Source organism: Colias eurytheme, chromosome 5 (genome assembly GCF_061535395.1).
Source record: "Colias eurytheme isolate Ceu_HAF_F1 chromosome 5, ilColEury1 Martin Lab GWU primary, whole genome shotgun sequence".
Taxonomy (NCBI): Eukaryota; Metazoa; Arthropoda; class Insecta; order Lepidoptera; family Pieridae; genus Colias; species Colias eurytheme.
The window spans coordinates 1,106,977-1,251,155 of record NC_142984.1 but is presented as its reverse complement, the minus strand read 5'-3'; the positions used below and the strand labels follow the sequence as shown (position 1 = coordinate 1,251,155).

Sequence of the window (144,179 nt, the reverse complement as noted above, 5' to 3'; positions counted from 1 at the left end):
TACTTAATATTTAATTAAAATAATCACTCAATTAATTCGTTGACCAATTTAATAAATCCACCACGAAAAAACTTACCGACGAAACAGATAAACAGAATCACAAACGCCGACCACATTTTGAATCCCTATAGTCCTTAATTCCTAAACGAAAACCACCTTTCCCGCCAAAATTCGCACAACAACTATCGTTATACGCGTGTCTAATATGTTTATATACATATATTTTTATATATATATCTTAGAGATCACACGTCAGTCCATACTGCACTGGCGAATACTCTACAATACCGTGACACACGGACGCACAGTTCGATAAGCAAGTTTCAGAGATATAATTTTTTTTGGTGTTACTTTCTTTACGATGGTCATTTATGTTATTTATGTATTTATGATTGTAATAAATAATTATTTTATAGATATAATCAAAGACAATAAATTTATTTATGTGGCTTTGTTCCACTCATCACCAATTTGTTTTTAGTACTTATCTTTGGTAATCTTACAAAATATTCCTTAATGTAGATTTTTTTATCAAAAATTCCTAACTGCTATAAAAATAAATTATTTTACCTATTATATATATTTCATTTTCAAAATCGTAATGGCACTTATCTCAAGCCGAAAACGAATCTTCTCTCAAAACACACCATTATGAAGCATAGGAATTATTGTAATAGATTTTTTTGCATCTTATAGAGCTCAATACAGTCTATTTATTTTTTGCACTTTTAAAGAGAGAAAAAAATGCAAATATTTAACATAAAGAACCAATAAAAATAGGAAGTAATATAATATCGGGATACCTGCTGGATTGAGTCAGAGAAATTATCAACGGAAATGAAAAACATTTTATTTTGATTTTGATAGATATCTATTGATGAAATGACGAATATAGAGGTAAATATACAATTAAAGTTCTTGATTTCGCAAAAATTTTGAGATGTTTATCTCAATGTGATTATATTACTTTATAATTAAATAAATGATAAGATAATAATTAAAAGAAATAAATACGAAAAGTTAATGAAACTTAATCGATAAATACACATACAGTATGTATAGGTATTAATTAGAGGACTACTGTGGTCTGTGATTGTTTGATACTAAAAATAATAAATCCTTATAAATTCGAGGCTCATTTTATCGACGAAAAATAAGCTTTATAAGTTACTAGTTTCCGTCCGCAGCTTCGCCCGCGTGGTGTTTTGATAAAAAGTAGCCTATGTTCTTTCTCAGGGTCTAAAGATTGTCTGTGCCAAATTTCATCAAAATCGATTGAGAGGTTTAAGTGGGAAAGCGTAACAGACAGACAGAGTTACTTTCGCATTATTTTTATAATGTTAGTAGGAATATGGCAAAGAGAATGAAATTGAATCCTAAAAGAATAGTAATAATTTACAAATAGCCTCTACGAACAAAATGCACACTTTCAAAAGCAAAATCCTAAACAAAACAGATTTCCGTATTACAGTTTGATATGTCATTGTGATTGGTCACTTAGTTTCATATCTAATCGTGTTAAAAACTTCGTTAAATATCTAGAACTTTAAATATACTATTTAATTGTTTTGCTTATTAAGAATTCAAGAAAATCTCATAATGCTTTAGCTGTAGCGAAAGAAGAACAAAAGAAATACATTTTTTATTTTAATTCAAAGCATATAATTTTTCAGACACTCGATTAAATAGTGCGTGTGCGATATTGGGATGTGCATACTTTATATAGAGAAATGTGTCTTTTATTAACCGACTTCATATTATTAGTATTACAAATATTACTTAACTCATTTAAAAATATTACTCAGATAACAATAACATGCACTTTACAAAATCAAAGTAATCAATCAATCGCATGATAAATCAGGAATTGATTAAATATATAGAAAAAAGCTACTCATCCACATTATATTATTGACATATAGGTTCTGTAGTTATATATTTATTTATATTTGTTATCATTAAATTAAATGTATCAGTATCGTCATAAAAAGCATTACCGTCTATCAAGAAAAAATACGTCATAGTTACACAATGGACTTAACGGCTAGACACAATTTAATATATTAATTATGTAATAGTTTATACTTAAATTCAATAATGAGTCTAATCAGAAAATTTTTCTTCCTTATATGTAGTACAATGTACATATTTTTGTCATGTACCTATCGTAAAATTATTATCGGTCAGCGTGCTCTTATACGACCTTTTATAACTGTATTGAATATTCATAATTAATAACACATAAGATAAAAAACTCACAGGAATTCGGTTCACTTTTCCGACAATAATTTTCAATATAACACTATGTACACAACGCCTTCTACCAATTAAAATTCAATTATAAAGTTATTTCTTTTTTAATTTTCCGTCCGGCACACTTTGTGGTAATCATTGTTATTACCGGCCACTAAAATTTTATAATATTCCTATTAACTTGAGTAGCGTTAAGGTTTAAAAATTCCGTACTATATTTTTAATTTTAGAATTCTGTCTTTATTTTTTTTTTTTATTAGACCTACAACAAATTAAAAAAGCAAAGAAAAAAATTCATAGAAACATATTGGTTAAATTATTATCTATGACCATTTTTAGGGTTCCGTAGCCAAAATGGCAAAAACGGAACCCTTATAGTTTCGTCATGTCCGTCTGTCCGTCTGTCCGTCTGTCCGTCTGTCACAGCCGATTTACTCGGAAACTATAAGTACTACAGTGATGAAATTTGATGGGAATATGTGTTGTATGAACCGCTACAAAAATATGACACTAAATAGTAAAAAAAAGAATTGGGGGTGGGGCCCCCCATACATGTAACTGAGGGATGAAATTTTTTTTTTCGATGTACATACCCGTGTGGGGTATCAATGGAAAGGTCTTTTAAAATGATATAAAGTTTTCTAAAAAACATTTTTCTTAAAGTGAACGGTTTTTGAGATATCAGCTCTCAAAGTCGTAAAAAGTATGTCCCCCCCCCTCTATTTTTATAACTACGGGGTATAAAATTCTAAAAAAAATAGAGGTGATGCATGCTAATTAACTCTTTCAACGATTTTTGGTTTGATCAAAGTATCTCTTATAGTTTTTGAGATAGGTTGATTTAACTGTAATTTATTATATTTGCTGCTACGGAACCCTTTGTGCGCGAGCCCGACTCGCACTTGGCCGGTTTTATTTAAGCTGTTTTAAATGTGGAATGTATATTTAAATGAAATATATATTTAAATGAAATAAAAAAACACTACCAAAAAGTACGCCATTCTTGCCGTGTATGTGTCAAAACCTCATTGAGTGCGCCGCGCAGGTCATCTAATTTTCTAATAAAAATTCCTCAGAGGAAGCTGGCAACACCGACACGAGGTAATTTATTAAAATTACCAAATTGGTTAAAGTATATTTTAAAATGCTTTTTTTATGTAGGTATTTAATATTTAGGTATCACAAGCGTACTTTCTGATAAATTAAATAATAATTGATTTGTATAAAATGTACCTATGTTACTGTATCTGTTCACATTGTGATTTACGGTTTATGACCATACATTTTATTCAATTATGTATTTGAATACAATATAAATCGTGATATTTATTTTTTATTTTAATTATTATATACAAAACCCACGATAAATTTAATTTAACAAATTATTTTAATCATACCTAGATTCATTATTCTCAATATGTACAATGAATAATTTTGAGCTGGCTGGTTAGAAAAAAATATTAAAAAGTTAAGAACGGGTTATGGCGGGAAGGGAGAACGATAAAATTATTGTTTGAATTTTTTTATCAGTGAACAATATTTGTGTGTAATGTGTAGTGACAGAAAACTAGTCACGAAATAATATTTAGAAATTAATAATACTACATTAGTTTAAAAACGTATAATTATTTATAGTGTTTAATCAGTTTAATGTTCTTTTGTTTCATAAGGCATCATCAATTATTGAATGTAAGTACGAAGTAGTCATAACTATATTACTTTATCAATCAATCTAAAAATCATTTTGGGATAATATTTTAATTCTTTTAAGATTAAGTTTTTGTTATCTTTAAATTGCAGTAAACTAGTTATATATCTATATCTATACATATACTTATATAAAAGAAAGTCGTGTTAGTTACTTCACTTATAACTCAAGAAAAGATTTAGCTTTAGCTAGATTTAGCTGAAAATTGACAGAGAGGTAGTTTAGAACCAAGAGAAGGACATAGGATACTAAATATGTACCACGGGCGAAGCCGGGGCGGACCACTAGTTAGCTACCTATATATCTATTCTGAGTTATATACTGACTGGTCCCTTCACATAAATCGTTGCACCACGTATCATGTCATATTATTAAATCAATCATGATTATAATCACAGGTAATTATCCCATATTTTATCACAAGTTAAATATAAATTATTTGCAAAATGTTTTCCGTGATATCTATTAACACGTCAAAGGATATGGCATGCATCAATTAATACAAAATATATTTTTGATATATGTATGATGTTAATTAAATTGTTTGAAGAATCAGATAAAAACTTTAATCCCCTATTTTAAGCTACTAGGGATTGATTTAAAAAAATATATACATATTTGTTGGAGCCAGAATATACGAGGATTTTCAATACAAATTCCATCCTAATCGGTGAAAGCGTTAGAGGGACAGGTAAAAGAAGCTTATCTATGTCATTTCTTCATTATATATTTTTTCGTCTTGTAAGTTGTAACATTAAATGCAATATAAGGATATGTTTGAAGTTTTTCAAATTAGGTTTGGTTTAATGAGACACCTGATTTGAAAATGGAAAATAGTTCTGACCTGTTGAAAATTAAAAAATAAATAAATGCACGTGACCAAAACATGATAGCCGGCATATTTTATGCCTGCACTTAATATTGATAAATTTTGATTTATAACGTTTAGGTATAATTCTTTTATAGGTATTTAATGCTCGATCAATATATTAACGTAATTTTTGTATGGAAGCGGATTCGACCGGTGTGCTTACATTTATCACTTTTTATTATACCTATTATCAGATAAAATATCGATTGCAATAAAGTAATTATTTTAATTATCTCTATAATATACAGGGTGTCACACTATTGGTATACTAAGCGCGAAGGAACTTGTAGTTTTGCATATACTGATCACGTAAAAAATACATAAACAACAAAATTACGTTAAATTTTTTTTGATATTTTTTTCCTGAAAATCCATGTTTTCTTCTCTAGCTTCGCGCAGCCGTCATATACCGCTTCTCTAATGTGAGCATTTTGTCTATGAAAACATAATCTTAAACGATAGCTCACGTTCTAGTGGCAAAAATGGGCGGGTTGCTTGCTATGGGTGTACACATAGAGTTTTAAGATTTCATCTATTTGAAAAAAAAATGCGTCTGGAATTTTTTAAGTATTTTTTACGTACTCAGCTTATGCAAAACTATAACCTCCTTTGAGCTTAGTATACCAACAGTGGGACACCCTGTATATAAGCTGAATTAACATATATACTCTGGCTTCTTTTCTTTTTAAATTAGATATATAATTATTAATTACTATCTATATCAATGCCAAATATATCTATGATCGTCTGCGATAGATACGGTATAAAATTTTCAAGTTATGTTATTGACCGATTTTGCAATATAAATGGTATAGAGGTTATTTCTTTTAATTTTTATTTTGTTTATGCTGATTGTTGACTCTTATTATCGTGTGTGAAGCAAAGCACCTGTAACACCACCGCTACAAGTGTTTATATTGAGTGACCACTTAACATCAGGTGGCCCATCCTGCCCCCTTGCATGCTCTGTCATCTTCACATTAAAACTGTAAAAACTGATATGATTATAAAAGCATATTACTGGCTCTTCTGTATAAAAACTGCTTCAGCGAATTAGTATTGGAATAAAAAGTTTTTGTTTTTCATCATGAGTATTTTAATTAATGACTTGCAATAAAAGCAAATCGCCTATTTCAGATAAGTACACCATCTTTTTTAAATATATATAATACTAAAAATATTTAAGTATACAACCACACACTAGGTGCGTTTTCATAGCCCCTATCGTATTGATTTAACAGCATGCCTTTAAGATGAATCTATTATCTTTAAGTCAATCACGAAAGATTTGATCAAAAATTACCTAAGTTTTTTCAGTGTTTGTAGGAATTTATCTCTATAATTTTATGAACATTATTCGTTGGTCATAAAATTGTTTCATTTGTAGTGGTAGAAACCATTGGTTAGAATAAAAAAAATTCTAGTTAGATAGGCCACATAACGAGGAAGGCATATATTATTACGTAGTAGCGGAGCAGTAATAAAAAAAATAACAATAGAGAGAAAAATACTACTTCTGGGAGCAGACGAAGTCGTCTGTATTGGCTAGTTACGTATAAAGACGTTGATAAAAGCCCGATAAGTCAATTAATCCAACACCGGTCAAGTGTATATGATCTCATTATGACGATTACTTGCACGCAATCTACGGGGATTAGCAAATAATCGTATTATATTAGCCGTATCAATAATTTCACTTGTGTTCGGTTTACGTGGAAAATGGAAATGATTCATAAAATTTGATAGCTATAAAAATTATAACTTTGTTTTGATCAATTTAACAATGTCCGCGTCGGCGTCCGCGTCGGCGTCCGCGTCAGTGCCGGTTGAACAGAAGAGTTACGAGAGTATAAAACAAAGTCGCTTACTCTGTCCCTATGTCCCTATCTTTAAAACTACGCAACGGATTTTGATGTGGTTTTTTTTAATAGAACGAGTGATTCAAGAGGAAGGTTTGAGCATATAATTTATTTGATTAGACAAAGCGGGCGAAGCCGCGGGCGGTAAGCTAGTTTAAAATAAACAAGCGTGTTAACGTATTTATAATGAACATGATTGTGTTTGCGTTCATCATACAGAAAAATAATAATTAATTAAACTAAGTACCGATTAGATTTTGAACGTATATTATGTTTTGATATTTCGTTTCTAAGAATTGCCCTTTTAGCTGTTTAGTCTGGTGATAAGGGTATCTATTGACGTCATAATTAATAAATCTGGGCCTAGATTTTGTTAGAGTCATAATAGGGCAGGGTCTTATAACGCGCCGAAAACTTATCTTCGTTCTTATTGAACTAAATGGTCTTATAATATATACAGGGTGACTGGTAGTTCGACGTGATCCTTCAAAGGGGTTATACTAGAGGTCATTTGCAACAAATTAAGTCCAGTTAGCCAGGGGTCAAAAATGGATGGTATGACGGATTTTGATATGAAAATTTTCTGCCTTTTTACCAAAAGCAATTAATTATGAAAATACTACTACACTGTTAACATTCAATCGATATTTTTTTGAAAGCCAAAGAATGAGCGATCAGTTTAACAAAAAAAAAAACTTGCATCACCTCAAAAAGAACAGGGTCATAGCTCAATAACCATCCATTTTTGACCCCTGGTTAACAGGACTTAATTTGTTGTAAATGACCCCTAGTATAACCCCTTTGAAGGATCACCTCGAATTACCAGTCACCCTGTATAGTATTCAAACTCGTATATTATTAAGCATTGAAAACAAATGTATGTATTTTTTAGTTTTGTAATTTCCAGGGATTATTTATTACTGTCTCTATATGGTCATCCTTTTTAAAAATAAATAAATTCAGACAGCACGAAGAGATTGATATATCGGCAATAATATAATATCTTGTATAGTAACAGCTTAATTTTTCTTCCAAGACAATTTTCCGTCATTTTAAACATAAAAGTTGATAGATCGACAATTTCTATTTATAACTCGATTAATTCAGCGAATAAATCGGATGTAATATAAATAATTGTTTAGCCGGTTGCATTGACCGTGATATCCAATATATGACTTGTATTGAAGTAGGAAGAGAATAGCCATTGATTTCTACTACACTATAGCCAGAGATTAATTCTGCAGATACGGTACTGTACAAAATAATTTTCTAGTAAAGTCGCTGCCTTTGGAATCGTTAGCTGTTGTATTGTTTGTTGGCTCAGTAGTGTTTTTTTATGAGACTTGGTTGAAAAAATAAATTATAAGTTTGATCAAATAATCTTCTCAACTTTAAAAGAAGACATGACAAGAGCAATTAAACATTTCATCATTTTAAATTACGTAGTAGGGTAATAAATGATATAATTGATATAAATATGATAATAAATTTGATTATAGCAATACATTATAGAATCAGGATGTGATAATACCCACGTATAATAGAGTTATATATTTTTACAGCTAATTCTTTTTATTGTGTTATCTTTAAGGTTTTATAGTTTCTAACATACATACTAGCTCTGTCCGTGACTTTGTGGGCATGGGCGTTGATAAGAAGGATATTCCCGCGCAATTTGTAATATTTTTCATTCATATTCCGATTCTAATGATAGTCGTGATAAATATGGTCTGGATTTTATCAAGCTCATTTTATCAACCAAACGGACTGATCAACTTGTCTATACATATAATATAGTATTATAAAATTAGTATTAAATGTAACGGCAAACTTATTCAATTGTCTTAATTATTTGCGAATGAATTTGCAAACTGATGGAGCTTCGCTTCGCGGGGTTCCTATTTCTGTATAGTTTTAAAAACAAGAACCTAACCCACCCCCTTATCCAAACCAAAAATTTTCTGATTACGCATTCTCAAAATGACATATAACAAAATGCCTAGCGTTTGTAAAGTGACAGACGCCGTTTGTAAACAGAGGAAATTGTACAATTTGCTTGCGACATATCTACGTTATAAATATTCTTTGATAAAGGAGTGTTGAATAGGAACTGCTTATTTACAATGTCCCGTCTAGTTGTCACAAAAGGTCTAATAATAATAGATACAGTGAGAAAAGTAGGTCAAATGGTCTGTCCTAAGATAGTATTTGATTTATTTATTATGCGCTCATAGATTGCACACTTATCTAGGATTATTATAATACTAGCAATGCCCTGCGGTTTCACACGCATAGATAGCGATATCGTTACAGTGAAAAGTCTACTATAGGTCGGACTATAGGTTTAATTTTTAATCACATGAAAATCACCTTTACCCCGTCCCGCACTAAGGCCTTTTTTTTTGTTTTAGTGGGGAAATCTTTCATAGATACCCACGGCCTCCGGGGGAGGGGCCGTGGGTTATGTCGGATTCCTACCGACCAAAACCCCACTGTGTTCCGTCAAGACGCATATTGGTAGAATTCCTCCGTGACCCCCGCACTACGGCCTGCTCGAACAGTATACCTACTATTTTCTGTAGATTGACACTTTTAAAAATTCGTTATATCTTTTGAATGGAATATCCAATTCTTTTCATTTAAAAAGTATTTTGCTGGTATTGAAACAGTCTATAATAAAACATCATTTAATGGGATAAGGATTAATATATGTGTATGGATAACATGGTTTGATTACTGTTGGCACTTCTATTTACTTTGAAAACGTAAAAAAGTTGTTGTAGTAACATAACTACTGAAGATGGACATATGGTATCGCGGACTTTCTTGTAGATATTGATCCATTCTATAATACCGTAGAACATTTTTTTGTTCTATCTTCAATAGATTCCGCAGCGCACGCGATGACAGAAGTTTTATTGAGGATTTTTTTACACCTTGGGTTACATTATTGCATTTTTGGTAAGGATCTCTAATTTTTTTGAAAATGCAATATAGCCTATGTTGCTCAGTAAAGATGCAGCTTTCTAATGGTGAAAGAATTTTTGAAATCGGTCCAGTAGTTTTTGCGTGAAAACCATACATACATACATACATACTTACATACATACTTACAAACTTTTCCTCTTTATAATATTAGTATAGATAGATTACAGGTATTAGTTACTAGGTCCTATTTGATTTCTTTTATGTAAATTTGTTAAAGAATTCATCATAATCTTGTAGTACCTAAGAATAAGTTTAGCTTCTAAAGTAATATATCTCATAAATAGAAGTAGGTATTAATAAACCAATTATGTATTTTAATTTTTATATGGATAAATGTGACGTTTGTTACTAAAATTATTTCCATTTGAATGATGAATGCATGGATGAATATAATATTATGTATAACTACTTATGTATAACGCTTGCAATACGTGTGTTTGTTTACAAAGGATTGATAAACAATGTTTCTGCAACAGCATAGCATATCGAGACCTACAATCAAGTCAGATAAACAAAAACGTTAAATCAATATTTACTTTATCACACAATTTTCATCTAACATCTTATTCGATAAGTACCTATCAACGTCAATTTGTCAATTTGCCTGGAAGAGATGGCTACTAAAGCCTTCAGGCGGCCATTTGTGCATGTCTCTCTTTTGTACCTATATGTTTATCTTTTTCCTATTTGTAATGGTGTACACTAAAGCGTTTTCATTTATTCATTCAACGTCAAAATTTTCGATTATATCAGAATATACTAATTTTTATCTTAAAGTAAAATTTTCATCAAATATTATCTAGCATATTCCGAAGTTCATGCAAACAGTGAAATGTAAATATAATTTTTTCCATGATTACATCTCAAGTTCATAGACTTCAGCATTTAAAATATTATGATAAGTGCCTTATCTACGTATGAGTTATAGTAGTGTTAAATTGTCTCTAGGTAGCGAGTATTTTCTTTATGTTTTCATTGATAGCGTTGGTTTTTTTCTTCTACTATGTTTTTCATAAGATAAGAACTCATGGTGTAAATAAATCTCTTTTGTGAAGTGTCGAGTGAACATTGCTTCATTTACTTATATCAATTTTAAGCAGATATAGAATTGTAAATGAATTATAATGCTTCCATACTATGATGCCACTACAAATTGATGAACGAACATGATTAGTAGTTAAAATGAGGTTCATACACAACCTGGTTCCTCATTAGGTATTCCTAAAATTATCAATTTATGATATAGATCAAAATCTCATCATACCATGCTCATTTTCTGCACGCGAATACAATACTACAATTAAATACATATTACTTAATAGATAGCGTTATATTTACAAAGGAATTATGGATGCTAAAACCGACATTTTAACCTCACTTACGGTAGTGTGATAATGTCTTGATTTTTGTTTTAAAATGGCCAATTTTAACGGTGACAATGATGGAGGAAATGGGTCTTGGAGTTACGAAGAGGCATTCGAGTTGGCTGGTAAGGTTCAGTGTTCTGTATTATCTGTGTAATTATCTAATCATCTGATTCAATCTGGAAAGAATAAGAAATATTTATTTGTTTGTTAGAATCAGACACATACAATAACTAGTAAACAGTTCTGAAACGAATATTGGAACGAAATATACGTTTCAGAAGTATATGTTCTGGAACATATACTTCTGAAACGTATATTTCGTTCTATGGATGGAATATTGTTGTTAACCATTGAAGGATTCGCTTTGATAGCTTACAAATAAAAGCAGGGTTATTGTTTCTACTTATCGCACACATTGTGGCAATATATCCTTCAGAATATGATATATTATTATTTATTTAACTATCTCCTAACGAAATCTTCCTCGTACTTACATCCTGTATAATACCCACACCAAATTGAACCATATTAATTATAACTATATTTCCACCAATTTCAGGTCACGGCAGATACAATTACTTAGTACTTGTAACATGTTGTATAATATCAGTAGCTGTAGCGATGGACATGTTTGGTTTTGGGGTAGTAGTGGCTGCTGCCAGTTGTGATTTGAAACTTACAATTGGTCAGACGGGATTGCTTGTTGGATCGCCTTTTACTGGTAAAGAATATCTATTCTGTCTATATAATATTGATCTATTATTTTAAGCCAGCACCTCACGTACCTGCCGAAGGGGCAATATTGGAACAATCTAGGTTGCACGGCGGTCGGAGCAATTTCAACTGTTCTTTAAATTTCCCCTGCTTGCCTATACACATCGCAATTAAGGAGCCAATTAAGGGTGCAATTCTTATATTGGCCCTGCTGCAGGTAGGTGAGTAGCCGGTTTTAGATTTAACAAGTTAACGTCTAACTGCTTTATGCATTGCACATATTTTTGCTTTAATTCGACCAGGAGAATTATAAATTGATTACTTTATCTGACAGATACTTATGGCCAGTTTATAAAAAAGTAAAGGTATGTTGATTTGCAACTGAAGTTTTAAAGTAAGTATTCTATACTAACGTTAGTTACATTGGAGTGACCTATTTTACCGCAGCAGAATTTGAGATTTAATATTCAGTGTCTTATAGTCATTTTGTAAATTTCAAATTCAAAGTTGTCTGAAACCTTCTTTAAAGTTTCAAATAAATGTTTCCAGGTCTCCTCTTTGCGTACTTCTGGGGTTATTACGCAGACACTCGCGGTAGGCGACAAGCTTTACTCGTGTCTACTTCAGTTGGCTTTATCTTTGGGGCTCTCACCAGCTTCGCTATATCATGGGAAATGATGCTTGTAACCAAGATCATTTGCTCCAGCTTGTAAGACTTGTATTTTTTTATAATTTAAAACCTGAAAAATAATTATGAATGTTAAATTTGAAGTTCTTAGTAAGTGTTCTTGGGTTATCATGAAGTCTTAAAGCAGTCTTGTTTCCATTGTGAGAAAGTCATGGTGCTAGACGACCTATACTTCTACGACCTAACATTTTCCCACTGTTCCTTGAGATTCAATTATCTACAGGATCTAATCTTAATATATTTAAATCTCGTGTCACAATGTTTGTCCTCAATGGACTCCTAAACCACTTAACCGATTATTATAAAATTCGCACACCATCTGCAGTTCAATCCAACTTGAGAGATAGGATAGTTTAAACATATAGGTACCACGGGCGAAGCCGGGGCGGACCGCTAGTATTGATATAGAAATTACTTTTCCAGTTTGATGGCATCCCAAACAATTATTATAACATATCTTGGAGAGAGTACTAGAACCAAAAATCGGAATCAATTTATATTCATAATGGTGTCCATGAATTTAGGAGCAGAAGTTATATCTTTTGGTGAGTTTTTTTTTATTTGGTTATCTTTTCAGAAGTTATTCCCGGAAAAGATAAGCGTAATAATATTATTATGTTAATCTTTCAGCTTATTATGGATATTTCCAAAATTCTAATATATTTGGAAGTTTAGTACCTAATGTACAATAATTAATTAAATTAATTTAAGGTGATAATTCAAGCACTTATTCATCTATACTATCTATAGGTACTAATATTATAAAGCTGCAGAGTTTGTTTGAACGCGCTCAATCTCAGGATCTACTGGTCCGATTTGAAAAATTATTTCGGTGTTAGATAGCCTATTTATCGAGGAAAGCTATAAGCTATACCTATAACATCACGTTAATACCAACAGGAGCAGAGCACTGTGGGTATAACCGGAGGGCACGGCTAGTTGATGTCAATTTCTCATTTTTTAATTGCATAAAATTATCAGTTACCATAAACAAAACAAAACAACCATGCTTTCAAAATTGTTAAATAATTCCGAAACCAAACATCTACTAATGATTTTTGTCCAAACCATGTTAACTTTTCAATCCAAACCTATTCTTACAACTAAAAATTTGTTTCCAGGTCTGGCCTATTTCATTCTACCATTAACATTCGCCTATCAATTATTCTCCTTGCCTATAATTTTCAATTCCTGGAGGTTCTATACCTTTTTATTAGCAACTCCACTAGGATTAGGAGCATTATTTTTGTGTTTTCTCTATGAGAGTCCTAAATTCTTGGCTGAAAAAAGCGGGGATGAAGCAATGAATGTGCTAAAGAAAATATTTGTTTTTAATGGCGGCGATGAAGTAAATTTTCCGGTGAGTGACTTTTTGGAAATTTTAAGACGAAAAATAAATACAGTTTATGAAAATATGATAATGTGCGATTTAAAATTAATAATATTTTGATTTAAAAATGCAATGGTTATTTAATAGTTCAGAAAATGAAAGTTAAGTAATGTCTGAAATAGTTTTATGATTTGAATTTCACTTACAACTCTAATGATCTAATCCATATTTTGCATGCTTTTCAAGTTTCAAGTAAAAAACTACGAGTGCACTAAATAAGAAGTTATTTTCACCTTCTTGAACTGAAGTTAATTTCTAATTAGACTGTTATAATTAAGCATGCTATGTGCTTTTAAGATTTCACTAATATTTACTTCCAACATTATCTTCTTATCAGGTAAAATCCCTCCACCTGTCCTCTAACATACAAAACAAATCGTTCTGCAGTTCCTTCACTACTCAAGCGTCCCCTCTATTCACTCCGCCCTTATTGTGGAGGACCATGCAATTGTTCTTCTTACTGGCTTTGGTTTGTTCTATGTAAGTTTTTATTAAGATACCTCCAAATTTTTCTGCATTAAGTGTGAGATGTTTTTTTGAAGTGAAAACTTCTTTAGCGGCGTTGGGTATAAAATTTTAAACTTGCGTCAGGACACGTGGCCTGACCGAAAAAGCGTAAGACGGATGTATTTTTTTTAAGCCCTTATATTCCATGCGTAAGACGGATACCATTCCAAAATATCAAACATGCTGAACGTTAATAATCAAGTTTTCACTTCTGCCGGCACTCCCGGAGTGCAACCCGTCTTTTTTTTTAATTTAAGATTTATTTAGGGATTTTGAACGGGACTTATTCATAATTAACCCGACGCACGTTGAACACAGCGAGCGTAGTAATGAGGAGCCTTGTTTCTTTCAGAATAAAGGTTAATAATAATTAATATTTTGAAAAAATAATTTTTTTTGGTCAAATGCGTTTTTACTAAAGATAATCCTATTAAATCTGTTTACGGAATTTTGTGTGTAACAATTTTGTAGGCATTGAAGTTTGCTGTTGTGTTACAGTAGGAGTGATATAATTGCACATAATATTTTATGCCTGCATCGTATTAATTCAGAAAAAATATTTCATTCTTTGTATGTTTGTTTCGTTATGACTTGTAATGGACTCAAGCTCTAAGTAGCTTGAGGCCGATTTTGAAAATGTTTTCACCACTAAAAACTGTATTATTCCTGAATGCCCTATGCCCTATTTTTATTGCTAACCACGAACAAGGGGCTACTGGCTAGTTACCTATTTCATCAATTAATTGTCAAATTTATTATCGTTATAATTTTATGCCTATGCCTGCTAGACATAGGCATACAATTATTACGATAATAACATTATTTATGTTATACTTCTAGCAGATGTGTGTTGTACGTCAATATATTATTGAACATTATTGTATTGTTTTCAATATTTGTATAGGTTTAGTCAACATATTATTATAATAGAAATTATACCTGGCTCAAAAACAAATTATTCTGAAAACAAACAAATTTCATTGTGATAATAAATGACTTCAGCAACAGCAAAAAAAATATTAGCCGTTTTCAAAGCCTTAGACTCTTTATAAAACGGCGCTCTTTAATTAACTGCCTAAATCTATTGTTTTAAATAAAGATTTTTATATTTTCAGAAATAATGCATTTATCATGTGGTTTCCGACGATGGTGGACATATTTTTCAATTCAATGTTTTCAGGAAAAGACATTGAGTTTTCCTTCTGTGATAGCATACGAAATGTTTCAGCATCTGAAAATGTTCAGAATGTTGAGAAAGTAAGTGTTGAGTAATATTTTGGGTTTTCGAAAGGAAATTAATTTAACTTATATTATGCTTTAAAAGTAATTATGCGTATTGATACGATGTATCTGACAAAAATGTGTTTAAAATGTGGTAAAAATAATCATAATCATTACCTCTGTATATTTTTTTAAGATGAGAATGAGAAATGAATGAGAATCTCATTAGGAAAATTTTTGGTAGTATCTTCAAACATATTATTATTTATTGTAGGTCTGTCTCCGGATGATATTTTTCTTTTTTTAAATGGTTAATGTTACCTATAGCTATAATTTTTATTGTGAAAACTTGTAATAAATAATGTCTGATTTTTCAGTTATGTACTGGAGTAGTATCTGGAGAAACTTTATACTCCGGTGTGTTTGCGAGTTTATTTTTCGCGGTATTGAATCTCGTGGTAGCTATGTTTGCCAAGTGGCGTCGCCTGGTTTTGATCTCTTCGTTTGCTATATCTGCTATTAGTTGCTTAGTGGTATGTATTGTTTTATTTTTATTTTATTTTGTATTTGGTACAAAAAAAAAGATTTTTTTGTCTATTTAAATGATTCAAGCAAATTTTGAATTACTATGTAATTTTGGTAGTTTTTAAATAGTTAAAAAAAGATTTTACTTTTTATTATAATAGACTATAGCACGTTATCTTTTAATTAACGTAGAATTTTCTTTGTTTAATTGCGACCTGTCAAATTATTCAAGAATATTTTATACAAGAAAAAAATCACAAAAAATTAATTAAAAAATTGCAGGTAGTTTTACAAAACCAACCGATAGCTAGCGTGATATTCTTCACGTTAATACAAATAACGGCTATTGGTCTGGGCAGTGTGTCCTCTTACTTCGTTGATATCTATCCTACTACTTGCAGGTAGGAATATTATTTTTATATTTTTTTTGTATTTTTATGGTTATATTTTCTTAGAATTTAAATTGGAAATTTGTACAAGGGAAAACTATATATTCTTCAAATTAAATATATGAGAATTATTCTGAAAGAATCGAATTAAGTTATTTAGAAAAAAGATAATTGATAGTCTAAAATGTAGTCACTAAAAGAGGAAATTTATTTTAGTAAAAAAGTAATTAAATAGAGGATTAGTTTTCCTTGAAACGTTTTAATAATTATGTATTTATAGACTTAAATATTATTAAAACAGTATTTATATACTTAATTCTTCATAAAATTTGTAAATTATTTAATTTTAGTGGTCTAGCAACTAGTCTAGGTTTCATGTTCGCTCGCTTCGCTTCGCTAACGAGCGTGACTGTGATCGGAGCGACCATCGTTGGGAACTGCGAAACTATCTTTTATATTTATGCAGCTTTGGGCGTTTGTAAGTATAAAAACTCATTATAAAAAATAAAATAATTATTGAAATCACTTAAGGGGAAAAAATTCGTGAGCTCGGAAAATACTGGAACGATTTTGATGTTTTTACAAATAGAAAGCTAATTTATTCCTCAGTGACAGTTGTAGGTGAATTTTTAATGATTTTTGTACTTTTCTAATTAACGGAAGAATATTTTTTTTTGTTTTCAGCTGGCATTGTCGTGGCTTTATTACTGCCATCTGATCGTTCGAAATAGATATATAAAAAGATAGATCTAAGTAAATTATATATTGTGTTTTATTTACATACCCTTTAGGATAATAATATGATTGTACGTATCTTATATATAATAAAACCGGCCAAGTGCGAGTCGGGCTCGCGCACAAAGGGTTCCGTAGCAGCAAATATAATAAATTACAGTTAAATCAACCTATCTCAAAAACTATAAGAGATACTTTGATCAAACCAAAAATCGTTGAAAGAGTTAATTAGCATGCATCACCTCTATTTTTTTTAGAATTTTATACCCCGTAGTTATAAAAATAGAGGGGGGGGGACATACTTTTTACGACTTTGAGAGCTGATATCTCAAAAACCGTTCACTTTAAGAAAAATGTTTTTTAGAAAACTTTATATCATTTTAAAAGACCTTTCCATTGATACCCCACACGGGTATGTACATCGAAAAAAAAAATTTCATCCCTCAGTTACATGTATGGGGGGCCCCACCCCCAATTCTTTTTTTTACTATTTAGTGTCATATTTTTGTAGCGGTTCATACAACACATATTCCCATCAAATTTCATCACTGTAGTACTTATAGTTTCCGAGTAAATCGGCTGTGACAGACGGACAGACGGACAGACGGACATGACGAAACTATAAGGGTTCCGTTTTTGCCATTTTGGCTACGGAACCCTAAAAATGAATCGCAAAATGTGTTGGTAAGCGCATAACTCGAGAACGGCTGAACCGATTTCGATAATTCTTTTTTTATTATATTCCTTGAAGTACGAGGATGGTTTTTATGTAGAGAAAACGTAAATATGTACCACGGGCGAAGCCGGGGCGGACCGCTAGTTGTATATATTTTTGGGCACCGGAGGCAGATTGAGACAATTTCAAGAACACGTTTTGGTTAAGTATAAATATTTTTGGTCTAATGTGCTATTTTCAATATAATAATTATAAAAACAATGTGAAATGGGATAAAATTTAAGATATGAGATTGGGATTGAGATAAAGATATATATTTATTTCTTAACTTTAATGGGATGAGGTTGGGATGGGGTTTTATGACGCACCGGGCGGAGCTCCACTCCGCCCGGTGCGGAATCCGATGGCGAACTGAACTTATTGTGTGGTAAAATAATAATTAATATACATTATAATAGAATATGCAATATCGACGCATTGCATTACGGGAACATGTATATTGTCTGTACGATTAGGTAATCGTACACAATGTCTTATTGCGTCAACACATAGGTATATTATGTATTAAGTGCTGACACAAAATGTATGTATAATGTGCTGACTTAATTGGGGCTATGCTCTCTTACTAAGAGTTTTATAAGAATTAAATAATAAATTTGAAAGGGATCTATAACCTCCCATGCTATAGCGTGGAGAGCGTCATGCTTAGTTACGGTCAGTAGGAGTAAGGAGAGGAAAAGCTGTGCTCTAAATACTGGAGCAAATTTTTCTGCAAGGAAGCATTCCTGTAGATATATTTAAAAAGAAATCAAATTGCATTTAGTTTTTTTTTTTTAATCTACTTGCCACGTCCAGGATTCAAACACAAAAAGGTAAAAAAATAAACATGCGTCATTTTCATTCCATTCAAAAATTTCCAACTTGAATTTTATCGTAATATAGGTACAATTGTGGGTACAATAATAATAATTATATTTTTCAATGTGAACTTATTTATATTTTAGCACATTCATCATCAATCCTTGAAATAAATAAGTTAATTATAGATATCAAAATACTCTAAGGGCTGATTTTTCAATCGATGGTTAAAATTTATCCTTCCAATAAAGTATAACACGGATATTTTACAATGTCACCTGTATACCGTCAAATACGGAAAAATATAATATATTTTTGAAATGGTAGATTAATACGTTATTCGATTAATAAGTTTTAACCAAGGATTGAAAAATCAGCCCTAAGGGTATCAACGTACTTATCGACCTTTTTTATTTCCCTATCATATATTTAGTGGAATATAACTATTAGGGACGTAATTAATAACTTAAATTTCGTACTAAGTAAGAATAGCTTTAAATTTGTAGCTTTGTCAACAACAAATACACAAAACAAATTGTAAAATAAATTGGAATAAATAAAATAATATATTCTGTTAATTTCGCACTTGAAAAAAAAACACGAAAAAGACACATCTGTATAAATAAATTGAATGCATGTCAAAACATAAATGATGGTTAATTGGTTTTGAGTTGTGGTGACAGTATGTCGTATTTAGTGTTGAACGGAAATCGGAAAACTTCGTGGGATTTTGAAGAGGCGCTTGATTTGACTGGTGAGTTTTTAAATAATGGATTTGTTTTAATTTATTGCTGTTATTAGTTAGGTATATAATTTATATTTAAATAAATATTATATTTAAAAAATAGGGCCAAAAATAATAATTTTCCTCACATCGCGTGCGTATCGAAAATAATTGATGACAGTATAAACTTTGTGCAACTTTGCAAAATAATATTTTTATGTTAAAAAAATGTCGTGACAGCATAATATATATTTATGACACAATAATAAGTATATTAAATTGAAAAATATATTGGCATGGTTCTGCATACGCTATAAATCGCATATCCCCTATTTTAATACCTATACAACAGAAACTAATGTCTATTGCAATAAATTAAACTTCTCTACTTGAAGCACAGTATTACAATATTATTTCCTATAGATATTGTAATAGACTTGAAGTCATGCAGATTTCATCTGTCCATGGAAATAATTCAATTTTGAAGTTAAAAATATTCATCCAAAATTTATACCAAAATTTTGCAAATTAGAATCATTTTATTTACTAGCGTAGAGTTTATTTTTGGAAGATCAATCTGATAATGTACAGAGAATGACTGATTACAGTTCGAACAATACGTTCGTATTTAGCAAGTGTTTGTACATAACTTTATTTGTAGCGATGGATTTACGTCAATGAATTATACATGGTCACTGTGAAATGATTTGTGAAAGAGTGGACGACATATTATCTTCTTAGTTACTATTGTTTGTAGAAGATAAATGAAACTCGTACCTACGTTAGTGGAATTAAAAATAGTTATGGAAAATTCGATTTTTCGCACATTATCTATCAACTGTAGGTATTCAATTCAAGGTAGTAGGCACAGTTTAAAATTATGTCGTAAAGTATAATATGTTAGCAGAGGAAGTTAAAAACAAAAAATGCAATTCCTTCGTAAAACAGTTTCTCTCAAAAATGATAAGATATTAACTATCAATGAGTTGATTCAATTTTGGGTTATATTATGTTCAATGTACACAGCGCTTTTCATTTGCAGGTTTGAACCCTAGGTTGTACATGTAGGTACCTATAACCTTGAAATCTTTTTTCAAGAAAACAATAATTATAGGTAACTAGATTTCCGCCCGCGGCTTCGCCCGCATTTTCAAAGGAAAACCCGCATAGTTCCCGTTCCCATGGGATTTCCGGGATATAACCTATCCTATGTGTTAATCCAAATTACCCTCTATATGTGTGCTAACTTTCATTGTAATCGGTTCAGTAGTTTTTACGTGAAAGAGTAACAAACATCCATACATCCATACATCCATACAAACTTTCGCCTTTATAATAGTATTAAGATTAAGATGGTAATATTTATAGGTAATGGCCGGTACAACTATCTAGCGCTCTTCGCGTGTTCCATAATATGTATAGCCGTGTCCCTGGATATATTTGGCTTCTCCGTGGTGGTGGATGCTGCAGCCTGTGACCTGGAGCTGACGATACAGCAGGTCGGACTGCTGGTCAGTTCTCCGTTGGTGGGTAAGACGAATATTAAATAATGTAAGTCCACAGACATATATTATGTCTGTGTGTATGTCCAATAAAAATGTCATTTTAGTTGTTGAACTTATATCTCTAAAATGGCTAAATTTATTTTTAACAATTTAGGAAAGGAAGTTACCTACTTGGTTTATCCGCTTAGATTATGATATCAAATATCTGTTAAAAATACGAAAAACTACAAAATATCCCGTCTAGCAGATAATTTGGTTCATGAAGTGTGTATAGAACTTAGGTTTGGTAGCAATTTACGTTAAATTCGAATACAAATCAACAGCTGTTTTGTGTGAAAATTGTAGTCAATTTAAATTTAAATTATAATAAATCGTTTTTTAAGGTATTCTCTTCGCATATCCATGGGGTTATTTAGCAGACACTCGCGGAAGAAGGCTAGCCATTCTGATATCTACTTCAGTGGGATTTGTTTTTAGTTTCTTGAGCAGTTTTGCGATAAACTGGCAAATGATGTTGGCTGCTAAAGTTATTGGAAGCAGTTTGTAAGTTACCGTTGTTTATTTGTAGGTATTTATTTAATTAAAACAATCTATTCCACACTACCATTTTGAGATCTCACAATTTGCTTATTAAAATATTGACCTTTATTTTGCTGAATTCTATATTTTGTCTGAAACTAAATTACTTATATTTACTTTAACGCTTTTTACTCGTAATCTAATTTTTTATCTATAGAAAATTACGAAAAAAATTTTTTTTGTCTCTTTTGACAAAATCTGTTGTTTTGACGAAGTTAAATATTGTAAATTACCACATACTGAATGCAGTTTAATTTATTTTATCCCAGTTTCCTTCCAAATATTAATATTATTACGGATAATAAAAGATACTATTAGAAAGAATTAATTTTTCAGTTCTCTAGCATCACTAACACTAATAATGACCTATCTTGGCGAAAGTGTAACAACTAAACACAGAAATGAATATCTATTCCTCATGAATAGTGTTAATTTAGCAGCTGAAATGTTTTCCTTTGGTGAGTATAATTATTACAGTCTAAAGCCTTAATTTGTTTAGTTTCTTCGCATGTTGTATGGATTTAGGAAACTACTATTGGTTGATGAACATTAACTAGGAACCGAGTAAATCTCGGAAATATAGAAAAAGTTTATTTACTTTAAAATGAAGACAATTAAAAGTTTCTTCAGTAAAGAATTAAATTTTCAGAATTTATTGACTGTTAAGTACAAGAATGTGATTAATTAAATATTCTACTTATACCCATATTATTTTGCAGATCTTCTCCTACTATCTGTATCAATTTCATTTTCTCAGAAATACATTATTCTGACCTAATTTCTTTTAAAGAAAAAGGACTAACTACTACATTATTTTATAATCCTCTTTATACATTTTTATAATTCTTCTCGTCCATTTTTAGGTTTAGCCCTTCTCCTGCTACCTATATCAATTTCAATACCTCTCCCCTGGTTATCCATAACATTTGTATCTTGGAGACTCTATACCCTCGTAATGTCTTTACCTCTGGGCATGGGTGCCTTGCTAATGTTGTGCCTTGAAGAAAGTCCCAAGTTTTTGTTTAGTAATGGGCAGGAAGATAAAGCTTTGAGTGTGTTGAAGAAGATTTATAGAACGAATTGTGGGAGGAGTGAATATCCAGTGAGTATCGAAAAATATTCGTTTGAAGTTCTTTAGGATATATGTATATTGAAAACGATAGGTCAATGCTTTGAGGTGGTCTTCGCCTTACAATCTTTTCTAAGCGTTAACTTATTCAAACTTCTCTGATAATATCTAGCGCTAAATGAATACTAACTTTTAGTCGATTCAAATTTTGGACTAATAAATTAAAAGTATAACAACCAGTTTTACAGATTCTTGGTATGTTCTGTTTCGCTTACTATAACGATAATCAAATTATTTCTTCCTGATAAAGTATCATGTATCATTTGATTGGTTTTGGTGACTAAATTCTCTGAATCGTAAAAAACTGTTTTATTTCAGGTAAAAGCCCTAAAAAAGGGTAATGACATAAAGAAATGTATCTCATTCTGTGGCTCGTTAGCTCGACAAACTGTACCAGTTTTCACACCACCATTATTGTGGAGGACATTACAGTTATTCTATTTGGTTATTTTGGTTATTGCTATGTAAGTATTTAATAAAAACATGTTACTTCAGTTTCTTAGATATCCGAAACGTAACGTAACGTTTAAAAGTATTTTGTCTCTTGTGTGATTGATGTGTGTAATATTCTGTGTTTTCATCGTGAAATTTTAGAAAGTAGGAATAAAAAGCATTTTTTAGAATCCTTTAAACTGTCTGTAGTTTCTAAATAATTATTTTGGAAATCAACAAATACGTCAACTAAACAGTGCACTATTATTTTTCTTATGTGTTTTATTCGATTTATTTTGTCTGAAATTTCAAAATGAATTTCTTTTGAATTTAACAATAATTAAGATTTTACTCAGGCGTGCAATACAAACTATTTTTTTCTATGCGTTGATTTATTTTATCCAATTAAATATTATATTTTAGTAATAACATATGCTTGATGTGGTTCCCAATGATGTTGGATCTAGTTTTCAACTCAGTCACAGTTTCTGGAACCTTCTGTGAAAGTCTCGTCAAAAACGTTACGATATCGAGGCCCTTACAGAATGTAAGTATTTTTTTTATTTAGACACTTAATCTATTGTTAATTTTATTTGTACAACTTTTATTAATCAAACACATACTTTATAACTTTTGATTTCAAGGTTTCTAATTACTTTTAGTAGATTAGTAGATAATTATTCTAATTTTTGATCAGTTATATTTGAAGTGATATTTTTTATAGTCTTAACATATTAGGCACATTTTAAACCTTTTCAAAACGATTCAATAAATAAATTTTAACTCTATTTGACGTAATTAGCACATAATAATAATTGTAATCAGAAATTCTGACTTTGTTTTAGCTTCATTATTTTCGTTTTCTTATTTCTCATTTCAGAGCAATTATATAACCAAATAATTGAATTCTAAACACAATATTCTTTTCTAGATATGCCAAGAGCCAGTCGCAATGAAGACCCTTACAGCGGGTCTGCTTACCAGTCTGTTCTTCGGTCTGCTTAACTTGTCTGTCACGAAACTAGCGGTCTGGCGCCGCTCTGTGTTGATGTCTGCTTATTTGATGTCTGCTATTAGTTGTGTTATGGTGAATATGTGTTTCTAGTGTCAATGTATCAAGAAAAAGCTTTTTGTGTTGAATAGTCCATTTATAGAAAGCTATATTTTTCGTAGCGGGTAAAATTATGGAGTATAATAGCTAGTCTGTCATTAACAGACAGTCTGCTAACCAGCCTGTTCTTCGGTCTGCTAAACTTGTCTTATACCTACGCTGTCGGCTTATATGCAAAAATAGGATAAAAATTACGTAATACTCTTCACTCATATGATAAAGTAGAATAGTTTTTTGGTTGGCGAGATACAAGCTGCCTTTTACTGACAAATAAGAAAATCAACTACAAAATTTTCATAATTTGCAAAACCTACAACATAGCACTTTACAATATAAACTGTCTGACCACAAAAAACTTTAGACAGGGTTTAACTTTAAGCGCGAGTTCTCTTCAATCTGGTTTGTCATATTTCACATAGACAACTATTAAAGTGACAGATCCCTGGTTTAAAGTTAGACTGTGTTTAAATTGTTTTGTGGTAAGACCAAAAGTGTTTTTTTTTTCAGGTATCAATATTAAGACAACCCATAGCAAGCGTAATATTCTTCGCGTCCATACAAACAGTTGGTCTTGGTATTGGTTGTATGGCATCTTATTTTAATGACATGTATCCTACTTCTTGCAGGTAAGAATTATATTCTTCTTTTTTTATATTTTTACCTACTTCTTGCAGGAAAGAAATATTTCGTTTTTGATCTTTTTGAAACTAGTTACTAGTTTTTAATTTAATAAAAAAAAAATAATTAGAATTACGAACCGTTTCGATACGTATCATCATCATTATTGAAAGATTGTAAATTGTAATTAAAATTTAACAGGTCGATTATTAATGATATTAGGTATTTTTTGCTTACGCATGACGCATACGAATTTGGCTACTATTTAATAAATTCTTAGTCAATAATTGTTTAAAATTGTTTATTAAGGTCACATTAAATCCGCTTAGTGAGCAATAACCGCATAAGCTCATATTTCATAACAATTTGTTTTAAAAACTTAGACCATAAGTTTTATTGCCTTGTTCTACTGACTTTTATCATCTTGCTTTTTTAATTGTGTGATGTCACTCGATGTTAGCCAGAAGGGCTTCTACATCTGAACACAGACGTATGGGTGAACTGAAGGTTCACCCGGGTTCTACTTGTTTACGGGACGAAACCTCTTAAGTTTACTGTAATTTGAGTATTTGTATCTTTTTTTATGGCATTACTGAATTAAATTTTCTAATATTGTCATACAAGTTAAAACGGTGTAATTTGTAACATTGTGATATGCGTGTATATATATTTACACAATATACCTATTTTTTTTCGATCTATGGTATCATAGACCAAAGGAGGGATCACAAAAATTTGAGCAAGACGATGACTATAATATTAAGAAATAGATAAACCTAAGTATCATATTTCACATAAGTAATTATTTTTTATCAATAAAGTAAATAGTTCTAGCAGATACAAGTTTTGTAGTTGTACTTTCATTTCTTGAAGTCATTTGAATCATCTTAGTTTGTAATAAAATTTCAGAAGTCTAGCAACAAGCCTAGGTTTCATGATGGCGCGGTTTCTAGCGCTAGTTGGAGTTATTGTGATAGGTGACGTTGTGGTCGATCACTGTAATCTTATATTTTATACAGCCGCTGCCGCGTTTTTGTGTGAGTATTTATTCATTATTTATGTATTTATATACAATTATATATTTAATTTACATACTATATTAGCAATAGGTATCAATAATGTTCGAGCATACTAGTAGACATTTATCAAACAAATATCAGATATACATACAATACTACAACCTACTTATGTATAAGGTGCATTGGGGTAATTCCGGCCACGGGGTAAATACGTATATGTTAAATTAATACGTAACTATCGATAGATTAAGCAAAATATATGTATGCTAATAATATCAATATCTATATCTTCATGCCCTTCCTTCACGATACTTATGATGAAGCGATGCTCTAAAGTGGTATTCACAATTTTCAAAATTACCCCTCATCCGAAATTCCCCCAATGCACTAAACCTACCTACCTCAGCACTTAATTTTTCCTAACCTGTAGTATTTCTTTGCTCTGTTGAACTAGATTTTTTTTATATGAAGTTGAAAAAGCCAAATTATTCTTTAAGTTACTGTTGTCCATTTCACGCAGGCATGTTTTTTAAATTATTTTTTTTATTGTTTTAGTACGTCAAATATATTTTTAATGCCTCTCTGTAACTTTGTATCGTTTCCAAAAAAATATTAATTTACATATTACAATATTAACATAGTCGCAATAATTATGACATTGTCCCAAGTCATGAAATATTTATTTAATTCACAATATAACGTATAATTATAATTGTGTTATTTCAGCTGGCATCGCTGTCGCAGTGTTTCTGCCACCAGATAAACGACTTAATACATAATGTAGTTAGTTAGTTTAAATTCTCTAGTCAATATTATTTATAAGTGTTTTTAGACGTAAATGATATTTTGCGTATAATTTCAAAGGAATACGTGAATTAAAAGATGTGTGTATTATTTCAAATGAAATTGTTTTTAGACTAATGTTAATGTATAAGATATTATTTGATCTGATATAATTATAATAAACGATTATCATTAATTATACTTGTCTTTTATTTGCCTGTTGATTATAAATTGTACATGGCGCATAGGATGTTTCTTCTAATTGCTTTTATTCAAAGCGTAAAGTTTTAAATATTTTTTATGCACTTATATAATTACTTTGAAACTATCACACCGTTTTGCGTAATTTGCGATCTAAATTCTAATTATGTCCTAAAAATAAAGTTCATTTTTTGTTGGTATAATTAAAGTTTTTTTCGATTCCATTTGATATAAGAGAAAGGCATAAAAACAATTAATTATGTGTAAGATACTGCCTAGTCGACCAAATTGAAATACTTAAAAATGTTCTAAACAAATTCAACAATTTATTTCAAGAATAGAAAAAAAAAATGGATTTGTATCTACTCGCGTCACAGAATACATAATATGTAGTAGCTAAACGCTACTCGCGTCCTTCGTCTTACCCCACAGTAAGCCCGATACTAACTTTACTATTCTTAAACTTTTTAAGTAGTAATAAATTTCATTAAATACAATCAAAATAAACTTATCACGAGGGGCACGACCGATAGCTTCACTTGCTCTCAGAGGCACAGCATGATATCACTATGCACGCAATCTTTAAATATTTAGAACTATTTATAAGTAAGTCATGGATTAAGTAAGTAAATATATTAAGTAAATTATATTTTTTATGATACCCACAGCCCGTGAAACTATACTAAATAAGAATGAATCGCAAAATGTGTAAAAAGTTATTACTTACTAGCAATGCCCTGCGGTTTCACCCGCCCGCATAGATAGCGATATCGTTACAGTGAAAAGTCTACTATAGGTCGGACTATAGGTTTAATTTTTCACCTTTCCCAAAATCACCTTTACCCCGTCACGCACTACGGCCTTTTTTTTTTTTTTTTAGTGGGGAAATCTTTCATAGATACCCACGGCCTCCAGGGGAGGGGCCGTGGATTATGTCGGATTCCTACCGACCAAAACCCCAATGTGTTCCGTCAAGACGCATATTGGTAGAATTCCTCCGTGACCCCCGCACTACGGCCTGCTCGAACAGTATACCTACTATTTTCTGTAGATTGACACTTTTAAAAATTCGTTATATCTTTTGAATGGAATATCCAATTCTTTTCATTTAAAAAGTATTTTGCTGGTATTGAAACAGTCTATAATAAAACATCATTTAATGGGATAAGGATTAATATATGTGTATGGATAACATGGTTTGATTACTGTCGGCACTTCTATTTACTTTGAAAACGTAAAAAAGTTGTTGTAGTAACATAACTACTGAAGATGGACATATGGTATCGCGGACTTTCTTGTAGATATTGATCCATTCTATAATACCGTAGAACATTTTTTTGTTCTATCTTCAATAGATTCCGCAGCGCACGCGATGACAGAAGTTTTATTGAGGATTTTTTTACACCTTGGGTTACATTATTGCATTTTTGATAAGGATCTCTAGTTTTTTTGAAAATGCAATATAGCCTATGTTGCTCAGTAAAGATGCAGCTTTCTAATGGTGAAAGAATTTTTGAAATCGGTCCAGTAGTTTTTGCGTGAAAACCATACATACATACATACATACATACATACATACATACTTACAAACTTTTCCTCTTTATAATATTATTATAGTATAGTATAGATAATTTACAGGGACTCGTGTTGATGGAATATTACTTATTTCGATGACTTTTAATTATTTTTAGAGCTTTAAAGCGTCTGTTAATAAATAAGGCCGACGGGAAGTGTCTGGGAGGACTGACATCTTATTTTCAACTGTATATTCTAAAACATGTGAAAATGCGTGAAGTACTGTTTTTATGAACCTTGATCACCCTGATATCTGGAAATTGGCCTGACCTAGCCAATTTGACCTAGCTAGTGGGTAGGCGTACGATGGTAGTTCATACTTAACACTAACTACCTACCTTGGAAAGTGGCAGTGATAATTTTTTAATTAAGTACCGTACCTATTTGATTATTATTTTAAAGTGTCTCCGACCGCAATTTCTCTTAAAATGATGGACCGAATTGGAAAAAAAATGCTTGGATCTCATTCTTAAAAAAAAACCTTAATAATAGCGATGAAAATTTAAAAATAAATGTTAACTTTCATAATATGAGTAAGTAGCTGATAAAGAAATTGTGCAAATACTTGCTAAAAATCTTGATAAATATTTGTTCTATGAATGCTGAAAAAAAATGTCTCCACTTAAACTGTATTATATATCTTAAAAATAAAGACTGAACATTGTCTTCATTGTAATAATCGTAAAGTGTGTAAATTTAGATTTACGCCAGTTAAAACATATTATGCTGTGTCATGTTGATTTCATCAACATTTTATTTGCATTGTATGCAGTATGAGTATTCGTTTATTTTAAAATTGATTCACTTCTTGGTGGAAGGGATCCATCACAATGTGATGAGCATGAGAGACACCTTAGTGTCTTCATAAAAATAGTAGTAGCTTACCTTATACAACATAAATTGACTATTTCAAATAGAAAGATTTATTTTGAACTGTAATTTATTGTAGTAAAGTTTACGTTGAATGTTTTTTGTCGATTCGAAGACCGTTTTCTTGAAGTTGTCCCCACACTGCAGATTGGATTTAAAAAATAATTGGCAATTGCGAACAAACCGAAAAAAATGGATTTATTGATATATAATTGTCACGGCTAAAGGTAGGTGAGAACATAAACTTAAGATTAGCCGGCTAAACTTAGGTTTATTTTCGACGAGGTGTTAATGTTAGTTTGTTCTATCTTTAGCCGGCTAAACTTAAGTGTAACCGCAGGCCCGTGGCTAAAAATGTCGGGGTGGGTAGATTTGGTTAGCGCCGGGCCGGTGGAGGGCTTGAGGGGCCCGCACAGTGCCAGAAAACACTCGCACTGTTCCTTACATGTATTATAGTAACCAAATCTACCCACCCCGACTCAGGGCAGAAAGCTGGTGGCTAGGTTAGGTTAGGTTAGAACTCTTAAGACCCGCACGAGCCGAGCGAGCGCAGCGAGCGTGCTGCGGCAGCAGCCGGCGAAGTGCCAGAAAACACTCGCCCTGTTCCTTACATGTATTATAGTAACCAAATCTACCCACCCCGACATTTTTAGCCACGGGCCTGCGGTTACACTTAAGTTTAGCCGGCTAAAGATAGAACAAACTAACATTAACACCTCGTCGAAAATAAACCTAAGTTTAGCCGGCTAATCTTAAGTTTATGTTCTCACCTACCTTTAGCCGTAACATAATAATAATAATAATAAGGGCGTAGGGATGTGACGACCCCATCGCCCACGGTTGGAATATCTATTGTCTACGTGACAATAGATATTCCACCCGTGCAATCAGTCAACCCGCAGGACACCTTGTGGCGGGGTGTCGGGGAGTAGCGACCCCGCGGGAACCGAGTGCTCCCGGGGGAGGCCCCTGTCTTCATCTCCGGCTCGCCTTCACCGGCCGGTCGGAGTGAAGCCTGACGAGGACAGGACCCCCACCTCTGGCTTGCCTTAACCGGCCGGCCAGAGTGGAGTCGCGAGAGCTTTTAGCTCGAAGGGTGGATGCGAAGCGTAAGTGGCGAGTGGGCACGTGATGCTGGACCCTCAGGGAGCGCGTGATCGTAGTTTAAAGTCCAGGGACGCCTCTCCACCCTTAGCTGCTCACAATATGTTGCCCCCTTGTCGCACTATTGCAGCGACTTATTTCGGGGGCCCATACAGTGAGAGGGCGAGTCACCACCTGCCAACATATTTTTACTTTCTTTTAGTAGAAAGGCAGGTGCCATAGTTTCCCATAGTCCTCAGTACCAGTCCATTTAGCATCCCAATCCATAGCCCAATCATTAAATTTCCATACCCTGCAATAGTCCTACATCGGCCGCGGACTGCCCAGGGCTGTATCTCTATAGTGCAGTCATGGGCAGGCTGCGGCTGGTGTCCCACAACACATTAAAATTCTCGAAAGGGCCTCTGCGTGTTGGATCCGTGTCCCCACGTAAGCCTTCCAAAGATCCGGGTACTGTCCTTCTGGTGGTACCCGAGTATTATGGAAATGAGAAACATAATAATAATAATAAATTCTTTATTTAAGAGTAACAGAGACTCATTTTACATACAATACACAAAAATCACTAATACACATATAAAATTAAGCTCACAATCATAAAATATAAAATTAACATGTCACAAATAATAATAATCAATACATAAAATCACAGAAAAATTAAATAAAAATAAAAATTAAGATTAAATTACGCAATAAATAATTAATCTAAAAATACAAATTATAAAATTGACATGTCACAAAAATATAATAATAATCAATGAAACATACATAAAATCACAGAAAAATTAAACAAAAAATTAAATAAAAATTAAAATACGCAATAAATAATTATTCTAAAAATACAAATTATTAGGTATACAATTTAAAAAACTTCACGTCTCACCAACACATTAATAAAATGTTCGTGTATTGGTGAGTCTATTTTTTGCGATAATGTATTTAGTATTTTGTTGGGACTTGCACGTAACCGTTGGAGTATTGAAGCTGTCTTTTTTCGCAAAATGGCATGAAAATCATTAGTGTGAGCCTGCGCAAACATTTCAGACGCTGAACAATGCCTCGGCAAGCCCATCAGCATCCTAAACCCATTATTATATTGCACCCGTAATGCATTCATACTCTTTTTTGAGTACTTGAACCACAGGCTTCCCGTGTAAAAGTTTTGGCAATAGGCTTTGAATAGAGTTATTTTTGCCTCTTTGCTACATCGGGCGAACCTGTGGGCCAGCATATTACATTTCGCCGCCAGGGATCTCCTCTCACGCTCAATGTCAACTTGATCATTCAAGTCCTCCGAAACACAGTGTCCGAGATACTTAAACTGTTTTACCCTCTTTAATGCTATTTGGTTTAAGCTGACTACGGGTTCGTAACCAATGTGCTTTCGGGGGACTCCAAAGATCATATAAACGCTTTTTGCGACATTATATGATAAGCCATGCTTGGCAGCATACTCCTGGCAGGAATTCAGTAGTTCTCTAATGGAACCTGCAGTGGGTCCTAACAGGACCATATCATCTGCGTAGCTGATGTTATTAACGCATACACCATCTATCCAACAGCCTCCCTTTTTCCTGAGCTCTAATATGAGTTCATTTACATATAGGTTGAAAAGCTTCGGCGAGGTTAAACCTCCCTGCCTCACGCCATACTCCAACCTATATGAATCGGATAACTCTGTCCCCCACCTGACATTGTTCACTTGATTTGCATACCAAAATTGCAGTACACTTATCAACTCCCTTTGTACTCCCGCCTTCTCCATCTTTTCCCACAGTATATCATAAGTAGACATCGGATTATATGCATTTGCATGTTTGCATATGCAAATGCATAAAACTCTCTATTTACGGCGTTAGTGCATATTTTAGCCTTTTTCCCCAATCGTGCATATTTCGTTAAGTAGCGGGAGTTTTGATTGGTTGACTAACCTTTATTAGCCAATCAGAACGCTCAGCAAGTAAACAAACCCTATTTTGGCATGGTAAAATGTCAAAAAATTACAAAATGGGCTCCATTTTAAGTTAATTTTGAGCCATCAAAATAGGGCTAGATTACCCTTTTGGGGCTTAAAATTTAAAACACGGGTTAAATTCCAAAAAACGGCTAGATTTAGCCCGTAATGGTCTAAGGTGGCAACACTAGGCTCGCGGGTGACAAACTATATTTAATTTTAAAAATTTTCGCTGTTTTTGTACAATCTTTGATTAAAATATATAGAAATAATAAAGGTTTTTCGATTTTGTATTGTGCATATTTTAGGCAAATCAGTCGTTTTTAGTGCATATTTCGGCCTTTTTTAGTGCATATTTGCATGCATATTTTGGCATTTTGTTAGTGCATATAATCCGATGTCTAATCATAAGATACAAGGTCAAAAGCCTTAGAAAGATCGAGAAAGCAGGCGTACACTGGGGTTCTTCTGCTAGTATAGTATTGAATAGTTTGTTTTAGGCAGAGTATCGCACTTTCTGTTGATAGACCTGGTTGAAAGCCGAATTGGGCATCATCCAGGTTCAGCGCTTCGCCAAGACATTTATCAAACAAACTATCCAAAACCTTAGCTGCTATGGTGGCCAGTGATATTGGTCTGTAATTTGACCTATCCGAAATATTGCCAGTTTTGTTTTTGACAATAGGGACCACAATAGTTCTCATCATCTCAGCGGGAATATAAGAATGACTTACACAAAGAGAGTAAAACTTAGCAAGCACTCGGGGCAAGTGCACACCTGCATATCTCAAATGCTCCACACTGAGGCTATCATAGCCCGGTGATTTACCTCTCGTCATCTTATTTATGACACTCGCCACCTGTTTAGCTGAAAAAGTAATAAGATCATTGTTTAGATCTTTATCAAGGCTAAACATCTGCTTGGAAGGTCCCAAAGGTGATGATACCTTAAAGTGATCCCTAAACATATTTGCAATTTCTTTCGGAGTATTGCAGCCCGCGACACTCACTGGTAAGCTCGGTCGAACATTGAGATTATTGGTCGCTTTCCAAAATCTGGAAAAGTTTTTTGTTGACCTGTAAGAAGCAATCATGTCCATTTTTATTTCATCTTGATGATTCTGACACCATCTCAGCCTACTTTTAAATATTTTACGACTTACACACATATCTTCCCAGATCTTGCCAGTTTTTGGTTTATTATATGACAGCCATATGTGGTATTTCGACCGAGCCTCACAGTGAGCCTCACGTACATGTTTATTCCATCCAACAACTTGACCTTTTTTCTTCTCAATTACTGTATGAGACAATGAGGCAGCATGGGACAGAATTCCTATAATCTCATTGTACACTTTATCAAGGCAAACTTTATGATATGTGTCTCTGCATATTTTTCCACAACTTTTATGAAATTCAGCAAAATCAATCTCTCTGAGTTTGCTGTTACATATTTCATGATACTCACTAATCTGGCGCTCATTCCTGTGACCCCATTTTATTTTATCAATGACATATCTTGATTGAGGCATTTTTGTCATAATACAATTGAGGTCACATTCTATAATAAGAGGAAAGTGGTCAGACCAGTAGACATCATGACCTAAACTTACATCAATTACAGTCCGCCAAGCAGATTTAGTCACTATGCAGTGATCTAACCATCGAAGACTGCCATTGATGTCACTTCTGTAGGTGTATGTATTAGAATTAATACCCAATTTATTTGTGTCCGCACATATCCACAATTCATCAGAGCAAAAAGTGTCTAACTCATTCCAGAAAGGCTGCATAGGATGTGCGTTAAAGTCACCTAACATGAAAATATTTTCTATGTTATAGCTATCAACTATGGTCTTAATTTCACATAAACAACTCGTAAATTCAAACATATTTTCAGAATTATCAGTTGGCATATATACACTAAATATTATAATATGTGTATTATTACTTAAAACAGCTTTAAACGCACATATTCTATTACTATTGCAATCAATAATTTCTACACTTTTAAACAAGCCTTTTCTCCACAGGATTGCAACCCCACCGTATGGTCTGCCCTTAAGTAGGCCCTTAGTTAAGTCTACAGCTGATTTACCTGTGTATTCAAAGTCTTTGCTTATCGACCCAAGCAAAGGCAGATCATACGGCAGTAGCCAAGTTTCTTGAAGAGCAAGAATATCTGCATATCTACACATGTCGCTCACATTATCCAACGATCGCTTTAGTGATTTACAATTAAAACTTATCATTTTACATGTTTTAGCCATTATTAATTTTTAACTATTATTAACAACTACTTTACAGTGACAGCTTCACGTGATTTTCCCGATTTGGTAGATTTTTTAAGTGTAATAAAACGCCTAAAACAGATACCTTCGGGCCATGTTTCTGTATTCAAAAATATGTGTAATTTATTTCTAGCGACAAATAATTTAAATGAGTTATAGCTTTTTTCCTTTTTACATTGAATTTTTTCTAAAGTTACTAATTCACTAGTTTTGTTTTTAATATATTCCACTATGTCACTTTCACTTGTTTCTTTACACACGTTAGATATATACAACGGTACTTTGTTCGGCGCAGCTCTAAATATGTATAGATTCATTCATATTTATATTAAATTGAAGCAAACTTTTAATGATAATAATAAAGCAGTAATAAAGTATCTATTTACCGCTTTGTGAAAATTAAACAAGTATAAATGAAAAAGGAACAATATGGACTATGGAGACACAATCAGGATTCCTTTATTCAGTACGAAAGTTTATACATACATATCAATTAAACTAAAAGTGGAGGAGGGAATTCTGTCTGGAGGAGGAGGGAATTCTGCTTGGGTCTTCTGTTCTTGACCCTATATTATTGCTGTCACTTTCCAAGCGCTCGCGCCTGGAAAGTGACAGCAATAATATTTTAAATAAGTATTTAATTATTTAAAAGTGTCTCCGACCGTAATTTTTCTTAAAGTGATGGACAGAATTTGGAAAACATACTTGGGTCTCATTCATGATTAACATTGTTTGTTACATGGCAATTGATATGAGGATGATTACGTTTTTTGTTGCAATGTCTCATGAATTGAATTTTGTTAGAAACACAGAATTGAGAAGCAAGGATGAACAATATTATACATTATACAGGTGGAATTAGGTAATAGCACGCGGAGGGAAAGTAGGTACCCTTAAAACAGTAGATAGAAAATTTTACTCAAAGCAAACATTCCATATTTTTTGAAAAGAAAGAGAACTCCATATAAGAATTTCGAAAATCTCCTTGCTACGCCCGGGAATCGACCCGATCAAAATTACAAACTGTTAAAATTTTGTACAATTTGCATTTTTGATGATATTTTTTAAATATTATTTCGTCAAAAGAAAATTCTTAAAGTTTGTTTATTGAATTTTTCTCGTACCTATTGAAATTTGAAAAGGACTATCGGCATATATTTATAAAAAAGACCCACACACAGTGTTGTTTATTCCTGCTACATACATTCGCATATTTAATACGATTATTTGCGTGTAGAATCCTAAACAAATTTGCCATCTAGTAATTATTACGTCACGATTTAAAGAAGATAACAACAATAATATAAAGGTAAGAGACGCAGATGTAAGTGCAAATGGAGTTGGTGATGGGAAGTGTGTGTGTGCTTTTTGATTTTTGGTGTGAACAACGATGACGAAGATATTGAAAGTACCCTTCGAAGAGGCCCTGGGCATGGCTGGTATGTAAATATTATCTAATAGCTAATAACTGCGAAATTACTTAGATCAGGAAATCCTATTAAAATAAATTGGCTACATAAACAAATTAAAAAACTGATTATTTGGTCATAAATAGGAATATCCTACTACTATTATAAAGGCGAAAGTTTGTATGGATGTATGGATGTTTGTTACTCTTTCACGTAAAAACTACTGAATGGATTTGAATGAAACTTTACCACAATATAGCTTATACATCAGAATAACACATAGGATAGGTTTTATCCCGGAAATCCCACGGGAACGGGAACTATGCGGGTTTTCCTTTGAAAACGCGGGCGAAGCCGCGGGCGGAAATCTAGTACCTAGGTAATATTATGATGACCAAAACCTTCAAGAAAGAAGTAGTCAACAGTTTGATTAAAGAAGAGTTTAAGAGAAAACGATATGAATGATGTGCTAACACTAAAATAAAATCAATTTACAAAAATTCAAATTAAAAAAAAAAAAATAGCTTTCAAAGTTATAAGGAAATGACAGTAAAAAATTGTTTATTGCTTTATTTCTTTATCATAATATTATTCACCTGTAACAATGTATCTTGAATATTATTTTATAACAGAGATAGGTATTATATTAATTTATTATCCAACTTTGTTTTTATAAAGTTTCATTTGTTTTATTTAGAGTTCCATCAACTGCTACTTCTGATTTATTACTATTTGAAATGTCAATACTTTCATCATTTTTTTTGGTAACTATTTGATTTGTAATGAAGTATTCAACATTTTATGTAATTATTAATGAATTGGTATATCTGTACATATTCTATTTTTCTGCTTTACATTTCACAGTCCACTTTCTGTCACTATCATTAATATCAGCAAATATTTGTTTCACTGCTTGCGCCTACAATTTAATCTGGCTAAGCTAAGGCAGATGTATATCTTCATATTTTTCACAGATCTCTATTTACCTCATATTTATATTATTATAAGATACAAGTTGTATACGTAGTATATTATTATTAGTCTGTGATACAAGTATATCTTTCCAGGCTTCGGTAAATTCAACTGCCTGATGTTCATCCTGAACCTCACGGTGGTGACCAGCATGGCATTTGAAGTGTTTTCCGTGTCGTACCTGGTACCGGCCAGTGCTTGCGAGCTGCAGACCACGGTCTACCAGCAGGGGCTGATCGCTGGGATGCCTTTACTTGGTAAGAGACTTTATGGGACTAGAAAAGCTAGTTTTAAAGGAAGTGTGTGTAGGAGAAGACAAAGTTGAAATGTGGGTACTTGCACAAACGATGAATTTACGGCTCCAAAAACTATTCATAAATTGAATAATATTGAGAATTGAACTTACAGTGGTCAGTTTAACTTTTCATCAGTCATGTCGTTTTTGGCAAATTTTCAACATGGATCAAATAATTCAGAAGTTGAGATTTAAGGTTTTTTTGTTTATCAATTGGAACTCATGATTTTTTTCTAAATTTAACGAAGTTATCAATTTGGGATTGGCAATTGAAATTATTTGGTTAAAGATTTTAACTGTGTTAATATCTATTTTAAATTGTTTGTTTCAATGTACGTAATATTAAAATTAATACAGAAGTCTATTTGCTCAGATAATCAACAATACTATTGATAGTGTTAGAAAGTTATTTTCTATTTACATTGATACGGTAACTTCTAGGTCTAGGTTATCTGATTGCCTTCCGATAGCAAACGGTAATGAGATTAAATCTAGATTGGAAAGTTTATTATTACATTCTCTTTGCATTTGTTTTGAACGAGGAAAGACGCGTCACAATCCTTATTTATCTAGGTATAACGGTACTTCAATTAAAAGCAAAATAAATGTGAATTTTCCATATTTAAGTTTAGCTATAAAGTATGATAACAAGAAATATCAGGATCGTATTAACTATACATAGACGGGATGCTTCTCTTTTATAAGTTAAGGAATACTTCCTAACGTAAATTACGCTGAAAATATGTATAGCAATAAATACTTAGAAGGTTTCCTATTTAATTATAGTCCAAAATGTAATTTCCTCTTTACTTTAAACATCATGAGTTATTTCTAATCAGATTGATTTTACAGGTATTATAGCTTCATCTCAAATTTGGGGTTACCTAGCTGATACGCGAGGTCGAAGAAAGATTTTGTTATGGTCCCTATCTATGGGCTTCTGTGCTGGTTTCCTGGCTACCTTCTCACCAAATTGGATCGTGTTGAGCTTATTGAAGTTTCTCTCTTCTACTGCGTGAGTTTAATACTTAGTACTACTAAATTAACTCTTTCGGTCTACGGAACTATGGAGCATCATAATACATTTCTTACTGTTTAATTTAAGTTATTTATGATGACGATGATTGTATTTAGATGCTATTTGATTTAACTTTTAATTATAATTAGGTCAATTTGAGCATATTATTTAAATATCTTTTGAATCTTCTTCTTATTTAAATCTGTCCAGCACTAGTATTTCACTAGGAATTTATCAAAATGTCCAGTTGAATGAAAAGATTTTGAAACGATTGATTTAACCTGCTCTTTTCAGTTTAGCTGCTAGTTATCCAGTTGCAATAACTTTTCTAAGTGAATCAACTCCACAAAATAAGAGATCTATATTCGTCTCCTGTTTGAGCACACAAATATTTTTCGCTTCCGCGCTTATGGCAAGTAAGTTCTATTTTTTTAGTATTATATTTTTTTTATTTTGATTTTCAACTTCTGTAGGAGCACCCATAAGTTTAACATACGATGTTTTAGCTTGGTTCACTTCAATTTTGTTTTTAATATGGATGTCTATTATATTGCTATTTATTTTTATTTCTTTTTAGTTTAACTCCTCAACTATACATATTTTTTAACATTATTTTAAACATTTCCATATAAAATCCAAATTTCCTTTACAGTTATATCCATACCAGTTTTACACGTAAACATCTCCTATTACATCCCATTTCTGGACATACATTTCCTGTCATGGCGACTTCTGAACATAATATTTGCTTTGCCATCTTTAATTGGTGCGTTTGGTATCTGGTTGTCTTATGAGAGTCCAAGGTTCTTGGTCAGGATTGGTGAAGATGAAAAAGCTATAGATGTGTTGAAAAACATCTATTTATTTAATACGGGGAAGAGTCGAGATGGATATATGGTGAGTTGGTTGTTTTTCTCTCTTTATTCATGTACATACTTACATAAAAACAAATTATAATGGTTTTCGTTTTCATTTGAGACTTGAGTAAGGGGTCACGTCACCACTCGAGTTCGATAACAGCTAGTCCGTTTTATTTCTAATTTAAGAAGAAATTTCAGGCATATGAAAGTCTGTTGGTGTAGCTAGTTTATAAAATTTGTGATTAAATAACTAAACTATGTACCTATTTACAAGAGTATGATATATTTAAAATGATCCGATTGGTTCACTATGAGGTGTTTTTTCAAACATTAAACTTTTTCCTTATCGAGGTAAATGTTTTCATTATGTTTTTATTGAAGTGAAACTTCTTTATCGGGGTTGGAAAAAAATTGAGTGTAACATTTTTTCGTTACGCGTGACATTTTTCCGTTACGCGCCATCTTTTTCTTACCCCTACTACGTGTGATTCGACGTATTTCTGTAAAGTTGCATATAGTAAATTATTTTTTGTAAAATAAGGTCTTAAAGAAGTTTCACTTCTTACGTGTGTACACATTTTTTTTGTCACACATGTCTATTTATCCTTTTGATAAACTTAACATAGCGGGTAATTCCTAATTGTGGTAATAAATTATTCTTATACGTATTTAGATGTGGGAACAATCAAATGACATAACAGAGAGCAAAAATTTGTAGTTAGTGAAAATAAAACATTCTCAATATAAAAGATAAAATATAGATAATATGTTTCCATTTGCAAATGATATTATCTAAAATATATATAATTTTTCCAGAATTATGATAGATGTCTGTTTTTGCGAACAAAGCATTTTAATATACAACTGTTATTTTTTTATAAACTGTTTGTAGTTCTTAAACGTTATCAGTAACGTATTATTTCTGCTTGTTTAGAGTTAAATACAATCTCTAAACTATCAAGAGTTTTTTGTTATCACTGTCTATCTAGTTATATCATATTATGCGTTTAACAAGAAATTTTAGAACACAAACATGATAATGTACAATGTACATTATTTATTTTGCAAACATCTATGCTGTGTGTCTGGGTATTAATTATGTATATAAGTATTTATTTAAAATTATATATGTATGTTTATCAGCCATCTGGTTTCCATAGTAGGTACAAGCGAAAGCTTTTTACGGGATCAGATCGTACCGTGTGTGAAAACTTTCCTGTCTTGAAATATAAGTTACTGCATACTGTTACAAAGACAAGTTCTTTGTCGCTTTTATACACAGCATCTATCCAGAAGCTGCAGCAGTAATTAATTTCCAGGTGGAATCAATAATACTAGGTGAGAGTACAGGCGATTCGGCCGGAGCGAGCATGTGGTCGTCGTTCGCGTCGCAAACCGTCACGTTGTTCAAGCCGCCCTTGTTGAAAAGCACTTTGTTGTTATCTGTGCTACTTGTTATATGTTATTTTAGGTAAGTGATTGAAATTTATTAAATGTATAGTCGTTTAATAGTTTTTATAAGTTGTCTTCGTTTCAGCAAATAACTTTTTAAATAGAACAACAGTCAAATTCCGCTTCGTGATAGAATTTTTCGATTATAATTTTTTAAAGAAATGATTTAATGTAAAAAATACATAATTAAAAAAAAAATGATTTTGTGTATGTTTTCAGTATGCAGCCATTTTTAATTTGGCTCCCCTTTATATCGGACGGTTTCATGCGATCTGTAGAGGCTGGGGATACGGATTGCAGCTTATGTGACATGCTGAGATTCGCCCGGAATCAGACTATAGTTGAGGTTAGAATTTTATGAACAATTCAAGTAATTAAATGAATTATTGGTTTTGAGTTCATTACGGAAAATTTTTTGAAAGGCTAGGCTTTAAAAGAAAATCACGTTTGTCGATGCTACAAAAAAGTGCAAAAAAGACAAGTATTTCTCGAAACATTTATTTTCTGTTAAAACATTCAAAATCAGACTCATATTTACAATTATTCTCCTTTCTACCAGTGCCTTCGCCCGTTTTGTTTAGAACCTTATAAATGATACTTAAAACTACCTCTTGAATCTCTTTATTTATAAAAAAACCATCAACAATCAGTAGCCTAATTTTAAAGTTTAGCATACCGTTGCATAGACGGCGGAAAGTGACTTTGTTTTAGACTATGTACTTACATATTACATCCCTTTTGCTATTTATTTATTTCAAGTTCAAACTACATATTCGTTCTTTTAAAAAAATCCTTTCATTACGTCCCCATTTTAACTCTCCCTTTAATAATTTATTTCAGAACAGCGACTGCAGCCTGAACGTCTTTGCCATGACATCCGTCTTCTCAATATACTTCTTATTGTCAGTAATGAACGTCATCTTCAGTTCTAGCATTAATCTTTTCGGAAAGAAACGGATGTTGATTACATTCCAGGTGACCATTTTCTTTAAAATATGGCTCATCAAGATCTCTTTGGATTTTTAAAAGTTGTGAATGTCTTTGTCTGTTTTAAGACGATCGTGAGCAAAACTTACTTTTACTAGGTATTAGATAGACAGTAAAAAATACCTATTTGTACATTTCATTAAAAAATAATAATATTTTATACAGATATATAAGCAGATATATAATAGTTCATTAGTACAAAATTACTGTGAAATATAAGACATCAGACAGTTAAGAGAGTTCTTGTGTTTGATTTTACGCGAGCATACATTTCGAATTTAAAGACTAACGGATTTTAAACTTTAATTGCTTTAATTTAAAGTCTTTAATTCCTAGATTATAAAGATACTAGGTTTCCGCCCGCGGCTTCGCCCGCGCAATCAAAGAAAAACCCGCATAATTCCCGTTCCCGTGGGATTTCCGGGTTGCGTCATTTTCCCGGGATAAAAAGTAGCCTATGTCCTTTCTTGGGTATCAAAATATCTCCATACCAAATTTCATGCAAATTGGTTCAGTAGTTTAGGCGTGATTGAGTAACAGACAGACAGACAGAGTTACTTTCGCATTTATAATAATATTAGTATGGATTTAATTTGAATTGCAGCTAGTATCCAGTATATCAGCCCTAGTGATAAACCTGTCACACAATTACATCCTCAATGCTGTACTCTTCGCGATGTACACCATGAGCACTATTAACTTCACCTTCCTGTCTATTTACGTCGTGGAAATATATCCCACTTATGTGAAGTGAGTATTTTGTTTTTATAGATAATAATAATAATAAACTCTTTATTAGCAGGTAGGCAATATTAAAAATTAACAATTTATGTACTTACAATCTACTTAATCTAACAACCTACATACTAAAAGGATAGCCGCTCAGCATTTTACAATGAAAAGCTTTCATTGCAGAGCTGATTTTCAGCGACACCTAGTGATTTTCAGCGACACCTAGAGATATACTAGCGGTCCACCCCGGCTTCGCCCGTGGTACATATTTACTATCCTATGTCCTTCTCCTGGCTCTAAACTACCTTCCTGCCAATTTTCAGCTAAATCGGTTCAGCTGTTCTTGAGTTATAAGTGGAGTAACTAACACGACTTTCTTTTACTATAGACTAGTGGTCCGCCCCGGCTTCGCCCGTGGTATATATTTAGTATCCTATGTCCTTCTCCTGGCTCTAAACTACCTTCCTGCCAATTTTCAGCTAGATCGGTTCAGCCGTTCTTGAGTTATAAGTGGAGTAACTAACACGACTTTCTTTTATATATATCTATAGATATATGGTATTACCACAAAATAATTTAAACACAGTCTAACTTTAAACCAGGGATCTGTCACTTTAATAGTTGTCTATATGAAATACGACAAAAGCAGATTAAAGAGGACCCGCGCTTAAAGTTAAACCCTGTCTAAAGCTTATTGTGGTAAGACAGGCAGAGATTTTTTTTGAAGTGAAACTTTCTTTAAGAGTAAAATTTCAAGGTCGCTTGGCAATATCGTCACATCATGGAGCAAGGCGACGATTTCGGTATCTTTAAATCTTGCCAAAGAAGTTTCACTTCTGATACGTACGCTATTTTTTATTTAATATTTTTATTTTTACAGAGCAATGGCCGTATGCCTAACTTTGATGTTAGGTAGAGGTAGTTCAGCGCTTGGCATCAATATACTGAAATCACTTTTGGCTTACAATTGTGAACTAGCTTTCTATTTCTTCGGAGGATTGTCATTGTGTAAGTTTGTTTATTATTACCTTTTTTATATTTAGGTATTATTATAATGAATATGTACATATTAAATTCAACAAAGGTAGACATTTCGTTGAATAAAATTATTTATCAATGATTCGTTAAGGTCCTTCGAGCCGGATCTGAACAATTTAATTTATTTTATATATACGTATAATAGTATATATCTATGATTATATTTTTGGTAATTAATTTGATATTGTAAATATATTTTTTCAGTTGGCTCCCTTTTAGCCTTTCTTCTACCGTCAGACAAGAAAAGAGAACAAATTATAGAAGATGATGTTTGAAGATTTCATTAAAAATTCTGACCTGAATGACGAAGTTAAATCCATAGTTTATAGTTTCTACAGATGTACAGAGAATACAATTACGTATCTGTCGATTTAAGATGCGGAGATCAATTTAATTGTGAGCTTTATATATATTTTATGGATCCCTTAGATAGACTTTAGCTTCAGGAGAATACTGTCTACTGTCATTTTATTACTTATTTGGTTTTGATTTCATAGATTATTTACTTTTAATTAGTATTATTTTTAAAGATTACTATAATTCTGCTCTATTGCTCCTTTTCATTTTTCTACCCATAATAACTTGCCTGGTACATTAACAAAAACGTTAACGTTTGATAATATAATTTAACGAAGTGTCTAGTCGTCCGCTAAACGGATGAATAAAATAAATTAGTCGTCCGATTACCGGATGAATAAAATAATTTAATCGTCCGATTACCGGATGAATAAAATAATTTAATCGTCCGATTATTCGGATTAATAGATAACCTTTTAACACTAAAGCTAGTTGGGTTGGACTAAAGCAAAGGGGGCGCAGGACTTAGAAAATTTTTGATGGAGTTGGTGTCATTATAACACCTATTTATTATTATTTTATCGTAAAGATTACGCTAATATAAGCATGTTTTATAGGAACAACTTTTCTCTAAAATCAAAAATGGCCGAGATATTCGCCCTTAATTCGTTAGGTTAGGTTTAGGTTAGGTTAGCCTTTAGGTTAGGTTAGGTAAGGTTTCTTAAAAAAAAACTACACAGAAATAGGAGCCCCGCTTCGCGGGGCTCCGTCGACGCGCAAAAAAAAATCAAGTTTAGGTTAGGTTAGCCGTTAGGTTAGGTTAGGTTAGGTTTCTTAAAAAAAAAAACTACACAGAAATAGGAGCCCCGCGAAGCGGGGCTCCGTCGACGCGCAAAAAAAAATCAAGTTTAGGTTAGGTTAGCCGTTAGGTTAGGTTAGGTTTCTTAAAAAAAAAACTAAACAGAAATAGGAGCCCCGCGAAGCGGGGCTCCGTCGACGCGCAAAAAAAAATCAAGTTTAGGTTAGGTTAGGTTAGGTTAGGTTTCTTAAAAAAAAAACTACACAGAAATAGGAGCCCCGCGAAGCGGGGCTCCGTCGACGCGCAAAAAGAAAATCAAGTTTAGGTTAGGTTAGGTTAGGTTAGGTTTCTTAAAAAAAAACTACACAGAAATAGGAGCCCCGCGAAGCGGGGCTCCGTCGACGCGCAAAAAAAAATCAAGTTTAGGTTAGGTTAGGTTTCTTAAAAAAAAAAACTACACAGAAATAGGAGCCCCGCGAAGCGGGGCTCCGTCGACGCGCAAAAAAAAAATCAAATACCAACGTGTGCTCTCCTCCCCCCTCCTCCCCCCACAAAAAACCTATAATACGTGCGGCAGTTCTCTAAAGAAACCCCGATAACCTAACTATACAGGGTGTCCCACTATTGGTATACTAAGCGCGAAGGGACTTGTAGTTTTGCAAACACTGATCACGTAAAAAATACTTAAACAACAAAATTACGCCAAAAAATTTTTGCTTAATTTTTCCTTAAAATCCATGTTTTCGTCTCTACCTTCGCGCAGCCGGCATATACCGCTTCGCTAATGTGAGAATTTTGTCTATGAAAACATAATCTTCAACGATAGCTCACGTGCGGGTGGCAATGTTGAGCTGGTTGCTTGTTAGGGGTGTACACATAGAGTTTTAAGAATTCATCTATTTGTCAAAAAAATTCGTCTGGAATTTTATAAGTATTTTTTACGCACTCAGCGTATGCAAAACTATAACCTCCTTGGGGCTTAGTATACCGTTGCTGGGACACCCTGTATAGATAAATAGATGTTATCGGACGATTAAATTATTTTATTCATCCGGTAATCGGACGACTAATTTATTTTATTCATCCGTTTAGCGGACGACTAGCTTTGTCCATAATTTAAATGTTTTTTTTAATAGTTGAAAAAATAAATGCTTGATGCGATGTATTTGAGAAATGTAGATATTTTATATTTTTTGTGTCTATTTGAAAGATAGTAGTTTAATCTGAACTAAAAGGCTTTAAGAAGAATAGTCTCGATTGTTTCTAGTGTTGAACGAAAAACTTAAATTCCGCGATAAGGTAAAACTTAGGTATAGGCTATAGCAGATGTTAATCTAGGATCTGATTTTGTGATTTAGCTTGAGAGTGTAACGTGTATATTTTTATATTAATTGTTGAATAAACTTTTTTATGATTATTTCGTTTTACTTACTTTTCCTTTTGGAAGGACTGTACAAATATAACCCACGAATTTATGGTTTTTGTGGGGGGGAGGGGGGAGTGGTGGGAACCCCTCCCCCAAAGGGGGGTCAGGAGTCACTTAGTTTCTGAGATATTGGAGGTTAAAGTTTTGAGGTTAGGTTGGGTTTAATTAGTCAAATCCCACGATTTTAGGATAGAATGGGAAAGGAAATCGCGAATTAAAACTTGAAATTGCCCTCCCCGCTCTGTGGGATCAGGGATGGCCCTCGCTTCGCTCAGGAAAAAAAAAACTAACTTAACCTAACCAACAGTAAGGATTTCTGTATTGAATTGGGATTTTTGAAATAAAAATAATAATGTAATAATAATATATTTATTTGTATACACAGTTTACAGCAGTCAGTAATTCCTCGAAGGGATCCTTATGTTTAGCAATAATTTTTTTCCTCCAATTGTACTCTGTGAGCCAGTCGGTGAAATTTCCTTTGTATTGGTCCTTGGCGAACATTCGTTTTAAATTTCTCCACTGGCTCTCAATCCTCTGGGTGTTTGTCCCATCTGGTACCACAAATCTGTGTTCTGGGTCACTGTGATTACACTTTTTGTGAATGTATCCATATTGTGGAAGGCAATCATAAGCTCTCCAGAAGTCTGTATGGATTTCTGTGCCCTCCTCAACATGTTTCTGTATAAGTGGCACCAGTATTTCAGAAGATCTCTCATTATTAGGACACACTTCCAGTCTCAGATACTGACTGCCGTTTTCAATCATACCGAACCCAATGTCCTTCAACGCGGCGGCCTCGGTTATACTTGCGTTTTCCAAATTTGCTTTCGTCTACCTGGACAATTTTCCCAGGTCCACCTATTTTTCTTCCACTTTCTTGGTGCTCCAATTCTTACACCACAATGGTCTCCCGACAATATGAGAACCAATCGGCTATTGTTTTTGTTGATAACACTGTATCTCTTTCTCGTCTTGCAGTTTCACGCTGCACAGCGTTATAGTCCGCTCCCACACTAAATAAGTACATAAACTGGAATACTATATTTATGGGGAGATGTACATTCTCAAACCACGTTCCCTTGGAGCGACTCACTGACTTATGTCTGCAAGTGCTCTTGCGGCAACGGAAGGAACCAAGTTGTCCCCCAAATGTATGAAGAGTCATAGGCAGTCGATGGCGGCTACAGAGTTTCTCCCGTAGAATCATACCCCGCTCCTCAGTAAAGTGCAGACACTGCTCAAGAGTGTTCAATTCTACAAAGAGCCTGTGATGGTTCCACTGAGATCTAAAACAAAATAAAAGGTGATAAATTTCTTTTCATGCCATTTAATCTTAAACAATGATTAATTTAGTGGCACACAAACCTTTTTAAGAAACAAATTTTATATATTACAAAGTTGCCAGTATAATATTTAACTAAGACATCATCAAAATGAATAATAGTTTTCCGTTATCACAACATTTATTATAAATTTACTCACCCTGTACCAAGGATGCAAAAAGTTGCCCGAAACTTGAAAGAGTACCAGAAAACTGGCTTCCAAACATCTTTAAAATATCTATCACTTCTTACATCCAAAACTTAAAAAATACTTACCTACCCTTGAATTTAGGATTTTCTGAGTTTATTGGTCATTTTACTTTTTACAACTACCCTCAAAATCTTGAATAAATCATACAAGCCATTCTATCTGTCATTTCAGCCACCGATCGAGCATGACTCCCACGCGTTTCATTGTAAATTATAATTTTATTCAATTATTACAATGAATTTTACAAGTTTAGTTTATTATATATTAGTGTATGTGGTGATATATTGTCCACTCAGTGTTTTGTGCAATGGTGAAGCTTTGGGAGGTCATTACGGTATCAATGATTTAGGCAAGTAGATTTTTAATTTATTTTAATAAACAATTTTTGAACAAGGAATGACTTTTGACAAAGTGGTTTCCACAATCCATTGTTCTTTATGTTTAATAAATCTGCTAGGTAACTTTTTTGCCTTCGTCACATTCGATCAATAATAAAATTGAATTGTGCAATAAAGCATCATAATTATTTATTTTAGTAATACTAAAATTTACATCAGCTATTTCAGTTTTCATTAATAAATAATATGCAAATGCTGCATAATCAATTTCATAAAGGTTATCATAAAATTTTCACTCAGAAAAAATGCTTACAATTATAACCTTATTTTTTACCTTGTCAGATACGTGATAACGTGAAACATTGTAACAATATTCACAAAAAAAGTTACTAAAAAACTATTTTGTGTAATATTCCAAGTACTTGCCCCTGATTGTTTTTATTAGCAATTAACAGTAACTGCATATTGTCTATAATCAAATAAACATAAAATCTCAAGTTACAACCTTATTATGCACATTTTAAACTAAAAACGTATAATTCCAGAGCACATTCACGAAACAACACCGCCTTGCTCCATCTGTCCCCGGGGCGGTGTGTGCGTCCCGAAAGTGCAGTGTCCCGCGCACACCAGACCACATTCTTATAACCCAAGATGTCATATTAATAAAGAACATATAGGTGTTTGTTGTTTCACAGGGAACAGATTGGCTGGTAAGAAGATTATAATTAAATAAACACCAGTGTGAAATGCTCGATTGCATGCTCAATACTAAGAACGTAACGATTTTCTTTCTTGATAATTCTCTTTTAAATTTCTTATTTATTTATTTAGTATTAATTAAAAACAAGCTATAGCAGTAATCCTTAATCGATTATTATCCACATAGGTAATTAATTATAAGTTCAATCATCATCGTATTCTTTGCAAATATACATGACAGAACACGGATTAAATAATTTTTAATACACTTTTAATCCACTGTCACAGAATACTTAATAGTAGCTAAGTAGAAGCGTAACGTGCCTTGGCGGGGCCCGGTATAAAAATTTGTTCGGGGCCCCATATGAAGGGTAAAGCTTTCTCACAAAAGCGCACGTTGGGGGCCCCCTTGGCGCGGGGGCCCCGTATAATTGATACGGCAGATACGGCGCGGCGGTAGCTACGCCCCTGTAGCTAACGCTACCATTGCTAACAGTAAACAAAAAGGAAATTAAAATATTTTATAGTTAAATCTGTATATTATATTGTTTTCAGCGGAAGCCGACCGCAAATTCCGCGCAGCAGTCAACATACCAGAATTGAAAGAAGTCCACAATATATCTAGACAACGACTGCTAGATTGGATGGAAAGAGCCGCCATCTTGTCAGACAAGGATGGCACGATAGTCCAGGATCACGAACCGAGCTATGGTCATCATCTAGTAAGTATTATTATCATACTAGATCAGGTCTGCGGCTTCACCCGCGTTTTCAAAGATAAACCCACATAGTTCCATAATTTCATGAAAATCGGTTCAGCAGTTTTTGCGTGAAAGAGTAGCAACCATATACATACTCACAAACTTTCGCATTTATAATATAAGAATGATTTCAATAGTTTTTGCTTGCAAGAAGAATCTTGGGAATTTTACATAATTTTCGATTTTATGAACATTATGTATCATTTATCACAGTAATTACCTACGCTATATTTGAAATGCTATTTGTATATCTAATTTGTCAATATATAAAAAAAATTCGTTTCTGTTATGATTTTAGTATCTCTTAAAAATTAAAATATGTGTATTTACTTACAGTCTATGACGTTCAACAAAAAAGCTAACATCCTGGGACAAAGCGGACTAGTGAATCTATTCGCCGCGCAGGAGTTGAGAGATCGGCAGGCGCTTTCCGATCACGAGCTTGCTCTGGGTCTTACTGATCATTTGGATGGTGAGACTTTATGAACATTATAATCTTTTTAAATAAATTGAAGTCAGACAATATTTAGATACCGAAAAAAGACGATAATAAGCTCACAAAAATAATATAGATATATTAAGGCATTGCAAAATATAAGCAATTATGAATATTCATTGTTGTCTGTTTGTTCAGATTAATTTATAAACGACTGAATAGATTTTGATGCAACCGCATTGCTTTAAGCTATTTCTTCTACAATATTACCAAAGGAATCAAAGAACCTCCTATTTATTTTTGGAAGTCGATTAAAAATATTTTTCTCAGGTACACTATGTCCAATCCAACCTAGTTGCCCCACAATACCCTCCAAGTACAGAAGCATAGATGGCAACTGCAACAACCCGCAGCAAGCGAGTTGGGGGGCAAGCCACACTGGGTATGAGAGGCTACTGCCGCCGGATTATCGAGATGGTAACGTTTTTGGTATCTTTATGAATATTATGGTAAGCAAAATAGGTAAAGCGTTCGCTTAAAATATAGTTTTACAGAAGTAAGACGCTTATTTTTTAGGACTTGTGGTACTATTGTAACTGGTTATTCATTAAAAATTTATATTACTTCAATAATTGACTCAGAGATTTCAGTGCTGAACCGCTTTGTACTTCATGCTTGTCATGTGATGAAGTCATCACCAATGTTAATTTTAAAGCCCTTTCCACGCCATTGTTTTTACGTTGTTTCATATATTTTGATGACGAAACTTAATATATTTTGGCATGCAGTAAAAAGTCTTCGTTATGTTAAATTAGATACTGTTTAACATACTATTTAAACAAAATACGGTGCGGTTAAAAGCTCGGGTTCGAATCCCGCCTCCTGATCGAATTTTCAAACCATTTCAAATATATACGATTATATTCGATGCAATATTGATAAATAAATAAATAAATAAAATAAATAATTCCTATAATTAACAAGACATGATTATTACAATATAGTGTATTTCACAATATTAATTAATTTAATAATTCGATACAATATTGACAAATATTGTATTAATGTAAATTAAATCATCTATTTCCAGGCACATGGTCCTTCCGTCTATCAGTAACAGGGAACCACCTTCCCAGTGCTCGAGAAGTGAGCAGTGTTCTCATCCCGGACGCTCATCAACCGAGCAGATCACATAATCTTATGTTCATGCAGTTTGGGCACTTGCTGGCTTATGATGTTACCTCTGGAGTTGTTTTTAGTACTGGTGAGTGGTTAATTTCCTTGTTTTATATTTTCTTTAAAATTATTGCCATAGCTTCTTTGAAATCAAGTGTTGGAGCATTGAGGAACCATTTCTTTCATTGGATTGTTATAATTATGAATGTACCATTCAGATTATATTAACTAAGCTGCGCTTCGTGGTTTTACCCGCGTGGCTCCGCTCCTGTTGGTCTTAGCGTGATGATGGGCTTAGGCTATATGCCTATAGCATTCCTCGATAAATGGGCTATCTAACACCGAAATATTTTTTTTAAATCAGACCAGTAGTAGTTCCTGAGATTAGCGCGTTATGTATTAGTATAGAATTAATCGTTACGATTTTCATCAACTATCTCTCTTTCTTCATCACATTATTGTCAACGCAACTTTTACCATAATTTTCAATAGAATGCATTCTAATATACCAACTGAAGTTATGGCAAGAACCTATATAGGAGAATGTATTAGCCACATAATATTGTAATTAAAACATCTATAATTTGTAACTACCTACATTCTTGCAAATAAATATAATTTGAATTTGAATTAATTTTATATTTTCCAGCCAACGGCAGCGGAATATCCTGCTGTTCTCAAGACGGAACTGCCCTCCCCATAGAGCTACAGCACTGGGCCTGCGCCGCCATCTTGGTGGCCGACACTGATCCCTTTTACAAGCAGTTCCACACTAAATGCCTTAACTTTGTGAGGACACAGCTTGCGCCGTGGAGTGATTGCTCTGTCGGATATGCTAAGCAGGTAAATTGTATCGACTACTTACTACTACTATTACTCTTTGTTTGATAAGAATCGTTCTGTGAATTCATAATATGCTTAGGTAACTACATATTTACAATTTTCGAAATTGTTTGAGACATTACAATCTCCTATTTTCAATTTTATTATTGGCTTATTGCGCTGTATGTGTTGGTAAAATTGTCAGATTTCTGTAATTGGCCTTGTTTATTAAGATTTATTAAACTTGATTGTGACTCGAATATCTATTTATTAAATCATTCCTTATCTACATTTTAGATGAATGGAGTAACCCACTACCCAGATCTTTCCCCAATATACGGTAGTTCTCTAGAGAAGTTAAACTCACTACGAGCTCCTGGTGGCTTGCTGAAGACCTTCCATGACTTTGGTAGGGAACTACCGCCACTTACGCAGAAACCAGAGTGTTTGGTCAAGAGTCAGGGTGCTGTTTGTTTTGATTCGGGTAATTATATTTTATATAATATTTGGTGAAGGATGTAAGAATTTTTGCACTGCGATATATTGTGATAAACGTTCATGAAATAGGTATTACATAAAACGCATGAATTTTACATTTACAAATTTAAACTTTGATCGAACAAGGACAAATGTATCATATACTTTATTTTGTATTATTTTATGGTCAATTTGTTGAGAACGAAGTAGACTTCTAACTCATCCATCCTTGACTCTCATTTGTAACTTAATTTTGCAGTGTTTTTTTGTATGATCTGCAGTTTATTATTTGCACTTTTTGCAGGTGATAATCACGGAAATCAGATAATATCCCTCACTGTTCTGAACACTCTTTTCATCAGAGAGCACAATAGAGTGGCTCGAGAACTTTCCCTGATAAACCCGAAGTGGGACGATGATAAAGTTTTCTTTGAGACCAGAAGAATCGTACAAGCAGAGTTCCAAAATATCATTTATAAGGAATGGTTGCCACTGCTTTTAGGTAAGTTTGAGTCAGAGAATTGACTTAAGTAAGAAGATTAAACTCAAACATCCAAACTCAAAAATTTAATTATTCAATTAGACTTCATCTACAATCACATTTGAATCGTCATTACAAATTTTTAACATTTACCACCGGTTCGGAAAGCAGTATCTACGGAGAAGAACCGGCAAGAAACACCATCCTCCGTTATATTATACAAGCCTAGCTTATCGTGGACTGAAACTTAAAAATGTTAGGAATAACGCAACACATAATGAAAGTAGAACGAAACAAGTTCGAAGACATAAACAAAGTTAGAAATAATCGTATCTCTTTCTTCTTCCTTCTTTAACTTATTAAGTTAGAAAATAAATAAGAAAAGCCATTAAAAATAATAAATGTATAATTACTTTTATACGAATTTGACAAAGTTTCTTGATTTAACAAACATACAATACAATCCTCATTCTTCTTACAGTTTGTTAAACTTAGGGCCATACTAATAAAAAGTTAAACAATGGATAAATTTCTACCATTTTCTACCATAGCTGTCTCCTGCTCTTGCTCACATGAAACGTCAATCATAAAAACAAGACAGGTTATTGCAATAACTAATCCATTGCAAAGCGAATGGGTAACATTTTATTAGTAAGACCCTTAATGTATATTTCAGGTCCAAAAGTAATGAAGTTGTTCAAAATAACTTCTCCTAAGGGTTATTCTACTGGCTACGATTCTCTCGTGAATCCTTCTTTAACAGTCGAGTTTGCTGCTGCAGCCATGAGGTTTGGACATTCCATTGTTGATGGCAAAATGATGTGAGTATATTTTAGACAAAGAAAAATATTGTAAATGTTGTGGAAATTGGTGTGAATGATGATGAACGTAAAGAAACATTGAGTATGTATAACAATAGAAATAATAGAATAATATAAATAGGTAGAAAATGGTATGATTATTATTCAGTAATTTAAAAAATTGGTTGTCTGTAAAGTCGGTTTACTGACGATAGTTGAACGTGACAACGTCCGATTGTGCTTCTTTGTCGCTCGTTCCGCGCTCTCGCTTGCACTTCAAGCCTTACATGGAACGCCTCAGAGCGAGGTAACGCCGCATGAGTCATGTTTTTTCGTGCGTGCAGCCGGCTCTATCGAATTATAAGACGTTGTCACGTCAAAAGTTGATAAAATATGTTTTATTTATTTTCCTTCAACCAATATGTCTCGCGGGAAAAAGAGTCTTTTTATTCCTCTATTTATAAATCAAAATTGAGTCAATCACCGATTCAGATGTGAAAATGTAACAATAAGAGAATAACATAATTAGTTACAGTGTTGATTATTTTTTAACATTTATGAAAAATTAAGCAAACATATTTCAGGGTTCTTAGCCCGAAATCTGGAGAAACATCCGAGGTGCTGTCAATTCCAGAAGTAATGTTCCAGCCATCTAGAATGAGACTTAGGCCATTTCTCGATAGAATGCTGATGGGAATGTCCTGGCAACCGATGCAAAATGTTGATCCGTTTATGACTGAATCAGTGAGTAAAACATACTTAAATAACATCACGAAGTCATTCCTGAAAATAAAACAAAATATGTTAATCACACTACAATCATAGAGCATCATTCAGAATGTGCTAAATTAATAAAACAAATAAATAACATAAATATTTTCAAAATATAATGAATTTATTGTTTCATATACCTTTTTCCGAACCAATACTTCCCCAACTTTTTTGTCCAACATGCTGCCAAATATACCAATGGATAAACGTTTTTTTGAAGTGAAAACTTCTTAAGCGGCGTTGAGCACTTTTTCTGTAATGGGTATAAAACCTTAAACTCGCGTCAGGCCACGTGACCTGATCGAAAAAGCGTAAGACGGATACCATTCCAAAATATCAAACATGCTCAACGTTAATAATCAAGTATTCACTTCTGCCGGCACTCCCGGAGTGCAACCTTTTTTTAAATTTAATATTCTCTAACAAATTTCAAAGATTTTCTTCATATATGTTATTTTCTTCCTGAACTCCAGCTAACACAATACATGTTTCACGGTGGGAACCCATCCGGGCTTGATCTAGCCGCTCTTAATATACAACGAGGGAGGGACTATGGTCTACGAAATTATAATGACTATAGGAAACTGGTCGGTTTGATGCCTTTGGATTTCACTGATTTTTCACCTAATGTAAGTGTTTAATATTTGAAGTAATCTTTACAAATACGCTCAGTTAACAAAATTACATACAAATGATACGAAATGAAATATTAAATAAAATAAATATTAAATACGATACCATTTTCACGACGGTAGAAAATGACTAAGCGATCTTTTACTCTTTCTTCTCCATCTCTTAACGATCTTTTAGCACAACAGTTATTTTAATAATTTAATTAAATTAGTCCATCGTAATACATGTATGTAATTAGTTCAGATAATATAATGGCCCCAGATAATGGCAATTTACTTGCAATTTCATAAATCCGACATTACTTTGTTTCCAATCTGTTCAATTGTTTTCATGTAACAGTCATATTGATAGTCATATTTATCAGTGATATTGCAAATTACAATTTTCACAGACAGCAAAACGTCTAACATCAGTATACAAATCTCCACAAGACATAGACCTCTGGGTGGGAGGACTTCTAGAGAAACCCCTAGAGGGCGCCATCGTTGGCCCAACGTTTGCGCAAATATTGGCCGATCAGTTCGCACGAATTAAGAATGGCGATCGATACTTTTATGATTATGGTCCAGATGTTAATCCTGGAGCTTTTACTATCAGTAAGTTATATTTCAAACTCAAACTTTTATTAATTCAATTAGACTTCTTCTAGAAGCACTTAACATTTCAAGCACTTAACTTTGAATCGTCATAACAGTTTAAACATTTATCTACCACATTTTGTGTAGTGGTCTTTGTAATTAAAAAGTTTCAAATTTGTATGCATGACTTCAATAATATTTCGTTAATTATATTAATAATCCATACTAATATTATAAATGCGAAAGTAACTCTGTCTGTCTGTCTGTTACTCAATCACGCCTTTACTACTGAACCAATTTGCATGAAATTTGGTATAGAGATATTTTGATACTCGAGAAAGGACATATTTATTTATTTATTTATTTATTTATAATCTTTATTGCATACAACACAAATACAAATTTCACACACACAGACAGGACATTAGATGCAAAGGGCGGCTTTATTGCTTCAAGCAATTTCTTCCAAGCAACCCGAGCAGCCAATGTATTGGAAAAAAAAAGAAAATTAAGGTACAGGAGGACATAGGATAGGTTTTATCCCGGAAATCCTACGGGAACGGGATTTTCTTTGAAAACGCGGGCGAAGCCGCGGGCGGAAAGCTAGTATTCTATATATAGTTAATTTTATTCAAAAACGTAACCTAACGTCTTCATATAATTTGTGATAAGAAAGTATCACACATCACAGACACACACAGACATGACTGACAACTAAAATTTTAGTATTGTTACAAAATATTAATTCTTACTCTTAAAAATTACTATTGTTATAATAATTTTCAGGTCAGCTAGCTGAAATCAAGAAGGTGACAATGTCCCGGATTATTTGCGATAACAGCGATCACATTGAGCTCCAATATCAGTCTCCTAATGCCTTCTTAAGATCGGATATGCCTGGGTAAAGAGTTTATAATTACATTTTTATTGCTATAGCAGAATAGAAGACTAGTTTGCCACGGCACGGCATAAAAAGCACTGGTTCGAATCCCGCCTCGTGATCATTTTCTATTAAAAAAAACCTCCAGTAGTTAGCCCCTAGTAGATCTATACTTTTATTTCTGAATCGAATTTCATCAATGTATTTTAAGAAGCGAATTAATTAGTTCTGGAAAAGGTTTCTGGAAACAGGATTACTAGGATACTTATCAATAGCTTGTCTTGAAAACAAATAATTTTTAAATATTTTTATTGACATGAATATTATATTTCAGGAATGAACCAGTACCATGTGATAGTCCACTCATCCCAGAATTAGATTTAAGAATAATGAAAGAAATTTAATTTTCACCGTTTTCATTTAAACCCTAGTTTTTATTTTAAAATAAGTTAAATTTATCACAAGGGTTGTTTAAAGTTAGCAAATGTATTTGTTGTGAGTCTTAATTCTGAATTCAACATCAGTCTTTCCTGTTTCTTGTGATTTATTTTCAACTGCATTTTCACACATCTTACAATAATTTGATTTTATTGCAAAAGCGATCGTATAGTTTCCTGATTTTGCATGTGCCTCTTGCAATAAATTCATTTTTTGTAATGATATTTTATATGCGGACCATTAGTATCTGTAAATTTTACCTCTAAAAGATAGCCCTTTTTAAATTTAATTTGAATTACATTTAAAAAGGGATATTTAAATTATGTTTTTAACTTATTCAATGAAATAATACCTGTGAATCTGCAGTGCTTTGTCAATATCTTAGTTTTTGATTCACTTCCAATCTTTAATTAAAACTGATGTTAAATTTAGTGTTGGAACGGTTATGAAAAGTACCTGGTTAAATGATTTTTTCTATAAAAAATCTAGAAATCGGGAGTATAGTACATTGTTGTGAGAAGATTAAAACCCATTTAAAAACAGCTAGTCCTTAGTATAAGTTTCATCATTGCGTCTCTTTCCCTCTTTGTTCTATCTTATTTCATCGAACGAAATAAAAAACAAATTCTAGTGTCTATGACTCTTTATTTTTTTCTAACCATAAACCTGAGCTCTTTTTTTTTCAAAGGGATGAAGAGAGCGGTGTTGGTTATTTTAATGAACTGTCAAATTATTGGTGATCAAGTGATTGTATTTTTTTATCTGTGAACGTTTTCATAAAATAAATTAATCGTTTTAGCTTAGTTTTGTATAGAAATTGATGGTATTGTAAGTGTTTGATTTTGTATGTAATTTTCAAAGGAGCTCCTGTAATTATTTTAGGATAGTTTCGTATGATTTTGTGATGTATTTTTATAAATTGGTGATTGGTAGTTGTACATAATGTAAGTTTTTTAAATTTTAAGCATTTGTAATTAATAAAATGTTAAAATAAATTTTATGGCAAAATGAATTTCAATAAAGTTTACGGAATAAAACGTTTTTGTTTTTTATTATCATCGATAATCCCACCTCTGTTTTCCTATTTACATCATATTTTAAAATAGGTAAATTTTAATAAAGTGCTTTAATATTACTTCAATACTAGCGGTTCGCCCCGGCTTCGCACGTGGTACATATGAAAAATAGATGTTGGCCGATTCTCAGACTTACCCGATATGCACAGAAAATTTCATGAGAATCGGTCCACCCGTTTCGGAGGAGTATGCAGACTAACATTGTGACACGAGAATTTTATATATAAGAAGATAATCTGACAACGATTATAATTTATAAAAATTAAATTACCTAGGTACCATACAAATGAATTCCCCGTTAGCCATTCTAACGGCTCTATCCATATCAGCCCCTTTTTAATTTAGGAAATCTAGAGAAAAAAACTTGATTGATTAACTTACGTAACTTACCATGAACATGGTAACTTCTTGAATTAAAATATGTTAGGAAAGCATCAAGAAAGGATTTTTGACCCTGTATCAGAGTAAAAAGGGTGAATGAAATTTCAATTTTGTAAGCTGTATCTATTTCACGCGCGGCAGTAATTTTTATAGTTTTTGATCTCAACAATAAGTGCAAAATCGAAAAGTTTCCAGGCAATTAGTCGCCATTTTCTAATGGGCAAACATTGTGTCAGTATAACACGCGGCTGGATCATTCACCTCGGATAAATATAGATGATCTATTGTGGAGGAATAGCTATCTAGGAATGCTAGGATCTAGTTGGCCTGTTTTAAAATAAGCTTTGTGAATTGTTATGAGATTGCTAGAAGCTTAATAATTGTAGTAAGTATGGAGTTAAAAAAAAATTATCATTCTAAAAATTTAAGATATCATTTTTAATTTTATGTTAGGTTTTCTAGAATATCACATTTTATTTATATTACCATTTTATTTTCATCACACATGACAGAAATAAAAAAAAATGTTGTGTGGTTTTATGAAACCACGGTAAAAGTGAAACTGTTCGAACGGTTCCGAACACTGCTTTGTGTAGCGCATGTCGCGTGTATCGCGGCTGCCGAGTAGGCATACCTACTCGGCAGCCGCGATACACGCGACATGCGCTACACAGACCAAAAAGTTTGAGACGATGTAATAAAAGTTTCACTTTAAAAAAATGTTGTTTGTATTATCTCCAAAAAATACTAAGGTTCATAATAACCTTAGTATTTTTACAGCACCAGCAGTACCAGTAGATTTTAGTGATATAGGCTGTTTTTTTTACTGCATTTATTTGGGAGGAGCAAGCGACTCGGGCAAGCTATTTTAAAAAGAAAAGAAAGATATTTTCAAAGAGTTATCTATCATTCCCATACGAGCTATGAAATATGGATGTAAGTTATAATTATTATTGTGAGCAAAAAGCCAACATCACGCGGTGTTCCCAGGCGGTCACCCATCCAAGTACTGACCGCGCCCGACGTTGCTTAACTTCGGTGATCGGACGAGAACCGGTGTATTCAACGTGATATGGACGTTGGCGACAAGATAACCAAATTATTGCTATAGTACGCAGATATTATATTATTGCAATTTAGTAACGTATCTTTTTAACCACCTCAAAAAAAATGAGGTTCTTTATTATTAGTTAAAAAGAATAAACTAATTAAAAAATGTATAACATATATCTTTTAATAATTACAGCAACACAATATTACAATTTTTATCTAGTTTCCAGCGACATTCAATAATTTTGCAAATATACATAGTAAATAAAATATTTAAGTTCTATTAGTTTCCATCAACTTCAAACAAAATCATGCTCTGCATTTTAGTCCTTTCGTCATGTACCTATATTATTTTGTATCGAACATATTTTTCTTTCCTTTTATTATCAATTTCATTTGTTAGGTTATGTTCCCTGATTATACACAAAAACATATGCATATTATAAACTCTACATACGGCATTTTCATTGTCCCAATATTTAGTAGGTCAGTTGTTATACATATTATTTTTCATAATAAAGGTTAATCACATAAATCTGCACATGACTTGCAAATGGACGCAACGGTACATTTTGATCCTTTATTCAAAATCGATATAAGTGGGTTAGTCGTTTAGCATAATAAATAACAATTTGATATTACAGGAAATTTAACGCGATTAAAATATGAGTGATTTCTTTAACCGACTTCAAAAAAAGGAGGAGGTTATCAATTCGGCCGGTTTTTTTTTGTTTGATGTGGAATGGTGTCGAATTGGTCCCATAAAAATTTTATTCGGATAGGCCTGCTAGTTTTTATTTTATGAGCATTTTGTCTGATCTTGATGACTTAATTTATTGGGTTTCTTAAGAAGCCTAGTTAAGTTGTGCGGGAAAAAATAAAAAGTGAAAGAAAACATGTACAATACAAGAAAATACACAAGATAAGGATTAGAAATAGGTCAATAGGTATAATCATACTATCATAATTATTATGTAAAATTGATATGATTTTATAAGAGCCCGTAGTTGCTCTTTTAAAATTTAGTTTCTTGTCGGTTCATCTCCGTAGAGACTGATTTCGGAATCAGTGGTAATTGGGACAATTCAAAAGTCTATTTGAATGAATAAATATTTGAGTTTTAGGTATATGCTCGCAATGGGTATAGGTTTAGGAGCATTATCTTTCCTGTGAAGATCAAAGATATTTGATGCCATTTACCTGAAATAACTTCACTTGAAACAAAAAGGTGAATCCAATGTCACAAGTCATTTAAAAAAGGAGAAAGCACATTAATAGCTTGTATCATATATCCTGTAACAAGTTACATCTCCACATGCCACGATGATATTAAATCTTTTCGCGAAGCCGTGTCCTTGACGTTGTTCCGATCGTAAATAAAAAGGCTTCGTCAAATTTGGGCGTGTGTTAGAGCGTCTTCACACAGTTTAGCGCCAGGTTTGATAAAATTCAGGAGTCTGGAAATAAGTTTTGTTGAAAGGAAGTTTTCGATATAATTTTAGGATTTGCTGTAATGTTCTGTTTCGTATTAGTCACCGATATTGACATTGATCATTGATGACTCTCGCGAAGGATAGAATATTTTACGCTTATTGCAAAGAGCTGATTTCGAGAATTCTGTTTTATGTAAAGAGCAGGCTAAATAGCGATTATTTTCAATATTATTATCACTACTTATAGTAAGTAAGTAAGAATATGATGTAAACACAATAATTTATGCTTTTTCAAATGCCTGGCTGGATAATTTCCTTAGCAAAATATTTTCTTTTAAAGTCCCTTCAAGTTTGTCCACCTTATAATATTCCTTAACTAATAACCAATATCGTATGAAGAGGCATAGCAAAACAAGCAAGTCGTTCCCGGCACATAACCGTACGTAACGCGTACGGTCCGGGCGCGACGCAAACATGCGAATCGTATTTACTTTTGTTTCTACGAAATATTCCAAACTTGTGGGTACAGTCGTGTGCAGATTTATAATGGAAAATTCTAGGGCATTTTATTATTAGTCGAAACTCAAGGGTGGGTACAAATATCGCCCTTCCATTCACCATTCACCCAACTGTGATTTTATGTGATCAAATAAAATATACATTTATGATAAACATACATAAAAATAGTATAATATATAGTTTAGTTGTAGTTGTAAAAAGTTTCAATTTCAGTTAGAAATGTAGAGGTAGGCCAGCCTATAATTTATTCAATGCACAAACTATTCGGAAAAATTATACACTTTGAAATGATATGATGTACTTAATTCTTCAAAAACATTTGGCACTTGAAAATCCCACATCCAGGATATTATATTTTATATTATCAAAGATATTATATTATATTATCCAGGTTTATTTTAATGAGTACATGGTTTTTTGTCCCAAATATTTATCCCAAATAAGAGAAGTTAGGTATCGGCCCGTTGCCCGCACTATTGAAATATTCCTACTCTCAATACACGTGTACAACAGCTTCTAAATATTCTCTTAAAATTGCTAAAATATCCTTAAAAAAATAACAAAATTTATATTATTAACTTCTGCATGCAACAGTCCAAGTTCAAAGTCGAGCCTCGCCTCCGGATAATGATTAACGACGTACTCGATTCGATTCCTGGATACCGAGTAATCACTCCATACTCTTACCAAACGTTTTAAATTTGATTTTTGACACTTTACAGTGGGGTCAACGACCTCGAATTTTAATTAACAGTAATGCAAAAAATTTACATTACATTATGTAAAATTTGCCGGGATTTATGATGTGTCCAAATAGTCCAATTCTTGCCCAATTAATGACAGCTCGTCATTATTATATAAGAAAATCTCGGAAGAGTCAATAGTTTAAAAGGCATGATTTTTTAAGGAATAATTATTAATAGATATTTAAGGGATAAAAGACAATGACTTTATTAAACCAGTAAGTGAAAGGTTATAAATTATACAGTTATAAACGATCATAGATGAATTAAAATATATCTATGTTTTTATAGAAATAGAGCAATCTTATAGGATGCTCTATTTCTTTACTTTATAACAATAATGATATACAAATATCATGCCTATATAATATATTTATCACATACTAGCTTTCCGCCTGCGGCTTCGCCCGCGTTTTCAAAGAAAAACCCGCATAGTTCCCGTTCCCGTGGGATTTCCGGGATAAAACCTAGCCTATGTTACTCGTGGATAATGTAGCTTTCGAATGGTGAAAGAATTTTTAAAATCGGTCCAGTAGTTTATAAGCCTATTCATTACAATCAAACAAACAAACAAACAAACAAAGTTTTCCTCTTTATAATATTAGTGTAGATAATGTTATGTATAATACAATAAGTTTATAAAAAGATTAAATGTAAATATGCATCAATATATATTTTAAAAAGAGATTAGAACAACACACACACACACACACACGTGAGTTTGTTAAATACATATTTTATTTTCGTATTTCGTTTTTTGTTATATTTCTTACTTTAGAAATTAAAAAAATACTTCTGTAACATTGGAAGAGACTAGTTTCCCACAACACAGGGGATCCTAGTGTGGGGACTAGTGTATCACTATTAAGTGCCCGTTATTATAATATGCAATTTTTACTGTATGCAAAACTGATTGTACACTGTGTTATGAAACAAATAAACGATTTTTATTATTTATTTAAAAAAAAAAAAATTATACCGTCGATTCTTTCGCTCCATTCTGCACATATAATAAACATGTTAAATTAATTAAATAAAGTAAACACTATATTTATACGAAGATTTTGTTCCCAAAAGTATACTTCCTTTCTTAAAATATCCAATTGTATTCTTTGGCATATCTAGTAGGTATATTCTAGTATTAAACCTACTCTAACGTTTATATTCGTCCATCCGTGAATCGTGAAATTTTTTGCGAGGAGGAAGTTAAATGTTTAATTAGCAATGTTTTATTTTCAATTGTGTTAATTAAAGTAAAAAGATCTCAGGAAACGGAATATGCTCTGAAACACTAAATCATACAAAACTTACTAAAATCTTTTTCATGCGCAGGTATATATATCCGTTCTACTGTAATGAAATTTATTTTATTGTTATTTTTGTAAATATTAGCGTTATTTCTTCAATTTCAGGGCCAAATTTTTTGGGATATTTTCACACACGGCACGATCTGATCCCATGCTAAGCTTTCGCTTGTCTTATGGAAACCAGATGGCTGATAAACATACATATATAATTTCAAATAAATACTTAGATAGTTAACACCCAGTCACAGAGCAAACATCTATGTTCATCACACAAATATTTGCCCTAGGTGGGAATCAAACCCACGGCCTTTGGCTTGGAAGGCTTCTTTCTTAAATATGTTTACCAAAATATAACGAAACCTAAATCTTTCTTTCTATATTAAAAATTTATATTTACATTTTAACAACGAACCTTTTTATTTGCATATTATTTCAAGTTAATTGTTAAATTGTGCTTGTTTGAGAAGACGCAAACTTTTTTCTTTTCATCCATACCCACGTGATCCAGTCAATCGACAATATATGAGAAACCTATAATAAAACCTATATATAAATAAAAAAAATGTGAGCCGTCATGGGACGCCTGGCAGATGTGAAACATCGTTCGGTTTACAAGTGAGCCTATAGATGTTTCACATCAATAAAAAAGCTCAGTACTTGATTGCGGACTGCAATATTTATAGTTGGTAATAAAACATCGGAGAACTTAATTTGATTTTTAATACTTAGTGAAAGTGCTAAGTGACAGGAGCCCGACTATTGGACGCCATTATTAATATAATTGCAACTAGAAATCTAGTCTTGAACAGGTAAAGTACATGTAATTTGATTAATTAATTGTTTTTTAAATGTGGGATAGAGTTATATTTAAATTTTATTTAAATAGAATGCGATCAGCCAACTGTCAATGAAAATACGAGTCCCAAATGATCATGGAGTCAATAAAATTATATAAATTCTTTATTTTTGCTTAACAACTTAGTACTATTATTACAACTACATTGTAGAGTCAATCGTAGAGACAAATTTATGACATACAAATTATTTACCCTGATTAACGCGTGAATTTAAAACCATGAAATCGTAGTTTTGATTTCAAGTAAAAAAATAATACAGTATTGAAGGCAAATTTTTTCTGAATAAAAATAATCAATCAATAAAAAAATACGCACAGGACTTTCCTTCTAACAAAATTCTTTGAATATTTACGTAACATCTTGTTATTCGTATATTACTTGCGACTAAAGTCTGTACCATACAGCCTAGTTATATTTCTTAGCATTCCTCTTTCATAATGTGACAGATTACATCTTTTTAAATTACCCGTTGTAAATGTTTCACATTGCAAAAGGCAACGTCCTGAAGGTATCTAGGAACGGCGGGAATATCTAAAAATAGGCACAGACAATTTATACATCGTCTTGTCTCTGGAGATAATATTTTTTTTATCTATAATAGCATAGCTATGTTCAATTCATTATTGTTATCGTATTGTAACTGCTTATTAGATTCTAGTTTTGTTTTTTAATTATTTTTTTGCTTTTTTATTAAAGATTGGAATGAGTAAATTGATTAACTTATATTATTATTATAAGAACATGAAAAGGGAAATGTTTTTCCTGAAAAAAATTTAAAATAAAATTAATTTTATTAATATTTACCTTGATTAGCACGTAAATTTCAAACCATGAAACACTATTTTTCGGCACGGCACATTTATTTTTTCAGGTTTTAAATGGAATTTAAGTTTCTATTACAAAAGGCAAGGTTTTTTTTTTCAAATGCTACAGCCCTAGCGTGTTCAGACCAGTTCCTTCGTTATTAATGCGAATTCTGTTGGCGCCACCAGGAATCCCGCCGTAGAGAAAAGACGGAATATAGTAGAAAATTCTAAAATTACCACTGCTATATTTAGCTGTACATAAATTGCTAGATATTACCCATTTAACTTGTTAGCTAATCGCTTTAAATCATTATTGGAATTAACGGGAAATTTCTTTTGGTTGGTGTTTTATCGATTTCTTGTATTAATTAGATATATTACGAATGCTTAAAAAAAGACGATGAAGAATATAATTAACTAACTAAAAGAATATAACTAACTACTATTTACTATAAACTGTAATAACATTAATCAAAATACGCCGAGCTCTTTATTTATTTTTTTAATTTTTTCTAAAATCCCTAAGACTTTTCACTATTAAAGATGCTTAAGCGCATTTTTGGGAGGTATCAATCTCTCACTTTTCAGCAGGGTTAAACAATAAATAAATCGCCATTTGTTTCCGGTAAAACTTTTTTTCTTTGCAAACTGGAATATCTCGATTTCTATAACAAAGTCCTATAAAATGTGACTTCAATTATTGAAGTGAAACTTCTTTATCGGGGTTGGAAAAAAATTTAGTTAATTTTTTCGTTACGCGTGACATTTTTCTGTTACGCGCCATCTTTTTCTTATCCCTACCACGCGTGATTCGACGTATTTCTGTAAAGTTGCATATAGTAAATTATTTTTTGAAGTGAAACTTCTTTATGGGGGTTGGAAAAAAAAATTTAGTGTAACATTTTTTCGTTACGCGTGACATTTTTCCTTTTACGCGCCATCTTTTTCTTATCCCTACCACGCGTGATTCGACGTATTTCTGTAAAGTTGCTTATAGTAGGTATATTATTTTTTGAAAAATAAGGTTATAAAGAAGTTTCACTTCTTACGTGTGTACACTAGTAAACGCACACATTTTTTTAAAAAATAAGGTCATAAAGAAGTTTCGCTTCTTACGTGTGTACACTAGTACACACACACATTTTTTTTTCTATCGTATCTATAAGCTGTATCGGGAAAAAAAATCGATATGTAATCATGCCAAAGGAGCAGTGCCAATATAACTTTTCTTAAAGAGGATTCATATGCATTATGTACGAGACACTTGGTAGTTGGTAGGTACATTTTAAAAGGAAAATATGTCTATTTTTGTTATTTAAACTTAAAAACTAATAATTATGGATGATTTTTAAATGGTATACTTACCTATATTTTTATCAAGTGAAGTTAGGGATTGTTATGAATATTCCCACAATGTAAACAAAACATTCATAAAATATATAGATATCAATTTAATTTATAAATATTAATGCTCTTATGTCAAGGTAGGTATACAATCGAATACCTAATTGCTTTTTGTTTTTTGTCCTAAGAGTTTTTATTTTCTTGGTTCTGAAACAGAGCTAAGCCGAGGGGAAATAAATTGCATGAATACAACTTGAAATATAGGAAAGTCTAGAATCTTACTGAGTCACAGTAAATTTAAGGCAATACATACGATCCCTCTATTCATAGACCAAATTAAGTCTGAATTAAAAAAAATCGAGTATACATACGAACTTATATTCGAGAAGTCTTTCTATATGTATATTCATAATACGATGTAGAGGTGCGCAATACAATAATTTCAAAGAATTGATAATTGATAATATAAATCGCACAAACAATACATAACAATTCCGATCATTAAAATTTTTGCAATTTTTCTGAGATGATATACTTCATATTTTCCTCTAAATTATGGCTTGTCATGTAATAGATACTACTGAATAATAGAAATAGCTGGTTTTTGATTAGCTTTTATTAAGAAAAGAAAATAATAAAGAAAATATAGTATAGTTCTTAATTATATGAAACGAGGTTTACAAGTGAAAACATCGTGCCGTGTAAACGTGACCAAGGGAAATTGGGATTCATTTTTATATTATAATATATCTAGAGACTAATTATAAACTAGCCTATCCTAAGCAATGATATTATATATAGAAACAAGAGGTAGATACGTCATCAACGCACCAAAACTGATTCCGTGAATTGGTCCTATTTGGGACCAATGCAATCAGTCAGATTGTCACCGGTCCCAGTGAGCGTATATGCCGATAGGTACATTAAAGTTGTCGAAAATGCCTTCCTGTGTGTTCAGAAAGTGCACGTATTCGTGCAAAAAAATAAAAAAAGATAAAGGAATATCATATCACAGCAAAATATATTAAATTATTACAGTTTAAGCGTAAAAATAACAATTTACAATTCTTTATGAATGACACTTGCTTGACACGTGTATTGAAATAATGAAAGGGATAAAACATTGCTTCAATCACTAGTGTGACAAAGCTAGCGTACACTGTGTTCAAAGATTATCATGTAGATACGATTATTGAAAATAGAACGGTTATTTTATTAATTTCGATTTGGGTAAATACTTGATTATTTTTATATTTAAATCCACAGTTTACATCCAGTGCATATAATTAACAAATATAGCTATTTATTATATACAATGAAATCGTGATGCCAAAAATGTTTGTTTGCAATAATAAAATGATAAATAAAAATAAAATGATGTTGAATATACGTAAACATTAAAGAAAAGATTATCGCTACTGACGAAAAATGCTATTTGCTTTTCTGTAAATAGCTATTGAACATAAATTTTATTTGTGTTTTAGATAAAAAAGGCTTATACTTCATCCTTTCTTTTATTTCATCCTATTTTTTCATCTAGGCACCACTATTATTATAAATATCCTACAAGTTGGAGTTTTTTTTTTTTTTTTTTTATTAATTTACCATTTAGTAACACTATATAACCTTTACAAATTTTCGCCAAACTGTAAAACAGTTTGTTGGCGTTGCGCTCCTACTTATTATAGATTAACCTAGGTTATACATTGCCAAATTAGTTAGTTGATAAACAAACACTTAAATACCGCTATAAATGACATACATAGTATAAAACAAAGTTTACATAGTATAAAACAAAGTCACATTTCTCTGTACCTATAGGTTATACATTGCCAAATTAGTTAGTTGATAAACAAACACTTAAATACCGCTATAAATGACATACATAGTATAAAACAAAGTTTACATAGTATGTATAAAACAAAGTCACATTTCTCTGTACCTCTAGGTTATACATTGCCAAATTAGTTAGTTGATAAACAAACACTTAAATACCGCTATAAATGACATACATAGCATAAAACAAAGTTTACATAGTATAAAACAAAGTCACATTTCTCTGTACCTATGTATGCTTAAATCTACAAAACTAAGCAACTGATTTTGATGCAGTTTTTTTTTTTTTTCTGTTAGAGTGATTCGACAAGATGAAGGCTTCAGTATAATATAAATAATCTATATTATGTTAAGCTAATACTAGATATTTGACAAAATGTATTTTTTTAATTTACTCTTTACAGATCCTATTTTTAGTTTATTATCGTCTAGTAAAATCGGGTACATGTTACAAATTTTTGGTATATAATATTTTCTAGTTCGCTGGTCGTAACAATTTTTTGTTATTGGTACATAAAATTTTCTTACTTTTGACGCTCTTGTATTAAATCTAAACTGTTTAACAATCTTAAATTCGTTACTATAGTACGTGTCTATTGCATTTAAATATATAGCCTTATAATTTACAGGTAAGATGTTACAATGGGGAAATAATTTGTCATAATTATTTTTAAATTTCTTCCGAACTTTCTTATGAACTAAATACTTAAGTAATCTTACTTGTAGGTTCTTTATTTGATCTAAGTATGTTTTAAAAGTTAGGCCATAACAACTCAGTCCATAACTTATTATTGAGTCAGCAAGTGCATAGTAAACAACGTACAGAGTATGTTTATTTAAAATCCGACTTAGGTAGTAAAACTGTCCCAAGACTGATCTCAAACGATTACACACATAATTTACATGTAATTTCCAATTAAAGTGTTTATCAATTGTCAACCCCAAATATTTAATATTGTCAACGACATCCAACTTACTACATACACAGTTAGTTTTATTATTATGAAAACATTCATATGTGTGGCCTATTAAATTAATTTGAAAAGCTGAATTTTTAGCATTTTTATTGTGTGGTGAATAAATATATAGACATTTTGTTTTTTGTATATTGAGAATTATACCATTGTCATGTGCCCACTTACACACGTTCTCGAAATCCCTCTGTACTCTGTCCACCATGACTGCTGTGTCGTTGCCGGCGAGCAGCAGGCACATGTCATCTGCATACATACAAACCCTACAGTTCTTGACCACATTCGACACGCTGTTCACGTGCATAATATAACCAACCGGGCCGAAAACGGAGCCGGTCGGGACTCCTAACTCCACAGGTATCTCAGCTCCAGTCGTTCCATTGATGACGGTACGTAAAGTTCTATTCGCCAAATATTCTCGGAACCATTGGTTAATTGGTCCCCTTACCCCACATTCGTCCATAGCCTGTAAAAGCTGCTCGTGGCCCAGCGTGTCGAATGCTTTTTTATAATCTATAAACAGTGCCAGGACCCGCTGCCCACCGCCAAGCCCTGTGTTTACATAATCTGAAAAGTCAGTTAAAGCCGACGCAGTACTACGACCCTTCCGGAAACCATGCTGTGTTTGAGACAATACATTATTACTTTCCAAAAAAGAACTTATTTGTTGAATAATTATTTTTTCTACAATTTTATTAATTACGCACAAGATGGCTATAGGTCTGTAATTAGAATAATCCAAATGACTACCATGTTTATATATTGGCCTAATTAGAGATTTCTTTAATTCTGTTGGGTATTTTCCATTTGATATACACATATTTATAAAATTTGCCAAAACGGGACTGACTTTTTCTTTAACATATTTTAAATCTTGAACCCTAATTTTGTCTATGCCTGGGGCTTTATCACAGCTTAATTTGTCAATAACCTTCTCAACCTTCTCTTTGCTCACTTTTAAAAATCTAAAAGAAACATTACTCGTTTTAACATATTCATTACGATCTAAAAATTTTTGATTACATTTATGTTTTATACTTACAATTTCTTGTGTAAATGTTTTTGAAAAATTATTACATATACTCTCAATGTTCTCATTCTCGCCCAAATATTTCATTATTGTCGCATCTACATTATTTTTGCTACGTCCCAGCCATTCATTAATTTTACACCATATTTTTCTAAAATCCCCTTCACATTTCTGTAGTTCCCCCTGCTTATATTTATTTTTGGCAGCATTTATAATTTTATTTGTTTTATTTCTATACCTAGTATATTCTAACCTCTTATTCATATTTTTAGGATATTTTTTCCAAGTTCTGAATAGTTCATCTCTTCGCTCAATCATTCCCTTAATTTTTTTAGTTACCCATGGTTGTGTTTCCCTATGAGAATTTTGTACAATTGCTACTTTAGAAGAATTATAAATGCTGCCAAACAACGAACACAATGTTTCATACAACATCAATGGGCAATTTAATGTCAACAATTCCGACCAATCAACATTATCTAATTTACTTTTAACTAATTTATTACACAAAGTATACTTTAATGTCGGTACATACGGTTCACAAACGTTTGGCACGAGATCTAAGCGCGTTCCTATCAGGTGATGATCTGACAGCTTACAGGTGAGCATGTGTGCAGAGACGCTCGCCGCGTTGCGCGTACGCACCCACACATGGTCAATGCACGACGACTGCACGACGCCGTCAACGATCGCCTCGCGCGTAATCTCACTCGCCGGTATTGCACATCTTAAGCCGTATTCACACATCATATTCTTATATTGTGAAATTGTGTTATTCAGTCTGTTGTTTAACAAGTCCAAGTTTACGTCACCTATGAATAATATATCATCCGATGGTAATATCTGCTTAAGTAGAAGATCACACTCACTCAAAAATTGCAATCTATTGGAGTTCGGCGGTCGGTACGTTGCAATTATGTGAACTATGTTTTTGTCTGTTTTTAATTTTCCAACTAGTATTTCCGAGGCTGAAGTTTCTTTTATGTCTGCGTAAAAATTCAATGAGTTCTTAGAGTATATCAATAAGCCCCCTCCCCTTTTATTTTCTCTTGTATTTGCATGTAAGTTGTATTGCGGTATTTTATAAAACGATAATTCTTCTTTTTTTACATTTACTTCCGATAGTATTATTATATCTATTTTTTCATCGCAAAGTTGTAGTAAGACCATAAATTCACTAAAGTGTTTTCTTAATGATCTTATATTTAGGTGTACTATATCTAATTGTTTTTGTTTGCCTTTAAAATATTTGCTCCAATCATTCGTATCATTGTATCGCGTATATTGTATTCCATCATCCAAATTGTCAAGTGAAGTATCCATAAAAGATTATAAAATATATTTTAATACTGTATGTATGAGCCTTAACACAGTAACGGTAAATAATAGAATAATACAGTATTACGTTGCTAATTACTCGACTTGTGTTTCTTCGGTTTGAATCAGGGACTTAATATCTTCTTCACATCTTATATTAAAAATTTGTTTTTCAGACTCATTTTTTTTTACTAATATGCTACAATTTTGAAACCATATATATGAATATTTTGATCTTAGCTGCTGCTTGGCGGTCCAAAAAAGTTTGCGTTTTAATGGGGTCATTTCTTCGTTAATAAAAATCCTTTGTTGATTTTCATTACCATAAATGTTGTGGTTAGTAAGAAGAATTTTTCGTTTCTTTATCCACCGGTCCCTAGCCGCCTTAGACCGCAGCGTAAGAAGGATCGGGCGCGGTCGACGCGGCTTATCGTCGAGTTTTGTCACTACCTTCTTTTCTGGCGCGCCTACCCTCTTTACCTCTTGTATGTCTTCAACTGGAAGGTTTAATTTTTTGGCGATAGACTCGACCACCACTTTCAGATCTTCATTTTCGTGACACTCCACAAATGCTAGTTCTACATTTCTCTCCAATTCTTTTTGTTCAATCTTCTCCAATCTCTCCTCTAATGCCATGTTACATTTTTCTAAATAAACATTGCGTCTTTCTAAGGCTGTTATTCGCCTATCTGCTTTATGTTTGAATTCTAAAAGTTCCCCGTAGCACTCAGAATAAAATTCGACTAGTCCTGTCAGCTCCTGTAGTTTGTTTTCTATTTTAAACACTGTTTCTAGCTTTTTGTTGACTTCCGTCAAGAGATTCTCTATTGTAAGATTACCAGAATCAATGGCGATTTTCGGTGATTTGGGTGTTGAATCTATTTTCACACAATCCTCACATAAATCGTTATGCGGCAATTTCTTTGCACATTTTTTGTGAAATAATCCACCACAGGTCCCTTTACATTTAACTACATCGTCCTTTGTCGCTGACAAGAACAGTTTACATTTCTTACACTGCACCATCGTCGATAATAATTATTAATTACTACACATCCGCACACGGAGCGCGCGCGAGCGGAACAAGTGATGACCTTGTACGGGTTTCGGGAACTGCCTTGAAACGAATAGCGTAAGATCGGTCCTTATGGAGTTCTATAAGGAGGATTATGCAGTATGCTCAGCAGTGGGTGTTTATCGGGTGAAATGATGATGACCGAAAACGAACACCACAGCTAGTAATAAATACTTAATACAGTTATATCTCCAAAAAAAAATTTTTTTTTTCATTGTAATACGACATCATAATAATCATAAAATAGTAAATGAAATTGTCACATTTATTTACTAGTGCAGGAAACCTAACATCTATATTCTATAACATTGAACCTTCTGTGTCGTTAGTCTATGCCAATTACCATGGCAACTATTTGTTTATTTATATTTAATTGGCGAATTCTTATGACTTTTGCTTACACCTGCGCGGAAGTGACAAACTATCTTTGTCTTTTTTGTTTATATCATTTTATTAGAGCCATCTCTCTTATACAGTCTGTCAATGTAATAAATTAAGTAAAATGAAAATTGTATTTGTGTGTGCCTGACACTGCATATGAAGCATTTTTTTTGGATATATTGTGAGTATATAACGTATCTATACATAAAATATCATTGATCCTAAGTATTAAACAACAATATATTATATAACAATATGACATCTTATTTATTTATACTTTACCACAGAATAATAACAAGTAGCTAGCCAACTTTACATCAGTTAACTTGCAAGAGATCGCTGATAAGGAAGAGACGTCTGCTCTACTATTAATTTTTTCTCTATGTATTTAAATATTAAATAGAGTTGTACCAAAAATAATTCATTAATAAATACACGGTTACTAAAGAAATTAACTAGTCATTTTTACAACCGAAAAAGTCTCTATACATTAATAATTATTTCGTAAACACCATTTTTTATAATTAAATCTACAAACTCCTTTTAAAACGCGCTAATTACATCTACACTAGAAAAAAATCGCCAAAGAGGTTACAGGTCCTATAGGGTCAATATTTCCCCCTCAAGCACCTTTCTCCATTCTTATGCCTATCTGATAACTACAATGCCACGGTCGGTCAGTGCATTTCTGTACGCAGCTCGCGGCAGTAGCCTCGCGAGGGCTGAAAAAAAAGTAAATGTTGTCTATGATTCGTTATCTGTACTAGTGACATAATGGTGTGCAAAATAGCGCCAAAAGTTGACAGTCGTAAGTTTTTATGAAAAATGTTGATTTTTTTTTGGGAAAATTAATTGCTGTCAATTAATGTTAAATGGAATTTTAAGGGTTTAATGTGAAATACATAATACGATCAATGAAATGAAATGCAATGAAAGAAAATGTATAAAAATTATACATGCATTAAGTTTAAGATCGCCGAATCAAGGAGTTTACGATTTCGTTTAATAATATTGAAGTAGGTATTGTTTATAGGAATTAGTAAGAGCAAGGAGATTTATTTCACATCTCTGAAGAATTATTTATTATTTATTTTATATTTCATTATAATAAATTGAAAATTACGTATCATTTTTCTCAAATTTTCTTCATATACCTACACGACTCTATATTTAATGTTTCTTGAACTAAGAATTTTTTTTAATTCCAGCTCTTTTCTTTCAGTTAGATATCTCAAACAATAATATAATGTGTTCTTTTAAAATGTAATCACGTACAATATTTTAATTTTTAATAATTTTAGTATGATTCGTTTTAATTCATTTCATACGTAATTTTTCTTATTTATATTTCCAAATTTCCTATTCCATAATATTATACGGAAAGTTCGTTTAAAAATACAACTGAAAATTACACAGAAAGAAGAAAGTTGACAGTTCTATAACAATCTATTGCATGAAATGTATATTTAATTTTTAAATTTACAAACATCGCGGAATAGCGCATCCAACACGCAAAAAGACACAGTTGGCAAATAATGAACAAGATGTTTATCCACCTCTATTAATAACGATTTTTTACATCTTTAATTAACATTTCAGAACATAAAACAATTTTATCACCAATCCAACACTTTGCCGATAAAACTATGAAGTTTGTAAACCTAAACGTAATGTGTAATCGTTTGGAATTTTATATTTCGTCAATTTGATTTGTACTAATATTAGCTAATTTTTATAGGAATAATTTTTAATGTTAAATGTCTAAAACTGTTTTGCAATAAAGTGTTAGTAACGAGAATATTTTACATATTATATGAAACTAAAACAGTATATGTACATAACCACACGTTACTAAATAGTTCATAAATAGTAACCATATTTGAAAACGTGAAACAATATTGTTTGTTTTCAGTAGATGAAGTGATTGGTTTTTAAATTAAAGGTAATTTTTAGATACCTTATCGTATCACAATCGGAATTATCTAAGTATTTCTGATTCTTACAGTAGGTACGATACCTACTTTGTATGTCCTGTTTAAAATTGTAAATCGGAATGTTTGTTTTGTTGTTTCTACAGGAGCTTCTAAAGCTTCAAAACCACTAAAACCGCTACATTATTCTTGAGTGAGATAGGCTTTTATTTTTGTTTGTATCCTGGGCGGAACCAGGATGACAACAAATAATTTTGTGGTAGTACCTACACGAGTAGGTACCTATTATGAATTAATGGATAACACTGCTCACATAGTGCGAATAAGAAAAACATCACAAAAAAGTTGGAAACAACTTGCATCCATACTAATATTAAAAATGCGAAAGTAACTCTGTCTGTCTGTCTGTTACTCAATCACGCCTAAACTATTGAACCAATTTTCATGAAATTTGGTATGGAGATATTTTGATACCCGAGAAAAGACATAGGCTACTTTTTATCCCGGGAAAATGACGCAATCCCGGAAATCCCACGGGAACGGGAACTATGCGGGTTTTTCTTTGACTGCGCGGGCGAAGCCGCGGGCGGAAACCTAGTTTACAATATTTTTGTCTTTTTTCAATAGTAATAATGCCGATTTTCATCATATTTCACCACTACAATTAGTGTACAAGTGTTACCTAGTAATTGTTACCTAAGCTGAGAATTTAGCATGGTAAGACTTAGGCGCCATCTCTTTGCATGTCTATATCAATAAATATATTTTTGTTACAGCTTCCCACAGAGTGAATGGAGAAGCACAAGATGCTGCCGAGATAGCCGATTATGAAACTGCGTTAGATGCAGCCGGTATGTATGAAATGTGTAATTTTATGTATCTAATAAGTTTTAATGTGCTATCATTATTATAGATTACCTTGGTATAGACTTGTACAGGGTATAAACTATGTAAAAAAGTTACTTGTCTAGGCATTAGAAAGTGAAACAGATCTTAAATACTAGATTTGTGTCTTCATGGGTTCATAGGATTAGATTTATTTTTATCCAACTATGGTTTACCTACGTTTAGATTTATCTGAGGAAGGTTGTGCCGTTTAAAGTACACGGTAATATGTAAGTACATAGATTTTTGGCACGTCCTATGCCGTAGGCGACATAAAAATTTCCTTTTGTAAATATTAATTATGGATTAAGTGTATCAAATGCACGGTAGATTTTGTAAAGGTTTGTTTATTGATTTCATGGGATTAAAATGATTATTTTAAACAAATATTACCATTCTGCACTCCTCTCGTTAAAAAGAGCATTTTAGATAATTTATATGTTTATTTATGGCCGGTTTCACAGCTTTGGAAAAGTTCGATTTAGCTTGTCTTTCAGTTCGTATTTTACTCTTATAGCACTATTTTCAATGATGAGCCGAAACATATACGTTTGCCTATCTCTACAAAAATAAATAAGAATGGCAATTACATGTTATGCTAAGCTTGTACATTGCTCAAGTTGAAATAATAACATGGCGTGACCACAAATTAAAGACGCGGGAAATGCAAAAATGACTACGTTATTAAGAGCAATAGTTAGTGTATTTCGTAATACCTTCTCCTGTAAACCAGATTTCTGATGCAATATGTCCGAACAGTCATTTATCATTTAAAGAAAATTCGAAGCAAAAAATGACGGGACAGGCTGTATTTCTGGTTTTAAATACTGTTAAAATTGTCATGCGTCAGTTATGGTTGGTAAAGGAGGAACTGGTATTCTTCAAATTTGACAAAGAAGAAAAAGTAGTAGGTACAGAGTAAAAAATAAACATTGGGATAGTAAGAAATTGTAACTTGAGCTTTTACCTACATGTTTGCGTTTGCGTTTTGCGTTTATTTCAGGAGCAAAAAATGTTTATATGACACACTATTATGTAAAGTGACGAAACTAAATATTTTCCTTAAAATTAAATTACAATCCTACAAATATGTCTTCGACAAATATTTTATCATTTCTATTATTACCCATTATTTACTGGACCAACAATTTATGATCCCACTAAACGCTGTTACTTATTTTTCTTTAATAAATAAGATAACGCTTAGTTTTATAGGCATGTTCTATGTGCAATTTTCTCTATACTTTACGAAGTTATAGGTTAGTATTTTCTTGTGTTTTATTTTAAACTATCTCTGTTTCTTTCAACTGTATCGAAACTAACCTACTATTTTTCCTAGGTTAATAATAGATATCAATTAATTAGAAAACCAATATAGAGACTTATATAAAAAGAATTGGATCACACTTCATTAATTATAGGTCTTTATATGAAATTTTTCAGTTTGGGCATTTAAAACATACCATAACATAAAGCAACATTTTTGTTGTAAGAATTGAATTGAATTGAATTTTTAAAACAGTTTTCTTTAATTTTTTATTAATTCTTATATTTCAATCCTTATCTCTAATTTTCACCATATCATAAACTTACACAATCAGTATTATATTATGGATTTTCTTGAAAACAGGAAAAACTAGCGTCTTAATTTTACACAATACCAAAAACATTGCTTCCAACGTCAATAATAGGGGCGGCAAGGCGTGCCCACTTTAGAAATTAAATTAATTACACATTAAATTAAAAAATCATACTAATATATCTTTACTGGCGTAAATATGTACTTGCAAGATGTCAGAATTTATGAGAACATAACATATTTGTCAACTTTTTTCGTATGGATAGAAGAAAACGTAAATATTGTTACTATAATACATTTTCAAAGGCGTGGGTGGTAAATATCAGACGTAACAACACATAACTGCAACTTTATCATATAGGTATTAATTTTTTTACTTATAGGGTATTCAATTTTATCGAAATACTTAGTGAATATATTATCATATTATGTGGACACAAAAAAAAATATTAATCTGTATCTTGCTTAACATTTAGCACCAAAAAATAAGACTTAAAAAAATATTTGTGACATCTTCAATCTAAACCAGTAATGTGAGGCGCCATACCGAGCAAACCGGAGTGATTTAAGTTGTATGACCTAAACGAGTTTCTGATGTAAGAAAATTGCAAATGACCCTCAACGTTTTTCAAAAAGTAACGGTTTTTATAAAAAGTTTACAGCTTATTTCTACTACGACTCTACAATAATGAAGTTTCGATTTTTGTCTGTTTCTCTGTGCTGTTAAACTGTTTACCATCACTGTTAAATATACTTATACCTAATGTATAATGTAAAATAATTTTGTTTATAAAATAATATGGTTACGAGTTGGAGGCAACTTAAGGCTTTCTTCTCCTAGAGAAGAAAACAATGGAATTATTTTACGTACACATTATTAAAATCCGTTCGTTTCTTATAACCTTAATTAAGAAGAATTTAATAAACTCTACATTCCCTGCAATATCCAATCCATTGCCCTCTAACCCATGAGTAATGACGTCACACAAAATAATGTTACACAAATACCCAATTCAAATTTTTGACACTCCCATAAACAGATAATATACTATACACAAGTTAAGAATCCATATAGGCTTGATAAATAATGTTTATGTTATTTTTTTCTTGGAAGCACGTACCTATGACGTCATTGGGCCTGCTACGTAGCAACATAGATAAATTAATACTAGATTATCATTATAACTAGATCTGTGCTAGATATCTTATCAATTGTCCGTTTATTTTTATATAATAGGAAAGTGGAGTTATCTATTTTTAACATATAGGCATTGATCGTGAGATCTATTTTTAGATTTTCACACGTAAAATATTTCTCTCTTATTGCGAAAAAAAAACAAAAGTACTGGTATAGTATTTTATTGTATGTCCCAAAACTTAGAAGGATTTCTATTGTTTTCAAGCGTTCAACTTTCCTTATTAAAGTTTATTAAAACTATCCTCTTCTCTTCTTCAGCCTTTCGATGTCCACTACTGGACGTAGGCTTGTAGCGACACCTCGCTCTGAATCGCGCAAGCGAAATGTTTTCGCTACAGAGCATATACGTTTAATTAGAAACTCGTAACACGATGAAGTAGTCATCAAATTCATTTAACATTTACGTATTAACGTATTAAAGATTAAGTATTATTTCGTATGTAATAGAACACCCGTTTATCTAGTTTTATAAGACAATGCTTAATTTTAATCAAACATTAGCTTAAATTAATAAAATTAAACAACTTTAAGTGAAACCTGATTTCCGAGTATTTTCAGTCTGGACAACAAATTAGAAACAGCATGCTTCGCGTGATCCAAAGTCAAAACCTGTTGAAATGCCGCCAATATTCTTTCTTCTACAAATATTTTCACCGTTTTTTAAACATTCTATCAAAAAGTTTCTGAAAATTAATTTGCTTTACAGTATAAATGGTTAAAAGTATGATTTGTGACCAATCAACAAGAAAAATAATTTTAAGTTTACATTTTGACAAAAACTAGAGTTACAGGAAAATTGCAAATCATTTAGAGTGTTCGATAAAAATATATTCAATGCTATAGTTTATTTAAAAGAGCATGGTACTTCCGAAAAAGTGCCTAGAAAAGCTCTATCATGAAAAACCACTGCACGCGAGGATAGGCAAATGATTCTTTTGGCAAAGATGGATCCATTTAAAAGTTCAAATTCTATTATAAAATTAGTTTTTTCCGAAGATGAACTTCGCAATGTGTCGATGAGATCGGTTCGCAGGCGGTAATTTGAGGCAAAATTTTTTGGAGAGACGCCAGGAAAGTACAGCTTCTTACAAGGAAGGGAACAACATGTTTCATTTACTTAGAAATAATGCTAGTGGACAGTACGCCAGTGAAAAAGTTTTATTTTGGGATGAAACTAAAATTAATTTAATCAATTTTGATGGCAAAGGATACACGCGTCGTTAAGTTAACCAGGCCTTAGATAATAAATAAACAGTTAAGCATGGCGGAGGAAACATTATAGTATGGGCATGTATGGGGTTGTTTTTAGACTGTTATAATCTTTATAGACAACAACGGCTTTACAACGTCGTGCCTTAGATTGTATGAGATTTTAACATGTTTGCAAAAACATATTTTCTAATAGATATGGAACCTTTAAATGGATCCATCTTTGAGAAAATAATTATTTGCTTATGCTCGCGAGCAGTGGTTTTTCATGGTCGAGCTTTTTTAGGCACTTAATCAGAAGTACCATGCTCTTTTAAATAAACTGTAGCATTGAATATCTTTTTATCAAACACTCTAAATGATTTTATTCTTTCCTGTAACTCCAGTTTTTGTCAAAATGTAAACTTAAAATTATTTTTCTTGTTGATGGGTCACAATTGTTACTTTTACCCATTTATACTGCAAAGCAAATTAATTTTCAGAAACTTTTATACGGAATGTTTAAAAAACGGTGCAAATATTTGTAGAAGAAAAAAATATTGTCGGCATTTCAACAGGCTTTGACTTTGGAACACTCGAAGCATGCTGTTTCTAATTTGTTGTCCAGACTGAAAATGCTTGGAAATCAGGTTTAACTTAAAGTTGTTTAATTTTATTAATTTAAGCTAACGTTTGATTAAAAATAAGCAATTTATTATAAAACTAGATTAACGGGTGTTCTATTACATATGAAATAATGCTTAATCACTAATACGTTAATACACAAAAGTAAATAAATTTGATGACTACTTCATCCGGTTACGTGTTTCTAATTAAACGTCCACCACTGTATATAACTTTCCAACATCATCCATCGGGGCCTTCACGGCCAGTCCAGTAGACTGGTCGAGGATCCTCCCTTTTTCGATGGAGGAATTCCACCTTCCTTCCTCCACAGGCTTCTCCTAATGCACGCCACTGAGCCCGGTCGGTTAAGAATGTGACTTGCCATAGGAGGTAAATGCCCATAGTCGCCACGCTGGGCTTGCGGGTTGGCGACCGTTGAGCATAGTATTTCGAACCAGCAATGCTGCTGCCCATTGCCGGCCTTCAAAATTTTACTATGCTGCTTCGGATGGTTATACCGTCATCAGTCGGTCGTCAGATCCTCTTCTCAATATAGTAGTAATAATATAATTACTATCATACTTAACATTGTTTTTATACAGTTTACATTTACATTAATTTAAATATTATCATTATTGAATATTTTACCATTTATAATTAGTCATTTTATTTTTATTAATATAAGATGTGTCATGTGTGTACTTGCTCACAATGGTGCAAGTACGCACAATCGAATCTGTCTGCAATCATTTTAAGAGCGCTATTGGTACTGCCCCACACCCGGCGCACCAAGGACTAATACTGAAAGGTTTTTAGGATAGAAATGATGTCAACTGTTGGTACACACCTTTTCAATTTCTTCTAATGATTAAGTAATTAAGTTATCCCTTTTATTCTGTCAGAATGAACAAAAAGATTAAACGGAAATTGAAGGGACTTTTACAGAAATGTAGACCAATCTCCGTAAGGTGATTAGAAACGGAAGTCTTGAACTACTGGGAATGAGAATAAAAAAATCTTAACTAACGACCGTTTGTTAACTTTTCAAAGCACTCTGGAGTTCTTCATACTTCACATTTTCGCAAAATGGCTTTAAAAATGATTAAAAAAAGAAATATAAAACAAAGAAAGAGATTACATCAATAACCACTTAAAAGTATGTATTGAGCCTAATGTTATGTACTGACTTTCCTACACAAGGCTTTTTAATATGCTTTCTCATGAAAAAATGTTCGTGTTTTAGTTATGAAAATTCAGCTATATTATGACGTAGAGACTATAACTATTCCTTAATCAAATAGATATAAAGCTTTTTTTTATTCTAAGTAGATTGCTTCAAATTAACTCGTACCGTATTACGGACATATTTAATTATTTTATTAAAATGGGGGACATTCAAATTTTTTTGTTTATTCACATGGAGGTATGTAACTGCATACTAAATTGTACAGTAAACAGTCTGTAATTTTGTTCTATATAATATTGCAAATCTTACATAATATTATTTAAAACTGCACTGTATATCTATACTTAACATTATAAAGCTGAAGAGTTTGTTTGTTTGAACGCGCTAATCTCGGGAACTAATTTTTCAAAGCGGCCAGTAGTCCGTTTGAAAAAATTATTTCGGTGTTAGATAACCAATTCATCGAGGAAGGCTATAGGCTATATATACATTTATCATCATGCTAAGACCAACAGGAGCAGAGCCACGCGGGTGAAACCGCGGTGCGCAGCTAGTAATAACAATACACATGGACGTCCAAGCCGAAGTATTGTAGTTTTCGTTATGGGATACATCATAGCCAGGAATGTGCAATAGGGTTGTCAACGATGCAGAACTGGTCCTCGGAGCTGGTTTTTGTTTGTCTTACGGTCTCTTGTAGGGTTCACATTGCCCTATTTTGCATAAGGTTGTATAGTAAAATGCTTTTAGTGGAGACAGATTCATATTACACTGATCGTTTTCTTTAAGACAAGACGGTGATCAGATTTTTGTTACTTGTCCGATGAGATTATATAAAATATTTTTTAATTTCGATCTAGAAAAGGTTTTAGCATTTACAAGCAAACATTTACATGTAAACATTCCAAAAATGCTCTGAAATGTTAAATAAAAAAAGAAAATCTATTTCAGAAAACAGAATTTTTATATCAAATCGAAAATTCGGCCCTTTTTACGTTTTTAACCAAACTTATTTACGTAATTAGCAAAATGTGGCAACCCTAACATTGACCCTTATTTACCTTGACATTGGTATTGCAACGACTTTAATGGTCCGCTTCGAGTGTTTATAGTGTGTTATAAAAACCGCATAATGGCCTATCAATATTTATCTTAAGATGTCTTATTTAAGATCCTTTTATGTTCTACTGAAAGTTGACTGAAATAAAAATAGTCCTCCTTATTAATTAAGGAAGCTATGTTTGTAAGTAAAAATTAACTAACTATGTACACTAACTGATTTGGGAGTAAATTGGTAGGTTGATAAATTAATTTAGATTAGATTTTTTTAAATTAATCTTAAAACAAAAACACGACATAAAGAGACTATCGATCAAGTTTTTGCACCCAGACACAAAAAGCGATGTTTATTGTTTACCCCACAATTTTTATAGCTATAGGGATCGAACCCACGTACGTCCTCAGGGTCAATTCGCCAATAACCTCTGTACTTACCGAATCGTCGAAAGTCCACAAACTTAGCCAAACATAATTTTTACAGCTTTTGTGTACACCTACTTCGTATTGGTTCGCTGTAAAACTATCGTAAATAAACTACAAGGTTTTACTGTTGTGTCTGTTTGTTCATGTTGAAGGTCAGGGATGAGGGTTGGTATGGGATTCGAGGCAAATAATACTTATGTTTTTTGTGTGTTTGTTTAACATAATTACTCGAATATATTAAGCATTTTTTTAAACGGTTTAAAGTATTTCATAATATTATGTTTTAAAATAATTATCAAAAACTTAAAATTATGTAGAGTTAGGTTTAATATTCCTATTCGATAATATACGTGTATTATTTGCTGATTTGAAGAAATATATTATAAAATTGTACATTATTTCCAATCAAGTTATTATAATTTGTTTTAATTGTTTTAAAAGTGGTCAATGTCTATGTTTAGCAGAACACCCTCTTTTTAGATTAAACGCCCAGTGTAACCAAATATATCCGACAATCTTTTCTAAGGCCTACTACTATAATAAAATATTAAAATTAGAGGAAAATTAGAGACACCTCTGCAGAAATAGAGCATAAAGCTAGATGATTAAGGGCCGATTTTTCAGTCCATAGTTAAAACTTATCCGCCCAATAAAGTATTACACGATAATATTAAAATGTCACCCGTAAACTATCAAATACGGCCAAAGAATACATTCTTGAAATGGTAGTTTAGTACGTTATTCGACGAATAAGTATTAAACAAGGATTGAATAATCAGCCCTAAAACTAAGAAAAAAGTGGAAATGATGTTTCAATGAATATATGAATTATTATTATGATATAGCAGAATACCTAGCATATTTGAGCGAATGATACATCTAAAACAAACCCAGTAATTGATTTTGTTGTGAATGCTCAAGCATGGTTTTGATAGCTCGAATCCTCTCACACCTGACAGACAATGCTTAGTTATTTAAATACCGTGTTATTGTTCTACAGATATTGTTCAATATGCTATAACTACGTGGTTAGGTAATGACTTGCGATGCCGAAATGAGTAAACTATAAAATAATCCATTTCATTATTTAGTTATTTGGAAAATTATAAATGAGAAACATACATTGTTGTTTATGATTGTTTGTTGTTACTTGTAGATTGTGTAGCTCTTTTTAGACGCAAAAATATCTGTAGAAGACCATTCATGATCAAAATAGGTTTTTTTCTTGTTAAGGTGGAATATGTAATATTATTTTAAAACTAATTTTATAAGTTAAAAAAATAATTTTATTTTATTCCTTCGTCCCGTTTGTTTCTTTGTTTGATTGTTAATTCAATAAAGTATTATGTTAAAAGACGCGGGTTTGAATCCCACCTCGTGATCGAATTTATTATATTCTTTAAAATTTCTCAAATAGACTTCTATATAATTTTATTAAAAAAATAATTTGCTCTATATTGTAGAGAATTTTTTTCATACTAAAAGATAATCAAATGCCTTTTAATTTAAATTAATGAATGAATGATATGTATATAAATAATATTTTATTCACATTCTATACTAATATTATCCCCAGGCTACGGCCGCTTTAGTCGGAGCGTGTTGGGCGCGTGCGCCTGCGCATTCTTCACGACAGGCGTGCAAAACTGCGTGATGTCATATGTATTGCCAGCTGCTAGGTGCGAGCTGCAACTCACTACGTACCAGGCTGGGCTGATTAATATGGCTTTTATGAGTGGTAAGAGATGATATTTGTGAAATTTTATTAGGATAAATAGATATATTTTCTCCTGGAATATAGCAAAAGTCTAGTGTTTGATTTTACGCGAGTTTTATACATTTAGAAATTAAAGACTTTTTACTCAGTCGTCGTTTTTTTTATTCAGTCTCCCCGTGACCACGCTCGCTGTAAAGTGTTCGAAACGTCGGGAAAATAATATAATGAATAAATCGCGTTTAAAATCCGTTACAAAGTCTTTAATTTCTAAATAGCAAAAGTCTCTTCTAACATGAATATATTTACTAACTTACTATCTTTCAGTAAACCTGAATGACAATACATCTGATTATTATTTAAAAATAAAACAACGTGGTGGTAAGCAAATGAAATTCGATTGCGCGAAGAAATTTAAATATAACTTTTTGTTAGAAGCGTAAAAATGGTTGAATAAAAAACAAAAAATAAATATCTCGCTAAATATTGAGTTTTAAAAAATGTAAGGCTTTTGTATTTTTATGTCTCTGTTTTCGCTTAATTTTCAGAAACTGAACTGATTTGAAAAAAAAATAGCTTGGTAGGTAATTGGTTTGGTAAAATAGAGACTACAAACATAGACTTTTAAAATCATAGAGTCACACACATTCAATTTAATAATCATAGAGTCATCAAAAATTCTGCTCTGTTTCGATCTTTTCAAAATAAAAATGTGTGCGTGTACTTAGTGTACACACGTAAGAAGTGTAACTGCTTTATGACCTTATTTTTCAAAAAAATAATTTACTATATGCAACTTTACAGAAATACGTCGAATCACGCGTGGTAGGGATAAGAAAAAGATGGCGCGTAACGGAAAAATGTCACGCGTAACGAAAAAAATGTTGTGTGGTTTTATGAAACCACGGTAAAAGTGAAACTTAGGCACAAAATTATCGTATTTGTACGATAATTATCGTACGGTTCGACCGTCACGCGACATGCACTACACAGACCAAAAAGTTTGAGACGGTGTAATAAAAGTTTCACTTTAAAAATGTTATACTCAATTTTTTTCCAACCCCGATAAAGAAGTTTCACTTCAAAAAGCTAAATCAAATGATGTGACGGTCTTGCGGCGGTTTGTCAATGCATTAATTGATTGGCCATTAATTCCTTCCGGCTAATGGAGTAATTGCGTAATTGTCGAAACGTCTGCAAACTGCGGAATTGAAAACGATTAGTTTACATGTTTACAAGTTTGAGGATATTCATCTGATTGGGTGGTGCGTCATTTTTGTTTGAAGATTTTACACGCAAAATTCGTCACACAACACAACAACCATTTTGAAGACCACCAAACCATTTCGAAGACCACCAAACCATTTTCAAGACCACCAAACCATTTTGAAGACCCCCAAACCATTTAGAAAATCACCAAACCATTTTCGACAAAATGCAATAATTTTCTAATTCTATTAATTTAGCTTTAGCATAGATACAATTCGTAGTAATTATTTCGTTATCTGTGGTACAATATTAAATTTAAGATGTGTTTCGCTAATAATTAGGTACCTACTAGTATGTTTCTCGCGGCTTCGCTCGTGAATATAATAAAAATTGATTTAATTTTCATTCTCTTTCCGTTTTAAAATCTAATAAGTAAGCTTAAAATCTTAACACGTGGAGTTTTCTTAAAATGAAGAATCTAATAATTTTTTCGCAGTAACACACCTAAATAAACACAAAATTAACTATGTGTGATTTACAAAGAAACAGTTAAACTTATTAAATGTATCCTAATCGATTATACACACACGGAATTACTTAAAAGGATAATATTTAACAATATAATGTGCTAATGCGATAAATTCTTTGAAAAAACACATAAGTACAATTCGCAAAACCATATTTGGTACTATATTTTGAGCGTGATTTAACTTTAGACCGGCCGCGGCATCACGTGGTATGTACCTACTGATGAAAGGTAAATCTTTAAGTTTTAGTCCGCGGTTTCGCGTTGTAATTAAAAATTAGTTAAAAATCAGTTAAAAATTTGTTTATATTATGGTCATGAATGCCAAACTGCAGTTCAATTGATGTTTAAATGTGCCAGATATAACTAGAGTCCCGGTCAACTTTATTATTTTTAAAATATTTCTGTGTTAGGGAACGATGTTTTCAGATAAAATCAGCTAAGTGTTCAGATAAAATCAGCATGTTGCATGTATCTATAACCGAAATTGGTGTTTTACGACTCTTTGAAAATAGACTGCGGGGCTTCTGATCTAGCCTATTTGACATTTTTAGACGTAAAATTTCATAAGTAATAGAAATAACTTTATTATATGACTTTTTTCTTTTTAACAAACTGATAAATATCCTTAAATGTACAGTTCCTAACGTTTGTAAAAGCTAGGAAAGACAAATAATTATTTATTATTGATTTCCAGGTGGAGTAGCAAGTGCATTCTTTTGGGGTATAGTAGGAGATGTATTTGGTAGAAAGAACATGCTCAGCATGACACTACTTATAGATTCTACTCTACTACTAGCGCAGAGTACAGTATCAGATTATAGACTACTGCTGGCAGCGAGGTCTATTAACGGGTTTTTAGTGGGTAAGTTTTGATACTACGATAATTTAGAAGATTTTTTGTAGAGCCAATAAAAATTTAGTGTTTTTATATTTTAATTCTATTTCTGTTATATTCTATACTTAAATATTACAAAATAATAATTAATTTAACACTGAGAGATTTTATAAATAGATAAGTACTCAAAATATGTATAAGATTTAAATGACAATAATTGTCCTAAATTAATTTTGTCTGTCGTCGTTTCTATTAAATTTAAAATTACTAAAAAAAAAATATTGAATTTTAATTTTAATACAATCAAATCTCGGAATTTTCATCGTAATAAATGTAATCTTTGAATGAATAATTATATATTTCTAGGAGCACCATCAACCCTTGTATTCCCGTATCTGTCAGATTTAGTGGGGGTGAAGAAACGACAATTTTATCTCGACTTGACTGGCATGAGCTTTGTGGCTGCGTGGCTTTTGTTACCAGGTAAATGTTTATTACATTATATAGGAAAGAAAACTAATAGATATTATTATAATAATTTAAAGAATGTTATTGTCTAAGTATATGTTCTAATCACTACATTGTATAATGCTTAGGCGCTCTATCCCTATGTCTCTATGTATGCTTAAATCTTTAAAACTACGCAACGGATGGACCTTAGATGCATTTTTTGAAGTGAAAACTTCTTTAGCGGCGTTGGGTATAAAATTTTAAACTCGCGTCAGGACACGTGACCTGATCGAAAAAGCGTAAGACGGATGTTTTTTTTTAAAAACTGGTTGGCCTCACACGAAAGCGTTGTTAGATGGAAGCGCGAAGGTGTATTGGGATATAAGAGATGAATTTCACGTTATTAAAAATATAGCGTTCAAAAATCACAGAGTAATTATACCAACGAGTCTTAGAAAAGAAATGATTAATAGAATTCACGAGGGCCATCTAGGTATCGATAAGTGTAAAAACCGAGCTCGCGACGTGATGTGGTGGCCGGGCATGTCGGCGGACATCGAGCGGGCCGTGCGGCGCTGCGGCGTGTGCGCACAGCACCGCGCCGAGCAGCCGCGCGAGCCGCTGCTGACGCACCCGCAACCGGACACTCCGTGGGAAGTGCTAGCCGCTGACATTTTTCAGATTAAAAATAAATATTTCATTTTGGTCGTAGACTACTATTCGAAATACGTGGAGGTCGCTTCATTGAGAGATATTACCTCCGGTTCGGTAATTAAACAGTTAAAGGATATGTTTTCTCGTCACGGTATCCCGAAGCGGTTAATTTCGGACAACGGTCTGCAGTTTACATCTGGGGAGTTTAAGAATTTCAGTGAGGCTTGGGGATTTCGACATGTAACGAGTTCGCCTTATTATCCACGATCTAATGGTTTAGCCGAACGTAACGTACAAACTGTTAAAAAATTACTAATTAAAGCCGAACAGGACGGCACAGATCCGTATCTAGCTTTATTAAATTTTAGAAATACGCCTATATCAGGAGAGATTTATTCATCGGCTCAGCTTTTGATGGGTAGGCGTTTAAATACTAGGCTACCTGTTTGTTCGAATCTTTTAAGACCGAAACTTCCTTCCAGAGAGAAAGTAGCAATAAAACGTGCAGAAAAAACTAAAAAATCGAGCTCGTTCTACAATCAGCATACGCGAAAATTAAAGCCGTTAAATAACAATGATTTTGTACGTATTCGTGATGGGCAGGGAATGAGTCACAGCCGCTGGGTGCCGGCGCGCGTGGAGGGTCCGGCCGCGGAGCCGCGATCGTACTGGGTGCGCACGCCGGACGGCGCACGGTATAGGAGGAATAGGCAGCAAATTATTAAGACTGGCGTCGATCAGAACGAGCCTGTTTTAAATAAAAGTAAGAAACCTGATTATAGGCGTCCTATCGGCGATTATGATGATTTTGATGAAAGTTATGTCCAAAATAACAAGATTAATTCTTCTCCTACTGAGGTGTCGCAAAATACAAAATTTCATTGTACTCGTTCTGGAAGAGTAGTGCGTCCTCCAGACAGATTTCTTTATTAACGTAAAGTAATTAATGTTTTAGTTTAATATGTAACAATAAAAAAAAATAAAAAAAAATAAAAAAAAAAAAAAAAAAATAGTATCGGATGATGTAGTATAGGAATATGTGTATATCGAATGTTCTACTATTGTTTGGCTTTTGTGTTAAAGTATTTATAGGTTAAGTGCGAGTAATGTGTTCAATTTATGATTGAATGGTTATCATTAAATTTTGTTTAATGTTACTAGCTGAGATGATTTATAATTAATGTCTATAGAATATATCATCATACATGATGTTATGTTTTGCACTAATGGATAGATATAGATTATTGCAAACTAATTGATTGTTTAGCTAAACTTACTGTAATGAATGTACTCTATTGCTTAAGTGTATATATAAGGTTCATTGTAAAATTAGTATCGTTCGTCAGCAAATTATTTTATTATCCTTGTGTTATATCTTATTGAAAGGGGAAGATGTTGTATGTAATATTAATTATTATAATGTGGGTACTTGGATATACTTTATAAAAATGTAATGTCACTTGTTGATTAGAATAAAGAGTTAAACACAACAGCCCTTATATTCCATGCGTAAGACGGATACCATTCCAAAATATCAAACATGTTGAACGTTAATAATCAAGTTTTCACTTCTGCCGGCACTCCTGGAGTGCAACCTTCAACCTTCAAAGTCTTTTTTTTAGTAGTGTTTATATGTACATAATTTATTAGGTTTAAAACACAGCGGAAAGCTAATTTTAAAATAAATATTAACACCTCAACTTAACACCGCATTCCAATCAGTAAGAGAACTTTCATTCACAAGTCATATTAAAATAGCAATTGAATTTAACTCGCTGTTACCAAGTGTTCTGTATGACCACACCCCGGACACTCCATACAAAATGATCGTTTTGACAGTCACACTGTAGAGACTGCAAATGTGTGTGTTAACGCTTTATGGTTGGCACATTTGTGACTAGCGTAAAAAAAAATTCGCGTTTTTCTGATGAAATACATCCGTAAACAGCACAATATCTAACCATTTTCTACGAAAAACGATAATCACAAATCCAAAATAATAAAATTACTTTAAGTCAATTTGATTAATGTTGTCAATCTTCGTTGCGTATCGTCCTTGCAGAAAAATATGGCCCATTTCATGTCTGATCGCGCGGGGGTGAGGTAAGTTTAATTTTGGCGGGAGGCGGAGAGTGTCCGTTCTGTAGCGTTTAGCTACTATTATGTATTCTGTGGTATGACCTTAACGGTAAAACAATATAAGGTTGTTGCAGCTTGAAAGCTAAGCGATAACGCGCTATATTTAGCTATATTGAAATTAATTATAAGTTATTATACATACGTCACTACGAAGAGGGGATTATCAATTTCAATGTACCAAAAAATAAATAACAAACAATGAAACGTGAACAGTTTTTATTCTGGTAAAATCTAAAGAAGAATCCTTAATTTTATTTGATTTTCTGGCAGTGTATGTTCCCTTTAAAAATAAGCGGAATAAATGTAATAAAAAATGCTTAAAAATGGAAAACCTTGTTTGGGAACGTCGATGAATTAAACAGTAATTTTAAAATACAATAAAATAAGTAAGCTATTAATTATTAGCTTGTAGTGGAAGACAATCCTAATTTTAAAATAATAACCTCAAGAGAAATGAGGAGCTGTCAATCCAAATAAAAGTCAGTACAAACATTAATACATCTAGATAACCTAAAAGTTATCCTGGTATTAGTGTTAAGGCTAACTCTCACTGGAGTTTTGTTAAGTCATTCGTATTAATGATATAGTTTCTAAGGTTCTATAGATTAGGTTATGATTACGTGCTTTTAGTTGACGAGGAGAAAAACAGAATATAATATTATAACAATTTTTTGATACTTTATTTTTGTTATTAAAGTTTAGATAACGTTAAAAAAACTTTAAATATCAATGATTTTCGTTTATTTATATCGAAATGGTTTTAATAATTTAAATTAATATTTTAAGGTAATCCTCTTTGGAAAAAAATCAGTAATTCGATTCAATTCATTTCGATTAACTACAAAAGATTTTTGGGAGAAACTGAGAATTGCGTATTATTTGTGATAAATTATCATGGTTTCATAATTATCAGATTACAGGTTTCATAGTTCATACTGTTTACGTTATTGAAGTGAAACTTCTTTATCGGGGTTGGAAAAAAAATTAGTGTAACATTTTTTCGTTACGCGTGACATTTTTCCGTTACGCACCATCTTTTGCTTACCCTACCACGCGTGATTCGATGTATTTCTGTAAAGTTTCATAAGTATAGCAAATTATTTTTTGAATTTTAGAGGCTTTTTTTTCACAAAAAAAGATATTGTTATGTACTTAAATTTATTAAGTTTTAAAAACAATTCCTTCCAGCGGTCGCCTGGCTAGTAATCCCCTTCAAAGTGGCTTCCTACTCCCACCTCCCCATTCACTCGTGGAGGCTGTACATTGCCCTGGGCAGCATTCCAGGGTTCGTCTCCGGACTCTGGGTGCTGTTCCTGCCTGAAAGCCCCAGGTTACTGACGGACACTAGCAGGGGAGATGACGCTGTGAAGATTATGGGTGATATTTGTAGGGGGAATGGAAATGGGGACTATAAGGTTTGTTTTTTAGGATATTTTTTTTAGTCGAATAGTGGAAAAATAACCATAACTAACTATTTCTTAAAAAAGGTTATCGTTGGACTCTCATTTCTTGGAAATCATGGTTTACTTGGTTGAAAAAAAGGTTCACTTGCAAAATGTGTTATGAAAATATGAAGCAGTTTTTATCGTTTGTCAATTTTGCTAATGTTAAATTGCAGGCGCTGTAATATATTTATGTTTGTAGCTATGCAAAAGTGGAACAGACAGACAGACATTCTCATACTTGTAATATATGTATCGATTTATTTAATTATTGCCATAACGACCAAAAAAGCAATTTTGCTTTTCGACCCTACTTTTCACTATTTATACGTATTGGTTAATTAATTTCCAGATAAAGAAGATAATCCAAGACAACATATTCGTAGCCAAATCACTAAACGGTGAAGAGAGTAGAACAAAGGCTTTATTCGTGAGCGTGTTGAAAGATCTCAAGATGTTTGTGTCCAAGGCCTATGCGGTGAAGTCTTCGTTGATATTGTTTGTCTTCTTCGCTAATATGGCTGCGTGAGTATTTTTTTTAAATTTTTAGTTCTTAATAGATGTGATAGAATTATAATTAATGCTGTATTACAAAAAATATAAATTTTTCGGGACTATAATTAATTTTTAAGGCAAATTTTATCATAGTAGAAAAATGAAATAATGTTGTAGGCGTACTTATATAAATTGAACTAAAACAAGTTAAATTAAAATAATTATTTAGCATTATGTATATGTTTTCTTTAGAACCGAGGGGTCCCGGGTTCGATTCCCGGTGGAGACGAAAAAAAAAATGGTAAATTTTAAAATATGTAATGACGTTTCAAAAGTGCTTCTATACGAAGTCTAATTGAATGAATAAATGTTTGAGTTTGAGTTTGAGTTTGAAATGTCTCGGTCTGGCAGGACACAGAAGGCTGATCACCTACTTGTCCCTAAAGAAAAATCGATCAGTTAAACAGTTGTATGAATAATGCATCTGCCCCCTACCCCACTACGGGGACACGGGACTTCACTTTTTATATGTTTTTTCTTATTCATTCACTTTTACTTTAATTTTCCTTTTCTCATGGTTAACTGGGCCAGACAGATTATTTGATACAAAAAGACCGCATAACGAAATTCAATTTTGTATATTGTGTGTTGTGCCGCTTTTAGTGTAGTTACTGCAACTTCTATAATTTTCTGATTATGTCGCTTTCATTGTCCAATTAAGTGTTCTTCATATCCAACTATTGAAGTGAAACTTCTTTATCGGGGTTGGAAAAAAATTTAGTGTAACATTTTTTCGTTACGCGTGACATTTTTCCGTTACGCGCCATCTTTTTCTTATCCCCACAACGCGTGATTCGACGCATTTCTGTAAAGTTGCATAAAGTAAATTATTTTTGAAAAATAAGGTCATAAAGAAGTTTCACTTCTTACATGTGTACACTTTTTTTTTATTTTAATTTCTATTTGATTTCCAGTGGTTTTGGCTTAAACCTTTGGATACCAGAACTGCTCCTCCGCACTCAAGGCAAAGATTGCAGATCAGAACCAGAACAGGCGAAACTATTGAACACTACGTGGAAGGGAAATTACGTGGAGCGGCATAATGGCAGCTATAGCGAACCTTGTGATGGAATTATTGACGATTCTGTAAGTATTTAGGGCATTTTTACTAGTTTGCAGCTATTTTTATTAGTTTTCAGTCATTTTTATTAGTCAGCAGCCAATTTATTAGTCAGCCAATCAAGCCAATATAGGCAGAATATAGGCAGAAACCAATCTATTAGACTGCAGCCTTTTTTATGATTCTGTATATTGATGATTCTGTAAGTATTTTAGACTATCTTTATTGGTACGAATATGTTCTGAATATTCTATATTCGGATGTGTGCAGATTTATGTTTCCTACAAAATAATTTATAACATAGTAACACATTCTCAGTCATTTTCTGAAGACATGATCATTTTGACGTGACAACGCCTTATAATTCGATAGAGCCGGCTGCACGCACGAAAAAACATGACTCATGCGGCGTTACCTCGCTCTGAGGCGTTCCATGTAAGGCTTTTGAAGTGCAAGCGAGAGCGCGGAACGAGCGACAAAGAAGCACAATCGGACGTTGTCACGTTCAACTATCGTCAGTAAACCGACTTTACAGACAACCAATTTTTTTTCCAGGTATTCACATCAGGCCTCATAGTCGGGGCAGTGTGCCTCTTGGGCAACATAACTTGCATCCTCTCAGCGCGGGGCAGTGGGGCACTCGGCATCCGTCGCTCCTCTGCCCTTTGTGCTGGCGCGTGTGCACTCGCCTGTTGTGTGCTAGCGGCTGGCGCGTGTAGCTGTGCTGGGACAGTTGCTGTGGCAGCTGCGGCGGTGTTAAACGCGGCTTCGTTGAATGGGAATGTACTGCTTATTAGGTTACTGTTACACGCGCTGCCGGCTAAGTTGAGGTGAGTAAAAAGAGCTTTACTAATTTCAATGTAAAGAAATGTGTATTACCGTGCTGTGTGCTAGTGGCTAGTGGTCTTACTAATTCCAATGTGGTTGATATGTGCCATGTGGGGTGTAATTGTACGTTGTGTATTGCGTTGTTTTTGTTGTGTATTGTACTTAATACGTGCCTCGGGGTCAATGTGCAATACGAATATACAGTGTGTCCCACTGTTGGTATACTTACTAAGTTCAAAGGAGGTTATAGTTTTGCATACGCTGAGTACGTAAAAAATACTTATAAAATTCGAGATGCATTTTTTTTTCGGATAGATGAATTATTAAAACTCTTTGTGTACACCCCTAACAAGCAACACGCCTGAATTTGCCACCCGCACGTGAGATATCGTTTAAGATTATATTTTTATAGACAAAATGCTCACATTAGCGAAGCGGTATACCTATGCCGGCTGCGCGAAGCTAGAGAAGAAAACATGGATTTCAAGGAAAAATTTAGCAAACAAATTTTGACGTTATTTTGTTGTTTTAGTATTTTTTAACGTGATCAGTGTATGCAAAACTACAAGGCCCTTCGCGCTTAGTATACCAATAGTGAGACACCTTGTATAGTTTAAAATAAAATAATATTATAATTGCAGCGGTCTGGGCGTGTGTTGGGGCGCGTGGTGGGGCCGGTTTGGTGGCGTAGCATCCAACCTGGCGGTCGGCGCGCTGCTCGACTACTCCTGCCCCGCGCCTTTCCTCGCCGTCGCCGCGCTGCTCACACGTGAGTATCGGTTATTACGTACTGCTACCAAGAAGCTTATATCTAATACACTGGAGATTCACTATGACCATTAAATTGTAACATGAAAATATGACGTTTAATGACGCCTGTATGTTTTTTTCCCTTGCCAAGTTGGTGTGAAAGGGATAAAACGTCGATAAAAAGAGATAATACGTCATATTTTCTTGTTACAATTTAATGGTCATAGTGCAATCTCCAGTGTATTAGATATAAGCTTTTGGCTGCTACCTTACTAGGTAGCAGCCAAAAGCTTATCATCATCACCTGTGATCATCACCATCGTCTCCTTCGTCATAATCTTCATTATGATCATCATCATCACAGACCACTTCTCCGCTTACCATTTAAAATACTCAACTAACCACTTTTACTAAATGGTAGAACTTGTAAAAGAATATTAATTTATTTTTAACTTTTTTATAGTATCAATCGGTGCCATAATGATGATTAAGTTGGAAACTACAGACGAAGAGAAGACTGAAGAATTTCCAGACAAAGGCTTTGAGAGATATATCTCTACACATATGTAGTTTTATAATACAACTGTGGAAATTTACAATCGGAAAATTATGTTAAAACTGAGGAATATTTCCGATCGAAAATATCGAAAAATGATGAAAGAGCTTTACTTTTACAATATTTCCAAAATTATGTAATTCGGAAAATTATGTTACAACTATGGAATTTTCCAATCGGAACATTATGTAACTATTATGGAATTTTCCAATCGGAAAATTATGTAACTACTATGGAATTTTCCAATCGGAAAATTATGTTACTAACTACTATGGAATTTTCCAGTCGGAAAATTATGTAACTACTATGGTATTTTCCAATCGGAAAATTATGTAACTACTATGTAATTTTCCAATCGGAAAATTATGTAGTTAACTACTATGGAATTTTCCAATCGGAAATATTATGTCTGTATTTTTTGTAAAGCTTTTGATGTGTGTGTATTTCGTACAATATAGTTCCTGGACGCCCGTCTCTGTTTAAAAGCTATTTTTGTGAAATTTGATGACATTTTTTGTTCTGTGCTGAAGAATTTAGAAAAAAACTACATGTATAAATTTTAATATCTATTAGATTCTCATCAAGTCATCACTATTATAATAATTTATGTTATTTTATACACTGAAATTATTGTATAAAAAAAATATGCCTGCTTTTGTGTGCTGTGTGTGTGTGTGTATATGTGTGAAAATACTCGCATCATATCTTTGATAATTATTATTTTTCTAATTGATGATTTGATGAGACCAAAATATTATTTGCCATTTATAATAGTCGGCAATTATATTATTTTGTTGCGTTTTGAATTTCGGAAAATATTTTACTATCTATTTTGATCAAAGATTGGTATTTACTGCTTTTGAAGGTTCCTATAATCCGTCCGATAAGAATATATGTATTGGTTTCCAGAAGATTCGATATTTTCTAAGATTTGATTAAATATCAGTAGGTAAATATTTTTTGAAAATATTTTATACAGCTAGACAAATTCTTATTTAAGATATATCCGTAATATTATGTGCCTTATAATATAAAAGGTGATAAAATCACTATAGAAAAGAAAACTATTTAGGTACATTAAAATTTACATATAAAACGTATTTTATTAAATAATCTAAAGTTGCATTGAACATATCTTTTTATAGAGATTTTTAACTTGCCTAGTATATTCGCGTTTTAAGGTGCTTTTCCACCAATGAGCGAGAATGTGTAGCGAGGAATGTGTTTGTAAATAACCAATAGCACACCCCGGACACTCCATACAAAATTATCGTTTTGACAGTCACTCTGTAGAGACTGCAAATGTGTGTGTTAACGCTTTATGGTTGGCACATTTTTGACTAGCGTAAAAAAAAATTCGCGTTTTTCTGATGAAATACATCCGTAAACAGCACAATATCTAACCTAAATTTTCTACGAAAAACGATAATCACAAATCCAAAATAATAAAATTAGTTTAAGTCGATTTGATTAATGTTGTCAATCTTTGTTGCGTATCGTCCCTGTAGAAAAATATGGACCATTTTTAGACTGATCGTGCGGGGGAGGTAAGTGTTTAATTTTGGCGGGAGAGGGAGAGTGTCGGTTCTGTAGCGTTTAGCTACTATTGTGTATTCTGTGCCAATAGAATTGCTTCAAACGCTAAACGCTTCAAACTTCAAACTAAATCAAGCGATATGATTGGTTATATTTTACAAACACATTCCTCGCTACACATCCTCACACATTGGTGAAAAAGCACCCTTATGATAAAAATATATAGTTAAATACAAAAACAAATGCTAAGCTTTAAGCTTGGCCTGTGTATGAGTGAAAAATGTGTATTATTATGTAAATTTATATTTTATATCAACATGGTACATTATACGCATTTTTAATATCCAAAATAATTAGTGCCAGTTTCATGACTTCCTGATAAAGTTACTGATAGCCTAAACATTTAGTCATTATAACAGATAGACAGATAAATAACTATAGTGACATAAATTGTGAAATTTACTTTTTGTATGTTACATATTGTTATATCATTAGCTACATAAAATACTTCAATGTATCGATAAATTGTATTGTATGGAGGGTAGAGGCATTTTTTATTTTGCGATAAGTTTAGACCGGCTACTCACGTACCTGCAGTAGGGGCAATATTGGTATTGGACCCTTAATTGTGATGTGTATAGGCAAGCAGGGGCAATTTAGAGAACAACTGAAATTGCTCCGACCTCCGACTAACCGAGATTGTACCAATATTGCCCCTGCGGCAGGTACGTGAGTAGCCGGTCTTAACTGTCTGACTGAATGACTGACGATTGACTTTATTTCCTTATTCGATTCGAATTGTTTTTGTTTTGATATAGCTTACTAGGTTTTTGGCCGCAAAGCCAAAGGAAAACCTCATGGTTCTCGCTCCAGTGGGATGTCCTTTCTCAGTCTCCAACTATCTCTGTACCATATTTGATTCAAATCGGTTCAGTGCTCAATTTAACATAGTATGAAACTTTGATTCCTAACTTTCTACCCTCCATAGTTGTCTTTTGAAATGTTTAAATGTAAAACTATAATAAGGATCTCTTAAAATAAGAAACATAATCTAGGAATATCTGTGATTAGCTTTATTTCATTAAGTATAACTGTATTTAATTTAAACACATAGGCATTTATACACTTAATTCTAAGCATGAAATATAAATATAATCCATGATTACATAAATATTGTTTTATTTTATTCAACCTCTACTACTACAATAACTTTAACAATTTCTTTATTCTAACGTTGACAACAACGAAGTAAAACATTTTTACATTTTACCTAATACACATCATTCGTAAAAATATATCTTCACAACCAAAAAATGTACATTGAACCGGAGTTAATAGGTAGGTAATAAGTACATAATATCAAAATAACTATAGAATAATTTGGGTATCAAAATTCTAACGAAGGTAAATTCTTATCAAAATTAAAGTATCTTTTAATCTCATATTTTTGGTTTTAACTTTTATGGCATTCAAACAAAATTTTATAAATTTATATCTTTGAATCTGAAAATCGGTATATGTGCAGTATACAACTGAAATTGGCCCCACAGGGGAAATAAAAAAAAAGTATTTTTCTTCGCAACCTTTCTACTTACAAAAATAAACTTTACTTCTCAATTACTTGTGCATAATCATTCCATACAAATCAAATCAAATATCTTACAAAAATATTCATTAATACTAAAAAGTAATAATTTATTGGCTTGTTTCTTCTATCCTATTTAATAAAATAAAATCACAGACAAGTTGCACACCCGATGTATCTCCCTATGTAAAAATAACGTCTTTTATTATAAAAAAATATGGATTTTTAATAGATTTTTCTTTGACTTGAGCTTAATATTTTGTACAACTGTGGACTTTTGAATTTTTTTCAAATAATTTTTATAATTCACATCGAAATTACTTCATGTTATAATAATATGTATTATACATGGCTCTTTAATGACTGTAATATATTCATATTACTACAAAAAAGCGACAATTCTCTAACAGTACATTTAGATCAAACGAACATAGAGTTAGAGCTAGAGCAAGAGTATTATTTCGTGATTTTTTAGTGTCAACGATAACTCAGTGTTCATTATTTAGAACATTGCATAGAATCTTTTCGAATGCACTAAGAACAACGAAAGAATGCTCTACGCCTGTTTACACTAAAGGCTACCATTCACAAACGCCCATCCGCTGGAGCGCCGCGCCGCACCCGATCCGCGCCGGTGTGATTTGTCGGTGAACTTGTCAGTCATTCGCCATAAGTGCATGTACGAAGTTGTGTTGTTTGTTCACTAGTATAATAAAATTAATAAATAACATGATCATTGAGAGTTTTGGACAGAATTAATTTTGCTGCTTAAAGAGAAAATTTGCTTATGGGAAGTCAAAAGTAAGGGAAGGGTAATTACTAATTATTAAGTAACAAAATCACCTGATTTTGTTAATAATTTCATAAGTGTATATTTTGTTCGTTGTTTCAGCCATTCCTTTGCCCACACGCGCATTTTATTTATTTTTTCTGTGTAAAAAGTATTGCACCGACTACTAGAGCCACTTTTAAGCGTTTTGAAAGCATCGGTACCATGGTAGGGTAGACGTGCAAGGCTCACCAATGTTCACAGTCGTCTGGATTGCAACTCGGCGCTCGTGTAGTGTGTGGGCGATGACAGATTTTTCCACGCATTGGTACAGCTTCGGGCTCGGGTTGCGGTGTGTGAATGGCGGCCTTAAAAGAATTTGACATAGTGGGGTTAGAATTCACTCGTTTGATGTAACTGCACCGTGATGAGCAGTTTTTTTACCCGACTGCCAAAGAAGGAGGGTAATGTTTTTCGAGTGTATGTAAGTATGTATGTATGTCTTTTCCTTTGTGACCACCTGTAGCCTAAACGGCTTGATGGGTTTTGATGTATGAGGTATCGTTAGATTTGTCTTGATTACGGGAGTGTCATAGGATACATTTTATCCTAAAAGTCCCACGGGATAAAGTTGTTTTACTCTTTTTTTAGTGTGCAGTCGGGTATTTTGTTTTTTTAATAATAATTCTTGTTACACTCATAATAGACATCAAGTTTCTACAGCACATAATCTATATTCATATTTAATAACAAGCATAAAATGGTCATAAACTGGTATTAGTAATAACATTGATATTCTTTTAATACTGTATTATAGCAAATTTTGTTTGAAACAAAACTTTCAAATATATATTTGCTTCTAAAACAAGGCAGATCTTTTAATGGCATCTTTTATTACAAATAACAATGGCTTGGCAGATCTTTTAATGGCATCTTTTATTACAAATATTAATGGCTTGGCAGATCTTTTAATGGCATCTTTTATTACAAATATTAATGGCTTGGCAGATCTTTTAATGGCATCTTTTATTACAAATATTAATGGCTTGGCAGATCTTTTATTGGCATCTTTTATTGCAAATAATCTTATTCTAGAGATTCTATTATAGTAACTATTTAAGAAATAAAATAAGGGTTTAAACAAGCGGCTGTTTAACCTTATCCGATGGAAGGAACCATGCTACAACCACGCTACCTGAAAAGAATAATAAGGATATTAGCAGTTATTGTAAAAATTTCGTAACACTAATAATTAATAACAAATTATGCGATAATACATAACTTCGTATACTAGTAAAGTGTAAAGTTAATAGATTGAGATATACAGGATGTCCCACTGTTGGTATACTAAGCTCAAAGGAGGTTATAGTTTTGCATACGCTGAGTACGTAAAAAATACTTATAAAATTCCAGACGCATTTTTTTCAAATAGATGAATTCTTAAAACTCCATGTGTATACCCATAACAAGCAACCCGCCCAACTTTGCCACCAGCACGTGAGCTCTCGTTTAAGATTATTTTTTCATAGACAAAATGCTCACATTAGAGAAACGGTATATGCCGGCTGCGCGAAGCTAGAGAAGAAAACATGGATTTTCAGGAATAATTTAGCAAACAATTTTTGACGTAATTTTGTTGTTTAAGTATTTTTTACGTGATCAGTGTATGTAAGACTGCAAGTCCCTTCGCGCTTAGTATACCAATAGTGGGACATCCTGTATAAATCTTAAAAAATATAGCAAAATCATCTCTTCTTCATAGATTCTTTTAGATTCATAGTTCTTGTTTTTAGATTCTCATATTATAACTGAGTGGACATTCCATTTTATACATTTAGTTTTATGTTCTTTTTATTTTATTTTGTATTTTTATAATTGCTCCGTGTATAAATAAGTGTTTTTTCTTTCTTTCTTCTTTATCAAGTATAAAAGCTTTTAAAAAAGTTATGAAAAAGAAATAAATTTAAACTTTTTTTAATCCTGAATTACTCTTCTAGCGTGTACATAACTAATTTAAAAGTGAATTAAAAGCTAATCTTTTGGAAAACTTATTTTTAGAGCTGATTTTACTTACTGAACACCAGCACAGAGCAGAAGTAGAAAGTGAAGTGGCAATGAGTGAATATGACGTTGCCAATCAGGTTGATACCAATGAACGCGCTGGTTCTGCCCACCATGATGCTAAGGCATGTCGCCATTCCTCTGAAAATGTTTATTCTTAATATATATAAATCTCGTGTCACAATGTTTGTCCTCAATGGACTCCTAAACCACTTAACCGATTATAATAAAATTCACACACCATGTGCAGTTCGATCCAACTTGAGAGATAGGATAGTTTAAACATGTAGGTAACACGGGCGAAGCTGGGGCGGACCACTAGTAGTATTATAATTAGAACCATAATGTAATATTGAATAGAGCATAAACTAAAGGTATTTTTATTTTAGTTATTCTTCTTTTAGTCTTCCTTCCTTTAGACGTGGTAAACGAAATTTTATAAATGTGTATAAAATATATTTACAACAAATTAAACAGATGCTTAAGCTTTCTCAAGAACCACGCAACTAGTGGGACGGAATAAAAGTCGGTGCAGTAGTTTTTGATATTTTAGAGAAAAGACAGACAGATAAAACTATCAATTTTTAAACAACCCAAAACAACCCAAAAACTTCATTAGGTACTAATAATAATAATCAATCAAATTTTTAAAGTGCCTCTAAAGTCCGGACGCGAAATAGGAAGAATTTCGTACATTAACCTGTTATTACCTGTCACTGTCACTCCCGCGTAATTAAATAATAATGTGTCTTGCTCGCACAAATGCAATGACCGCCGTCCTCAGGGATTGTAAAACTTTAACCACAACTTTAACCTGAGAGCGTAAGGTTTGTTCTTGATTGCATGTGGTTTTTTTATTGACCTTGAGTCACGACAAAACGTATCGTATAATCTTATAATATATCGTGGTTATTGAAAAAAATAAAATGTAACTAATAAGTATTGTAAATATTCATTTATCATCAAATGAATATTTACAATACTTATTAGTTACATTTTAATTTTTAACCTTTATTCAAAGGACATTTATCATAATCATATTATTTAATACATAAATTAGTAAAAAATATTTTCTCCTCTAAATATTTCATGTAAACTGCACTTCATTCAAAAATGTTTGTGACCACTGTCAGTAGGTAAAGAGGTTTACGAAATTCATTGTACGAAATTCTTCCTGCTCCGCGACTGGACTTTAAGCGATCTTCGATATCCATCTAACGTAATCGGTAAAAGGTAAACAAGCAACTCACCTACAAGACGTAGGATACAAATCCACAAAATACGACGCCAGAATACCCATTCCCAAATTCGTACCAGTAAATGCCATAACAAATATAACAGCAGATACAGGTTCTGGCATGATATTAATTAGCAGACCACTGAGCGCAGATAGGAAGAGTATGGTAAGAAGCACGACCTTTCTCCAGGGCATCAGGTAGGAAATTATAAAGTTTAGGAATGCGAAGGTACATTGGGACATCGCTAGCGTGATTATCGTGTTATTTTCTACGTAGCCGAGGCAAATTGGTTCCTGAAATATAAGGTTATGGGTAAGAATCGTAGGTTACTGTCGATTTTTGCGTATGTTTGAATGATTTCAAGACAGTTTTGGATAAAAAAATTGCAGTATATTGCAGTATATTCTGCATAAGGTGCCAAACTAGCATGTTTTATTATTTTAGGCTTAACAAGATTTTTTGATTAAACTACCAAATAACGTAAAAAAGGTCGATCTTATTTGATATTTCGTTTTATAGCATTCAAATGCTTTATAATTGAAATTATTTAAAGAATATAAAAAAATCTCATTAACCATCGATCTTTTTATCATCATGCATTTCAACGAATACAAACAAAATATATTAAACTGTTGTAATAAACTTACTGAAGATGTAGCATTGTCGAAACTAGTACCATTTACAGGTACACTACTCTTGGTAGAGATCAGTTGGCAGAGGTCCGTAAATTCAGTGGCGGAATTCATTGAGGCTCGCACCACATTGAGGATAAATGGAAGCCAGACTAGGAAGCTGTTATTGCTGTAAAATATATAATTTCATTAGAACTCATTGTCTTCAACTTAATATAACACATTCTTAATCACTACATAGTATAAAACAAAGTCGCTTTCTCTGTCCCTATGTCCCTATGTCCCTTTGCATGCTTAAATCTTTAAAACTACGTAACGGATTTTGATGCGGTTTTTTTTAATAGATAGAGTGATTCAAGAGGAAGGTTTTAGTGTATAATTTATTAGGTTTTAGACAAAGCGGGCGAAGCCGCGGGCGGTAAGCTAGTAATATATAATATAGAATATAAACCTTTTTATCCATATCTATTCCCACACACATGACGGTCTACCTGTGCGGGTATACCTGTACAAATAAACCTGTCACGTCTACGCGTTTGTGATAGTAGATGTAGCCATTAGATATTTAGATTAAGCTATATAGAGAACCCAGAACTCAAGAGATCACAAAATATATCTAGCATCTCATCCAATTGAATGAACATAAAGCATGATTCTTGCCACACCGTGCCGGAGCCAAGAAAGATATGAAATAACATCCATATAAATTTCAAAGACGTGCCCCGAGGTATGAATCACTTTATACAAAAAGTATGCAATAATGTTTGATCGAGCCCCGTACGGAGCACTGGTCGCAGTAAAACATATACCGACCCTAAAACTGACTTACGTAATATACACAACGAAGACAATGAAGAACAGCTGCAGGGTCCTCCAGAGCAGCGGGAGTCTGAATAGCGGCGCGCTCTGCTCGTGCATGGCGTGGAAGAGGGACTTGTGCTTCTTTATCACCGGCGCTTCTAGCATCATGTTGGCGAGCTGAAAGATTATCAAATTATTCAACAGAGAACATGGTTGATCCTTTGCATGTTTTAATAACTTGCTTTGGAACAATACATGTCTGTGCGTGCAATTGGAATCAAAAATTATACAGGTATTATTTCAGTACGTATTAAAAATATTTGCATGGATGCTATATAGGATAGGAGGATAGGAGATAGAATCTTCACAATATACCTGCCTACGTAGACAGAATTAACAGACTTAAAATCGAAGATCTAAAACATGTACTTAAGTTATCGCAAATTTCAAATTCATTTAAACAAAAATGTATTTTTTTTATGGGAAAAAAATACAGACCATTTTCTTTATTAATTTAATCCATCAGTCCCCGGAATCACAGACACAATAGATAATCTATTGTGTCGCGCCCCGGTCGGGGCGCTCGGTGGTCAATGGGTTAAATTGGAATCCAGTAAATTCATAGTTACCTGTTCATCGTGTTTATTCCGACCGTTGTTGATAGAATAAATAGATTTCAGTACATGTACAGCTTCCTTCTTTCTACCGCAGCTTGCCAGAAATTTGGGAGATTCGTGGAAAAAGCATATGGCAACACCACCTAATCCAGCTGGTAATGCCAGGACAATGTTTAAGAATCTCCAGGGGGTAAATGTAATCCCTAATAAGGGGATATCAACGTTGAAGGTCAGTTTGAGCGTTGGATAGGCTAGAACTGAAATAAAAAAATGAAATTATAGTATTGCTTTTTTACTTACCTACTCCTATAAAATTTGATAGCTATAAACAAAATATTTCCTGCATACATCCCTCAATTAAGTGGTTTCCTAGACTATATTATTTACAAGAATTAATGTTCTTCATCAATTAATTTACTTTTAAATTAATTAACAAAGTTTAGTGTAGACTCAATTGTATTTTAAACAATTACATTACTCCTCAATTTAGGTTACCATTTTCTTATTCTACTATACTATTTTTCAAACCAACTTACTTGGAGCAAATCTAGATTAAACACTCCTCAGTCCTCAATCATAAGAACTTCTAATTATGTTCTAATTTTGACCTCATACGAACTTCTGTTACTATTTTATAAAACCTATATTAAAATAACCTTACCTGCAGCAAATCCTGGAGAAAGGATCAGCAGACACGTTATAATCAACACGTATTTCCCTCTCACTCGTTGCATACATGACTCGCCGACCAGGGTGTACGTTGCTGAATTTGCTGCACAAGAACTGAAAATGGATCATTTTTATCTTTTGTAACTGTGTTCAAGCATACACAGTTATTTTAAACTATACTAGAAATTATCTTCTGTTGAATCGTCCTAATCTATACTAATATTATAAAGCTGAAGAGTTTGTTTGTTTGTTTGAAAGCGCGAATCTCAATAGCCCATTTATCGAGGCTATATATCATTACGCTAAGACCAACAGGAGCGGAGCCATGCGGGTGTAACCGCGAAGCGCAGCTACATTGTTAATGAAAATTCTTGATGATGATGAATGATTCGGAAATCACTTACATCCCAACAAGCATTGACTTTTAATAGTCTGAAGCCGGAATGGAATTCAGGACTTAGCTAAAATTCTCTTATTCTTACTAACTTATATTAGGAGTTTAACGGGCTTATAATTATTGTGAATTGACCATTAATTTTAATTAAGATTACAACGGTTATTTTCTTTATGACGTAGTTGATAGGATAGATGGTCATAGTATAAATTTACATTGCTCCGAAAAAATGGCCCTTAAAACTCACTTAGATCACTCGATTGAATACTCAGACCATACAAAACACTCAGCCAAACCTCGTAAACAGTCTAATTAAAATATTTTCGTATTAACAGTCTTCTGGAGTCTGGACATTATCAATTATGTTTACAATATTGTAACAGACGCGTACGAATTAATTTGACCTGTTTCGTTGATCTGTTGTAATGAGCGCGGATACTCGTGTCAAGTGTAACTAAATACATATATACAAGAGGAACATTAGTTTCATAATAGCTAGGAAACCGGTTTTGCTTGCGAGATCATCTGTTTAGGAAGTCTCGTTTGGTTCGTTGATAAGTTTTTACGCGAAAAAGTAAGAAGTCATAATATCCTCATATTTAAACGATTAAATCCATTGTATTAAATAATATCGTTATCTATTTAATTAGCAAATTGTTGTGTAATTGAAATTGTATAAAATGTCTATAATGCCTGATTAAATAAATTAATGATCTATACTTACAAGCAAACAGAAAGAAACTTGATCACTCCCAAGAATATCCAGTTGGGAGCGAGGCTGGCGAGACAGGACAGCACGAATGCGACTTGCACGGATATTTTTAGCGTGTAACGTCGACCCTTTGTGTCCGAGATGTAGCCCCACGGGTAGGAGACTATGAGGATGCCTGAAAACATTGATATAAATAATAAATAAATATTTCAGGACAATTTTCACACACGGCACGATCTGCTGATAAACATACTTACATATATAATTTTAAATAAATACTTATATCAATAATTTAACACCCAGACACAGAGCAAACATCAGCTATGTCACAACAAATATTTATACAAATATTTGGCCCATGTGGGATTCGAACCCACGACCTCTGGCTTGGAAGGCAGGACCAATACCAACCGTTCAGTCAATTATAAAGGTGTCATTCTTGTACTGGATAAATAATGAATAAACTGGTTTTTATGTCAAAAAAACGTCTCGGTCTGAACATCAGGACACATAAGGCTGATCACCTACTTGTCCCTAAAGAAAATCGATCAGTGAAACAGATGTATGGATAATGCATCTGCCCCTTACCCCACTTGGGGACACGGGACTTCACTTTTTTTTAATCTGATTACTGTATGGCGACAAAAAGGTAGTAGGTACAATACAACAGTTCCACCACATCTCACCAATAAAAGGCAGCGAGGTGAGTATCCCCTTCTGCGTGGTGTTGATGTCCAGGTCGCAAGCGGCCACCACCACCAGGCTGAAGCCGAATAGGTCCACTCCGATGCCCAGGAGGATGAGCCCGCAGGTCGCCACCAGTAGGATGTTGTAGAGCCCATTGCCTGGCAGATTTTAAAATGTTAAATCTAATATCAAATTTTTATATTAATTTGTAAGGATGTATGGATGTATGGATGTATGGATGTTTGTTACTCTTTCACGTAAAAACTACTGAACCGATTACAATGAAATTTAGCACACATATAAAGGGTAACTTGGATTAACACATAGGATAGTTATTATCCCGGAAATCCCACGGGAACGGGAACTATGCGGGTTTTCCTATGCAAACGCGGGCGAAGCCGCGGGCGGAAATCTAGTATCTATATAATCTACATATACTTACTACACTTATGGTATGAAGCTGAAGAGTTTGTTCGTTGGAACGTACTTATTTCAGGAACTATTCTCTATTTTCTTTTCAAAATCCTTTTTGTCCTCTTCACGATTAAAACAATACAAACAAATCTTTATTTGCCAAAAACATTAACTTTACAAAAATATGTACGCTGACTCTTAAACTAGAGGAACTCTGTGTCGTTTCTCCTTATACATACAACTAACTAAGTAAATTTTTTTAAAGCAAAACAAAAATATTATAATTTTGTTTCAATGAAATTCATATAATATTATAGAGTTGTCTAAAGATATACAGAGGCTCTCCAGGAATATTAATTATCTCCATGAAATTTTATTTATTTTCTTTCCCTACTGATTACTGCTTTGATTTTTTAAATCATATTTTTGCAATTCTATAGGACCTCCAATTCATTCAGACATTGAATTCACCAAAATCAGATATAATTACTGTATACATTGCAATTAAAATTAAAACACCTGGGTAACTACAATAATTTATTAATAATTTTAGGAACAATGATCCAAAAAATTATTTTTTTGGTATATAAGTCTCCTTCGTTTCGTAAAAGTATTTGCTATCGAGCGGACAGCAAAAAAATAAACCTATTTTTTACATCGAATTTTATCTATAAGGTAATCTAAAAACAAGTCTAAAAACATGACAACCAAAGACACATTCAGATTCCATGCATGCACGCCACGGCATATCCCGCGCAAGAGAGACAAAATTTGCCGATATTCTTATGCACGACGCGGACGGACTGTCGACACATTATTCGTCGTTTAGTTCATGGAATTTAGGATGTAGAGTTGCGAGAGAGATACATTTTTTCCTATTACTATTTAGGAATTTAAACAACCCTTAAATAAACCAAATCATAAGCTAAATAATTTAATATTTTCTACACGTAATATTGGTTTTTAAACCAAAATTTATTTTTAATGAATTCAGAAAAATATACATAATATACTAGTAACTATTCTACATGATTTCATAGTAGGTACTTTATGTTTTAAATATTATTATAAGATTATTGTAGTCATTAAATTGCGTTATTACAATCTATAAGATTGTTCATTATCCATAAAAAAAACAACGTAATCTTAACTGGCCCTCAAAAACGACGACAAATATTCCTCATAAATACGTCAAAATTTGATAAAATCGGTTTTGTAGACAAAATATTCTGTCGATGATTTGATAACGTCATCTATCTTTTGTTTTGACATAAGTCGTCGAGCAATATAATGTTGTCACTTTGTTAGGGGTGGTAGAGAAACAGATAAAAACGATTAAAACTCGACAATGTTGTATTGTTAATATAAATTAGACTTAGATTATAATACGAATTAGACATTTAAACTAAAAACGAATTCTGACTTACAGTATAAGTCCTAACTTGTAGGCTTTTGTAGGATAAAATAGGTACTGCGTTAATTTGCAGATTACTTTAGTAAAGTATTTTTATAAGATACTTTGCAATGTATATGAAAGTGGGAATCATTTTTATTCAGAAAGTAATCGTTTTTTGTATGTTAGTATTAATTAATAAGTATCTAAAGAGATATACCAAAAAAACTTGAGCGAAGTCAAGGGACATCCGGATGGAACGAAGTGTTAAGTAAGAGAGTGGCAGACAGAGAACCACGCGCACGCCGCACGGCTTACAACTCTAGCAAAAAGTATCGTGACAACTTTTCGTAAGAATTTTTTCCGTCTAGCCCCCTTTCACAACGCGCGAAAAGGAACTTAGTTCCAACAGCTTAAACCGAATAAAACCACTTTCATCTGCCAGTCCAGGTGGTCTTTTTGTGCTGTTTCTCGGTGTTATAAGAAGGGCTGCTACATCTTAGCGCGAACGCGTATGTGAACAGAAGGTTCACCCTGGTAGGGACATGCGCAAGGGCGTCCCCTTGACGAGGTCGGGCGGTGCAGGTCTACCATTCTTGTATTATTTATTTATGCAAAATAATGTTCATTCCACCGTATGGAAAGTTTCTCGTGTCACATCAGTACCAGACATCTTTAGATTATATTGCTATCTAAGATATTAAGATAGCTAATCATTGTTACGTAACAAATCACTGACCAATTGCTGTTCTCTCAATCGCATTCTTATCTGTCACATTGGGAAAATTATTTGCGATACTAGTAAATAATCGTATCAGATTACTTGATTGTCAGCACGGGTTCAGATTAAGCGGTCTGTATCTAATCATTTAAATTTTGGAACTTATATTAATACATTCCTGTACGAAAACAGGTGGACGACTCTTATCTTGACTTTCAAAAGGCTTTCGACAAAATATATAACTGGCAATTTTTCGCGTATTATTTCAAAGATTCTTTGCAGTTTGCATTATGTTCAAATTGGAACATACAATCTACATGTCAAATCGACTAGGACCGACCCAATTAATATATAGGGTATTTATTGATTAAAGAATTATAACTATGATTTTAATAAATATTATCCACTAAAAGTATTTTTATATTTTTTTCTATACATTTGTGATCGAGGAGAAAAAGAAAAGCATTAAAATAAAATTTAATTCAATTTTCTAAAGAAGAAAAATATATTAGTTTCTACTTTCTACAAATTACACGCAACTTACAGCTGTATCATTTTTTTTTTTCATATTCGATTCGAATAATTCGAAGTATTTAATTAAATAATTTCATTCAAATTAGTTCATCAGTATTGTACAAAGCAACGATTTATAAGTTTTGAATATTTATGTATATGAAAAGCTCCATTTGAATCCAAATATAAAAATTTTGTAAAGCCGAAACAAATTTAGAAGTTCCTGCATTTGCATATATATAACATTATGTCTGTTATCTCTTATAATAAATTCTGATTCTGCAATTACTTGTCTTATGAGTAAAATTAGTTGTTTACTGTAGTTAATACTTACGTAAGTTACTTAGAAATTGTAAATTTATGAAGAATACGTAATTAATATTCAAAGCACGTTCGCGTGTAAAGCTCTGAAACATTTAAGTATGGATTAAGTGTAACTTAATCAACAATTTAACTTCATATCCTAAGTTCATGAAATAATTTTGAACTATTTTTTATATATGAACTAAAGTCCGGACGCGATTCGCGAAATAGGAAGAATTTCCTACATTAACCTGTTATTACCTGTCACTGTCACTCCCGCGTAAATATAATGTGTCTTGCTCGCACAGGTGCAATGACCGCCGTCCTCAGGGATTGTAAACCTTTAACCTGAGAGCGTAAGGTTTGTTCTTGATTGTATGTGGTTTTTTTATTGACCTTGAGTCACGACAAAACGTATCGTATAATATATCGTGGATAACTCAGGCCCCGGAACCTCAGACACAATAGAAAATCTATAGCGTCTGGGACCAATCGGGCCGCTTGGGGCTCAATTGGTTATTGAAAAAATTAAAATGTAACCAATAAGTATTGTAAATGAATAAAGGATATTTATTTAATAAGTTAGTAAAAAAACATTTTCTCCTCTTATTATTTCATGTAAACTGCACTTCATTCAAAAATGTTTGTGACCACTGTTAGTAGGTAAAGAGGTCATTGTACGAAATTCTTCCTGCTCCACGACTGGACCTTAGCTTTCCACCCGCGGCGACGCGACACCTGCTTTGTCTAAAACCTAGTAGAAGTTATAAACTGAAAACTTCCTCTTGATAACTCTATAGCCCTCGTGCGGCTACAAAAACTCTACAATTTATGTTTCTTTCAATATATGGATGAATCCAGTACTTCCTACTCTTATGTCGTCACTGGAATCGCTCGACATAACATCCGTCCACAAAAACGAGGCACAATAATGATGAATTTAGTCATTTTACAGTCGCTTAATATGCGAGCATCGGGTTGCGAGCAAATATCTAACTAGTATTCAACTCGAGTATCGTATTCTAGAAGTATCGTAAATCGTAATGGGAGAAGGGCCCATCTATTAAAAAAAACGCATTAAAATCCGTAGCGTATTTTCAAAGATTTAAGCATACATAGAGACAGAGAAAGTAACTTTGTTAAATACTATTTATTGATTGTGATGGTACTTATATTTCACGTAAAAATTACTGTTTATGTTTTTGTGTAGATTTTTTTAACATACCGCAAGCCTTTAAATGTGCTATAATTTTTTATGAATAAGACATTCAACGATTTTTCATCAGTGAATATTCTTTGTGGTCGTATTAATTGTTATGTTCTGTATGCGAAAGTAACTCTGTTTGTCTGTCTGTCTGTTACGCTTTGCCGCTTAAACCTCTCAACCGATTTTGATGAAATTTGGCACAGACAACCTTTAGACCCTGAGAAAGAACATAGGCTACCTTTTATCAAAACACCACGCGGGCGAAGCCCCGGGCGGAAGCTAATTACTTTATAATATTTAAGAAGTTGTGAACATACTGGGTATTTTTATCTTTCTTGGCGTTTAATTCTTTATTTTATTCCATTCGAAGAACTAACGATAGTAAATGTTACCATACTGAATTGGCCAATACAATAATTCACGTCACCATAAAAGAAATCTCATCGTACTCAGCGATAGATTAATTAGCGATAGAAAATTTGAAAAAATCGTCATAACTCCGAAAATACGAAAAATCGCATAACATACATGGGGGCAATTCGAATAGCGCTCTAGGTCCTCTACCTCTCAGCTTCCGTTCATCGCTACTTTTTGGGACACCCTGTATAACTAAAATGTCTCAATTTTTTTATGTATCAAATTGTTGCCATTACATAATATAATGTGCCGCGGTTTCACCCGCAGGCCGCAGTGCTCCGCTCCTGTTGGTCTTAGCGAGATAGCCTTCCTCGATAAATGGGCTATCTAACACCGAAAGAATATTTCAAATCATAACAGTAGTTCCTGATTAGCGCGTTCAAACAAACAAACAAACTCTTCAGTTTTACAATATTAATATTATATTATAGTAAAGGTATTATACATAAATTATATTGATTGATGATGATGATGATGATGATGGATGATTGTTTACTTATATTTACAATGTGTTAATATTTGATACTTGGTAACGTAACAGCAATTAGTTAAAACACACAGTCTGGATAAACAACTTCTCGCGGAAGAAATCGCTTCGCTTATAAAATTGGAAGTACATAACTATGCACTTATATTAATTGTTATTTTAAATTAATATATTTACTGGGTATCAATAAATAAATATAACATGTATAAAAAAATAAAAATACATAAAATAAAGACCATTTAAAAACCTTATGTATATTAGGTATATTATACTTACATATATTTCCGGCAAAAACATACTTACTACTTTTATAGAATATTTGTGTATTTAAAAAGTATTTTTTTTATTTGCACAGAATTAAGTATGTTAAGTTAAAAAAAAATACTTTGTTTAAATTTTCTAGATATAGAAATCTATAAATTTTCGCGTTTAAATAAAGTTGAAAATCTATAGAAAACATAAATATTAACGAAAAAAATAAAATTGTTATTACAAAATGTTATTACAAAAAAGATCTTAAACAATGTCTAAACACATGTTTAGTTAAACAGCATTTAGAGCTTTAAACTCTGTCTAAAGATGTGTCTAACTTTCTCTATTACAAAACAGTGTTTATCTTTTGATTAGCTAAAACATCGTTAGGCAGCCAAATGTTATTTTAAAATAGCAACACTACAAAACTTTCGTTCAAATGTCTGCAGTTCATTCCATAACATTCCTTTTTAAGTAAATCAGTTACGTGATCCTATGCAGAAAAATATGCTTAAATCGTTTAAATAGTCTTATTATATATTTGGATAGTGTATTATGCTTGTATTCTGCGAATATTTGTACTATTTTATTGAATACGCTGTTATAAGTTTTGGAACAATGAAAATTATGTAACAAACAACAGTTCGAAGGAATGGAACGTGCTTGTTGATCTATAGTTTGACCGCGAGCATCGTAAGGGAAATCTTCTTTTATTATATTGTATACTAGCTTCCGCCCGCGACTCCGTGCGCGCGGAAAAATTAAGATTTATTTTTTTTCTACGCATTTTTCCGGGATAAAAAGTATTCTATTTTATGCCCAGGGTAATAAGGTATAATTATACCAAGTTTCATTGAAATTGAACCGTTAGTTTTCACGTGATGCCTTCACATACAGACAGACAGACAAACAAAAAAATTTTTAATCACATATTTGGGTTTGGTATCGATCCAGTAACACCCTCTGCTATTTATTTTTTCAATATTTTCAATGTACAGAATTGACCCTTCTACAGATTTATTATATGTATAGATTCGATTTACATAACCTTTGCTAAATCTAGTTATCCTTTTGAACCTAAGATCATCAAAAGTTTCAAAAGGATCTATTTGTGTATTATATCTATTCACTTGACTGTCTCCAAAATTATCCATGTAATCTAAATCTTGTATATCAATATCATCAATAAAATCAAACAAGCCTAGATCAATTGTTATTGATGTTTTTAATCATTTACTAGCTCACACTCTCACAGATTTAATTATTTAACTGTAACTTTGAGGTTAAATAGGACTTTAGACAAGCGTTGAGTCGTGTCTAAATTTAAACAGTGTTTAAACAGTGTCTAACACTAATCAGGGGTTAAACACGGTTTTGTAATAGACAATTTTTTAAACACGTGTTCAACATGCGCTTAACTTTTTTGTAATAACACTGAAAGAGTTTGTTTGGACGCGATAGTCTGGGAAACGCGGAACAGTTGGACAGATTTCAAAAATTCTTTCACCATTGTATAATATGCACGTGAACACCAAGTGCTATCCTAATTCCTAACAAATTTCCCCTCCACCATCTGGGTCGACTTTGGAGCCCTTTGAAATTTTACCACATGGCGGATCAGCACCTAATATTTCTACGTGCAGAGATGACAATAGCATTCGTGATTTCCCTACCAACATAACTACGCGTGGTAATAAACGGAAACATGATCAAGATCTTAAAGAGGAATTGCAGGCTTTTAAAGCAGACATTCTTAGTAGTTTAAACAATTGGAAGGAATCTCAAGATAACAAAATAGAGGCTATATTAACAAACTTAAATGAGCTTCGTAATGAATATAAAGACTTACATTCAAGTGTAAAATTTATTAGTGATAAATATGATGAGATGATGCAATCTATCTCTGTATTACAAAAAGAAAACCAGGAAAAAACAAAACACATTTATGAACTTGAAACTAAAATGGAATCAATTGAGAGACATTTGAAATGTTCTACAATTGAGATTCGAAACATACCCAAAATAAAAAAAACCGAGACTACGAGCGACCTCATAAATATAGTCCACGATATTGGCACATTATTAAAATTAGATGTACATGAACAAAGTATAAGAGATATATATAGAGTAAATACTAAGACTGCTACTTATAAACCGATAATCATCGATTTTACTAGTAAAATATCTAAAGACAAATTTATCTGGGCTACGAAAGATTTTAATAAAAAGAACCCAAACAATAAATTAAACACATCGCATCTCAAAATTGACAATAATAAAACACCGGTATACATAACAGAAACGCTAACATCTAGCACCAGAAAGCTATTTTATAAAAGCAGGGAGTTTGCTAGGGGGCATAATTATGCTTACTGTTGGATTTCATATGGACGTATATATTTAAGAAAATCTGAAGGTTCCCAACAATTTAGAATTGACACCGAAAGTGATCTCCAAAAACTTGGTGATAAATGACTCTCTGTCGTTAGTAATAGTATTATTATAAGAAAAGTGCTTAATATAGTTTATAAGATGTATTCCAAATTTTATATGTTTTTTAAAGACTGGTTGTCCGATGGGTCAGTCATCAGTATTGTCAATACACAAACTATCATAATTACTCATACATACAAAACATTACTTAACATCCTACACCTCTTGCGAAAACCTAAAGCATTTGACTATCATAAATTTTATATAAATATGTTACATATGTATTTGCAGGCTCAGCTTCTTATAAAGCGTCCTTTCATTTGCTTTTTTGGCATCAGTGTTAATAAAATTAATAAAGGTGGTAATGATATGAATTATTTAATAAATATTTTAATAAATTCGATTCCTTCAAAATCATAACGTCCGACTTGGATACAGTTTCAGCAAATTGTACTCAAGTTGATGACACATACAGATGCCAAAACCTTCTACAGAATGATCCTAATTTGTTTCATATAATAACTGTAAATATTCGAAGTATATATTGCAACTTTGATCTACTAGCGGCTTTTCTTGCAACGCTCGCCACACCAATGGACATCATTGTTCTAACTGAGTGCTGGTCAAAGGAGGGTGTTTTTCCACCGAGCCTAACTGATTATAACGTGCATTACACTAAAAAATATTTAAACCAGAATGATGGGGTTATCGTTTATGTACGTAAATCATTGACAGCTGTTTCCTGGGAACCTGAAATGGTGGATGGTAATTGCCTTGTTCTTAATATTGATAAGTATTCCGTTATTTGTTCATATCGACCACCCAGTTATACAAATCCGCGACCTTACTTAGAATGCTTAGATACTATTCTCAAAAAAATTAAACAACCGCACATAATATTTACGGGTGATATTAATATTAACACTATCTGTAATGATATTCATAGCTCTCATTTAAATGAATACTTATGCATTTTAGCTAGTCATGGTCTGGAACTGGGTATAACATGTCCAACAAGACTTAACAATTGCCTTGACCACTTTATGATAAAAACCTCGGATAGTTGGCAGACTTTGGTTTTTCCACCATTAACTGATCACAGTCCTATTCTTTTACAAATAAGAAGTAATAAGATGTCGAGATTAAAAACTAATTTGTCTAAGCAGGTACTAGATTACGCATTAGCATTGGAAAAAATTAGTGCAATCGACTGGACTCAGTATTTTTCCCTGCGTGATGTAAATCATAGTGCTGAATGGCTTGTGAACAGTATCGGTGGAGTTATCAGGGAGTGTACTTCGATTGGGTATTTATCAAAAAAGAAGGTGCCTCTGAAGCCTTGGATTACCCCCGGAGTAGTAAGATCAATCCGTAAAAGAGATAAGTTACATAAAAAAGCCAAGCTACGACCATGCGATAGTCAAATACATAGTACATATATTAAATATAGGAACACTTGTAACAAAATTATAAAGTCTTTAAAGCAGAAATATTACCAAACGCAATTACAAAATAGTGAGAAAGATTTAAAAAAAACATGGAATATTATAAAAGAAGTATGTAATATGAAAGCTAACAATGATATACCCACGGAGCTGCTCACGATTGGTAGTAATACAAAGGAGTCCTTAAACAAAATTAATAATTTTTTCACAACCATAGGTGGGAACTTGGCTAAGGAGATATTAAATAAATTACACAAGACAGAAGATGAACTCGCTAACCAAATAAAACATCTAAACTCAAACTCAAATATTCATTCTATGTCCTTCATACCAACTGATTCATATGAAATTAACAAAATAATAAATGATTTCAAGACTTCTAGCGCATCTGGCCTCGATGGTATATCTTGTAGATTTATTAAGCTAGCAAAGGAATATCTTATTAGTCCAATTGAATATTTATGTAACTTAAGTTTAGAACAAGGTATCTTTCCAGACATCTTTAAAAAAGCTATCGTGTCTCCAATTTATAAATCAGATGATAAGCAAGATGTCTCCAACTATAGACCTATATCTTTACTTTCAACACTGTCAAAGATTCTGGAAAAAATTATTAATAGCCGACTAATCAAATACCTAGAAAAAAATAATTTAATTACTGCTGCTCAATATGGATTTCGGAAAGGAAAATCAACAGAAGAAGCCATACAGAGATTAACTACGTTAATTTATCAATATCTTGATAGAGGGGATAAGGTTGTTGGCGTGTTTCTTGACATAAAAAAAGCTTTTGATACAGTTTCAATTCCGATATTATTATCGAAATTGGAAAGCTTAGGAATTCGTGGTCATGCGCAAAATTGGTTCAGAAGTTATTTGTCTTGTAGAGAGCAGTACGTGAGAGTAAAAAATGATATTAGTGATGCCTCGTCGTGTAGTTTTGGTATTCCTCAAGGCAGTACGTTAGGACCTACTCTGTTTTTAACTTATATTAATAGTCTCCCTGACCAAATTACTACCGACACAGATATCCAGATGTTTGCTGACGACACGGTCTTGTTATTTCACGGTCACAGTTGGGAACAAGCTCACAGTAAAGCAGAGAGAGGATTGAAAAATGTCACAAGCTGGCTAGAAGATAACTTGCTCACATTAAATATTTCTAAAACGAAATATCTTTGTTTTTCAAAGACAGCCACCTACGGTCCATCCACAAGTTTAACCATCAAGCTACACTCTTTTCCATGTAATAGAGGGCAACTAAGTCAATGTAATAATTGTGCGACACTAACTAGGGCTACATCTATAAGATACTTGGGTATACTTGTAGATGACAAATTGAGTTGGAAAGACCATATCACTCATGTTTGCAATCGTGTTAGAAAACTAGTTTATATATTTAAGCACCTAAGACCAGTTGCTAACAAAAAACTGCTTATCCAAGTGTACAAAGCACTTTGTGAGAGCATTATAAATTATTGTGTGACGTCATGGGGTGGGGCTCCTAAAACTATAATGTCCGAACTTGAGCGTGCCCAGCGGGCAGTGTTAAAAGTTCTCATGCACCTACCATACAGGCACTCCACGGTAGATGTTTACGCGAAATCAGGAGTTCTTTCAGTTCGCAAGATTTATATATTAAAAGCTCTTTTGAGATATCACCGTTTTACAGCCCACACACTGCCTCGAACATGGAAGAGAAAATTCAGGTGCCCTATACCCCCCACCAAGACTCATTTTGCAAAACGGCAGCTAAATTGCATTGCTCCACGGTTATATAACAGCATCCCGACTAAAGACATAAACACAATTATAAATTTATCTACCAATCGTTTCAAAAAATACATCATCAATTGGCTCCAAAATCTTGATTATATACAAACTGAAAATCTTTTCACTACTATTAAATAAATACTATTAAATAAATGCTAACAACAAAGTCACTCACTCATTCACACTCACACAAACATAAGTCCACAAAAGCACATACACATACACATACACATACACACACATACTCACACTTTCACACACTATGTCCATCGGCCCAAATCATAATTATACTTTTATTTTTTTTTAATCTTTTAATTTGTATTCTTTCATCATTAGTCACTAAAATTTATTTTGTTAACTGGCCAAATATAATGTAATACATATATGGAATTTGTAAGGGAAGGCACTGCCTTCTGAGATACAGGTATTTACCTAGTTCAGAAGGCAGAGCAATATTGTAATGTTATATGTGAAGTTGCTAATAAATTTTTATTTTATTTTTTTTTATTTTTTTTTAAATGTTTATTAATGCCAAACTATCTGTTTGTCTGTCTATTCGTTATGCCTTATTCACTGAAACCATTTAGATGTGGAACAGAAATAGCTTGAGAGCTGAGGAAGAATAGGAGTCTTTTGAGTCTTTCTGAGTTCTGTCTCGGAAATTCCATCGGAAAGAGTACTATGCAGCTATGTATTTTATCGTCAGACTCGCGAAAGGGTTCCGTAGAACTATTTATAAGCATTTTTTTTATTTAAATCATGTTTTTTTGACGTGACAAGGTCTTATAATTCGATAGAGCCGACTGCACGCACGAAAAAACATGACTCATGCGGCGTTACCTCGCTTTGAGGCGTTCCATGTAAGGCTTGAAGTGCAAGCGAGAGCGCGGAACGAGCGACATAGAAGCACAATCGGACGTTGTCACGTTCAACTATCGTCAGTAAACCGACTTTACAGACCAATTTTTTTTTTCCATTCAATAATTATTCTTTTGCTTTTTTAAGGGATTCTAAAGATTATATGATTACGAGCTTGGTGCATGAGAGCCCCTTAATAATTTATTTTATTCTTATTGTTGTTAATTGTTATACCGACAATAGAAAATACATTTTTAAAGTGTTAACTATCACGGTTCATGGAATAAATGCACCTTGGTGACAGACAGACAGTGAAGTCTCAGTAGTCCATTTCGGTACGGAACTCTAAAGAAGTCGATTAGCTATTACTCTATCCTTATTTATCTTCCTCTTATATATAAAAATGAATCGCAAAATGTGTTGGTAAGCGCATAACTCGAGAACGGCTGAACCGATTTCGATAATTCTTTTTTTATTATATTCCTTGAAGTACGAGGATGGTTCTTATGTAGAGAAAACGTAAACATGTACCACGGGCGAAGCCGGGGCGGACCGCTAGTAATATTATAAATGCGAAAGTAGCTCTGTCTGTCTGTATGTCTGTTACGCTTTCCCGTTTAAAATTCTCAACCGATTTTGTAGTTTGGCACAGACAATCTTTAGACCCTGAAAAAGAACATAAGCTACCTTTTATCAAAGCACCACGCGGGCGAAGCCTCGGGCGGAAGCTGGTGTTTTATAAGTAATTTATGTTTTATATCACGTCAGACATTGTTGGCATTGAAACTTATTTTTAGTTATTTAAATGAGAAAACTAACAACGGAAACACATATTAACTTCGATAAAACGTTGAAACAATTGAAAGAAATTGATACACTTGTTTTTGGTACAAAACTATAAAGACTTGAGTTGTTTCTACTTGATGAAAGCCAACATCATAACATCCAAACCAATAAGACGAGACAAGATTCAATTTACTATGATAATATGCTTATTTATATTATCTACTAGCTTATCGCCCGCGGCTTCGCCCGCTTTGTCTAAAACCTAATAAATTATATATTAAAACCTTCCTCTTGAATCACTCTATCTATTAAAAAAAACGGGATACAAAGGGACATAGGGACATAGGGACAGAGAAAGTGACTTTGTGTTAAACTATGTAGAAATGTCGCAGATTAAAGGATTGGCCACTTGTATGTTATCGTAAACATCACTTTTTATCAGTCTGCACTGCATCTAATCTTGTATAAACCTACGACGTGCCGTGCCTATCTTATGACCTCAAGGATAATGTAGATATCGATAGCTTCGGGCATATGATCTGATGTAATATCGTAAATATATTATATATTACCAAATAATCACTACGTAGTAGATAAATAACTTCACACAGAAATTTCCGTACCTACTGTTATCATAAACTACATTTTTTGCAATATGACAGCTGCGTGTGATAATGAACCTTAAAGGCTCGAACGCTCGGCTGGTTATCTATTGCGTGGGCGCAAAGTCGCTCGCGCGCCGCGTGACGAACAAAACTACCAGACGATATACAAACCAAAAGTCAACATTTTTTCGTCGCAGACGGGTAATTAGTAATCGCGATGTCATGTGAGAGACAGCTGTCAACCCACCGCCGTTTGGGTCGGTGTTTACGCGATAAGCGTTAGATATTTGCGCGCAAGTACACATGAGTGACAGAGACCTTGTAATATGGCCTGTAGATTTGCCCGCTGCAGCTGTAGTAATCATAATTTTTATACGGTGAGCTTATATGTTTTGTAGCTTTTTCGTCTGTACAAATCTAAATTTTTATACACACACGGTCAGTGGTTTGACTATGCTGATAGGTCAGCCCCCCTTGACGGGGTTCAGCATAGAACTGCCTCGCTACTGCAGTACGTCTGGAATATTCACAAAGCGCACATTGACGACACGCAAAAAAACAGCGCATTCGCAACAGTCTTATGAATGTAAATGCGGAGAGATATAAGTAGGTATGTCAGAAATATGGCAATCAGAAAAATTAACAGAGACCATAACTATATACCTAATCGATAGAATAGATACATAATAGATATTAAATTGGATACTATTGTAGCGGAAAACAGATTGTATAACACTGAAAATTAAAAGTAAATCGACTCGAGAAACAGATAGCTGATAGAGTTTATAAAGGAAAAGAAACAAAAACAATATTGTAATGTTTGGTTTAGAGGACAGGAGTAATTCTAACACAGAACTATTGTATGCGGTAATATAAATACTTATTGCGGGATGATTTCTAATTAGGAGCTTATAGTACCTATGTCAATCGGCCACTGTAATTTTGAGGAATTATACTATACATAATATGTATTCCTCATTTCGAATACATGTACGATTTCTTAAAATTTACTAAATATAAAAAAATCCTAAAGTTAGGTCCGCTTAGATAATAATTAGGGTAGGGTAGGTATAGTAAAACTGGTTATATAATCATTGATTTATCGTAATATTTTTATTTATATGATAGTATAGCATAGATAAGATAGATTACATAACTAACACATCACGGGAATAAAATGCGACAAAAACTAGTTGAAATTTTATCGACGGTTATTGAATAAGTAATAGCTGTGTTTTACCTGAAAATAAAACACATATTAAATACTTACCTATATTTGAAGCTTACTTCATTGAGAAGGCACCTAGCTTTTTCCGCCTATTTTTCCCTCTCTTTCCGTTGTATATATGCTATCTCTCTCGCACACCTCTCCACCAGGTGGCGGGGCGCACGATAATGTCGGGCGCTGGATGTTTTTCATTGAGTCGAAATCCACAACAGGTGGACGTTAAGTGTAAGCTTCAAATATAGGTAAGTATTTAATATGTGTTTTATTTTCAGGTAAAACACAGCTATTAAACACTTGACCGTAATTTGAAGCTTACTTCATTGAGACCTGTTTGTTACCCACCTGGTGTACAATATATGGACGCCAATGTGAATTTGAATACATAAGTAATTACTTGTTTCTTTATTTGAAAGAGTAAGGTGTGCAGATAGTATACCTACCAATAAATCACACAAATTTTTATATTATATAATATATTAACAATCCCAGATGAAAAGTTAATCAAATAAGAACCAAAAAGTTAATCATAATGATTAAAAGTATTAGAACTTATGAGATTGGTTCAAGCGTACCTTAGTTAACCTTTTGGGCTTGAAAAGTTAAAGTTACTACAATTTTCACTATCTTTAGCGTAAATCTGCGAAAGCGCCAGTAACGACTTTCAATTACGCATTTAGATGTTACTTACAAAATGAAGCAACAGCTGATCCCGACGAGGCAAAAATACCTCAAACTCAAACCTTTATTTATTCAATTAGAACTCTGTAGAAGCACAATTGAATCATCTTAACATAGAATTACCACCTGTCTCAACTCACACAGTTTTAACCCAACCTGCTACAAGCGGACAAGAAGAGAACTTGGTCCTTACTTTTGGGGTCAGAAATAAATTTAAAAGGTCACCCCTTGAATAAGGCAATAAAATATCAAAACAGGTAAACGGTTTTAATTATAATACAGATTTTTAACATCAAACCAAACCGTGCGGTATCTATTAATGTTTAGAGCCAGCGCCACCAATCATAATCTAAACATGGCTAGTACTTTCAGTACAATGCATGAATTATTTATTTAAAACTGATAGGTCATAAACTCTGTACTGGAAACAAATATACTGAACTTAAGAGACTAAAATGATAAGGAGCTTATCTGTGTCCCAAAACTGCAATTACTACAGCCAAGTACGTTACTTTTAATCAATTCCGTTTTAAGATATAATTATGATTTACATCAGAACTTATATACCGAAAGCCTCGGGACTACATAACGTGACTTATCTTCTTATATATAAAAATGAATCGCAAAATGTGTTGGTAAGCGCATAACTCGAGAACGGCTGAACCGATTTCGATAATTCTTTTATTATATTCCTTGAAGTACGAGGATGGTTTTTATGTAGAGAAAACGTAAGTACCACGAGCGAAGCCGGGGCGGACCGCTAGTTTATAATAATAGTGTTTGTGCACAACACTAGGCAGTCAACAGCTATATGAACGTCAGATAGGAAAAGAGCCAAATTTATCCAGTCAGTAACAAAGGATTTTAACTATAGTTACTTTATTCTAATTCAACCAACTACTACTAGCTACTCCGTATGTCTTTTGGATAGACGGAGGCAAATAGGATTTTTATTCCAACTATATCATTTGATATTTTGAAAATGTACTCCACATTTTCATACCGTCAGAGTCATTTTGCAGATTATAGTGGTGCAGCACTGAACACTGTCTATTAGGTGGCTGATGCTGCTGACCGGGCCTTCAGTTCCGCTTTCCAGAATACCTTCACCCTTCTAGGTGTTACTACTACTGAAATAGCGGTACTCTATCGCGTCGTTCAGGTCTCTAACTGACTAGGATTTCTCATATTATCGTAACAACCCTCGCTCGTTCTAACGAGGATAAATTATCGCCAAGGAATTCTGCTGCAGGATAATGGCAAGAGAGATTATAAGCTTAACTTTGCATTATTATGTTAAGGAATATGGTGGGTTTTGAATACTATCGTCGTCTGAAAGTATCTCCTTTCGATTAACTGCATTAAGGATGCAGATCTGATCCCATCTTTGTTCCGTAGGAATGCTACGACAGTCTAAACGTTACACTGAACAAGAAAATTGCCCTGAATATAGTCGGTTGTTCCAACATCCGTAATATGGCTAGCCTAAGGTTAGTTATCCCTTGATTGTAACTGCTACCAATGGAGGCATTGCTCTTGTGTTGTCCACAGTTGTGCGAGTGCAAAAATGAAGAACTGAGCTCGTGGGGAGCTATGTCGAATGAATCTGTGTTAAGATTATGACAGTATAGGACAGTTAGCTGTGGATGCGAAGACAGGACATTACTTTATTCATCCGTAAACACGCGAGGCAGCCACGGACAGCGATATAGCAAGAACTAAACTAGCAAAGTTTAGTTCGCTTACCAGACTATGTCATGTTTTAAATGCAGTATATCCTCTGAATAGCATTGCATTTATGACTATTGATAAACTTAATTCACCCGTAAACACGAGAAGCAGGCACGGATAGCGATATAGCAAGAACTAAACCAGCAAAGTTTAGTTTGCTTACCAGACTTATATTTTAAAAGCCGTATAGCCTGTACATTTCATTTATTGCCCCCCCCCCCCCTCAAAGCAAAGAAATGAGAAGTCATTTGGCAGAGCTTTCTCGTTAAGGGTAGGGGTTCCAAGTAATATCTAATAATAAGAGGCTTTTGTTTGGAAATATTGACTTTCCGTTATTTATCCTCTATCCTATGTAACTCAACAGTCAGTATTCTCAGCATTCGTTGAGTACTTAAACGTTTTACGTTAATAGTTGTATATAACTTTATTATACAATATAATAATCCTGGTGGGATGACAAAAAACTTGTCTAACAAACGATTATCCTAATCCCTCAGCGATTTATTGTTTGAGCCCCGAAGAAAAATCTCATGGGTGTAATAATGAGGTCAAATGGGTTGAAAAACGAGTCAAATAAATTGCCTACAAGACCGGGCAACTAAAATAGGCCTATGAGAGGTCAACTATACGTAATCAATCGTCATTTGTTACATTCAATCGCTTTGCGATTAAAAAATCTCTTCCGATGTTTGTATATGAAAATTGGTCGGCTAGTGCCATTTAATTACGATACCAAACATACCGTTGACACAAGGCTTGGTGACAATCCTCGAAACCACCGCCACAAATCATCTGCGAGATGATATTTGATCCGACTCGCCTTCCTTTGTTGTGATTAGGCTTTGCATTGGTAAATACAATTTGTTCAATTCCAATTTCCATAATTGGTAAACCAATGGTGGTTTCCTGATTCCTGAAGCGTAAACTTTTAGGATACGAAGTATAAATTTCATGCGCCCATTATTTGACGTATCTAACCTTTATTGTATTTATTAGGTCATTTACTATACTGCCCACTGTGAAGTAGATTTCAAAACCTTTTTCTACCTACCTTAGAAGAGTGAAGATCCGATACGGTCATATCCAAAACTTCTTTCGTGGGTCCTCGTTGACAAAAGCAAATATCTATGATCATTTTAATGATCAATCCTTTGTATATTTGCACCAATCGCCATTAAAGCCCCGCGAGGGCTGATATATATTTGCACCATTTCCCCGTGGGGACGGTTGTTATCAAAGCCCCGCGAAGGCTGATATATATTTGCACCATGTCTCCGTGAGGTACTGTTGTAATCAAAGCCCCGCGAGGGCTGATATATATTTGCACCATTTCTCCATGAGGGACGGTTGTAATCAAAGCCCCGCGAGGGCTGATATATATTCGCACCATCTTTTCCGTGAGGGACGATTGTAATCAAAACCCCGCGAGGGCCGATATATATTTGCACCATTTCCCTGCGAGCGACAGCTGCGCGAGGGATGTTTGTAACTAGAAATAAGTAGGGCCTGCCAAAAAATGCTTAAGAGACACCCTGCGAGGGTGAATTTGACCTGGCTAACCCCTGCGAGGAGTAGTGGCCACATTTATGTATTCTGCTTCGAGCAAGAATACACCTTAGTGCTAATATAAAAATAGCAGTAAATAATCATTTAAATAATATAGCAATTAACAAGGTCCTTTAACTTATTTTCCAATGTTAGCGACATTTAATAAATTCATAATTCAAATCAATTCACTAAATTTTAAAATGAACTTCGATTCATATTTATTTTTGTTCATGCAATCGATGTAACATTTAGTTGCTTTATATCCGTTAACATTCCTTACGAACGCAACCATACCGTCGTAGGACGTTATATTTAATTGCACAAAATAATCTCCACTCACCCGCAATTTTTTACTTTTTGTCAAGGTGTACAAGTTTATAATATTATTCTAAAACGTTAGAAGTGAATTGTAAATCCTTTGAAATAAGTGTATCTAAATCTCATTTATATTAAGATATCTCGATAATTATTATACGATAACCCTTTCAGCACAAGTTCAGTAAACCAAAGAATTTAATTGTAAAATTTTGGTACTTACTCGTTTTAACAAAAAAGTTGCATCATTTGAACATAGGAAACGTAATTTTCAATCAAATTAGCCGTGTGTAATATGTCTATTTTCACATAAAAACGGATCAGAATAATACTCATAAAAGGACACGTATAGACTACGGATAGTTTTGAATGTGTGGAACATTCATGGTACGTATCTACTATACATGAGCGAATTCCATCATTATTCAGTTGAGCGGTAACTCCCGTACGATTTATAAAATAATATCACAACATGTTCTGACATGTCGTGACTTCTTGGAGCTGACTCATCTCGTTCGATAATTTTTAGTAATAAACTATGATAGGAATTCCGAACCGTTCCTAGCGATAACGACAATGTAATAAAGTCGTAGCAATGGATTGTATGCCTGTAAAGCTTTGAGTTGGCTCATATCCATACTAAGTATTAATTGTAATTTTTCCACGAAAAATTCACTTGTACCCTTGTAATAAAAACACATTATTAAAAATGAAATAAAATAGGTATTAAAAATATCTATATACAAGAGAGGGTGTTTGATATATCTAGTAATATCAAATAATCACAAAAGTAATATTAACGATTCGAGTAAAGCCGAACGGTAACACCGTTAAAATAGCTTTACTCACAGTATTAAAAATTCAAATATTAATTAGTACATATTGCATAATGAAATATTTCAAAAGAAAAGTTACTATTTCAAGTAAAATGTAACGGTTGTATCGTTAATTTTAAATATCTTTATTCATGCTATTAAGTATTTAAGCATATTGAAAAATAAACTATTGCTGAAGGATTCATTAAAAACCTCAGCATTTTAAATAAAGTCCAACGATTATACCGTTGACTTTAAAGATTTTTACTCATTTTTAAGTAAAATATTATTAGAATAGATGTAAAAATAACTCACTGTACCGATCCGACGGGATACACTTTTTAACACTTTTAGCACTTGCTTTAAGCAATACTTAATACTTAATAGCACCAAGGTTGTAGTCTTGTAGACAACCTTCTCGCGGCGGAAGCTAGACGCCAATGAAAAACATCCAGCGCCCGACATTATCGTGCGCCCCGCCACCTGGTGGAGAGGTGTGCGAGAGAGATAGCATATATACAACGGAAAGAGAGGGAAAAATAGGCGGAAAAAGCTAGGTGCCTTCTCAATGAAGTAAGCTTCAAATTACGGTCAAGTGTTTAATATTCAATATTATAAAGGGACTACTATTTTTTCTTGTTGATTTTACGCGAATAATGAATATTATACATTTAGAAATTAAAGACTTTTTATTGTATTTTAAACGCAATTTATTCGACATAATATAATTAATGATTATCCCGACCACGACGTTTCGAACACTTTATAGCGAGCGTGGTCACGGGGAAGGTGTATCATGTCTTGGCGGACATACAAAATTTGTTATTTGTGAACTACACGCGAGCGCCGCGAGCGACGCAGCCTATCCGTCTGAACGACAAAGCGAAATTAACTCCGATAGGGCGGGCGGATAGCCTGTGTACTCTGATGACGTTTTTTTCTATTGTGAAAATTTCAAGCAATCGATTTCTCTGAATAAGGAAAGTATACAGGATGAATCCTCAATTTTTCAGTGTATTTTGTTTCAAAGTTAATAATACAGTATCCGCCATCGTAGATTTTATGACACATCTTTTTTCCATGATTGAACGCTAAAAAAAACCGTCCGACATACTGTAAGCCCTCAATTCCAAATCATCCTGACACATTTCTATTACTCCCCGAGATGTGAGACAGTTTATCCCATCCCGTCCGACTAGGGCCCTTCCGGCCTCCTCCACTCAAGCGACAGCCCAAGCCGAGGTTCGAGATCCCCGTCAAGGGGGGACGCCCTTGCGTATGTCGCTACCAGGGTGAACCTTCAGTTCACCCACGCGTCCACGTTAAAATGTAGTAGCCCTTCTGGTTAACATTGAGAATCACCATCCAAAAAAAAAAGTTTATCCCATTGCGTGGTAAGATCATACTAATATTATAATTTATAAATGCTAAAGTAACTCTGTCTGTCTGTCTGTTACTCAATCACGCCTAAACTACTGAACCAATTTGCATGAAATTTGATATGCAGATATTTTGATCACCATGTGCAGTTCGATCCAACTTGAGAGATAGGATAGTTTAAACATGTAGGTTCCACGGGCGAAGCCGGGGCGGACCGCTAGTGTATTATATATTAGGTATGTAATAAAATTAGGTGTCGACGATAAGTCATAACACCATGCCAAGTAAATTCTATAACTATAATAAAAAATATTAATAGAAACTCTGATAAAAAATGTGGCTATTTTCTGTTTTTTAAATATTATATAAATTGTTATATGTAGTTAAAAAAAATAAAAAACACGCATAAACTCATAAAATTATTGTATTGTGATTTGTGACCGATCCTTGATAAGTGTTTGAGTAAGTTTGAATGAAATCTGTCCATTTATAATTGATCAAAATCGAGTGTAATGGAGTCCATGGGCGTAGCTAGCCATGAGCACAGGGTGGGGCAAAAAAAAACCGGCCAAGTGCGAGTCGGAATCGCGCACGAAATTTGCGATAATTTGCAGCATAAAACGGTTGTATCTTTTGATTTTGATTTTTTCACAGCTTTAAGAGACCGTAGACTTGAGTATTCGATATAAATTTCAGCTTGATACCTCCATGCGTTCCTGAGAAAAAGGGTGTTGACAGACAAACGGACAGGCAGACTTTGTTGTCCGTCTGTCTAAAAATACCTTCTTTTTCAAGAATGCGTGGCGGTATCAAGCTGAAATAATATCATATGAATAAATCAACACAAAAGATACAGTCGTTTATGTTGCAAATTTCATCCCTATATTATAATATAGTTTGTCTTTCTAATACAATAGCTAATATGATTCCTTTTTATCCTATACATAATACATGTCTATGTAAATGGAAAAATAAACCATTTCAAATCAGAGCATTAAAATGCTCTAAGTTTCAAATGGTTTAACTCAGTAAATAAAGCATTTAACCTCGCACTTCCGATTAAATTTCATTTTTGTTTTAGGTTAAGGGTCACTTATTGTCCATAAAAACACAAAATGCTGATAGATCCAGGTGGAGCTTTGCTCGCAATCTTATAGTTTTTGACTGATATCTCGAAAACTTTAGGGCTAAAGTTACATAGACTTTTTTGTAGAAAATCAAATTTCGCATCTTTTATATCCTGTAAACTTTTTTGTTAAACTTACTGCTTACGGTGTATGGACTATTTAATGAACCGGTTTATCGTTCTCGTAAAATATTGGATTGATCAATAATTGTTGTAAACATCAATAAATGTGTTTGAAATTTTTTCTAGTGCCCATATTTTTTGAGTTGTTGTACGTTCAATGTAGAAATGCCGCTCGGCGGGTGACGTGGCAGGCCAAAAGTTTTTATACGGATTAATGAAAACGAAGAAGAAATTTCCAATGCATGTGGATTTTCGCCGTTTTCGAAACGACAAAATTTTTGATTTTTTTTACTTAAGTACTTATTTATAAATTTTTTAATGCATTTTTTTAAATATTTTTACTTGCCAAAAACGATTAACCGGCTCATTAAATAGGCCATAAATCGTAAACGGAAAGTCTAGCAAAAAAGTTTACAACGTATAAAAGATGTATTCAAAAAAATCCAAATATTTTGCCAAGTGGATAGTTTCCGAGATATCGGCCAAAAACTTTTATTTAAGATTGCGAGCGAAGCACCACCTGGATCTGTGAGCTTTTTGTGCTTTTTTGGTCAGTAAGTGACCCCTTAACCTAAAACAAAAGTGAAATTGGATGGGAAATTTAGTGCGAATTTTGCTAAATAAAAACAGCTTTGAATGGGGTCACAGTACTACCTATTATTATTAGTCTGTGGTACTACACTACTTTTTCTGTCACCAAAGGTGGTTTAAATCATGCAACCTAGAAGCGCAAGCTTTTTGTGTCGACTGACAACTTTCGAGTGAGAAATGAGAATATTTTAACGGATATTAAGTTTTGTAGTCGGTACCTAGATAATTAAGTTTTTTAGATTTGGTTAGGTATCTTCCAGGTCAGAGCCAGGGTGGGGCAAGCGCCCCACCCTGCCCCACCGTGGCTACGCCCATGATGGAGTCGGTTAGATACAAACACATGTGGAGCTAATAAAACGTGTTATAAATAGAAAATTCCGATTATTAATAATTGCGAGGCAAGTTGTAGAAATAGTAAAAAAAATATATGTGTGGTAAATTGTATATAGGTAATATTTTATATGTTTTGGAAACAAATTATTGTGTTGTCTGTGTAGTGTAAATTGGTTGTATAATGTTTTTTTATAAGTAGTTACGTGAACTACAAAATATACTATTGAACTATTGCGATCGGCACAATGCGTGACGCAACACAGCTGAACAAACCACCCTCACTGAAGGATGGATTCACACTAACAAAATAATCGTCTTATAACTAAGCTATGGGGCAAACGACGACCATAGACTACGAAATCAATAATTATGGAAGGAATGTACTAGGAAAAGCTCATAGCGCGTATACTTTTGGGTTAATAAAAATACTTTAAAAATAAAGAAATATACTAAGGGCCGATTTTTCAATACTTGGTTAAAATTTATCCGTCCAATAAAGTATTACACGAACATTTTAAAATGTCACCTGGAACTGTCAAATACGGACAATTAGAATACATTTTTGATATGGTAGTATAATACGTTATTCGATGAATAAATTTTTACCAAGGACTGGAAAAAATCAGCCCTTAAACGTATATTCAAGAACTTGAAAATACGAATAGAAAAACGAAATTTGAATGTAAAATACGTTCATATTTTTCATTTGTGTGTACGCGTTAATTTCTATGTATAAGACGCTTACGTATGGAAGCTTTTACTTGTTCCCCAAGACAAAACTAATTTACTTTATAGAGCCCCTTCAACGAAGGTCATCCATTTAATCAATGGAAGTCATAGTTGATAGTATACAAAGTTGCTGTCGTCTGTGTGTCTGTATTAGCTAAGGTCTGTATGCTTAAATATTTAAAGCTACGTAACAGATTTTGATACGGTTTTAGATAGAGTCATTCTCGAGAAAGGTTTTAGTATATTATTGTTAATTCTTAATTCTACTACATACTATATTACTTGTTAGAATAGACTAAGTACTTATTATTTAGTGAAGAAATTTAATTAATTTTAATTTGTAACCATGAGTTGCAATTGTTTGAGTTTGATATTATTATTTTTTGACTGTTTTAATTATTATTTTTTATTTAAGTTATTAAATTAAATTATAGCATTTTAATTTAGATATACCTAGGTAATATAATCTTAATGTAACAATTTTTTCATTAATGTGTAAAATATATTTTAAATTAGACATCCCTATCGCATTGGGTAAACTGTAAGTTGTAACGGAATGGTTTTGTTTTTATTAATAAACTAGCGGTCCGCCCCGGCCTCGCCCGTGGTACATATTTACGTTTTTTCTACATAAGAACCATCCTCGTACTTCAAGGAATATAATAAAAAACGAATTATCGAAATCGGTCCACCCGTTCACACGTGCACGTGCCGCATGCCGTGACTGAACGCGAAACGGGTTTCATTTTTATATATAGGTATATAGATAAATAAATTATAGTAATACTTGGAATATTCAATAGCGTTCTTGATAGCGTTAACTACTGAATTTAATCAACCGGTATAAAAAAACAGGACTTATCTTAATAAAACGAGCAAAGCTCTATTAAAAGGTTCTCTAGTTTCACCACCAAAACCTTTAACATTTAAACGAAAAATTTTTTCAAAAACACAAACACAAATTTTCAAACATCTCATCTGTAAATGCATTAAGTACCGAATTCAAAACAACAAATAACAATCTAAAAATTATTCAGAACGTATTCCTATAAACAAAACGAAATATTAATCAGGTAATTAAAAAGTATTTACCAGTTCTTTCTAAAGCTGCTTCGAAGCTCGAACCTTCGTCTTTTTCAGAAGTCATAGTAACACATCCGCACTTCGATAAATTCCTAATTGAACTAAACGAAAATTCTGAAACATTCAAGGTCCTAAGGCGAGACGCACACTAGGCAGGGGAAACGCGACGCGTGATTCACAATACGCAGCTTTTATATTTCTTCAGTTACATAATTTTAATCATTTACAGCTATGTGACGTAAGCATGACAATATTATGACGGAGTAATATACAGTTAATTTACGATATTATGATTTTTAAATTCTGGCGCAGGTTATTTTCTCTTAAAGGTAAGTTTGCAAAGGGAATAAAAGTAAAATGTAATTTAACAAAAAGAGGTCATAATTACATAATAAGTACGTATACCACTTGCGTAGGAATAATTAATAAGCAATGACGCTATGAATAGATTATTATAATTTTAGAATATTATTTTAGTAATTTATTTTTACAATACCTTGTTTTTCATCGTAAAGGACCTTCTTTATAAAAATGCCTCATTATCATACTAATATCATACTTATAACAAAAACACTGTAAAAATTTCATAAAAATTAAAGTGCGGCTTTACAGTAATTTTAGTTTAATTTTTTTTAAAGTTCTACTTAGATAAATATTATTATTACTTACATAAAAAGCTATCAAAAGAAAGAAGTATGCGTTTCTATCTTTCACTACAACACGACCCATTACGTCACTAAATTATAACGATGGTCGACTGAATTCATTGAACCAAATACATTTCTCGCTACTCTATCGTCTGCTTCGTAATTCAGATGTCAAACGGTAATGTACGAGCAATAGACGCTTTGTGTGAAGATGGCGTTTTGCCAAAAACGAACGAAATCGAAAACGCAAGGTCAGGAAAATGACGTAGTAAAACGTAACGAAAATATCAGCTGAATCCACGGCTATAGTAGATATTTATTATTTTCACAAGTAACGTGACAAACTTCTGATTCGGGAGATTATTTGTAATTGGCTGTTCGTTATTCCTTATAAGCACTATCCAATATTATATATATACATAATACAAAAGGCACCAATCCAATACTGACACAAATATTTCTGATCCCATGAACTTTGGTTGTCAATTTTCTTCGGATATTTTCCGATGTTTAATAAAATTATCAATTTTGCAATTTGGAGCGGAGACAAATTCAACAATAAATTTTAGGCGTTTCAGTTTTCAAGTGTAACCAAGTCCTTTTTGTATTTAAATAGCTGAAAAATGTCCGTCCGATCCGCTTTTCACTTTTCAGATCATACTTAAAGGGACTCTAATAATTATATTGGCCTTATGGTTAAGTATCTACCTTTATACTTGAGTCAGACAGTCTACACTCTACACTTTTGAATAATTATTCTCATAGACCCTTACTATTTAAAACCTTTAATAAGAAAGACCGAATAATATACGAAGGTACTTATATTATGATCTTCTCGGGAATGGTGTATTAAAATAAAAAATCTCTAGATAAGTAGGTACTTTTCTTTTAATCAACATTGAAATGTTTCGTTTTTTGTCAAACATGATTAGACCAAGTTATTTCCTACCTAGATAAATTACATATTACAAGCAATAGAAAGTATTTAAAAATATCCTAGTGCTCATAATAAATAAATAAATACAAGAATTCTAAAAGTTAGTCCCTGATAATAACTTATAGCAATTACCATACTGAGAGAAAGTGCTATTATTTTATAAAAGGCGCTTTAAATTACACATTTTTCATTCATAATAATAATTATTGTGCGTATATTCATCTATAAGGATCATCTATAAGTAATTATATGATGAGTTATGCGTATGCATACATACTATATCATTACAAATGCGATAGTATATCTCTTAGGTAAGCTTTTAGCCTAATTAAAGTGTGGATTTGTATGAATTAAAATAAAAAAGAACAAGAGTTGACTCTTGTTCTTTGTCTCATAAGTTTAGTTTCAAAAATCACAGTATAAAGGGCGGTAGTTAAGAAAAACATAATATTATAAGAAGCGCTTGCCATAGTACAAAGCTTATTAATCCATACTAATATTATAAATGCGAAAGTAACTCTGTCTGTCTGTCTGTTAGGTACTCAATCACGCCTAAACTACTGAACCAATTTGCATGAAACTTGGTATAGAGATATTTTGATACCCGAGAAAGGACATAGGCTACTTTTTATCCCGGGAAAATGACGCAATCCCGGAAATCCCACGGGACGGGAACTATGCGGGATTTTCTTTGACTGCGCGGGCGAAGCCGCGGGCGGAAACTTAGTATTATATAGGTTCGCAAAGCAGTTATAAAATAAATAAAACACCAGATTCTCAAAATAAGTAGGTAAGCTAAAACCTTACACGTGTATCTAAAGCTATATAAAGCAATAAGCTCACAATATTCAATTTCAATTTCGACGGCTGACAGTCTCAGACAACCAAATAATAAGCAAATAATGATACTTATTATTTTCTTTTGTCCAAAAATATATTTTTGTTATTTTATAAAGCTTCGGAAGCTTCGATGAATTTTGGTAATCATGCCAGGCATTTGGGGGAATTTACAATTCTCATATTATAATTATGTTTTTACTGTTCTGTGATAATTATGAAGAAGTTAGAATGAAGGTTGTTTGAGTTTGAGTTTGAGTTTGAGTTTGAGTTTTGAGTTTTTTATTTTGTTGAGTAGTCGTTGAAGTTGTCTCGATACTTACTATACATATACAAAAATAATTTCAACAGTAATAAAGTGAAGGAAAACATCGCGAACCCACCAACATGTGGAATCAAAAGTTCGACGACATGTGACATCTGCCAACCCCTACCCTCACAGGAGGCCCGTGTTCAGCAGTGGGAACGATGTGGAACGCTATAATATAGTTCATCGTCTATGCTGAAGTTTGGAAAAATTTTCCGGCTGCAAATCAACGGAGCCCTATAATTCTGTGCCTCCAGTGAATAAGGGAGTAAGACGAGTTATTCCCTTTGGTTTTTATTGCACCATTGGATTCAGCTCGTCAAAATACACAACATATCAAAAGGTCATATCTCTAGCTGCGTCCTAACCCATTTTTTCGAATGACCCAAACGGTATAAGTAGGGTGTGATTAACGGTATAAGTTACCTTAACCATCATTTTAGGCAATCGCAAAGGAACTATTCGTCTCGAGTCAAAAGTACCCACGAACACAAAGACGTATGTGTAGTTATACTTTTTGAATAAAGACTTAATTCATTTTGTTCCATAAGTCCTAACACTATTTTAGTATAAACCAAGGTATAAACGTATTTGTGTCATTTTTCTAACATGAGCATAAAGGAACAACTCTTTTAGTGTCATTGGTTCAAGTGACGACATGAGACAGTTTGGCATTAATGCCGTGTTGCTATTGGTCTATTAATTGAATACTGCACGGAAACAACACACACTATTCCTTATTATTTTTAAATCGTTTTTTCAATAAATCTGCAACAACAAATCTTTATATTTTTTAAAAAAGGTATTTATCAGTTAACTTGGGATACTAATATATTTCTATGGAAATTAACTATTTTTTGCAATAGATATTAAAAATACAGTTAACACATTAAGTGCATTTAATGATATTATACTCTTTGTTTATATAAATACAGAACGATAATTGAATCATCTAAAAAAAGCCAACAAAAATGTTAAACTTATATTTTCTTCTTATAATTGGGTAAGTTTTTAAAAAATAACTCGTTTTTAATCTTTTTTCAAAAAAATTATCTAACTACAATAATCAAGACAATAATACTATAGTCTATAATAGTCGCATAAAAAAAGTATTTATAACCAGTATGAATATTGTTTTCTCCGCATATACGTTTTAGCCACTGTGCTTTGGTAATTTGCCTTTTTTATAGGAAAAAAATCCGCAATATCGATACTTCTTTGGTCCTGCATTTTCGTAAACATTTTATGGATACTCTGGTACCACATACTTTGAAAAAATTAGGCTACTGTCACGTAGAGTCTCTTCAAAGTGCGTGCCACAAGTCGTATTTGCATCCAAGGCACCTTCAAATCTGTGCTTAATTTTTTCATAAAATCTTTGCGGCTCATTATATTTTCTTTATTTATCTACATTATTTTGATATTATATGATATAGAAATTGTTAAAATTCTATATCATGCCGTAAAATATTGCCACTGACCTGCACCTATAACTTTTCCTGTATTAACTGAACATACAGGAATATGGTTTTCGGGCTTCTCTTATCTCTTTATTCTCTCATCTTATAGTGCTTGTATCCTCAATGTATACCACCATGACATTGTGGCGTTGCCACTTTTATTATCTATATTTTATTATCTGTGGCGTTCCGAAACGGAACGCACTTGATCGAATTTTAAATTGATTCGACGATTCATTTTCACTAGGACAATAGTTAATACGCAAAACGCAATACGCAGTTGATACGTATTTAATACCAATACTCAATGATTGTCTCCTGCTAACCTGTACAGACTAGACTCATTGTGGTGACTGGTGAAACATTGTATAGCATTAACAACATAGTACTGTATTATTGAAAGATCGATTAAAGGTTTATTTTACAATCTAGGACTTTCATTATACATGGGTAACAAAACCCCATAACATATTCGGTTTTACTCCGGACAACATCTTCAGCCACCCAATCCCTTTGCTTGAAGTCCAAATCCAGCAGAGGACAATAATCGTCATTTACTAAAATTGAAGGTTTTTCGTCCTAGTATAAAAGTTGTCTGGATCCCATTTTATACTCAATCTATAGTATAATACTATAGATATCATGTGAAACGTGACTTGGAAAAAAATTATTCAAATAAATCACAAAATAAAAATTTGAAACAATTTTAAAAGTTACGAAAAGCCCAATTATACGTCAAAATGACGCACAACATCCTCTTTACAACCAAATGGCGGAATTTACCTGGATGAGCCAACTATGTACTGCTAGGTCTCGACGGCTAATAAGTTGGTTCTGGATTTTGCAGCGATTCGATGGTAAATATAGAAGAGTTCATACGTCAAATTTACGTAGATTGGACTTCTAGGGTTAAATGCATAAATACCTAAATGTTGTTTTGTTTTTTTTTATCTAATAACGATAAAAAACCCGTTGATTTCATTCGTTTTTCAAGCTACGTGCATAGTTTTTCCACTAAAATGCCTCAATTGAGTCATAAAGTACACAAATTTCAAGCATAATAAGTCACATCATTTCTATAAAACCAAAACTGGCAATAATATAAGTCGTGTTGTGCGATTATGAACATAGTGCATAAGGGCATAAGTCGTTATATTGCAAAGAGTAAAAAAAAAATTATGTGAATACATTGAGTTATTCCATGAAGTACTCGTTCATAAGGCCACAACTACAAAAAAACACGAAAAAAGTATATTTATGGGGTTGTTACAATATGTGTTCATATGTAAAAATATAGTCTAACATCATATCTTACACATACAAGCTTAAAATTTTGAATTAATAAAGATTTAGTATTGATATATAGTTTTTTGTCTCTCCTGAAAAGTGATGTTTTTGAGTTATTCCCTTATTCACTGGAGGCACAGAATTCATCTGTAGTTTTGTAAAACCTAACCTAAAAAAACCAACAAAATGATGATGCGACTGACCAATTACTATAGAATATTATATACACTTCTATTTCACTAAACATTATAGTAAAAGTAAGACGTAATAAACAATAATTTTCGACATTATCTGTGGTATTGCGTTATCCGTGAAATCTCTGATCACAGTCTCTGATACCTGATATCTGAAACTCAAAATCCGTTGCGTAGATTTAAAGATTTAGCATACATAGGGACGGACAGACAGCGACAGCGACTTTGTATTATGTAGTGATGTTGTCGAATTAATCAATTTGTCGTAATTTATATAGATTGTCAATTAGCTTTTATCAATATTTATTGTTAAGGTCACATAGAATAGTGCATTTTTAATGCTTAAAGAACTTCAACTTACGAATCAGATTTTTCCTGTTAAATCCAGTTATGTGCAGCGTTTGCTTGAAAAGTATAATGGACCCTCTTCACAATGGGCAGCGTTGGGCGAGTAGAGGCAATCACGATAGTATGGAGGGCCTAAATGTCTATGATCGGCTGTCATTGTAGATCTATAATCTATATTCACAATCGCCGTAAGCCATAAGTCTGTCTGACAGCAGCTGCAAGTCTAAGGCCGCGTTTTCACCTGGTAGACTTGCAAGCTGCTGTCAGACAGACTGCCGGACATTTCTTGCGGAAGTTTTCTTGCAGATGGAAACGCGGCCTAATGGCGGCAAACATCGACGACCATTTGTTGGGCCAACTCTCTCGATTGTGAACAGGGCCCTTAAAAGTACAATGCTTATTAGTATAGATAATTAATTATTATTTTAAAAAAATAAAAACAAAATTTATTGGTAAGTAGGTCTAAGTAATTAATGGTACCTCATAGAATTATTTTTTTACTAATCGGAAGTTTGAAAAAATATTGCTTATAAATATTGCATGACGTAAAAAATTACCTTATCTTTAAATAAAACACTCACTAGGTACTTAATTAACTTGAATAATTAAAATTGTGATATATTCCAAAACCAAGGTTGTACAATATCTAAAATAATTACTGCAATCTCTTTCGCTTTTTTATTGTGTTAGCTAATCCATATTATTCAATATAACAATGATTAAGTAGAGATAATCAGAAAATAATTATTTTTACGTAGCTAAAATAATTTTATTATGTAATATTATTTCTTACGCCATTCTACCTACCATTATACCTAAATTAAATTAAATTTTAACTAGCTTTCTGCCCGCAACTTCGCCCGCTTTATCTAAAACCTAATCTATACTTAATATTATAACGCTCAATTTGTTTGTTTGTTTGTACGCGCTAATCTTAGAAACTGCTGGTCCGATTTGAAAAATTTTTTCGATATTATATAGCTCATTTATCAAGGAAAGCTGTGCCCCGCGGTTTTACCCGCATTACTCGACTCTTATTGGATAGCGTGATGATATTATAATAGCATATAGCCTAATAAATAGACTATCGAACAGTGAAATATTTTTTCTTATCGGGTCCGTGGCTCCTGAGATTAGCGCGTTCAAACAAACAAACAAATATCAGTTTCGTCTTTATAATATTAGTATAGATTAGAGGTCAATGTCATTAATTGTGAACTTTTATTTCACAGTATTGCACAATACGATGGATTGTTAAAAAACAATAAAAAATATATTATTGAATCGGATATTTAAAGTCGCTCGGGATATCTGGAGGATTGAAAATCAACAATTTAAACCGTATGGAGTTTATTTTAAGAACTTTATCGTTTATACTTTTTTTAGGTTTATATTTCGAGGACTTAAGGTCAGGGCTTTTACAAAATTTATTACTTAATAGCTTTCCGCCCGCGGCTTCGCCCCTTTGTCTAAAAAAACCTTCCTCTTGAATCACTCTCTCTATTAAAAAAAACCACATCAAAATCCGTTGCGTAGTTTTAAAGCATACATAGGGACAGAGAAAGCGACTTTGTTTTATACTATGTAGTGATTTATAGTGAAGTACAGTTTTCAAGAATCTATAAAAATTAAAATATATGCACAAATAATATATTCAGAACTTCTATTGTTAGGTATATAATATGTATAACATATCTGTTGGTATGTTTTATTTTGAATTTCCTGAAAGACATTTCTTACTGGTTACCAGTTAGCAGTTCCAAAAATAGTTCTTGTGGATAAGATGAAGTAATTTGATCACTTTAAGATTTAAGTACCTATTTAATAATTAATAATTTATAAAAATTTATAATAATTAATAAAAATCCACGAAAGAACACTTGTAATGTATGTTTTATTAATGTTATTAATAAAATATTTGGCCTGTAACTATTAAAAAAATTAATGTTTGTTTAGTGAAAATATATTTTTCGTACAAAACAAAAAGGCTTTGCAATAAAATCGCAATCTCACGAGCATAAATTAGAAACTGGTCATTGTCGATTCATCTCTTATCAATGACATTTTTGTATAATCGTTTGCTTAGATAAATAAAATTTGCGATTTTCCTAAATTGATTTAATAATGCGAAACTTGACGCTCAAGCTAACATGTATTAGGTGCAAACCCGTCTCCGCGTGGAGTGATGTTTTTAATTTTTTTAGCCGAACATAATCCAAACCGAGATAAATCCAAGATATACCTACTGAAAATTATTTATTTCCGTTCTTCACTACATAGTATAAAACAAAGTCTTTCCCCATGTCTGTGTGTCTGTACATATAAATTAATTGTTTAAATTTCATACTTTTCAACTGAATATCCTTATAGAGAACCGAACGCGAAGCTATGTATAGAAGCGAATGCCAGAATACTGATCATATTTTTGTCTGTCATGGTTTATACTCTACTAGCTTCCTCCCGCGGCTTCGCCCGCGTGGTGTTTGATAAAAGGTAGCCTATCTCAGCGTCTGAAGATCGTCTGTGCCAAATTTCATCAAAATCGATTTAGAAGTTAAAGCGGGAAAGCGTAACAGACAGACAGACAGACAGAGTTACTTTCGCATTTATAATATGAGTAGGGATAATGTTAGTGACTTCATGAATTTAAGCTTGTGAATTAGTGTCGTCTTTATTGTGATAGCCACACAGCTATAAAATACCATAGGTAGGTACATATATGTTTTATAAGAAACTAGGTTCCGCCCGCGGCTTCGCCCGCGCAGTTAGAGAAAAACCCGCATAGTTCCCGTTCCCGTGGGATTTCCGGGATTGCGTCATTTTCCCGCGATAAAAAGTAGCCTATGTCCTTTCTCGGGTATCACAATATCTCCATACCAAATTTCATGAAAATTGGTTCATTAGTTTAGGCGTGATTGAGTAACAGACAGACAGACAGACAGAGTTACTTTCGCATTTATAATATTACTAGTATCGTAGTATATTATTATTAGTCTGTGCTAGTATATACTAGTACTAGTATGGATCAGACCTAAAAAAACTGTCAAAAACTGTGGTCGAAGGAACAACTTTATTTTTAGGTCTAATAAATTATTATTTTTGGTATCAGCATGAATCAGCGATACATAATAATTTGAATAATTAATAAATAAAAATAGATTGATTTCTTATATTGTTTACATATAACACGTGTTTTTTCAGTGGAGGATTGCTATTGGTCTAAGATCCGAATATATGCCGAAACGGCTGAACCGATTTCGATAATTCTTTTTTTATTATATTCCTTGAAGTACGAGGATGGTTTTTATGTAGAGAAAACGTAAATATGTACCACGGGCGAAGCCGGGGCGGACCGCTAGTTTTATAATAAATTTAGTGTATTAAAAAATGTATTGAAAATGGGTTGACTGAGAAAATCCTGGACAGGACATTTTTAATGAATTTAAAAAAAACATTTTTTTTAATTAATTGCAGTATCAACATAATAAAAAAAATTATAATAGACTTAAAGTATGAAACCTACAGAATTTGCAGGCATAGTCGTTTTCTAATATTTACCGGGACAAACGGCTAGGTTGGCAGGTATAAACAGGTATGTCGGTACCAGTTACTTTCACTTGATAGGATGATGAAAAAAAAATTATGTCAGCGCTGTTTTATTACAAAATTGTTTTATTATCTCGAAACTGCAATTAATAAAAAATGAAAATAAAATATTTTTAATAATTAATAAAAAAATATCCTGTCCAGGATTTTCCCAGTCAGAACATTTTTAATACATTTAAAATTGGTCTCATTCTATTATCACGCCGTTGCATTTCGACTTATATTCGGATCTTAGACCATATTTATAGATATGCGACGGTTTTGCAATGTAAATGATTCGCATTCAATAATACAATTTTAATTGATTTTCTTCAATATTATCCGAGAGCTTATACGGGCATTTCTCTGCTAAATGGAAAATCACTGTCCCAAGCAAATTTTATTAGAATAAGTACTATCATTTCTATTTTTTTAGGATTAATATGAACATAAATGTGATATTCTTGGTTCACAATTGCTCATTATGTAATTTAATATAATAATTTTCGAGAAAAAAAATGTTACACATCTCAAAAACCACTCCCCTGGTATGTCCCTTTTCCAGAATTAGAAGTATTGATACCTATATATATTTAATACTTGTCAATTCGTTACTAAATAATAATAATATGTGATTGTAGAAGACTGTGGCATATTTTAAATTACAAATTATATGTCTATAATAAAAAAAATATTGAAAAAATTGTTTACGAAGTTTGTCCTCAAATTTTTAAAACACTACCCTGGTAACATTTGAAAACGGCGCGAAAATCACTTAGGTTATTAGTCCAAAACATTTCAACCGTGAAATGGAACGCGGACGGTGTAAATTTCGTTCGGTTGTCAATCTAAATAGACAGCTGCCATTTTGTCAGTAGCACCACTGTGTTTGGATGTGAACCACGCGTCGCGGCCGTTAGTACGAACACTCCACTGGTGAGCATTTGTCTTCATATTTTAAGAGTTTTAATTAAGATAATTTGTTTAAATTACTTTACTAGCAATCATGTCTGCACATCTGTGTTATAAATGTGATATGTTTTAAGGATTTTGAGTTATTTGGTTTTCAAGTTAAAAAAACATTCCCCTGGTCAACATCCCCCTGTCATTTATATGCACAGGGGAGTGTTCCTTACCTCAGGGGAATGTTTTTTAAGTTTTGTAAAGACTTCATTGCTGGATAGTGCATCAATTTTCCTCAGCGTTAATAATATGTACCAAATAAATAAATAAATAATATAATTATCGTTCTTTTTCGTAGGTTATAGCTCAAAATGCCACCTAAAATGAAGCTACCCAACACAAGAGAAGAAATATTAGAACAAAAACGAATAGCTGAACGATTGAGATATCAACGACTTAAAAATGACCGTCAAAAACAAGAAAGGCGTCTTTCAGAATATCCCTAGTCATTTTTTTAATTGCATCATCGTCAACTGTAAATAGAGTGATTGAAAGACACCTTTGACGCACAGAGTGTATAAAAGATTCCATACTATCGATAACTCCTCCTGCAGCAACGACAGCATCAGCAGATCTTTTGCACGTGGCGCCAATACCATCTGTGGCACTCTTGCCATGGCCACTCTCTGAAAAATTTCAGGACAACTTTTCTACATTTGGAACCTCCACATGTAGCCTCGAAGTCACAATATGGAACATCATTTTATCTCGATACTGTGTAACGGGTCCGTCGCTCACAAAATGAATGCCGGTAATATGCGATGGTAAAGTTCTAAAATAGGATTTTATGGCATTTTTAGTGTAAACTACCACAGTATGAAGGTTCAGCTGAAGTCTAGAACCTCCAAAATGATAGGCCTGTATCTCCACAGACTCCGATTCCGAAGACGAAATCCCGCTATCTCAAATCTCACGGAATAGTGACTGCATTACAGAGACTGT

At 32.9% G+C, this 144,179-nt stretch overlaps 7 protein-coding genes, 1 long non-coding RNA gene, 1 other non-coding gene and 1 pseudogene across 9 annotated transcripts in view; 6 read left to right on the top strand and 4 right to left on the bottom strand.

Moving 5' to 3' along the window:
- The window catches only part of LOC149908259 (carbonic anhydrase 2-like), a 12,321-nt gene extending 12,152 nt beyond the window's left edge, over positions 1 to 169 (bottom strand). Inside the window, exon 1 of the mRNA XM_090102185.1 lies at positions 77 to 169. Coding sequence (XP_089958311.1) covers positions 77 to 116 — 40 coding nt within the window. The 5' untranslated portion in view covers positions 117 to 169. The remainder of the gene's footprint in view (positions 1 to 76) is intronic.
- Positions 170 to 11,083: 10,914 nt separating this feature from the next.
- Positions 11,084 to 17,218, top strand: LOC149908258 (synaptic vesicle 2-related protein-like). Its single transcript, XM_090102244.1, has 11 exons — positions 11,084 to 11,168; positions 11,606 to 11,767; positions 12,310 to 12,469; positions 12,872 to 12,993; positions 13,570 to 13,808; positions 14,176 to 14,318; positions 15,461 to 15,602; positions 15,944 to 16,099; positions 16,374 to 16,492; positions 16,831 to 16,958; positions 17,165 to 17,218. The coding sequence occupies exons 1-11, from the start codon at positions 11,096 to 11,098 to the stop codon at positions 17,209 to 17,211; spliced, it is 1,491 nt and encodes a 496-aa protein (XP_089958370.1). The 5' UTR covers positions 11,084 to 11,095; the 3' UTR covers positions 17,212 to 17,218.
- A 2,206-nt stretch (positions 17,219 to 19,424) lies between these two features.
- LOC149908257 (synaptic vesicle glycoprotein 2A-like) lies at positions 19,425 to 24,223 on the top strand. Its single transcript, XM_090102184.1, has 8 exons — positions 19,425 to 19,503; positions 20,842 to 21,003; positions 21,362 to 21,521; positions 21,894 to 22,015; positions 22,421 to 22,659; positions 23,005 to 23,150; positions 23,542 to 23,665; positions 24,050 to 24,223. The coding sequence occupies exons 1-8, from the start codon at positions 19,434 to 19,436 to the stop codon at positions 24,221 to 24,223; spliced, it is 1,197 nt and encodes a 398-aa protein (XP_089958310.1). The 5' UTR covers positions 19,425 to 19,433.
- Positions 24,224 to 24,777: 554 nt separating this feature from the next.
- Positions 24,778 to 26,771, top strand: LOC149908256 (uncharacterized). The gene is made up of 3 exons (XR_016456741.1): positions 24,778 to 24,855; positions 25,757 to 25,884; positions 26,593 to 26,771. It is a non-coding gene; the product is annotated as an uncharacterized LOC149908256 (long non-coding RNA).
- A 9,221-nt stretch (positions 26,772 to 35,992) lies between these two features.
- Positions 35,993 to 43,807, top strand: LOC149908255 (putative transporter SVOPL). Its single transcript, XM_090102243.1, has 11 exons — positions 35,993 to 36,083; positions 37,121 to 37,282; positions 38,173 to 38,335; positions 38,633 to 38,754; positions 38,991 to 39,235; positions 40,518 to 40,669; positions 40,870 to 40,996; positions 41,491 to 41,625; positions 42,242 to 42,387; positions 43,250 to 43,377; positions 43,612 to 43,807. The coding sequence occupies exons 1-11, from the start codon at positions 36,035 to 36,037 to the stop codon at positions 43,680 to 43,682; spliced, it is 1,500 nt and encodes a 499-aa protein (XP_089958369.1). The 5' UTR covers positions 35,993 to 36,034; the 3' UTR covers positions 43,683 to 43,807.
- Positions 43,808 to 46,282: 2,475 nt separating this feature from the next.
- Positions 46,283 to 47,250, bottom strand: LOC149908254 (uncharacterized; annotated as a pseudogene).
- A 611-nt stretch (positions 47,251 to 47,861) lies between these two features.
- Positions 47,862 to 57,675, top strand: Pxt (chorion peroxidase). Its single transcript, XM_090102182.1, has 15 exons — positions 47,862 to 47,922; positions 48,349 to 48,516; positions 49,061 to 49,227; positions 49,603 to 49,738; positions 50,033 to 50,179; positions 50,793 to 50,966; positions 51,528 to 51,721; positions 51,998 to 52,184; positions 52,482 to 52,679; positions 53,335 to 53,479; positions 54,043 to 54,202; positions 54,703 to 54,858; positions 55,254 to 55,458; positions 56,227 to 56,341; positions 56,655 to 57,675. The coding sequence occupies exons 1-15, from the start codon at positions 47,862 to 47,864 to the stop codon at positions 56,722 to 56,724; spliced, it is 2,283 nt and encodes a 760-aa protein (XP_089958308.1). The 3' UTR covers positions 56,725 to 57,675.
- Positions 57,676 to 59,180: 1,505 nt separating this feature from the next.
- Positions 59,181 to 59,299, bottom strand: LOC149908252 (5S ribosomal RNA). The gene has a single exon (XR_016456773.1). It is a non-coding gene; the product is annotated as a 5S ribosomal RNA (ribosomal RNA).
- Positions 59,300 to 73,562: 14,263 nt separating this feature from the next.
- On the top strand, positions 73,563 to 95,784 carry LOC149908251 (synaptic vesicle glycoprotein 2B-like). The gene is made up of 11 exons (XM_090102241.1): positions 73,563 to 73,695; positions 75,595 to 75,669; positions 84,540 to 84,701; positions 87,110 to 87,277; positions 87,617 to 87,733; positions 91,682 to 91,908; positions 92,288 to 92,460; positions 93,405 to 93,576; positions 94,106 to 94,380; positions 95,020 to 95,147; positions 95,592 to 95,784. Exons 1-11 carry the CDS (start codon positions 73,662 to 73,664, stop codon positions 95,696 to 95,698), a joined length of 1,638 nt encoding a protein of 545 aa, XP_089958367.1. The 5' UTR covers positions 73,563 to 73,661; the 3' UTR covers positions 95,699 to 95,784.
- Positions 95,785 to 98,477: 2,693 nt separating this feature from the next.
- Positions 98,478 to 132,757, bottom strand: LOC149908250 (uncharacterized). Its single transcript, XM_090101679.1, has 12 exons — positions 132,682 to 132,757; positions 107,385 to 107,543; positions 106,711 to 106,873; positions 105,585 to 105,706; positions 104,936 to 105,180; positions 104,335 to 104,483; positions 103,521 to 103,674; positions 102,886 to 103,166; positions 101,649 to 101,776; positions 100,732 to 100,769; positions 99,827 to 99,942; positions 98,478 to 99,508 (listed from the first exon to the last, which is right to left on the bottom strand). The coding sequence occupies exons 1-12, from the start codon at positions 132,734 to 132,736 to the stop codon at positions 99,466 to 99,468; spliced, it is 1,653 nt and encodes a 550-aa protein (XP_089957805.1). The 5' UTR covers positions 132,737 to 132,757; the 3' UTR covers positions 98,478 to 99,465.
- Between the last annotated feature and the right edge of the window lie 11,422 nt (positions 132,758 to 144,179).

What these genes read in the sequence shown, in the direction of transcription:
- LOC149908258 (XM_090102244.1), top strand. Translation starts at nt 11,096, where the DNA reads ATGGCCAATTTTAACGGTGACAATGATGGAGGAAATGGGTCTTGGAGT. An exon ending in ATGTTCAGAATGTTGAGAAA is followed by an intron (nt 15,603 to 15,943) that starts GTAAGTGTTGAG and finishes CTGATTTTTCAG; the next exon opens with TTATGTACTGGAGTAGTATC. An exon ending in CTGCTATTAGTTGCTTAGTG is followed by an intron (nt 16,100 to 16,373) that starts GTATGTATTGTT and finishes AAAAAATTGCAG; the next exon opens with GTAGTTTTACAAAACCAACC.
- LOC149908257 (XM_090102184.1), top strand. Translation starts at nt 19,434, where the DNA reads ATGTCGTATTTAGTGTTGAACGGAAATCGGAAAACTTCGTGGGATTTT. An exon ending in AGCTGAAATGTTTTCCTTTG is followed by an intron (nt 22,016 to 22,420) that starts GTGAGTATAATT and finishes GTCCATTTTTAG; the next exon opens with GTTTAGCCCTTCTCCTGCTA. An exon ending in TATCGAGGCCCTTACAGAAT is followed by an intron (nt 23,666 to 24,049) that starts GTAAGTATTTTT and finishes ATTCTTTTCTAG; the next exon opens with ATATGCCAAGAGCCAGTCGC.
- LOC149908255 (XM_090102243.1), top strand. Translation starts at nt 36,035, where the DNA reads ATGACGAAGATATTGAAAGTACCCTTCGAAGAGGCCCTGGGCATGGCT. An exon ending in AGAGTCGAGATGGATATATG is followed by an intron (nt 39,236 to 40,517) that starts GTGAGTTGGTTG and finishes ATTAATTTCCAG; the next exon opens with GTGGAATCAATAATACTAGG. An exon ending in GGAATCAGACTATAGTTGAG is followed by an intron (nt 40,997 to 41,490) that starts GTTAGAATTTTA and finishes AATTTATTTCAG; the next exon opens with AACAGCGACTGCAGCCTGAA.
- Pxt (XM_090102182.1), top strand. Translation starts at nt 47,862, where the DNA reads ATGACTTTTGACAAAGTGGTTTCCACAATCCATTGTTCTTTATGTTTA. An exon ending in TGGAGTTGTTTTTAGTACTG is followed by an intron (nt 50,967 to 51,527) that starts GTGAGTGGTTAA and finishes TATATTTTCCAG; the next exon opens with CCAACGGCAGCGGAATATCC. An exon ending in TCCTGGAGCTTTTACTATCA is followed by an intron (nt 55,459 to 56,226) that starts GTAAGTTATATT and finishes AATAATTTTCAG; the next exon opens with GTCAGCTAGCTGAAATCAAG.
- LOC149908251 (XM_090102241.1), top strand. Translation starts at nt 73,662, where the DNA reads ATGGTGTGCAAAATAGCGCCAAAAGTTGACAGTC. An exon ending in TGCGTGGCTTTTGTTACCAG is followed by an intron (nt 87,734 to 91,681) that starts GTAAATGTTTAT and finishes AATTCCTTCCAG; the next exon opens with CGGTCGCCTGGCTAGTAATC. An exon ending in GCGCTGCCGGCTAAGTTGAG is followed by an intron (nt 94,381 to 95,019) that starts GTGAGTAAAAAG and finishes TTATAATTGCAG; the next exon opens with CGGTCTGGGCGTGTGTTGGG.
- LOC149908250 (XM_090101679.1), bottom strand. Translation starts at nt 132,736, where the DNA reads ATGACTTCTGAAAAAGACGAAGGTTCGAGCTTCGAAGCAGCTTTAGAA. An exon ending in AGCAGCTTTAGAAAGAACTG is followed by an intron (nt 107,544 to 132,681) that starts GTAAATACTTTT and finishes AAAATCTGCCAG; the next exon opens with GCAATGGGCTCTACAACATC. An exon ending in GTCTTCGTTGTGTATATTAC is followed by an intron (nt 103,675 to 104,334) that starts GTAAGTCAGTTT and finishes TATATTTTACAG; the next exon opens with CAATAACAGCTTCCTAGTCT.